Source organism: Garra rufa, chromosome 9 (genome assembly GCF_049309525.1).
Source record: "Garra rufa chromosome 9, GarRuf1.0, whole genome shotgun sequence".
NCBI lineage: Eukaryota > Metazoa > Chordata > Actinopteri > Cypriniformes > Cyprinidae > Garra > Garra rufa.
In genome coordinates this window covers 34,725,042-34,869,220 of record NC_133369.1, presented here as the reverse complement: position 1 = coordinate 34,869,220, position 144,179 = coordinate 34,725,042, and the positions used below count along the sequence as shown (strand labels likewise).

General features: G+C 40.6%; 2 protein-coding genes across 4 annotated transcripts; both read right to left on the bottom strand.

Annotated features, from left to right (window-relative positions):
• Positions 1-55,596: 55,596 nt before the first annotated feature.
• Positions 55,597-87,451, bottom strand: ddc (dopa decarboxylase). Of its 2 annotated transcripts, XM_073847654.1 has the most exons (14): positions 87,315-87,451; positions 85,272-85,480; positions 73,575-73,688; positions 71,371-71,490; positions 69,389-69,523; positions 68,880-69,023; positions 67,031-67,097; positions 66,842-66,936; positions 65,552-65,619; positions 63,209-63,285; positions 62,063-62,082; positions 60,936-61,034; positions 59,175-59,276; positions 55,597-56,403 (listed from the first exon to the last, which is right to left on the bottom strand). In XM_073847654.1, exons 2-14 carry the CDS (start codon positions 85,470-85,472, stop codon positions 56,203-56,205), a joined length of 1,443 nt encoding a protein of 480 aa, XP_073703755.1. In that variant the 5' UTR covers positions 85,473-85,480; positions 87,315-87,451; the 3' UTR covers positions 55,597-56,202. The 2 variants fall into 2 exon arrangements, with proteins under 2 accessions (XP_073703755.1, XP_073703756.1); XM_073847655.1 differs by lacking the exon at positions 59,175-59,276.
• Positions 87,452-90,632: 3,181 nt separating this feature from the next.
• grb10b (growth factor receptor-bound protein 10b) lies at positions 90,633-143,443 on the bottom strand. 2 transcript variants are annotated; one of them, XM_073846733.1, is made up of 14 exons: positions 143,241-143,443; positions 140,949-141,090; positions 107,634-107,790; positions 102,710-102,825; positions 100,559-100,633; positions 100,085-100,222; positions 99,763-99,873; positions 99,471-99,569; positions 98,071-98,148; positions 97,545-97,661; positions 97,207-97,273; positions 96,396-96,483; positions 96,199-96,292; positions 90,633-95,739 (listed from the first exon to the last, which is right to left on the bottom strand). In XM_073846733.1, exons 1-14 carry the CDS (start codon positions 143,411-143,413, stop codon positions 95,593-95,595), a joined length of 1,602 nt encoding a protein of 533 aa, XP_073702834.1. In that variant the 5' UTR covers positions 143,414-143,443; the 3' UTR covers positions 90,633-95,592. The 2 variants fall into 2 exon arrangements, with proteins under 2 accessions (XP_073702834.1, XP_073702833.1); XM_073846732.1 differs by lacking the exons at positions 140,949-141,090; positions 143,241-143,443 and adding an exon at positions 108,581-108,858.
• Positions 143,444-144,179: the final 736 nt, after the last annotated feature.

Below are 144,179 nucleotides of genomic sequence, written 5' to 3'. Positions count from 1 at the left end.
GATTGGTTGTTGCCCGGGTTGCGTCACGTCCGACTTTCCCCCTTTGTGCCCGTGTTTACGGTGGTTACAGGTAAGCGTGCTGTGCTGTAACAGGCGGTAATTTTGAAACTGGTTGGTCTTTTAAAGCGTTTTTTTGTAAATTTATAGTGTCGTTTTGTCTGGGTGTCGGTGTGTTTTCGGCGCTGCTTTAGTGGATCTAATGACTGTTCGCCTCTCAGATATGTGTATGTGCATGTGCATCTGTATCAACTAGGGGTGTGCCGATAGAAGATAGTATCGTGTATCGATGATAGTCAGAGATATCGCCTGTTGCTGATGCCTTTGACGATAGTAAGACGATTATTATCATTATCCGTCAAAAAGGCACCTAACTTTAGCGATGCAGCGCGGAGAGTCGGTTAATGCCTCAGAAACTTGCTGCGGTATAAACACAAGCATAGAGTAGATAGCGCCGCAGATGTGTACATTGAAAATGGGTAAGAGATTTATTCATCATACAGTGTACATAGATTAATGCTGCCTTCATGTGATATGGGAAAGATGATGCTTTCCACTTGTGAAGTGGAAATTACCAGTGTGTCGTGTTCAGGTGCTTTTGTTGTCGTAGTGAAGAGAAACATGGCGGACTCGGAATTTGTCCTCACATGCTACTTGGGTAAAACGGTTATAAACTCCCTAATGCATCTGCTAATAAAATAACATGAGAAAATTGCCTCCTTCAGAACACTGTACCGCACAGCACACTACTGGAGGCGAGCCACAACGAGCTAGAATCTTCTCTTAATGGAATTTTTAAAGACAACACTACGTTTAAATAGCGACGTTATTAAAATTATTTATGCCCCAGCATTATGGGGGTTACAAACTAACCAACTAAACAGCAGAGAACTTTTAAGATCATGCAATGCTTACCATTCAGTATAGTTTCATTGCTGTCTGCCATGTTGAAAGGTCAAAGTTTATCCCATCTCGGCAGCTCGGGTATCATAAAAAATTTTGAACTTTCCAGTGGAAATTACAACGTGAGTGGGTGTTCATGTGCAATTTCGATGTCGGATTTTGGTATTTACCCTTACGATAACACAATGAAGGCAGCATTAGTGTAGACTTAAGTGTAGACAGTCATTAGGATAATAGAGGTAGTAAAATGTGGTTTAGGCTGAAATAAATACGATATATCAGAATCTGTCTGTATATAGTAAACATAAACATTCACCTCAGTAACATCTGTATGTGTTAACTAGAATTACGATGAGATAAAATGGCGCTAAACATATGCACTTGAATTACACGCACATCGCTTCTCCACATTCTACAGGTCCTTCTCAAAAAATTTGCATATTGTGATAAAGTTCATTATTTTCTGTAATGTACTGATAAACATTAGACTTTCATATATTTTAGATTCATTACATACAACTGAAGTAGTTCAAGCCTTTTATTGTTTTAATATTGATGATTTTGGCATACAGCTCATGAAAACCCAAAATTCCTATCTCAAAAAATTAGCATATCATGAAAAGGTTCTCTAAACGAGCTATTAACCTAATCATCTGAATCAACTAATTAACTCTAAACACCTGCAAAAGATTCCTGAGTCTTTTAAAAACTCCCAGCCTGGTTCATTACTCAAAACCGCAATCATGGGTAAAACTGCCGACCTGACTGCTGTCCAGAAGGCCATCATTGACACCCTCAAGCAAGAGGGTAAGACACAGAAAGAAATTTCTGAATGAATAGGCTGTTCCCAGAGTGCTGTATCAAGGCACCTCAGTGGGAAGTCTGTGGGAAGGAAAAAGTGTGGCAGAAAATGCTGCACAACGAGAAGAGGTGACCGGACCCTGAGGAAGATTGTGGAGAAGGACCGATTCCAGACCTTGGGGGACCTGCGGAAGCAGTGGACTGAGTCTGGAGTAGAAACATCCAGAGCCACCGTGTACAGGTGTGTGCAGAAAATGGGCTAGAGGTGCCGCATTCCCCAGGTCAAGCCACTTTTGAACTAGAAACAGCGGCAGAAGCGCCTGACCTGGGCTACAGAGAAGCAGCACTGGACTGTTGCTCAGTGGTCCAAAGTACTTTTTTCGGATGAAAGCAAATTTTGCATGTCATTCGGAAATCAAGGTGCCAGAGTCTGGAGGAAGACTGGGGAGAGGGAAATGCCAAAATGCCTGAAGTCCAGTGTCAAGTACCCACAGTCAGTGATGGTCTGGGGCGCCATGTCAGCTGCTGGTGTTGGTCCACTGTGTTTTATCAAGGGCAGGGTCAATGCAGCTAGCTATCAGGAGATTTTGGAGCACTTCATGCTTCCATCTGCTGAAAAGCTTTATGGAGATGAAGATGTCATTTTTCAGCACGACCTGGCACCTGCTCACAGTGCCAAAACCACTGGTAAATGGTTTACTGACCATGGTATTACTGTGCTCAATTGGCCGGCCAACTCTCCTGACCTGAACCCCATAGAGAATCTGTAGGATATTGTGAAGAGAAAGTTGAGAGACGCAAGACCCAACACTCTGGATGAACTTAAGGCCGCTATCGAAGCATCCTGGGCCTCCATAACACCTCAGCAGTGCCACAGGCTGATTGCCTCCATGCCACGCCGCATTGAAGCAGTCATTTCTGCAAAAGGATTCCCGACCAAGTATTGAGTGCATAACTGAACATAATTATTTGAAGGTTGACTTTTTTTGTATTAAAAACACTTTTCTTTTATTGGTCGGATGAAATATGCAAATTTTTTTGAGATAGGAATTTTGGGTTTTCATGAGCTGTATGCCAAAATCATCAATATTAAAACAATAAAAGGCTTGAACTACTTCAGTTGTGTGTAATGAATCTAAAATATATGAAAGTCTAATGTTTATCAGTACATTACAGAAAATAATGAACTTTATCACAATATGCTAATTTTTTGAGAAGGACCTGTATATGAACTGAACTACAACATGAACTGATGACAAAGATCAGACATATAGCGGTAGCATTATCGCAATATGACGGGTACAGAAAGATACATTCATTTACATTCAGGCACGCACATTTACCACTCACTGAAGATAGCAGAGAATGAAACCGAAAGTAAACTTGAACAGAACTACCGCCAGCGCTCTGTACACAACTGTGTCACAAGTCACATGCACTACCCTTACAAACGAATAAGGAATTTATTACATATTGACACATTTACATATTATTAAATAAATTAGCACGATAGTATCGTGTATCGGCAATCTCAGAGGCTGACGATAGGACGATATGAAAATTGAGCATATGGCCCAACACTAGTATCAACTCATATTGTGTTAGCGTTGATGTGCTGCTAACACTGCTGCATGCTGACTAGGTTTTAGGCATGGGATGATAACCGGTTTCAAGGTTTACCGCGGTTTTAAAAAGTCACGGTTTCAAAACTGCAAAGAAAAAAAGTTATACCGTTCCTACGATATGTGCATTTTCTGTGTCGTCAAAGTGAAAGCGCAGGACTCGCTACTAGGTTCTGTGTGTGTGTGCGTACCTTCAGCGAAAACAATGCAGCCCCTCCCCCACCGGTTAGCGCTGCAGGCGCGTGTCTGTGATTGTGCACGTGATCCGCAGTCAGTGAGACTCAGCAGTAATATAAGTTCAGGATGGTCGAAGGAGGTGAACCCCCACAACACAGAGTGGGGAATAGTAGACTACTGTATATGTACTAACGTTATGTTTCTGTGATTGAACATTAGTACAACAATTAAGTTAAAGTGAAATCACGTCTTTGCTTTTAAGCCTTCTGCTACGTTAAAGGTACAGTGTGTAGGTTTTTGCGGCATCTAGTGGCGAGGTTGTGAATTGCAACAGTCCACCGCTCACCCCTCCATTTACAGAACTACAGAAGACAATACAGGATTAAAATCTTTTTTGACAGCAACGAATAGTGAGATTTCTTTTAAAACGTAATTTAAGGAATTATATTTACTTAATCATTCAATAAAACTTTGTTATTGTGAATATTACTGTTACTTGTTCATCATTGTGTCAGTGTTTCGATAATTCTAAGTTAATAAAAACTTAATGGTTCATTAAGGTCTTTATGCACCCCTGAAAACATAGTTATTGCACCTCTGTCTAGAGATCATCTTAAATATTACACAGTGCACCTTTAACATCTTTTCAAAATCACGGCATTAAAAAAAAATTAAAAAAACTTGCTGGCTCTCACGTGTCTTTGAGTGTTTGTTTATTTTTGGAACTGTCACTAATGGTCATATTTTTGCTTTGATTAGTGATTGCATTTTTTCCATTAAGAAGGATTTGTTTTTGAAAATTTTATTTTGTTGATTATTGTTGAGCTGCAGGCTTAGGCTCACACAAGTGACTGAAATTTAATTTAATTAAGAAGATTCAATTATTTATTTTAATTATTTTGCCTGATGTTCCATATTACAAAATGTTCTGTATGTTTCCTAATATAATATAATAATATATATGTGTTCAGTAAAAAAAAAAAAATGTTTTTTTTTTTTTACCCAGAGATTTAAACATAACATTGTAGAGCAGTAATTACAATACCGTGATACCGTGAAACCATGATATTTTTATCCAAGGTTATCATACCGTCAGAATCTTATACCGGCCCATGCCTACTAGGTATGATTTCCTGTACCCCATTGTGCTATCGGTGGGCTGATTGATAGACCTGTGCCTGTGCATTTTTCTATTCGGTGTGATACTTTGACGGTAAGTGTTTTAAATGTAATTATAATTTGTGAAGGAAAAGTATCATGACTAGTAACGTCTCTCTTTGTGTTCGTTATAGGATTCTCCCTCTCATTTCATCTCGTTTTATATTGTATTTACTGTTGCCTTCCGCTTTGCGCTGCTAACAGTCTTCTCAAAATCCTACGGTCCTCCTGTGTATATTGTCGTGCAGACGCCATCATCACCGTTATTGAAACGGGACTGTTCGTCTGGTTCTTACGGGGTTTAGTGCCCTTCATGTTTGTGTATCAGCATGGAGAATACGACGATCTCATTTTATTGAGAGAAAATAACTGCTCTGTCTTGTTTCTCTTTCTTTTTGACTTTTTCGTTTTCTTTTGTTTATCCTTTTGTGGGATTAAAGTTTGTTTTTGCCTTGTTTGATTTCTTTTTTTGGTTATTGTACTATATATACACAATATATTGTTGTGTATGCTGTTTTATTTGTACGTTATATTTCCTTTATCAATGCAACTTGATTTGCATGCTGGTTACATCTGACTCCAAGTTGCTTTGTAATTTCGTTTGAATTTATTTGATTCTTCTAAACGTTTTCTTTCAGTTTCATGTGGTGTTGATGCCCATTTTTGTCTGGAGTTGCTTTATCAGTTATCATTTGTTTATATTGTTGAGCTAATTGTGTTTAATCGTGATTGTTATAGTTTATTTAATTTTGGTTTATTGCAGGAGCTGGGGTCCCAAGGGTGAACGGATCTTCCTCCTTGTGATGGTGGTTCTTCTTTATTGCGTGCTGTGTACCACTTAGAGTGTGTCGTAGTGTGATCTGAGTGCACCTTGGTGTGTGTGTGCGTGGAAGTGTGCTCTTGTAAAACCAGACTCCATTTTGTTTCCTGCCATTGGGAGCCTCAACCCTGCTGGTATTTATTTCATTTTGTTTTCATATTGAAAGTTAATTTTGTGTCATTACCCACATTCATTCTTTTTGTCATTTAAATTTTCTTCCATTTAGAGTGGGGTCTCCCTTTATGTGGTGGACCGGCACCAGTTAAATTCAGTTTACATATTCGTGGTAAGTGCTTGTGCATTTGCAAATTATGGAGGATGAAATACGTGAGTTAAGAGATTTGGTAGCTCAATTAAAATCGGATAATCAATGACTGAGACAGGAGCAAGTGTCTGTTGCACAGCCGGGCCCATCAAATGTTTCTATTCCTGCAGTTGCAGATCCCCCACTCGTTGGTGCTGATACATCGACAGCGGAACGGTTTGTTTTTGGTCCTCGAGATTGTAAGTGTCCAAAATTTAGTGGTCGGGCATTGGCATCGACGAATGGGTGGAGGAGGCTCAGGCATGTATGCGACTTCGCCGTCTGTCTACAGCTGATCAGGCATTTTTCTTGGTTGATCATCTGGAGGGAGAGGCGAGGGAAGAAATTTGTTATCAGTCAGTGAACGAGAGGGAGGACCCAAAACAAATTTTTCGAGTGTTGCGTGAATTATATGGGTGCACAAAGTCTTATGTAGTGCTTCAAGAGTCGTTCTTTTCCAGAAGACAACAGGAAGGGGAAACTTTGGAGTTTTCTTTGGCCCTGGTGAGTTTTTTGGAAAAGGTTAAAAATCAGTCACCTCATGGCATCCCTAATGGCGAAATTTTGATAAGAGATCAGTTTGTCGAATATGTTAATGATTGTGCCCTTCGACGTGAACTGTAGCAGTTAGTGCGTCGTCAGCCTACTGTCACGTTATTTGATGTTCGCAGCGAAGCCCTTCGTTGGGAAAGAGAGGGTATGCCTGGGGGGGTACGTGGTCTAAGTCAGTCTGTTCCATCTGCTTATGGAATTCAATATGGGGTACAGGGACATCAGTGCATTAATAGTAGTAGTAGCAGTGGTGGTTCAGCAATGTCAGAAATGAGTGAACTTCGGGACATGCTGCGGAAGCAGCAGCAACAATTAAATCAGTTAACTCAAAGTATGGCTCAGCTTCAAAATCCTCAGTTACATCCGCGACCATCTAGGGCTAATTTAATTTGCAGAAGGTGTCAGAAACCTGGCCATTTTGCTAGAGATTGCGACGGGGAGCAGATGCCTGTGCTGGTCTACTGGCAGGTTTGTTGGCCTCCCCTGCTCTTTTAAGGACTATGGATGTAGTGCTGTATGCTAGCACTGTTATTGGCACTGTGAACCAGGTTGATGTGGTTAGTTTGCCCCCAGAAGTTACAGAAGTTAATACCATTACAGTTAAGATAAGTGCACAGGTTGTGCAGGATTCTCCTGTGCAGGAACAGATAGCCATGTTAGATCTTTCTGTGTTGTCAGAGGAAGAACAGGGTAAGGTTAGAGCTTTGTTGGAGAAGTATTTACCCATGTTCTCCACACACGATGGGGATTTGGGATGCACGAACCTGATATCCCACAATATCCCCTTGCTGGATGACATCCCTGTCAGGCAGTGGTTCAGGCGCATTCCTCCATCGGAGTATGAGGTGGTAAAGGCACATATCAATCAGTTATTGAAAACCCAGGTAATAAGAGAGAGCTGCAGTCCTTATGCTTCACCCATTGTGTTGGTTAAAAAGAAGGACCGTAGTCTGTGAATGTGTGTAGACTACCGTCGCTTAAATTCAAAAACTAGGAAGGATGCGTTCCCTCTACCACGTATTGAGGAGACTTTGGATTCGCTGGCTGGGGCCCGTTGGTTTTCTACCATGGACCTGGCCAGCAGGTACAATCAAGTACCTGTAGCTGAGGGGGACAAATCAAAGACTGCTTTTTGCACCCCATTTGGCCTCTTTGAGTGGAACAGAATGCCTTTTGGGTTATGCAACGCCCCAAGCACCTTCCGACGTTTGATGGAACGGTTGTTTGGGGACCAGCAGTGCCAGTCCCTCCTCTTGTATCTTGATGATGTTATTGTCTTTTCCTCCTCAATAGACCAACATCTTGCTCGGATGGAGGTTGTCTTGAGCCGCTTGCAGAGAGAAGGCCTGAAGACCAAACTGTCCAAGTGTGCCTTCTTTCAAAAGGAAGTCCACTATTTGGGGCATGTCATCTCTTCTGAGGGTGTTTCTACTGACCCAGGTAAAGTAGAGGCAGTTGCACAATGGCCTCGGCCTACTAATGTTTCAGAGTTGCGCTCCTCCTTGGGGTTTGCTAGCTACTACCGGCGCTTTGTGGAGGGGTTTGCCAAGTTGGCTGCCCCTCTTCACAGGTTGGTGGCTCAGCTAGCAAACCCAAAACACTTAAAGCGCAGTGTTCAGGAGTTTGCTGAAGCCTGGTCTGTGGAATGTCAGTGTGGCTTTGAGGGGTTGAAGGGTAAATTGACCACAGCCCCAGTGCTTGCCTATGCTGACTTCTCACTACTGTTTATTTTAGAGGTAGATGCCAGTCATGGGGGACTAGGGGCAGTCCTTTCACAGGAGCAGCAAGGTAAGGTGCGCCCTATAGCGTATGGCAGTCGCAGTCTTAGGCCCACTGAGTGCAATAGATCTAACTACAGTTCTATGAAACTGGAGTTTTTAGCGCTCAAGTGGGCCATGACTGAAAAATTTAGGGAGTACTTGCTGGGCCATAAATGTGTGGTATTTACTGATAACAACCCCCTTAGCTACCTGACTTCCGCAAAGTTGGGTGCCATGGAGCAGTGTTGGGCTGCCCAAGTGGCAGCATTTGACTTTGAGCTCAAATATAGGTCAGGGAAAAGCAATTGAAATGCTGATGCCTTGTCACAACAACTTTTTCGGGTACAGGAGATGTGCAAGAGTTGTGTCCAGGTGTGGCTGTTCCGGTGCCATTACAGCAAGCTTCCAGAGTTGAACAGGTGGCCCAGGTAAATCGGGTTACCTCATTTCCTTGTTCCTCTATCAGTGACATGGGTGCTCAGCAGGTAGCAGACCCTGTCATAGGGAGAGTTGTTGGTGTTTTGGTTGCCCCCAACTCCTGAAGAGCGTAAGAAACTCTCAAAGTCTGCAGTTATACTGCTATCGGCGTGTGTTTCGCCCAGACGGTGGCGAGGAGGTCTTCCAGGTGTTATTGCCAGCAGTCATGAAACACAAAGTCTTGACCCAGCTTCACCAACAGCATGGGCACCAGGGGGTGGAGCGTACATCCCACCTCGTGTGGCAGCGATGCTACTGGTCTGGGATGTCTGCGGATATTGCGCACTGGTGCCAGGAGTGCGAGCAGTGCCAGTGTGCTAAAGGTGTCCCCACTGCCCCTGGTAGTTTTATGGGACACTTGTTGGCTGCCCGTCCTAATGAAATTTTGGCTTTGGACTTCACTGTGCTAGAGCCCTCAAGGTCCGGGCTTGAGAATGTGTTAGTCATGACTGATATTTTTACAAAATACACCTTGGCAGTACCCCAGACAGCAATGACATGTGGGGCCCAGATGAGGGCTTCATGGGCAGCAAATGTGGGCCCCATTATGGGCTTGCACCCGGGATTTACATTGGGGCCAGCCGTGGAAGCCCAGACTTACTAAGTGGGACCTGTAAGGGTACTGCATGGGTCTTAATTGGGCAATTCATGCCAAACCCATTTGGGCCCCACCTGCCCAAAGAGTGGGTTTGCACCCGGGATCCACATGGGGGCCAGCCGTGGATGCCCAGATGGGTTTTAAGTGGGATCTGTAAGGGTCTTATGTGGATCTTAACTGGGCAATACATGTCAGACCCATTTGGGGCCCACCAGTTTGTAGGGGTTTAAAGTGGGCTTGCACCCGGAATCCACATGGGGGCCAGCCGTGGATGCCCAGATGGGTTTTAAGTGGGATCTGTAAGGGTCTTATGTGGGTCTTAAACGGGCAATACATGTCAGACCCATTTGGGGCCCACCAGTCTGTAGGGGTTTAAAGTGGGCTTGCACCCAGGATCCACATGGGGGCACGCCGTGGATGCCCAGGTAGGTTTTAAGTGGGATCTGTAAGGGTCTTATGTGGGTCTTAATTGGGCAATTCATGACAGACCCATTTGGTCCCCACCTGCCCAAAGGGGTTTAAAGTGGGTTTGCACCCGGGATCCACATGGGGGCCAGCCAACGCCCAGGAGGTCCAGGCCGCCCCAGACGCCCCCCCGGGATGTGCCGGAATCCGCCCCCTCGCCCTAGCCACACACGGACGCCCCGGCAGCACCCCCCCAAATAATTACAATAAAAAACCTTCAATAAAGTGTCAAAGCATGCTCAAGGTGGACAATTAACATTTTTATTTAAAAGACAAAAAACAGTCTGCAATACAAAGTCTGTGCAAATGCCATATAAAATTTACATTTTACATTTCAGCTATTTTTTTAAGAAATACAGCACAATTCATTTAAAAGAACACGGGACAGTTTCATTAAAACATTTAATTAAATATATGTTTACCTTAAAACTATTAGAAAATATTTCCTGATAATTCACTCACCCCCATGTAATCCAAGATGTTCATATCTTTCTTTCTTTAAGTCAAAAAGAAAGTAAAGTTTTTGAGGAGTAGATTTCAGGATTTTTCTCCATATAGTGGACTTCAGTGGGATTAAGGTCAAGGATAAAGGTTTCAAAATTTCAATACAGCTTTCAAAGGGCTTTACAAGTTCCCAGTGAACCTTATTCCTTGGGTGGGATGATGTAGAGCCCTTTGAAGCTGCATTGACAATTAAATTTGGACCTTCAACCCCTTGGCTCCCATTTAAATATGAAGAAAAATCCTGAAATGTTTTCCTCAAAAACCTTTTTGACAGAAAAAGAGACAGACACAAGCATCTTGAATGACACAGGGGTGAGTAAATTATCAGCAGGAAATATTTGTGTCAGAATTGAACTAGTCCTTTAAAACTGAATAAATACAAAACCAATACATCTACAAAATTGTCAAGATTAACAATTTTATTAGTTTCAGATGTAAATTTAGATTGAATTTTTCATTACCAGTTATTCAGAGCTCCGAGGTGAAATTTAACTGAAAATGCATTTCTATTTCATCCACATCATTTTATTTTAATCCACAATATTCTACTGACTCCCATGGGCTCCAAATACAGTGGTGTCCAAAATTATTAGAACACTAGTGTTTTTACCAGCTAAAAATGATTTTAATTCAGTCATGTCTATCTTTTGCTGTAGTGTTGTGTTTCAATGGGTAATTTATTTTATATTTCTAAACATTAATTTTGCCATTAAATGTAATAATCCAGTAAGATTTTTGTTTGACAACAGCCAGTGCTCCAGAGATCTGATCTTATCATCATCCATTCTGCACAGAATGGCATGAAGAAACAGAACAAACTGAGACAGATTAAATCTAGAAGAACTGTGGCAACGTCTCCAAGATGCTTCAAGAGACCCACCTGCAAACCTGAAAAACTATCCGCAAGTGCACCAAGTGCAAAAGCTGCTTTAAACACAAGATGATGGTCACACCAAATGTTGATTTAATTTAGTTAAAAGAAGTTAATTGATAAAGAAAACATTTATGACATTTTTATCAACATTCTCATTTTACAGAATTTGTACACAAGTGCTTAAAACTTTTAACAGTACTGCTTTGCTGGTAGGTTTCTTTAAGCATCTTGGAGATGTTGCCACAGTTCTTCTGGATTTAGATGATGAGATTAGACCTCTGTTTGAAGCGCTGTTTGTTTTCATACTTATTGTGTCACTGATTATTATAATTAATGGCAAAATGAACGCTTGGAAATGTAAACTGATATTTCATACTGACACACTATAGCAAATGAAATAAGTTTAAACCATTAGTTAAGGTAGTTTAAATACTAGTGTTCTAATAATTTTGGGCACCACTGTAGCTCTGATAATTAATGTAGTGTGAGAATAAGTGAAACCAAAACATACAACAAAAGGTCCATGACTCTGCACCAGAAGTGACAGACACACCAGATAAAGAGCAGTCATCCTCCAAATGGCCAGGAATCAGCTGAATCAGCTGGGGGTAAAAAACAAAACAAAAACAAATTTAAAACAAAAACTGAAGAAAAATACTACGAACTTTCCTTTAAAAATAAATTTATGTTAGTGTGTCTTAATGTAAAATGAATACTTACTTCCTCTGAAGATTAGAAGATTTTCATTCCCAAAACTTCTGGATCATAAGGGGAAACACACACACAAGCAATCAATTAAATTAAAATTAATTTGTTTGACATTATCTACTTACTGACAGACATGGGCTTGCAAAAGTGTACTCACCAGCTCCATACAAATCTGCACAGCTGATCCAAAATCCTGGTTTACATCTAGTATTCTTCTCCATGGAGTCCAATGATCATGCTTTCAGGTCCTCTCTCTGTCAGATGAGTTCACATAACAGTGTTCTCAGGTTACTCATTTTGAAGTTCTGTCACATTTTATGAGTTTGATCTTAAAACTAGCATGGGTGCACGATATGACCATATTATTTCACAATAGTAATATATCACAGTATAGTTATTTATAATGTATTTCATTCAACATACGATCAAAGTAGTTACAAACAATAGGACTAATACAAAGGCAAGTTAAGTACATTTAATGATTTTCTCTTTAGTATTTTGTTGTTTGATTATAATTAAGACCGACTGGCAACGTTAGGCTTAATTATACTGCTGTAACTTTAAGAAGAAAATGCACAGATCCAGTAACTGACACCTAACCTGGTTTGTTCATCTTGAATCAAAACATGAGTGACTGTATTTAGGTCAATTACATCTTAAGTAAACTGTCTGTATTTGACTATTCAAGTGAGCTGCAGTTCCCTTCCGGGAACTCTACACTGCGTCCTGAGACACTTTGGGGAACGCCATTGGCGGGCCGCACTCTGAGTCATGTCCAACGTCCAATGAGAAACGGGAGTGACGTCACAGGCGCGGTGACGTCATCGACCAGGAAGTATATAAGCACGTGCGTTTGAAGCTGGCGTCAGCTTTTGTCATTCAGCGAGAGCGCTCTGTGTTATTGTCTGTCTGGTTTGCATTTTGCTGTTTTTTAGTGCCAGTTTGCACTACTTTTATTTGAGCAAAATGCCAGGGGGAAAACGTTCTTTTAAGAACGCACGTTCTAAGGCGGTTCAGCAGCCACATAGAAAGTGTGTCCCTCCCTGCCAACGTTTCATTGTTGGTGGGGATACACACGATCTATGTGTGGTCTGCTTGGGAGTGGAGCATGCTAGGTCAGCCCTTGAGGGGGTTGGCTGCCCGCAGTGCGAGCGAATGCCGCTGCGGTTGCTCCGTTCCCGGAAAGCCCTCTTTGAGGAGGGGGCTTTCACTAGCGTTCCCCGTGGGTCTGGCCCCGCTTCCGCTGAGGCGGAGCGGCAGCTGCACTCATGGGGTTCGCAGGTAGATCTGCTGGAGGGAGTTGAGACGGGTGATCCCCTATCTCTCTCCTCACCCAGCGGATCGTATGACCTCCTCTTGGATGAGGAAGCCCGCACTGCGGTTCCTTCCCTCCAAGAGGAGGAGTCAGCGCTCCTTCTGTCTTCCTCCGAGGAGGTTGATGTTGAGAGCGTTGACACCCCACAACCGCCCCCCCATTCACCCCAATACGAGGAGCTAGTGGAGGTGCTGACTAGCGCGGTGGCCAAGCTTAACATCAGTTGGCCACCAGCACAAGATCATGAACCGCAGGGAAGCAGGCTCGATGAGCGCTTCCTGCGGGCAAAGCCAGCACCTCCCAAACGGAGCCTTCCTTTTTTCCCCGATCTCCACAAAGAGATCAGGAGATCGTGGGAAAAACCGTATTCCTCGCGTCTCTTCTCCCCCGCCTCTGATTACTACGGTAATGTGGGGGGGATGGAGGAATACGGTTACAGGGCGATGCCCCAGGTCGAGCAGACACTAGCGAGCTATCTGTCTCCCGGCCTGGCATCGTCCCTGAAGGCTCCGTCCTTACCCACCAGGCCACTAAAGATCACGTCTGGTCTGATGGGTAAGGCATATGCGGCAGCAGGTCAGGCTGGTGGTTGCCTACACACCATGTCTGTGCTCCAGGCATACCAGGCCGACCTGCTGAAGGAGTTTAGTGACGGTGAGGAAGTGAGCGTCACAGAGATGCGCAGGACCGCAGACCTGGCGCTCCGCGCCACCAAGGAGACCGCCCGTGCCATTGGGCGGTCTATGGCAGCCTTGGTGGCCGCGGAGAGGCATCTCTGGTTGACCCTGTCCGACATGAAGGAGAAGGACAGGGTCACGCTCCTGGACGCCCCCCTGCAGCCCTTTGGCCTCTTTGGTGACTCTGTGGACACTGTTGTCAGCAGACACCAGGAGGCCCGCAGGCAGGCAGCGGCGTTCCAGCGGTTTCTTCCTCGCCGCACTTACTCCTCTGGGGCTGCTGGACGGGAGCAGCCCCAGCCGCAAGCTAGCTCCTCGCACCGGGATGCACAGAAAAGGAGTGTTGCTACCCGCACCCCTCCGGCTAAGCCTAGAGGGCGGGCTCAGCAACACTCCAAGCCGGGGTCCTCTAAGACTAGGCCGGACCTGAGGGTCGTCCTACAGTCTAAGAGGACCGCGGCTAAACGGCCCTGATGGTCGTGGCCCAGGGCCAATGAGGGCAGCCCCTCTCGAAGACTTAGGTGCTTCACCGCCTCTGAGGAGTACGGTGACCACCTCTCTTCGGGGCCCTCAGGAGATTCGTCAGCTAACCCTGCCGGTGTTACAGGGCGCGGCAGTCTCCCGCGAACATCATTCTCTGGTCCTTCCGCCCGGAATCGTAGCGGAACCAGAGAGTTCGCCACCCCCACGGGGGTCTCTAGAGCGCTCACTTCAGGTGCATCCTGCCAGTTCGCTGCTACAGGTCACCAAGTTAGCTCCTCTAATAAATCCAGAGACCAGTCTCGAGAGGCTGGTTCCCTTAGTAGAATTTCTGGCAGCGTGGAAACTACTGCCAAATATTTCTATGTGGGTCCTGCGTACTGTAGAGAAAGGTTATTGCATTCAATTCGGCGCCAAGCCGCCGCCTTTCAGCGGGGTATTTCCTACTCTGGTAGGCCCCGAGCAGGCTCTGGTATTGGAACAGGAAGTGAATACTCTCCTGAGGAAGGAGGCCATCGAGGTGGTCCCTCCTCAACACAGAGAATCCGGGTTCTACAGCCGGTACTTCATTGTTCCCAAGAAGGATGGGGGCCTGCGGCCCATTTTAGATCTCAGACAGCTAAACCTCTCAGTAAGAAAACTGAAGTTCAAAATGTTGACTGTCAGACAGGTCGTGTCTCAAATCAGGTCCGAGGACTGGTTTGTCACGATAGATCTGAAAGACGCATACTTTCACGTCTCCATCCTTCCTCAACACCGGAAGTTCCTCAGGTTCGCTTTCAGGGGCAAAGCTTACCAATACAGAGTTCTTCCGTTCGGCCTAGCGCTCTCTCCCCGAACTTTCACGAAGTGTGTGGATGCTGCTCTGGCTCCACTGCGACTCCAGGGCATCCGCATACTCAACTACATAGACGACTGGCTCATCCTAGCCAGTTCAGAACAGTTAGCGGCTCAACATCGAGATGTTGTTCTTGCTCACATGAAAAAGCTGGGGTTGAGACTCAACGCCAAGAAAAGTGTGCTGTCTCCATTACAGAGAACCACTTATCTAGGTGTAATCTGGGATTCGACCACGATGCAGGCACGATTGTCACCTGCTCGGATCGAGTCGATCCTTACTGCAGCAAATGCGGTCAAGCTAGGCCTGCTACTCACTGTCAAACAGTTCCAAGTACTGTTAGGTCTTATGGCAGCTGCATCCAACGTGATACCTCTTGGACTGCTGCACATGAGACCACTGCAGTGGTGGCTCAAAACCAAAGGGTTTTCCCCGAGGGGGAACCCATTCCGCAAGATCAAGGTCACGCGGCGCTGCCTACGTGCCTTAGTCATGTGGAAAAAGCCCTGGTTCCTATTACAAGGTCCAGCGCTGGGAGCTCCTTGCCGCCGCGTCACGCTAGCGACAGATGCATCCCTCACCGGGTGGGGAGCGGTCATGAGTGGCCGCTCCGCCCAAGGCCTATGGAACGACCGGCATCACTCTTGGCACATAAATTGCCTAGAAATGTTGGCAGTATTCCTGGCTCTGAAGCATTTCCTTCCAGACCTGAGAAACCGTCACGTGCTGGTCCGCACAGACAACACGGCGGTGGTCTACTATATAAACCACCAGGGAGGTCTGCGTTCACGCCCCTTATACAAGCTGGCGTGCCAGATCATCCTGTGGTCACAAGGGAAGCTTCTCTCATTGAGAGCAGTTCACATTCCTGGACGTCTCAATGTGGGAGCAGACGTCCTGTCGAGGCAGGGGCTGAGGCCCGGGGAATGGATGCTTCACCCTCAGATGGTGAAGCAGATATGGAGAGTCTTTGGTCAAGCCCAGGTGGACCTCTTTGCGACTCAGGAGACATCGCAATGTCCCCTTTGGTACTCTCTAGTTCCTCCAGCTCCTCTCGGACTGGATGCCATGGTACAGACGTGGCCGAGGCTTCGTCTGTACGCTTTTCCCCCGATCGCTCTGCTCCCGGGAGTTCTGGAAAGAGTGCGCCGGTACGGAGTACGGCTGCTGCTAGTAGCCCCGTACTGGCCGGCCCGAGTATGGTTCTCGGATATAATCGCCCTCCTCGACGGCTCTCCATGGGAGATTCCTGTCAGGAGCGACCTTCTTTCTCAGGCTGGGGGCGCAATATGCCACCCCCACCCAGAGAAGTGGAAGTTATGGGTGTGGCCCCTGAGGGGGCACAACTCATAGAAGCTGGTCTCTCAACCGAGGTTGTTGAGACCATCCTTCAATCCAGAGCTCCCTCTACGAGGAAACTTTATGGCCTAAAGTGGAACCTGTTTGCGTCATGGTGTCATGAACGCCGCTTAGACCCAGTCCACTGCCCGGTTGGTACAGTGCTGGAGTTCCTGCAAACTCGTTTGTCCGCTGGGTTAGCTCACTCCACCTTGAAGGTGTACGTGGCGGCTATATCGGCTTACCACGCCCTTCATGGCGGCCTTTCAGTGGGCAAGAACCCCCTGGTCTCACGTTTCCTCCGCGGTGCACTCAGGCTGAGGCCTCGTGCAAGACCGAAAGTCCCTACATGGGACTTAGCTGTGGTGTTGGAGGCGCTGTGTAAGCCTCCCTTCGAGCCTCTGGAGGAGGCCTCCGATCGGATGCTTACCCTAAAGACAGCATTGCTGCTGGCGCTAACGTCTCTCAAGAGAGTCGGGGACCTGCAGGCCCTTTCAGTGGCCCCTTCTTACATTGACTTTGCCCCAGGGTTGGCCAAAGCATTCCTTTACCCACGAGTTGGGTACGTACCCAAGGTCCCATCAGCGACACCACAGCCAATAACGCTCCAAGCGTTTTACCCTCCTCCATTCGTGGAGCACGACCAGAGGAAGTATAATTTAATGTGTCCAGTAAGAGCACTGGACACTTATGTCCACAGAGCTGCCCTGTGGCGTAAATCAGAGCAACTTTTGGTCTGTTACGGCCCCCCTAAGAGGGGGTGCCCGGCTTCCAAGCCTACTATCAGTAAGTGGATCATTGATGCCATCTCTACTGCCTACGAGTCCTCTGGTCTCCCATCCCCGATGGGAGTCAAGGCTCACTCAACTAGAGGCATTGCAGCCTCTAAAGCTCTGATGGCAGGTGTCCCGATCCAGGACATCTGCAGTGCGGCGGGTTGGTCCTCACCTCTAACGTTCGTCAGATTCTACGAACTAGACCTCAGAGTCACTCCTGGCTCAGTCGTCCTTCAGCCCTAGCATTGCTAGGCCTAGAGGTGCTTAGGCACTTTCCTCTATGGAGGAAAAGGATTTCTACCCTCTCGACCTGGCAGTCCTCCAGGCGAGAGGTGTGATATCCTGCCTCGCGTGCCCGAGGGCCGAGGCCTGTGTTCCTCTTGTCTGGTGGTTGATCACAGACAGAGATGTTTTCTAGTGTCCTGGCGGTCCACCAGGCACTTCTTGTGTCCCTCTTGTTCTGGCCGTAGCGCAGACAAAGGTCTACCACTTCTCCTCGTGTGCCCGAGGGCCGAGGAGCCTTTCTCCCCCTGCACTGGTCTTGTGACAGGCAGCGGTTGAGAACCCTAGCCTCGTGTGCCTGAGGGCCGAGGCTCATTTATCCCTCTTGTCTGGTGGTGGATCACAGACAGAGATGTATTCCAGTGTCCTGGCACGTTCACCAGGCACTTCTTGTGTCCCTCTTGTTCTGGCCGTAGCGCAGACAAAGGACTACCATTTCTCCTCGTGTGCCCAAGGGCCGAGGAGCCTTTCTCCCCCTGCACTGGTCTTGTGACAGGCAGCGGTTGAGAACCCTAGCCTCGTGTGCCTGAGGGCCGAGGCTCATTTATCCCTCTTGTCTGGTGGTGGATCACAGACAGAGATGTATTCCAGTGTCCTGGCACGTTCACCAGGCACTTCTTGTGTCCCTCTTGTTCTGGCCGTAGCGCAGACAAAGGACTACCATTTCTCCTCGTGTGCCTGAGGGCCGAGGCTCATTTATCCCTCTTGTCTGGTGGTTGATCACAGACAGAGATGCATTATCACTCGCGTCCTGGCAAGATCACCAGGCGGAGTTTCCATAGTGTCTCATCAGGTAAGTATTCCAGACACTGGATTATGCTAACCTCGTGTGCCCGAGGGCCGAGGTACATTCTCTCCCTCTTGTCTGGTGGGCTCCACAGACAGAGATGTATTATCACTCATGTCCTGGCAAGTTTCCCAGGCTGAAGTGTACCAAGACACAACTTTTCCACTCTTGGCCTAGCAGACAAAAACTGGGCAGGGCCTTGGAAATTATGGGGGCGTTGATACCTCGTTCCCCAAAGTGTCTCAGGACGCAGTGTAGAGTTCCCGGAAGGGAACGTCTCAGGTTACGTATGTAACCCTGGTTCCCTGAGGGAACGAGACACTGCGTCTCGGACCATAATTCCCGCATCCCTGCTGCGCTCGCTTCATTCCTATAAGCCGACGCCAGCTTCAAACGCACGTGCTTATATACTTCCTGGTCGATGACGTCACCGCGCCTGTGACGTCACTCCCGTTTCTCATTGGACGTTGGACATGACTCAGAGTGCGGCCCGCCAATGGCGTTCCCCAAAGTGTCTCAGGACGCAGTGTCTCGTTCCCTCAGGGAACCAGGGTTACATACGTAACCTGAGACGATTTCTTTCACTACATATATTCGGCAAGACATAAATATAACGTTAGCGCCTAGCCGCAGCTAACAGTATTAGTTAATACTAACAAAACACAGTAACACACACTGGTAGGATACTAAGATATGTAATCGCGATTAGTATATCACTTCAGTACCTTAATGTAACTAGCGTAACAGTCTATAGAACTTTATATAATAGTAAAAGGTACTTACCTTTTGCAGTTTGCATGATCTTTAGCTGCTGGTAAAAGTCCATATTCGCGTTTGTTTGTTCTCAATCTTCATCCCACAACCAAAACTCGCTCAAAATATGAATTAAACAGTCAGACGTAAAATAATCCACGTGAAAGCCGTTGCTAGAGAAATGACCGAAACAGTCTGCAACAGAAGCCGATCAGCATATTCAAATTTAACCGGGAAACGGCTCCCTACTAGTCATTGGCCAGAATAATCAAAGGCAGCGATAATCAAACGCTCATTGGCTGTCGCCAGTACCGTCATAGATTGCAATTTGCCGTGTTTCCCTTTCAGCCGGTAATGCGTGATTTAAATAAGAAAGCGCGTCATTAGCTTTTTCAGCATTTAACAACTTGAATTATGCACTGCTTCCCACACTAAATTATCATCCTACTGTATATTCCACCAGAGAGGACTGCAAACGTATTGTCATTTGGACTACTGTGGTATTGCTTTTTGACACGACTAATGCAAATAAATTATACACTCACTCTTTATTGGTTAATTTTTTCTTTATAAAAATAAAAAAAAATGTAATGCAATACATTTTAATTGCATGGTTACATGATTTGTGGATTTTAAGACTGATTTTCTATTTTATACATATTCTACTTTTTTAGAATTACAGAGTTTTAATGTAAAATACACCTAAATAAAAACTAATAAGATTTACTTTCAAATTACACCGTGTTCCAAATTATTATGCAAATTATATCTTTCTCCGATTTTCATAATTAGTCAATGCAAATGACAGTCAGTATAATTTTTAAGTTATCAACCATAGGGTATAATTTGAATTTTATTGAACAAACCTCCTAATGATAACAGTATTTATTTCAAAAATAAAAAACTGAAAATGCACTGTTCCAAATTATTATTCACAACAGAGTTAAAACATTTTATAGGTTGTAAAGAACTGAAAATTGGCATTTTCTGAATTTGCAGCATTAGGTGGTCATATTTACTGAAATCAAAAGCTATTTCAATCAAAAACATCCTAACAGGGCAAGTTACATCTTAACATAGGACCCCTTCTTTGATATCACTATCACAATTCTTGCATCCATTGAACTTGTGAGTTTTTGGAGAGTTTCTGATGGAATATGTTTGCAGGATGTCAGAATAGCCTCCCAGAGCTGCTGTTTTGATGTGAACTGCTTCCCAACCTAATAGATCTTTTGCTTGAGGATGCTCCAAAGGTTCTCAATCTGGTTGAGGTCAGGGGAGGATGGTGGCCACACAATGAGTTTCTCATTTTCATACTTTGCCGAGGTCATTTTCACACCTTCAGGGACCCTAAAGGAACCTACCAGCTCTCTCCCTATGATTCCGGCCCAAAACGCCACCTCCTTGTTAACGTCGCAGCCTTGTTGGGACATGTTCCATCCACTACTCCATCCATCTGGACCATCCAAAGATGCACGACACTCATCAGTAAACAAGACTGTTTGAAAATTAGTCTTCATGTATGTCTGGGCCCACTGCAACCATTTCTGCTTGTGAGCATTATTAGGAGTGGCCGAATAGTAGGTTTATGCTCAACTGCAAGCCTCTGAAGGATCCTACACCTTGATGTTCGCGGGACTCCAGAGGCACAGCTTCAAATACCTGTTTTCTACTTTGTAATGGCATTTTAGCAGCTGCTCTCTTAATCTGATGCATTTGTCTGGCAGAAACCGTCCTCATTCTGCCTTTTCCTGAACAAACCAGTCTGTGCTCTGAATCAGCCACAAATCTGCACAGTACAATGATCACACTTAAGTTTTTGTGAAATATCTAATGTTTTCATACCTTGTCCAAGGCATTGTACTATTTGACACTTTTCGGCAGCAGAGAGATCTTTTTTCTTTCCCATATTGCTTGAAACCTGTGGCCTGCTTAATAATGTGGAACATCCTTTCATAAGTAATTTTCCTTTAATTGGGCTCATTTGGCAAACTATTTATCACAGGTGTCTGAGATTCATTTTAGTGATCCAAAGAGCCATGAGACACAATACCATCCATGAGTTTAATTGAAAAACAATTTTTTTTTATGTTTATGACACTTACATCCAATTTGCATAATAATTTGGAACACGGTGTACAAAAAGAACATTAAATTGTTAGTATAGACATAAACCTTAATGAGCTACATTATTTAATTACAGATTGTTTTTGTAATTTTATGTCAATGTGTAAGTAATTTAAGAAAACAGAAAAAATACTGCAAAAAAAAAAAGAATTCCTGTAATTTGTCATTAATGGAATAATACTTAAAATAATAGTTAAGTTGTTAATTTACAGATATTGTTTGTAATTTTACAAAGTTTTTAACAATTTAAAATAACACAAAAAATACTGTAAAAGTAATTTTCCTGTATAAAAAAGAAAAAAAATGTAATTTGCCTTTAATGATATAGGACCTAAAATAACAGTCAAGTTGTTAGTTTACAGATATTGTTAGTAATTAGTGGTGGGCATAGATTTTTTTTTAAATCTAGATTAATCTCACTGTAATTTTGAAATTAATCTAGATTAATCTAGATTAAAATGGCTAATTTGAATTCTGATGAAGGCTATCCGAATATGTGTGCTACCCAAATAATGACTAAAAGGTAGTCTTTGAGAATGGGTTTCTCAAGCCAGGTGGCACATTAGACCAGGCACTCATCTCCTGTTTCCAAAATGCATCACAAACTGCTTGACAATTGCATTTACAACATAATTAACTATACAAACTTGTGTAACCAAGTACTTCTGCGCAAAAGGCTGCATGACGTGCGCGTTCCCCTTAAATACACAGACGCGTGCGGGCATGGATATCTGTGTGCATAGTCTTCGATTAAACTGCGTTGCTTTTAGAAGCGTCAATTCAGTTGTTGCATATAGTTTAATGTCATTATTTCGGGATTATCAAAGTAAATTATAACTCAAATTTGAGATTTTACTGGGGCACGTGCAGGGTCTAGCAACGCACCTGCCCTGAAGCAAACCCGGCGGCTTCATAGGTGCATCCATGTTTGCACGTCTCGTTTGATGTGGTCATTTCACACTCACAGTAGGCATACACACAGGTTGAAGACTCGTTCTCACCTCCTACAGTGGCTATAGGTATACGTCATCCGCACTAAAATATCAAGGTGAAAGTCATCATATCTTGCGTAGTTTAGACCCAGTTCCCAACCCAACTTTGAGAATAGATTAACGGCGATATTCTTTTTATCGCCTGATAAGAGTCTCACGTTAACGCAGCACGTTAACACCAATAATGGCCCACCACTATTAGTAATATTACTAAGTTATGAATGTAATTTTACTATTACAATGTAAAACTTTACTATTGTTATTAATACTACTATTATTATTATTATTATTTATTTATTTATTTATTTTTATTATTATTATTTATTATTATTATTATTATTATTATTATTTTATTATTATAATTATTGATATTACTGTTACCATCATCACAACATCATACTGTAATCACCATCCTTGGGATTATTGCTGTTATTATTATTATTATTATGATTACTGTTATTATTGATATTACTGTTACTGTCATCACAAAATATTAACCGTATCATCACTACCTTTGGTATTATAGTTGTTACTCCGATTTATGGCCATTTCTATTATTTTTGAACATGCTAATACTACCTATACTGCTACTACTACTTATACATTATTATTATTATTCAGATTGTCTTGTTCTCATTTCTCATTTATTATCATTGTTGTTGTTTTTTTTGTTGTTTTTTGTTGTTGTTAGTATAGTTTTTTGTTTGTTTTTGTTTTTTGTTGGTATTGTTTCTGTTGTTGTTGTTTCTGTTTCTGCATTTACCATGTATGTTTTTGCACTCCAAAAAAAAAAAAAAAAAAAAAAAAAAAAAAAAAATTAAACAAGAATTTTGAAACTGAAAAAAAAAAAAAAAAAAAAAAAGTTATGAATGTAATTTGAAATCACAGAAAACTACTGTAAAAAAGTTAGTTATTTTCTGTAAAATTTGTAAATTAGTAAAACTGCAGTTCAAACCAAACTTAGCTTACAAATATGCCATTCAAGACGCATATGTGTTCCCAGATCAAACCTATGCCCACTTGGCCCATAAATATGCCATTCAAGACCCATATATGCGTTCCCAGATCAAACCCATGCCCACTTGGCCCATAAATATGTAATGCAGGACCCATATATGTATTCCCAGTTCAAACCCATGTCCACTTGGCCTATAAATATGTCATGCAGGACCCATATATGTATTCCCATGTCAAACCCATGTCCACTTGGCCCATAAATATGTCATGCAGGACCCATATATGTATTCCCATATCAAACCCATGCCCACTTGTCCCATAAATATGTCATGCAGGACCCATATATGCGTTCCCAGATCAAACCCATGCCCACTTGGCCCATAAATATGCCATTCAAGACCCATATATGCATTCCCAGATCAAACCCATGCCCACTTGGCCCATAAATATGTCATGCAGGACCCATATTTGTGTTCCCAGTTCAAACCCATGCCCACTTGGCCCATAAATATGCCATGTAGGACCCATATATGCATTCCCAGTTCAAACCCATGCCCACTTGGCCCATAAATATGTCATGCAGGACCCATATATGCGTTCCCAGATCAAACCCATGCCCACTTGGCCCATAAATATGCCATTCAAGACCCATATATGCATTCCCAGATCAAACCCATGCCCACTTGGCCCATAAATATGTCATGCAGGACCCATATATGTATTCCCAGATCAAACCCATGCCCACTTGGCCCATAAATATGTCATGCAGGACCCATATTTGTGTTCCCAGTTCAAACCCATGCCCGCTTGGCCTATAAAAATTCTATGCAGGACCCATATGTGCATTCCCAGTTCAAACCCATGCCCACTTGGCCCATAAATATTCCATGTAGGACCAATATATGCATTCCCAGTTCAAACCCATGCCCACTTGGCCCATAAATATGCCATGCAGGACACATATATGCATTCCCAGATCAAACCCATGCCCACTTGGCCCATAAATATGTCATGCAGGACACATATATGCATTCCCAGTTCAAACCCATGCCCACTTGGCCCATAAATATGCCATGCAGGACACATATATGCATTCCCAGTTCAAACCCATGCCCACTTGGCCCATAAATATGTCATGCAGGACCCATATTTGTGTTCCCATTTTAAACCCATGCCCACTTGGCCTATAAAAATTCTATGCAGGACCCATATGTGCATTCCCAGTTCAAACCCATGCCCACTTGGCCCATAAATATGCCATGCAGGACACATATATGCATTCCCAGATCAAACCCATGCCCACTTGGCCCATAAATATGCCATGCAGGACACATATATGCATTCCCAGTTCAAACCCATGCCCACTTGGCCCATAAATATGCCATGCAGGACACATATATGCATTCCCAGTTCAAATCCATGCCCACTTGGCCCATAAATATGTCATGCAGGACCCATATATGCATTCCCAGTTCAAACCCATGCCCACTTGGCCCATAAATATGTCATGCAGGACCCATATTTGTGTTCCCATTTTAAACCCATGCCCACTTGGCCTATAAAAATTCTATGCAGGACCCATATGTGCATTCCCAGTTCAAACCCATGCCCACTTGGCCCATAAATATGCCATTCAAGACCCATATTTGTGTTCCCAGTTCAAACCCATGCCCACTTGGCCCATAAATATGTCATGCAGGACCCATATTTGTGTTCCCAGATCAAACCCATGCCCACTTGGCCTATAAAAATTCTATGCAGGACCCATATGTGCATTCCCAGTTCAAACCCATGCCCACTTGGCCCATAAATATGCCATGCAGGACCCATATATGCATTCCCAGTTCAAACCCATGCCCACTTGGCCCATAAATATGTCATGCAGGACCCATATATGTATTCCCAGATCAAACCCATGCCCACTTGGCCCATAAATATGTCATGCAAGACCCATATTTGTGTTCCAAGTTCAAACCCATGCCCACTTGGCCTATAAAAATTCTATGCAGGACCCATATGTGCATTTCCAGTTCAAACCCATGCCCACTTGGCCCATAAATATGCCATGCAGGACCCATATATGCATTCCCAGTTCAAACCCATGCCCACTTGGCCCATAAATATGCCATGCAGGACCCATATATACATTCCCAGATAAAACCCATGCCCACTTGGCCCATGCCTGTCCCTTATGTGACCCATGTAATCAGCTCATATGGGCTTCCTATGTGGGACTCATACTACAAAACCTACATGGGACCCGCTGATTTCACCCAGCCAAAGCCCATGCCCACACAGTTCCCATGGAACCCGTAGTTAACCCAGCTGGGCCCCACAAGTCATTGCTGGCTGGGTACCCACTAGAGACCAACGGGCAGAGTCCATAGCTCAGGTTCTGGTGGTAGAGTGGTTTTGAAAATTTAGCGTGCCAGGTTGTATCCACTCTGACCAAGGCCGTAATTTCGAATCCACTCTCATCCAGCAACTTTGCAGTTTGAATGGAGTCGAGAAGTCACGGACCACTCCATATCACCCAGCTGGAAACGGTCAATGCGAATACTTCAATAGGATGTTGCATGACTTGTTGCACACTTTACCGCTTGCTAAAAGGGTGATTGGCCGCTCTGTCTCCCCCAGGCACTCTTTGCTTATAACACCACCCCTCATCAGTCAACTGGGGAATCTCCGCACTTTTTAATGTTTGGGCAGAAGTCCAGACTCCCTGTTGATTTCCTGTTGGGCAGAGTTCAAGAGCCATTGGCTGGCAGTGTTCATAGGTGGATTCTGGAGCAGCAGGGTCGGTTGCAAGTTGCTTTCGAGGTTGCCCGTGAACGGTTGGGTGCCGCAGCCGATAGGCGAAAGGCCCGGCATGACCTGCAGGTAAAGGAAGCACCACTGAAGAAGGGTCAGCTGGTATACCTCCGCAATCATAGCGTGAGGGGTAGACACAAAATCCAGGACCTGTGGAGCTCAGTGGTGTACCAGGTCCTGAGGGTGCCTAAGGAGGGTGGGCCGGTTTACACCATCGCTCCTACCACAGACTTGGGTAAAGTAAAGCATGTGCACCGATCTCTGCTGAAGGCTTTGATTGGCCAGGATCCACCTCCTGAGATGCCTGACCCTTTGGTCAGTGAATATCTGCAACCACTGGAAGAGGAGCATGATGATGAGGAGGATTTGTTTGTCTTGGTGCCAGAGACACCACAAGATAGAGGTAGGTTGCGGCCACAGGATGCTGTTGTTTCTTCCGTCCCTCAGACATCTTGTAGGATTATTAGCTCAAATTTATAATGATTCCAATATTGAATCGAATCAAAAGATTCGGAACTTGATTAAATTTATTCAGAATTAATAGTTTTAAGCTTCTTAACCATTCGTCCAGCGAAGTGGTCAATTCAGGATACCTTATTAACTCTGTTCATCTTATAAGTTTATATTATGCTCCTGGCCAAGATCACAAATAAACCAAATATTACTTTAGGAAATTTTAAAGCTGAGGTAGCTTGATCTAAACACAGATAGAACTTTGTGAACATAAAAGTCAAGGCACTTCCTTTTATAAAACAATGATTTATTGAACTACTCTAGGACACAAAACTAATCTACTAAGACACAAACACACACACACATTCACACGCACACTCATACAGTTTCAGAGATGGGAAGTTATGGATTTTAAGAGAACCCCAAAGTTCTAGTATTTCTTAACTAGTTCTTAGATCGCAACCTTAGAAAACCACAAAAGCAGAAATTTAGAATTTAACTACTTAAGGAATATTTTGCACCAGTTTCAGCTAAGTAAAGAGAGATCTTGTTTACTTGTTTACTAAAGGGAACCCCGGCTTTGCTGATTGGTTGCTCCTTGGATGACGTCTTCTGGGAAACACATTCGTGAGGAGTGGACTGTTTGCCGGGAGGAGCTTCGGTTGGTTGCCTGGTTGCACAAGTTGATGCACTGGAAGTTCTTTTGAGTCGGCGTTGCGAGACTTTGAAGAGTTCGGCAGTCACGAAGCTTCAGTTCTGTAGAGTTTTGATGGCACAATCGCGTGCTTGGTCAAGTGGTTGAGCGCAGATGGAAAAGCAATCAAACCACAAGAGACAAAAGGCGTTGAGTGAGGCGAAAGGCGAAAGGGGAAAGGCCACATTCTGGTTCAAGCCATTAGGTTTTAAAGGGGTCTGTTAGGCACGACCCCGAGGATTGCAGTCCAATAGTGTGGCCACGGGGGCGGGTCCCACCCCCACTTCTCATCATACAATTCCTTTTAGCACGTGAATTTATTAGAATCTGGATTTCTCTGTAATTTGGCATTATCTTTCATAGACTATTGCAATTAGGGGTGTAACGATATGCCTAGGTCACGATACGGTACGTATCCCGATATTAGGTTCACGATACGATACATATCACGATATTTTGAACAAAAATTAAAACATGAAACTGAAAATCAAAAAACAGATTTATATATATAAAAAAAAAACTAATTTCAATAGCTTTCTTAGTTTTACATATAAGGTCATATTTTAAGGTTTAATAAAAACCTTCTGTATTAAAAATAACAACTGATAAGGTCTGTCTGTCACTGAATTTTTTTTTTTTTTAATTTAACATGATAGTGATAAGATTGTCAAGATGTCAAATTCTTTAAACCTGCTAGCGATGCAAGATTCTATGTGTGTGCGAAACAGAGTCCTACCCGACGGGTGAACCGCTATAACTGACGTAACGGTGGAATAATATTTATCTGTCAGGTGCAGTGCGGGTGACATGCACGGGTATTTGCTCTTTGGACTCAATCCGGTACACGCTGACGCTGCTCTCAAATGGTCCTGTGCCTGTGTTCCCGTTCTGTCTGAAGACCGTTTAAAAGCCATTTCACATGGGACGCGTCTCATAGTGAAAGTGTTTTGCGTTCGAGCTGGTGTTCGCGACGCGGTCTCGGGGTAAATGTATTGCAAACAACAAGGTCTCATTTTACTTTACAAAAACAAAATAAATGAAACGTAATGAAAATACTATATGTGTTATTTGCTATTTCTCATTTTATGGGACAATGACTAGCGTGGTTTTCATGTCAGACACAGTTTACTATGACATTTTACACATAATTGTATTTTTACTGTGCAGGCTATACTACACGCATTTTCTGGATTTTTTTTTCCTTTATTAATAGCCTTTCTCCGTATTTTATGGATCATACAGCTCCGAAATGTTGTCATACTGCTGACTTAAATGAGGAGGGAGGGTCCGCAATCTCTGGGTTGGTTGCCATGTTTCCTCACGTTCTTCTTCAACTAGCTCAACTTTTGCAGGCAGACGTCACATGATTGGAAAGGAAGTCACGGGGTGTGTCGCGATTCTCCCTTATTACACCGCGACACAGGATCGTGGATCTGAGTGTCGTGATTTCTGTTTCATATCGTGCATCGTTACAGCCCCAATTGCAAAGCATGAAATATACACAATATCAATTTCTCATTCATTCAGACGAACTGCATTCGTCGCGACCATTCATCCGACATTAAACATGGTACATGTTACATATAGAATATATGTTTGGCACTTAGGTTACTAAGACATGTCAGGCATAGAGAAAGGAAACACAATTACACAGCAAGCATGGAATATACGGGGAGGTGGATCTCCCTTTGCAAAATAAAGTTTGTTTGATTAAAAATAGCGTTCTTTGTTTCTTTTCGCCTTTGCATCATGTTTGATAGCGCATTTGTAATGCACGTGGTGTGAGTTCAGCTTTGCGCAGTGTGGAAGGAATTCCGGGGGGTTTCGCAGCAGGAAGGCTATCCTGTGATCAATCATTTTTCCTAACTCGATTTATGTTAACTCAAGTCACAAGTGGGCAGACAATTGGTTATTTTGGGGAAGCTCAGAGAGGGCGATCTCTGTAGATTGCCCTTTTTCCGGTGTTTTGTGCAGATCAGTGAATTCTGGTCATGGGTTCAATCCTAGGTGACAATGTACCAATTGAGTCTCTTAGCAGAAAATCACACATGATCTTCCTGATGGGATTATCTTTTATTGCTGCTTTGTTTCCTGGGGCGATGTCGCAATTAGCGTGATCAGCAGATGGATTTTTGGGTAGACAGAGTGGCACTTTTCAGTTGCTTGCGGTTCCTGATGGCAAATGGTCAGGATAAAGGAATCTTTGATCTTTCGTGGAGTGATGGTGACTCGTTTGTTATTTGCGCTTTGCGTAGTCGAATTCCTACAATCTGGTGGTGCGCTGTCTGTAGAAGCCTGTAGAGTAACAGATGGTCCTGAGGTTGAGGTGGGCTTGCAGCCGGTTGCATTGACTCCCAATTCATTGGAGGTTGTTGAGAGTGTAGTGAGAAGAAATGGGAGGAGAACTGCAGGTCACCACTCTAACATGCACCACCTCCCTCGAGCAGTAGGTGCTGGTTCAGTGTCTAGCATAGTTGGTAGTACAGTTGGTACCCTGTTTCGGCCTTGGAACTGAGTTTTGGGTGGGCTGCCGTTTAGATCACCATCGGGGCAACGTTGCAGAAACTGGGGGTGGAATGTAATGAAATTAGGTGACTGACAGCCGGATTTGCCTATCAGCGATCAGTATCCTTAATATAAGGGCTGATTGGTTGTTGCCCGGGGTGCGTCACGTCCGACTTTCCCCTTTGTGCTCATGTTTATGGTGGTTGCAGGTAAGCCTGCTGTGCTGTAACAGGCGGTAATTTTAAAACTGGTTGGTCTTGCACTCCTCCTCAAACCCAATAAAGATCCAACATTACCGTCAAGTTATCGCCCAATCTCACTAATTAACGTAGACACTAAAATAATTGCTAAAGCTCTTTCCCATAGAATAGAAAAAATCATGCCAACTATAATCCATCCCGACCAAACCGGTTTCATTAAAGGTAGACAAGCATCAAATAATACCCGCAGACTCATAAACCTAATTCACCACTCATCAATAAACAAAAACAAATCTGTCATAGTCACTCTTGATGCGGAAAAAGCATTTGATAAAGTAAACTGGAAATTCCTGTTTTCCACATTAGAGAGGTTTGGTTTTGGGGAGTCATTTATTAATTGGATTAAAACTCTCTACACATCACCCTCAGCCACTGTCATTACTAACGGAATAACATCACGCAGCTTCACTCTACACCGGGGAACTAGACAAGGATGCCCACTCTCTCCATCTCTATTCACCATATTCATCGAACCGCTTGCAGCAGCTATCCGTCAAAACAACTACATCAAAGGAATTCAAACATTAAACATACACCATAAAATAAGTCTTTACTCTGATGATATATTATTATACTTACAAAACCCCAAAAAATCATTACAAGAAACAATAAAACTCATTGATACCTTTTCAAACATTTCTGAATACTCAATTAACTGGAATAAATCGGCTATACTTTCATTAAATTCCACCAGTATGGATGTGACATCCCAAACATCCCAAATCCCTTTGTGCACCAATTACATCACATATTTGGGTATCAATGTTTCCGCCAAGCTGCCAGAGTTGTTTGCACTCAACTATACCCCATTACTTAAAAAAATAGATGACGATCTTCAACGTTGGATGAAATTACCATTATCAATCATGGGCAGAATATCAGTAATAAAAATGTCTATACTCCCAAAAATAAACTACTTATTTTCAATGATTCCAACACAGCCCACTCGTATCTGGTTCAAATCTTTAGATTCAATTATTACAAAATTCTACTGGAAAAACAAGACCCCAAGAATTAAATTAACAACCCTACAGAAACCAAAATCACAAGGTGGATTAGAAGCACCACATTTTTATAATTATTTTCTGGCAAATCAACTCCAAAACATATACAAATGGATTCAACCTAACTCATCAGAATACACATGGCAAGATATTGAACAATCAATCTGCAAAGACATTAGCATCTCAGAATTACCTTTTCAGTCAAACAATCAAAAAAACATCACTGTTTTAAAATGCCAACAATAGAAGCAACTCTGACAGCCTGGTGGAAGTTCCATCAGATCACAAATTCCCCACTCATACCATGTAAATACACCCCAATTTGGAATAACCCTGATTTTTTAGCTAACAAGAAGCCACTCAACTCAAGCACATGGGCAGATAAGGGAATCACACAACTACGGCATATTATTAATGATAACAACCTGGCACCATTTTCCCATATAGCCCAGACATACAGCATTGGGAGTAATTGCTTCTTGGAATATTTACAAATCAAATCGTCAATTAAATCAAAATTACTTTACCAACCATTCAATCTAGACCTTTCCCCTCAAATCTCCGAGTTTATTAATATATCTTCCTCCAAAAAATTACTCTCCAAAATATACAAAATGATATCAAAATCAGACAACGCATTAGTTTTACCAACCACCATGGGGAACAATGGGAATCAGACTTATCCATTACTACCAATGCTGATTTTTGGACTCAAATTTGCAAAAACATATACTCCATGACTAAAAATGCCAACTCATACAGTATAAAGTACTTCACAGAACCCATCTAACTGGGCAGAAATTATTTAAAATGGGTTTCACCTCAGAGACATGTTCACATTGCACACAAACCACCCCGGACACTTATCTTCACGCCTTATGGCATTGCACTTCAATTAAAACATTTTGGGAAAAGGTTACCGACTCACTCTCCAACTTTATGGGATGTCACATCCCACTGTCTCCCTCCCTCTGCATACTAGGTGACATATCCACAATAGATATAAATAATTCAAATGGTCAACTACTATTGGTGTTCCTAACTATCGCCAAGAAAACTATCCTCATGAACTGGAAATCAAGAAATACCATTTATATTTCATCCTGGAAAAACTTATTAACAGAATACATCTCTATTGAAGATCCTCTTTGTCTGGAGTCATTCCCCAACAACACCTTCATCAGTACTTAAACAAGAGGTGGGGGGGGGGGGTTAGGAAGAGATAGAAACGGTGTCTAATACTTAATCAAATTAAATATCCAAGGGAAGGGAGAAGGGAAGGGAAAAAAAGAAGAAAAAACGTTACGTACTGCTTTATTTCCCCTCTTGTTCTATTTACTCTATTCGTTCTATTTCTGCTGTTTCTCTTAATTTATATATCTATTATCCTTTTTTTCCATTATTTTATTTATAAGGAAAAAAAAGGGGAAAGAAAAAAGAAAAAGACAAAAAAAGACAAAAAAAACCAAACAGATTTGATCGAGGAAAAAAGGGGGAGAAAAAAAGAGGGGAAAAGGAAAAAGGGAGAAAAAAAGAGGAGAGGAAAATAAACAGATTGAAAGAGGAAAAAAAATAAGAGGGAGGGGGAGGTGAGAAGGAAGGTAGAAAAAAAAAAGCTTCATTCACAGGGTAAGGGTGACGTGGGCTTGGCAGCCTGGGCATTGCACTGGACTGATCCATGCTGAACGTCATACCTTTTTTAATGCATCACAAAGCAACTGACACACACTATGCACTTCAAGGCTGATCATATAACTTCCACCTCCTCATATAATTATTAATGTTGTTGTTTTATTATTATTATCAATATGAGTATATTATAATTATCACTATTTACCTCTTTCAATCTTATTATTACTACTATTATTATTATTATTGTAATATATATATTTTTTCCATTCTTTTTTTTTACTTTTTTATTATTATTATTAATATTATTATTATTATTATTATTATTATTATTATTTTCCTTTAGTGTCTGTTACGACCCGCTCGTTTGAAGTCAAAACATAAAAAAGAGGGATCAAACAACAAAGTATAATCAATATAGATTTATTGATTTAAACTAATACAACAGTGAATAATAATAATAAACATAAGTCTAGGGATAATAAAGAAAATAATTAAATAACCACAACAAAACTACATGTTATAAGAAATGCAAGGGGAAGAAAACAAATGTTAGAGAAGTAACAAAATCAGCCACTCTCTCCCACAGAGCGCCTCCCCTAGTTAACACACACACACACTTAAATATGCTTTCAATTAACAATTAACATGGGAAAGAGCCAATCAGAAACTGCCACACTCCGCCCATTAAGTTCTTAAGAAAACTCAGAGTCGTCACACCTCCCACTCCAAAAGGAGGTTACCTAAAGAACCGACAAAACAAAAACAAGAAAAACTTATACACCAACAAAACCACCATTTGAAATATAATAACATATTATAATTTACAATAACATAAATACTCACCTCCATAAATCCCATGCCACTTCACTCTCGGACTCCTGGGCCCTAGGATATCAGAGAGAGAAAGCTAGAGAGATAAGAGGGAGAGTAAAAGAAAAAAAAAACTGGGAGGAAGGGAAAAAAAATAGGGAAAAGAGAGAGTAGGTAAAGAATATAATCCCAACTCTTCTGGAATACCTTACAGCCGTGAGAGAGCATCAGCGACTAAATTGTCTTTGCCACGAATATGTTTAATTTGTAGGTGGAAGGGCTGTAAAATAAGGCTCCACCTCAGGATTCGTTGATTCTTACCACGCATTCGATCCAAAAACGTCAAAGGATTGTGGTCTGTATAAACAACGATAGGACCACAGACTGAACTGAGATAAACTTCAAAGTGTTGAATGGCTAGAATCAAGGCTAAAGCCTCTTTTTCGACCGTAGAGTATGCTTTCTGGTGACAATTAAATTTCTTCGAAAAGTAACTGACCGGATGTTCAATTCCCTTAACGTCTTCTTGTAGAAGAACAGCGCCAGCACCATAAGCGCTAGCATCAACTGCAAGTAAGAAAGGTCTCTCAAAATTTGGTGCAGTCAACACAGGAGCATTCGCTAGAAGAGATTTAGCATTATCAAAAGCACGTTGACACTGCTGTTACCATTCGAAAGGCCTCTTTGGACTCAATAAATCAGTTAGCGGGGCGACTACATCTGCAAAGTTTCGACAGAAAGCTCTATAGTAGCCCACCATCCCAAGGAAGCGTCGTAACTCACGTCGAGTAGTGGGAATGGAAAAATTACAGATTGCTTCAACTTTTGCGTCGATGGGTTTTACGCACCCTCCGCCAACCACCTTCCCCAAATATGTCACTGTAGCCTTGCCAAACTCGCACTTGGCAAGATTTACAGTTAAGTTCGCCTTAACCAACCGCTTGAAAAGTTCGCCAATTTGTGCAAGGTGTTCAGACCAAGATGAATTGTATAAAACAATATCATCCAGGTAAGCTTCACATCCGGTTAACCCAGACAACACTCGATTCACTAATCGCTGAAAAGTAGCAGGAGCGTTTCGAACTCCGAAAGGCATAACGGTATACTGCAGAAAACTATCAGGTGTAATAAAAGCGGATAGTTCTTTAGCACGAGATGTTAAAGGCACTTGCCAATAGCCTTTCAGGAGATCGAATTTGCTGACAAACTGTGAAGAACCCACTCGATCTACACAGTCATCAATTCTGGGTAGAGGAAAACAATCAGGTTTTGTAAGAGAGTTAAGCTTCCTGTAATCAGTACAAAATCGGTAAGATTTGTCAGGTTTACTCACTAAAATGCAAGGAGAGCTCCAAGAACTGAAACTTGGTTCTGCTAAATTATGAGTAAGTAAATAATCCACCTCCTTCTGAAGCAACTCCCTTTTTATTGGGTTTACTCGATATGGATGTTGTTTTACAGGTTGTGCCATACCAACATCAATGTCATGTTCTATGACATGAGTTCGGGTAGGAACATCAGAAAAGAGAGAGGAGAATGAACTTACCAAATTAATTATATCAGTCTTCTCAAGCTCACCAAAATGAGACAAATGAGAAGCTAAATTAGCAAGAACCTCAGAGTTGTTAAGGCGCCCTTCCACTATACCACGAGATGGACCATTCTTCTCCAGAACATCAGCCATCTCCACAGATGTTTCTGAAACACTTGGATCTACCATGTCACTAGTCACAACGTTAACAGGCAGAGACAGTACAGGAGTTATATAAGACTTCAATAAATTGACATGACAAACCTGTACTTTCTTTCAGCGATCAGGTGTGTTTAAAAGGTAGTTGTTATTAGGATAACACTTCGCTATCGTATAAGGTCCAGTAAACCTAGCCTGGAATGGACTACTCAAAACAGGTAATAAAGCAAGCACTTGATCGCCTACCTGGAAACTTCTGGACTGAACTTTGCGATCAAACAACCTCTGCATCTTTTCCTGAGACTTACCCAATTTTCGTAGAGCAATAGCTCTGGCTTCATAGAGTCGATAACGAAAACTACTCACGTAGTCTAAGCCATTCTCAGCTGGATCAGATGTTTTCCATTCATCCGCCAAGACAGCAATAGGACCTCTAACAGTGTGTCCGAATACCAACTCATTAGGACTGAAACCTGTGCTCTCCTGCACAACCTCACGAATAGCTAACAGCATCCAAGGAAGTCCATCCTCCCAGTCACAGTCAAGTTTAACACAATACGACCTCAAAAGTGACTTAAGAGTTTGATGGAATCTCTCCAATCCTCCTTGGCTCTGAGGATGATAAGCACTTGAGACATTGTGTTTAACCTTGAGTTGCTGCATGACTTTTGAAAATTGTCGGGGCATGAAATTTGAGCCCTGATCAGACTGAATGGTCTATGGAATGCCAAAAACAGACATGAAACTCGTTAAAGCCTTTAAAATGGACTTGGAGGTAATTGATCTCAGCGGATAAGATGCAGGGTATCGTGTAGACTGACACATTACAGTAAGCAAGAAAGCATGCCCAGCCTTAGATCGGGGTAAAGGACCAACACAATCGACAATCAAGCATTCAAACAGAGTAGTAACTACAGCAATAGGCTGTAAAGGAGCCAGTGGAACCTTTTGATTAGGTTTTCTGGTCATTTGACAAACGTGGCAAGATCGTACATAGTTAATCACATCTTTCTTAATTCTAGGCCAATAAAATTTCCTTAGAATTCTATCATACGTCTTACGTACCCCCATGTGACCAGCAAGGCCCTGGTGTGCTAAATGTAAAACAGCCCGACGAAAAACTACAGGAACTACAATTTGGATCGTAGGACCAAATGAAGAGTCGGAACTCATAAGTTGCTGTCTACAAACCAATCCATCTTGAAGACAGTAGAAGGAAGACAAAGTTTTGTTTCCTCCTCCATCAGCAGCTAAAGAGTACAATTCTTGAAGAGCTTTGTCCGCATGCTGTGCTTTGATCAATTCAACTCGAGTCACACTATAAAGTGGAGACAAAGAACAAGTGTTAACATAGTCATCACAGACAAATGGACTTTCAGATAAGGAAGCAGATTTGTCAATCTGGTCATGCACAGAGATCTCATCTTCTGCTGCAGGGCACACAGTATCAGATTCTGACTGAGAATTCACAGATGAAATGAAAGTATCGCTAAGTACATCCATTTCATCTGACACCCTCCTCTTGGCCATTGCTCGAGTTATTGCACAAACTGGAAATAAGTTAGGACAATCAGAAGATCTACTCAATTCCTCTACAATGGGAGCAACTATAGGTGGAACTCCACCATCCGGCTTCTCCCAGACATTACCTCCAGCTAAGTCACTGCCAAGTATAAAAGTGACACCGGGAATTGGAAGCATAGCACGAATTCCTACAACCACGTCACCTGACACAAGTTTGGAATTAAGGTGAATGCGGTGTAAAGGAACTTCCATGTAGCCCATTTCAAGACCTCTAACCAGCACATGAGATCCAGTGGCAGTATGTTCAGACAAAGGCAAAAGTCCCTCCAACAAAAATGACTGCCCCGCCCCAGTATCTCTAAGAATACGAACAGGCACAGTTTCATCACAGTCAGGCAAAGAAACAGTCCCATCAGTGAGAAATGGCTCAAAGTCAACACAGTTTTTAACATTCTCCATCTCAATGATGTTCTTCTGCCCAATCTGCTTGTAAGGACTCAAATTCACCCTTGATGTGGAAATTAAACCAACAGGTTTAACAGCTTTGTCTTTCTTTTTAAGAACAACACAGTCTGAAATTGTATGTCCTGGTTTCTTACAATAGAAGCAAACAATTTTTCCTTTAATACGTGTGAATGAAGCATTATCAGCAGAAGTTGACACAGTGTTCTGACGTGCAACCATCTTTTTATTTTTAACTGAAACGCTCAATTTTGACCTGCTCAATTAATTTGAATGAACTGTTGCTTGATGAGTAAGAACAAATTCATCTGCCATTAGAGCAGCATCAGACATTTTAGTCACCTTATGTTCATTAAGATACATAGCAACAGCATTTGGAACGCAACTTTTAAACTCCTCTAGAAGAATGAGCTCTCTAAGCTGTTCATTGGTGGTAATTTTTACAGAGGAACACCAACGATCAAACATATTTTCTTTCTCTCTAGCAAACTCAAGATAAGTACACTTCTCAGACTTAGAATGAGTCCTAAACTTTTGGCGATATGCCTCAGGTGCCAATTCATAAGCATGCAAAATAGCAGATTTCACAATCTCATAGTCGGCACTTTGCTCACTTTGCTCAAAAACAACAAAGTGTCACCTTATGAAAAACAAGAGACTTCAGTTCCTATAACTACAAACGAAACTAACTAAACCTACCTAATCTTCAAAGGTGTACCGGACTCGGGGCGGCGTTTAAACGCTAAACTCGAAGACAATTGGTATTTCAAACCAAAAGCCCGAAGCGTACCCCCAACAGAGATTTAAAACCTCTGTCCAGAATAACCTCCAAAAATAATAAAAGGAAAAATAATAAACTAAAATAACAAACAGTGCCTCGATGGAAGGATTTTAAATCCAGCTAAAGACACTCTAACTACCTGAAGTCTACTCATTTACACAGGTAAACACACAAAACTCTATGCATTTACTTACACATGTAGAAAACCGGACGAGTGCCCAATTTTATGTTACGACCCGCTCATTTGAAGTCGAAACATAAAAGAGGGATCAAACAACAAAGTATAATCAATATAAGTTTATTGATTTAAACTAATACAACAGTGAATAATAATAATAAACATAAGTCTAGGGATAATAAAGAAAATAATTAAATAACCACAACAAAACTACATGTTATAAGAAATGCAAGGGGAAGAAAACAAATGTTAGAGAAGTAACAAAATCAGCCACTCTCTCCCACAGAGCGCCTCCCCTAGTTAACACACACACACACACTTATATATGCTTTCAATTAACAATTAACAATTAACATGGGAAAGAGCCAATCAGAAACTGCCACACTCCGCCCATTAAGTTCTTAAGAAAACTCAGAGTCGTCACAGCGTCTTAACTCTCTATTATTTTTTTCCCTTCCTCCTCTTCTACTTCTTTTTCTACTGTTTGTTCCTTTTTTCTATTTGTTCTACTTTGTTTTCTATTTGTTTGTTTTTTTGTTGTTTTTTTGCTCTTTCCTTTTCCTCTAATTATTATTATTATTATTATTATTATTATTTGTTCTCTTCCTGATTTCCCAACCTCCCCTCACCTCTTCATTACTATGATTAATATTATTACTTATACTTTTGTTATCATTACTATTATTACTGTTCTGATTTGTCCTTCTGTTATCCTATCATCATTATTATCAAGTATTTATATCATTGTCATTATTCAAGTTGCTGATGTAGTAGTAGTAGCAGTTATCGTAGTAGTAGAGATTGTAGTAGTAGTTGTGGTTGTAGTTGTAGCAGTTATTGTAGAAGTAGAGATTGTAGTAGTAGTTGTAGTAGTAGACGTTGTAGTAGTAGTAGTAGTATTAGTAGTCACTCCTTACCACTAATTGATTTCTTTATATTTGTTTTATTTATACTGATTTATACATGTTTATGTATGTATGTTTATTTGCATATATATCTTCCCTTTTTTCACCCCTCTATCTCCTGTATTCCAAAGTATGTACTGTGACACGTCCACCCAGTTACCTTTACATGCACACGCACACACACACACACACACACACACACACACACATAAACGCACACATCTGTCAGTTCCTGACTGTATTGGTTTTGTTTTGCCTGTCTTGTTTGTTTGTTTGTTTGTTTTCCCTGTTTGTGATCCCAATTTATGTACATCTTGCATATTCTAATAAAAAAAAAAAAGGTTGGTCTTTTAAAGCGTTTTTTTTTTTTTTTTTTTGTAATTTATAGCGTCGTTTTGTCTGGATGTCGGTGTGTTTTCGGCACTGCTTTAGTGGATCTAATGACTGTTCGCCTCTCAGGTATATGTATGTGCATGTGCATCTGTATCAACTCATATTGTGTTAGCGTTGATGTGCTGTTAACACTTCTCCCAGAAGGGGTTCAGAAAAAAAATGGCAGCTGGCAGCAGGAAGTACCTGCCATTGACAGCCGGAAGCCAGTTACTGGCATTCGGAGGGTAGGAGGGACCTGCCACTTGGTGACAGCCAATCAGCATCAACCAACTTGGCAGCAATCAATCAAATGAGTAATGAATAATTGTTGCCTTGTATGTTTGATTTTAACTTTTATGTTAGCGAACAACAATGTAACTGTCTACTATAGTTAATCGTTAATCTTAGTATGTTAGTGAGCTACCATTAACTTAAAAAATTTCGTTTACTATTAAAAATTAACATGATCAAATAATCTGACATCATACAAAGCCTGTTACGAATTTAAAGGCTTTATTAAACAACCGCAACAATGTTGTTTCTTGAAATACTACAAATGTAAAACTGAACCTTCATAACACAGCTTAAATTATTACAAAATAAAGGTAATAAGTCCGTGTACTTTTGTAATTAATCAGTTTACTGAATTTTTGAATATATATGTATATATATATATATATATATATATATATATATATATATATATATATATTGTTCTCTCTATAATTGTTTTACACACACACATTATATATATATATATATATATATATATATATATAGAGCCATTTAATGATACTTTTATTTGATGGATTTAATCGTATAGTACACAGTAATGACTTATTATATAAAAATTGGTATATATTTGTTATAAGTTTATATACGTTTTTACTATATATATATATATATATATATATATATATATATATATATATATATGTTGTTGTTTTCTTCCCCTCCGAGCGACAGCTGACGTCCGGTTTTAGTGGCAGGTACTGTCGGCTGCCAGTGGCAGCCACTTCCTGCTGACAACTGCCAATTTTTCGCTGAACCCCCTCTCCACTGCTGCATGCTGACTAGGTATGATTTCCTGTACCCCACTGTGCTATCGGTGGGCTGAATGATATGGTGTCTGTAGATTTTTCTATTCGGTGTGATACTTTGACGGTTGTCACACCCCTGGACTTTATGTTGGTTTCTCCCATTCTCCCCCGCAGTTCAGTGTGTTTTGGTTTCTCCCTCATCGTCTGCACCTGTGTTTGTAATTAGTCTGGTTATTTAAGGTGTGTGTTTTCCCCGGTACGGTTGTCGGTCTTTATTGTTATCCTGATTGTTTCCACTCCATGTTCCTGTGTCTACCTGTTCCTATTGGATTTATTAAATGTTCGTTTTTATCTACGTCGTTGTTCGTGTGTTCCTGCCTACAGCGTGACAGAAAGACCGACCGAAACAGTTTATTTGTTGCTATTCTCCTCGTTTTGTTTTGCGTATTTTTTACCAGTCTTTTTGTTTTGTAGAGAGCCCCGTCCACTGCACCGCCACTGGGGGTGAGCAAGAGCACTCTGGGGACTTAATGGACTGTGTCATGGAAATACCTATCTGCCTGGATTTCCCACCCACCCTCCCTCTTCTGCCTAGTCCTGAATCTCCGCTGGTTCCGCCCAGCCTACCTGAATTCCCGTTGTCGACTGTCTGTCCCCTTGCTCACCCTCAGCCCACCATCTGTGCAGTGGGTTCGCCGCAGGTCTGCCAGTCTCCATCGGTGTCATGGCTGGAGGATCCCTCACCATCGCCTCCAGCCTCAGAGTCCTGGACTCCACCTCGGCCCTCCGACCCTGCGGCTCCACCCCGGCTCTCTGCTCCCTCGTCTCCGCCGTCGCCCGTCGATCCACCAGCTCCACCGGACTCCATCGCCCCTCCGGCTCCGCCCTGGTCAGTCGTCGCCCCACCTTCGCCTAAGGACTATACTCCTCCGGCTGTGCCTCGTCGCTCCGTCCCACCGGCTCATTGGACCTCCTCCCTCCCGCGGGCACAGCCTCGGCCCTCTGTCGCTCCGGCTCCGCCGCGGATCTCAGGATCTCCATCTCTGCCTTGGTCGCCAGAGCCTTGGGTTCCGCCTTGGCCCTCCGGATCCGCGGTGTCACCCAAGATCTTCGGCTTTCCGTCTCTGCCTCGGGCTCTCCCACCACCTGCTCTGCCTCCGTCGGTCGGCCCCATGGAGTCGTCAGCCTCTCCTCCACCATGGCTCCTCCCTCCATCGGCTCCACCGTGGCATTCCATCTTGGCTGCGTTCTGGGTCTCACCTGGCTCCTCCTGCTCCAGCCCCCTCCTGTCACCTCCTTGGCTCCTCCCTCCGTCATCACCTCCATGGACATTTCTGTCACCTTTCTGGACTTCATTCCTGGCCCCCCTTCCGGAAGAACGTCCTCCACCCAAACCCCCTCCTAAGGACTTTGTAGTTCGGTCGGCGCGTGGACGCGCCTTTTCCGGGAGGGGGGTGTAATGTCACACCCCTGGACTTTATGTTGGTTTCTCCCATTCTCCCCCGCAGTTCAGTGTGTTTTGGTTTCTCCCTCATCGTCTGCACCTGTGTTTGTAATTAGTCTGGTTATTTAAGGTGTGTGTTTTCCCCGGTACGGTTGTCGGTCTTTATTGTTATCCTGATTGTTTCCACTCCATGTTTCTGTGTCTACCTGTTCCCATTGGATTTATTAAATGTTCGTTTTTATCTACGTCGTTGTTTGTGTGTTCCTGCCTACAGCGTGACAACGGTAAGTGTTTTAAATGTAATTATAATTTGTGAAGGAAAAGTATCATGACTAGTAACGTCTCTCTTTGTGTTCGTTATAGGATTCTCCCTCTCGTTTCATCTCGTTTTATATTGTATTTACTGTTGCCTTCCGCTTTGCGCTGCTAACGTTCTTCTCAAAATCCTACGGTCCTCCTGTGTATATTGTCGTGCAGACGCCATCATCACCGTTATTGAAAGGGGACTGTTCGTCTGGTTCTTACGGGGTTTAGTGCCCTTCCTGTTTGTGTATCAGCATGGAGAATACGACGATCTCATTTTATTGAGAGAAAATAACTGCTCTGTCTTGTTTCTCTTTCTTTTTGACTTTTTCGTTTTCTTTTGTTTATACTTTTGTGGGATTAAAGTTTGTTTTTGCCTTGTTTGATTTCTTTTTTTGGTTATTGTATTATATATACACACAAATATATTGTTGTGTATGCTGTTTTATTTGTATGTTATTTTTCCTTAATCAATGCAACTTGATTGCATGCTGGTTACATCTGACTCCAGGTTGCTTTGTAATTTCGTTTGAATTTATTTGATTCTTCTAAACGTTTTCTTTAAGTTTCATGTGGTGTTGATGCCCATTTTTGTCTGGAGTTGCTTTATCAGTTATCATTTGTTTATATTGTATATTGAGCTAATTGTGTTTAATTGTGATTGTTATAGTTTATTTATTTTTGGTTTATTGCAGGAGCTGGGGTCCCATGGGTGAACGGATCTTCCTCCTTGTGGTGGTTCTACTTTATTGCGTGCTGTGTACCACTTTGAGTGTGTGGTAGTGTGATCTGAGTGCACCTTGGTGTGTGTGTGTGTGTGTGTGTGTGTGTGTGTGTGTGTGTGTGTGTGTGGAAGTGTGCTCTTGTAAAACCAGACTCCATTTTGTTTCCTGCCATTGGGAGCCTCGGCCCTGCTGGTATTTATTTCATTTTGTTTTCATATTGAAAGTTAATTTTGTGTCATTACCCACATTCATTCTTTTTGTCATTTAATTTACTTCCATTTAGAGTGGGGTCTCCTGCTGTTCCTCTGACAGTTTAGTGTCTATTTTAAACATTCTTGTATTAATAAACATTTGTATTTTTATACTTCACCCACATCTACTGCTTACTTATATGAGGTAACCGAACCTGTGTGCTTAATTTACTCCATTTTTGGGTTTTGAGTATTGTTCCCTAGAGTTAATTTCTAGGGTGGTGTAGTCGGAATTCTTTACTGGTAAAAGGTTGGTTTTCACAATTGTACCGCTCCGTCACATTCGCATCAAATAACCAGCTCCATATGTATGGCTTTTCGAATGTTGTAAACTTGCTTGATAGCTCACCTGGTACAACATTCCACTTGCAAAGGGATCGGGTATGAGCTCGGTAAAATAGGAAGAAGTCTTGTAGATCCAAATTAAATTTCCGTGGTTATTTTATGGTTCTTATGTCATGTTTGCTTTTGTTAACACTAATGGTTAGGATTAAAGTAAGGTTTGGTGTAGGAGCTCCTCTCTATCTGCACTGAAGTGGAGATCATTTGGCAGTTTACTGTAACGGTGTGCGTCGCATCACACGTCAAATCCTAATGTCGCTTGTCGCTTGGGTCTTTAAGGGTTGTGTGTGAATGCATGCACAGATTCCAAAAAAAAAAAATCACCAGCAGTGTGAATGAACCAAAATCTAATGATTACTGGATAAATCATGCGACAAATTATCCATGTATTTTCCGGAATTGCTATGTGGAAGAGGCTTTTGATTTTGAAAGTGTATACTTGACCTAACGGTTAAAAATCTACCAAAAAAAAAAAACTTCTGTTGTTTATGCATTTTAAAATTGTAAATCCCTGTTCAGCCAGTAGCATAATAATAATTTAGTATATTGGACATACTGGACAGTTAATGAAAACTAATTCAAGGTTCCCTTTCATAGGTTCACTAAATACTGTGTCAGGGCTGACGCTATGGGGAACACCACCTAGGTGTATAGACTGTCTAAAGTCTGTATAAAAACATCCAGGTTTAACTGCCTCACTAGTGTCTCGTAAGGAAGCACCCACACCATCACTCTTTAGATTACTTCTTTTTAAGGAAGTAATTCATCTAGCCTGTGATATAAATATTTTCTTCTGGGTTATTTTCATGTTCACCAACCTGAACATAAATTGTCACCCTGTAGTGAACACAACGCCATTTTGGAAGTGTATGCCACAGTGTTCTCATTTTATAACTGAGTGAGGATACACACAGTAAGTGTGTTAAGTGTTTGGGTATTCAGAACACTTGATCTGCACCTAAAAGGACTGTCAGTTGCATTTTCCATGCCATGGATCTTGGATGACAGCAGGCGATTCATACGCCACGCAACGAGGCCTTCAGAGATGGAAGTTGTTCCTTCGTTTCACACATCAATGATTATATGTCTAAATACTATTTAAATCTATTTAAAATAATTTCAGTGGAGTACTCCTCACATGCAAGAGCTCAGGAGACTCCTGTGTTGAGATGGGAAAGAAGCTCAGGGCAGGTAAGGTTCTTCTGGCATCTGCTGAACCCAGACTCACCCATCAGCCTGCCAAACAGAGAAGCGAGAATATGTTTCCACTGCTCCAGGTATTGTGCTTGACAGAGGCGGTTTCTTCATTAGGACAATAGGGCGACACACCACCAAAGTGCAAAAGAGAGGGATATATGCACATCATGTAGCCCCTTTAAAAAATGGAATGGAACACATTTAGAGTAAATCAACTGAGTGATATTAAATTAAACATGAATGATGATGATGACAGGAGGATTTCACATGTTCCACTGCTCCAGGTATTGTACTTGACAGAGGCGGTTTCTTCATTAGGACAATAGGGCGACACACCACCAAAGTACAACACATTCAACCACAGTGTTACGTTAGCTTTCACTGTTCTAGACTCTTTGTTCTGCCTCTGGAAATATAGTCCATTCATCGTCAAGTCACGTTCTGTGTAGTTCCGCCCCTTTTGTGTTCTCATAGACTTGTGGGGTTCGCAGCTCGATCTGCTGGAGGGAATGGAGACGGGTGATCCCCTATCTCCCTCCTCACCCGGCGGATCGGTTGATCTCCTCCTGGATGTGGAAGCCCGCACTGCGGTTTCTTCCCCCCGGGAGGAGGTCTCAACACTTCTCTTGTCTTCCTCTGAGGAGGTTGATATAGAAAGTGTTGATCTCCCCCAACCGCCTGTTAAATCCCCACAATTTGAGGAGCTCCTGGAGGTGGTAACTCGTGCGGTAGCCAGGCTCAACATCAGCTGGCCCGCCGAGCACAGTCATGAGCCGCATGAAAGCAAATTAGATGAGCGCTTTCTGCAGACACGCAAGCCACCTCCAGGGCGGAGCCTTCCGTTTTTCCCTGATCTCCACAGTGAGCTGTCGAGATCATGGGAAAAACCATTTTCAGCCCGTGTCTTCACCCCCTCCTCCAGTTATTATGGTAACGTTGGGGGGGCAGAAGAGCACGGCTACAAGATGATGCCCAGGGTTGAATAGACGCTAGCAAACTATCTGTCACCCGCCGCGGCGTCATCTTTGAAGGCTCCAACCTTGCCCACCAAGCCGTTAAAAATCACATCTAGCTTACTGGGCAAGGGGTACGCGGCAGCAGGTCAAGCTGGATCGTGCTTGCACACAATGTCTGTGTTGCAGGCTTACCAGGCTGACCTGCTAAAAGACCTAGATGAAGGCAGGGAGGTAAATGTGTCTGAGCTGAGGTGAACAGCAGATTTAGCTCTCCGCGCCACCAAGGAGACCGCCCGCGCTGTTGGGCGGTCTATGGCAGCCCTGGTGGTCGCGGAGAGACACCTATGGTTGTCCCTGTCTGATATGAAGGAGAAGGACAGGGCCCTTCTGCTGGACGCCCCGCTCAAGTCTCCTGGTCTGTTTGGCGATTCGGTTGAGGCCGTCGTCAGCAGATACCAGGAGGCCCGCAAACAATCTGCGGCGTTCCAACAATACCTCCCTCGCCGTGTCTATTCTGGGGCTGCTGGACGGGAGCAGCCCCAGCCGCGTGCCAGCTCCTCACACTGCCAGACCCAAAAAGCCAGCGTGGCCGCCCGCGCCCCTCCTGATAGAGCTAGGGGGCGGGGCAGGTCACGCTCTAAGTCGGGGGCCTCTAAGGCCAGGCCGGACCTGAGGGTCGTCCTGCAGTCGAAGAGGTCCTCGGCTAAGCGGCCCTGACTTTTATGGCTCAGGGCCATCGAGGGCAGCCCCTCTCGGGGGAGAAGCGGATCTACCACACTATATGGTGCCCACTCTTCCTCGGGGCCCTCAAGAGACCATTCAGCTAACCCTGCCAGTGTTTCAGGGCGCGGCAGTCTCCCGCAAACCTCTGCTGGGGTTTCCGCCCGACATCGTAGCAGACTCAGTAAGTTTATCACCCTTACGGGGGTCCTCAGAGCAATTAGTTCAGGTGTCGCTTGCCAGTCAGCTGTTACAGGCCACCGAATTAGTCCCTCAAACTCTACCAGAGGCCAGTCTCGAGAGGCTGGTTCCCTTAGTACATTTTCTGGCAGCGTGGAAACTACTGCCAAATGTATCTTCATGGGTCCTTCGTACGGTAGAGAAAGGATATCAAATCCAGTTTGGCGCTCCTCCGCCTCAGTTCAGCGGAGTATTTCCTACTCTGGTAGGCCCAGAGCAAGTTCTGGTGTTGGAACAAGAAGTAAACTCTCTTCTGAGGAAGGGGGCCATCGAGGTGGTCCCTCCTCAGCACAGAGAGTCCGGGTTTTACAGCCGGTACTTCATCGTTCCCAAGAAAGATGGAGGGCCGAGGCCCATCTTAGATCTCAGACTTCTGAACCGCTCAGTTATGAAACTGAAGTTCAGAATGCTAACTATCAAGCATGTCGTGTCTCAAATCAGGTCCGAGGACTGGTTTGTCACGATAGATCTCAAAGATGCATATTTTCATATCTCCATCCTTCCTCAGCACAGGAAGTTTCTCAGGTTCGCTTTCAGGGGCGAAGCTTACCGAGTTATCGAGTTCTTCCTTTCGGCCTAGCACTTTCACCCCGCACATTCACGAAGTGTGTGGATGCTGCGCTGGCTCCTTTGCGACTCCAGGGCATCTGCATACTCAACTACATAGACGACTGGCTGATCCTAGCCAGCTCAGAACAGTTAGCGGCACAGCATCGAGATGTTGTTCTCGCTCATATGAAAAATCTGGGGTTGAGGCTCAACGCCAAGAAAAGTGTGCTGTCTCCCTTACAGAGAACCACTTATCTAGGTGTCGTATGGGATTCGACCACGATGCAGGCACGGTTGTCTCCTGCTCGGATCGAGTCGATCCTTACTGCAGTAAATGCGGTCAAGCTAGGCCTGTCACTCACTGTCAAACAGTTTCAAGTACTGTTAGGTCTTATGGCAGCAGAAGCCAACATGATACCTTTTGGCCTGCTACACATGAGGCCGCTACAGTGGTGGCTCAAGACCAAAGGTTTTTCCCCAAGGGGAAATCCATTCCGCACGATCAAGGTCACGCGGCGATGCCTTCGTGCCTTGAACATGTGGAAGAAACTTTGGTTTCTATCTCAGGGCTCGGTTCTGGGAGCTCCTTGTCGCCGCGTCACGCTAGCGACAGACGCATTCCCTCACCGGGTGGGGAGCAGTCATGAGTGGCCGCTCGGCCTCCGGCCTGTGGACTGGTCATCATCTCTCGTGGCACATCAATTGCCTAGAGATGTTGGCAGTTTTCAAGGCTTTGAGGCATTTCCTCCCAGACCTGAGGAACCGCCACGTGTTAGTCCGCACCGACAACACAGCGGTGGTGTATTACATCAACCACCAGGGGGGTGTGCGTTCACGCCCCTTGTTCAAGCTGGCGTACCATATCCTCCTGTGGTCCCAAGGGAAACTCCTCTCGTTAAGTGCAGTTCATATCCCAGGGCATTTGAACGTGGGGGCAGACATCCTGTCGAGGCAGGGGCCGAGGCCCGGGGAATGGATGCTTCACCCCGAGGTCACGCTGACCCAGTTCACTGCCCGATTGGTACAGTGCTGGAGTTCCTGCAGTCTCGCTTCTCCACAGGGCTAGCCCACTCCACCCTAAAGGTTTACGTGGCGGCATTATCAGCCTTCCACACCCCGTTCGGTGGTTTGTCAGTGGGCAGGAACCCGCTGGTCACACGTTTCCTTCGTGGTGCACTCAGGATAAGGCCTCGGGTGACACCCAGAACCCCTTTGTGGGATCTCGCTGTGGTGCTTAAAGCCCTCTCTCGGCCTCCATTCGAGCCCATAGAGGAGATTTCAGATCGCTTCCTTACAATTAAGACGGCGCTGCTGCTGGCTCTTACTTCTCTGAGGAGAGTAGGAGACCTTCAGGCCCTTTCAGTGGCCCCTTCCTATATCTACTTTGCGCTTGGTTTGGCCAAAGCATTCCTTTACCCTAGACCTGGGTATGTACCGAAGGTTCCAACAGCAGTACCACAGCCAATCACCCTACAGGCCTTTTATCCTCCTCCATTCGTGGAGAATGACCATCGGAAGTATAACTGTATGTGTCCAGTGCTCGCACTGGACACATACGTCCACAGAGCTGCCCTGTGGTGTAAGTCAGAGCAACTATTGGTCTGTTACGGTCCCCCTAAGAGGGGGTTACCGGCAACAAAGCATACTATCAGTAGATGGATCGTGGATGCCATAACTACTGCTTATGAGTCCTCTGGCCTGCCATCGCCGATGGATGTCAAGGCTCACTCTACTCGAGGCATAGCAGCCTCTAAAGCTCTGCTAGCTGGTGTCCCTATTCAGGACATCTGCAGTGCGGCGGGTTGGTCCACACCCTTGACCTTTGTTAAGTTCTACGAACTAGACCTACGAGCTACAAGCTCATCTGTCCTAAGTGGGCAGAGAAGGCGCGATCCCTCGTGAGCCCGAGGGCCGAGGTGAATGTTTCCTCTTGCGCTTGGCTCCCCCAGGCAGAGATGTAATTCCGCTCGCGTCCTGGCAGTTTTCCAGGCGGAGCTCTTCGGGTGTCCTGGCTGGAGTTCCAGACACTACCTAGGTCCCCTCTGTCCGGGTGCGCCCTGACAAGGGACTATCTTCCCTCGTGAGCCCGAGGGCCGAGGTAGACGTTTTCTCTCGCGCTGGATGCTCCCAGGCAGAGATGTAATTCCGCTCGCGTCCTGGCTGTTTTCCAGGCGGAGCCCTCCTAGTCTCTCCTGTACTGGCTGTTTCCCAGACAGAGTTTGAACTGCTTCTCCTCGTGTGCCTAAGGGCCGAGGTACTTATCATGTTCCCAATCGTGCTGGGTACTCCCCAGGCAGAGATGTAATCCTACTCACGTCCTGGCAGTTTCCAGGCGGAGCCATTCTAGTGTTCTGGCCAGAGTTTCCAGACACTGCTTGGGTCCCTTTGGTCCGGGTACCCCGACAAGGGACTACCTTCTCCTCGTGTGCCCGAGGGCCGAGGAGGTCTCCTTCCTCTCAGTCTGGCTGGTCACCAGACGGAGGCCTATCACCTCGTGTGCCCAAGGGCCGAGGTGTACAACTCTCCCTCTCGCGCTGGGTACTCCCCAGGCAGAGATGTCATTCCACTCGCGTCCTGGCAATTTTCCAGGCGGAGCCATTCCCGTGCCCTGGCCAGAGTTTCCAGGCACTACTTGTGTCCCTCTTGATCCGGGTGTGCCCCGACAAAGGACTACCCTCTCCTCGTGTGCTCGATGGCCGAGGAGAACCCCCTCTCTGGCTGGTGACCAGACTGGGGTGTATGACCCTAACCTCGTGGGCTCAAGAGCCGAGGTCTATAATCCCTCTTCGCTGGGTACGTCCCAGGCAGAGATGTAAACCCGCTCGCGTCCTGGCAGTTTCCCAGGCGGAGCAACCTAGCGTCCTGGCATCTTCCCCAGACGCTACCTGTCCCTCTATGTCTGGCTGGTCCCCAGACTGAGGTCGACGCTTTCCTCGTGAGCCTGAGGGCCGAGGCGGATCATATCCCTCTTCGCTGGGTACTCCCAGGCAGAGATGTAATTCCACTCGCGTCCTGGCTACTTTCCAGGCGGAGCCAATTTAGTCCCTCTCGTGCTGGCTGTCCCCCAGACGGAGTTTGGACTACTTTTCCTCGAGCACCTGAGGGCCGAGGTTCCTACCATGTTTCCTCTTGAGCTGGGGCCTCCCCCAGGCAGAGATGTAATTCCACTCGCGTCCTGGCAGTTTTCCAGGCGGAGTCTGTTTAGTCCCTCTTGTGCTGGCTGTTCCCCAGACAGAGCGGACCACTTTCCTCGCGAGCCCGAGGGCCGAGGTATATGCCATCTCCCTCTTGCTCCGGCAGTTCTCCGGATAGAGGTGTAATCTTTCTCTTGTTCCTGGCAGATTTCCCAGACAGAGAACCTTCAGTGCCCCGACAGGTAAGTATCTCGGGCACTGCCCTCTTGTTCTGGGCTGGTCCCCCAGACAAGAGGTGTACTGTCTCTCTCGCCCTGGTCCCCCCAGGCAGAGAGCTTTTTCCTGGCCTGATCCACCAGAAGCAGCGTTTCCTTTCTTTCCCAGACAAACACCACTGGGCAGGAATTTGGAATTCTGGGGAAGTTGGCATATCGTTCCCCAAAGCGTTGATGACGCAGTGTAGAGTTCCCGAAAGGGAACGTCTCAGGTTACGTATGTAACCCTGGTTCCCTGAGGGAACGAGACACTGTGTCATGGGCCATAATTCCCGCATCGCTTCATTCCTGGAAGCTGAAGCCGGTTTGAAATGCACGTGCTTTTATACTTCCTGGTCGCATTACGTCACCGCGTCGGTGACGTCACTCCCGTCATCCTATTGGTTGTAGACTGATTCAGAGCCGGGTTCGCCAATGGCATTCCCCAAAGCGTTGATGACGCAGTGTCTCGTTCCCTCAGGGAACCAGGGTTACATACGTAACCTGAGACGTTTTCTTGGTGACTATGGTCCCAGCTGCCTTGAAATCATTGACAAGATCCTCCCGTGTAGTTTTGGCATGATTCCTCACTGATCTCATGATCACTGAAACTCCACAAGGTGAGATCTTGCATGAATTCACAATTTATGTTTTATTTTTTTAATTTGTGTTTTGCTCTGTTTAATAATTCTGAATTATTTTGTATATATTTATATACAGTTAGGTTAAGGCAACTGTTATAGTGGTCCATTGGCATCTCTGTGTGGTCCTGTTTGGTATTGCAGCTGGACTTGTAGTTGCAGGTGCATCTCAATAAATTTGAATGTCGTGGAAAAGTTCATTTATTTTAGTAATATAAATTCTCATTTTCCTCTTGACAATACCTCATATATTCTTTTTGAATTCAGGTCTGGTGAGTTTGCTGGCCAGTCAAGCACACCAACACTATGGTCATTTAACCAACTTTTGGTGCTTTTGGCAGTGTGGGCAGGTGCCAAATCCTGCTGGAAAATGAAATCAGCGTCTTTAAATAGCTGGTCAGCAGAAGAAAGCATGAAGTGCTCTAAAATTTCTTGGTAAACGGGTGCAGTGACTTTGGTTTTCAAAAAACACAGTGGACCAACACCAGCAGATGACATTGCACCCCAAATCATCACAGACTGTGGAAACTTAACACTGGCCTTAAAGTAACTTGGGCTATAAGCTTCTCCACCCTTCCGCCAGACTATAGGACCTTAGTTTCCAAATGTAATACAAAACTTGCTCTCATCTGAAAAGAGGACTTTGGATCACTGGGCAACAGTCAATTTCTTCTTTTCCTTAGTCCAGGTGCAGGCGTTTTGAGTTGATTAGCTGACTGGAATGTCACCATATTCTAATTTGTTGAGATTGGTGGGTTTTTGTTAAATGTGAACCAAATCATCACAATTAAAAGAACCAAAGGCTTAAATTACTTCAGTCTGTGTGCATTGCATATATTTAATACACAAGTTTCACAATTTGAGTTGAATTACTGAAATAAATGAACTTTTCCATGACATTCTAATTTATTGAGATGCACATATATGTATAGAACATTTTCTAAATAACTGAAACTTTTTTTCTCACAGTTTTTGCCTTTGTACTGTATACATTGTGAATTATTCATCAAATTAAATACAAAATGTTTTAATTTTTCTTGAAAATAGCTTGCAGAAAATATAGTTTGGGGGAACCATCCTCAGTCTTGAACTTGGTCAAACAATTATCTTTCTTTAAAATGTTACAATGTCTTAATACTTCTCTTTGTTATACTTGGATAAATCATATGTATGCTATGGTAGTACTTGATGATGTGAGGCTTGCATGCAGCTTCCCACCAAACAGCTCATGAGCTGATATTAATACTTGTAAAGGTTTGGAACTCTTCAGGTATAGAATTAAGCAGAGCTTTGAGAGATATCTAGCAGGGATGAAACTTTACAAACTGACTTACTGCAATGGTGGTATCCTATCATAGTACCACAGCTGAAATAACTGAGCTCATCAGAATGACCCTTTTTTCACAAATGTTTGTAAATGCAGACTGCTTGCCTAGGTGATTGATTTTAAACACCTGTGACAAAGGGTCTGATTTAAACACCTCAGTTCAGTAATTAAGAGGTGTGTCCCAATACCTTTGTCCATATGGTGTACGCAGCACTTGTTCCCTGAACAGGAAACAAGACCCTGCATTGATGTCAATACTCCATTGTTACTGTTTTCTCTGTTCATTGAAATCTAAAGAGTGATGGAACTGGTGGCACAGTGCCTTGAGGGGTGGCGTCAGTCACATCAGCAAATAAATGGGCATGTTTATCTACAGGACTCACAGGACACCTAGTAGACTAATTGGTTTTCATTTACATTTTACATTTACATTTTACATCCTGCTAGGATGTGTCTGCCTGCAGACTTGTAATAAACTTGTTTATTTCAATTTTTTATTTTAATTTTTCCTAGCTCCTCACACTTTCCACAACTTATCTTATTATGCAAGTTGTGCTACACACAGATAAAAATTGTCACAAATGCAGATTATAAGGAAGCTGGGAGTTAAGACTTAATCTGCTTTGGGGTGCAGACATCTGAACACAAAAAGCAATTCTCCTTTAGTGGCAATACAAAACAGTATACAAAACTTGCACCTAACAAATGTCATTACGATGAATGGTAATGCTAACAGATAATGTATTATCCTCTATGCCTTCTTGTGATAATTTGATAATATGGTCTCAGTTTTCAGAATATAACATTTAAACTTTTCTCTCGAATAATGTTTTATAACTTAAAGATGTAATGCATGGGAAAAAATACATAAGAATTTATTTTACTTTTATTTATTTTTTTATTATTATTATTATTATTTTTGGTATTTTTTTAACTTTTTTTTTTTTTCCCAAATTTTTGTTAATTTTGAACCAAATCTTGTTCATTGTATGCTTTGCAGTGTAAATAATTGTACATTTATAAATTAAAATGATACAATTTAATTAAAAATAATATAAAAAAAATGTGTATAATTTTATTTTGGGTAAATTAAAATTTTAAGGCACAAGATGCAATTGTACATCTATTGAGAACATTTTCCAAAAAAACAATTCTTAGAGAAACTGTCAAAGGAAAAGAGGAATATGATATATGCACATCATGTAGCCCCTTTAAAAAAATGGAATGGAACACATTTAGAGTAAATCAACTGAGTGATATTAAATTAAACATAAATGATGATGATGACAGGAGGATTTCACATGTCAACATGTTTCAGCAGCATCTCTTTTTAATAACAGAAGACCAAACATAGCAGAAATCATCAGAACTGTGTGACAGCTCTCCATACAGCCCATTTACTAGTCAATCAACACTTGAGGTAAACAAACAATATGTGCGCACCTAATAAAACAACTGTATGAGTGGCAGATACGCTAACACACCCAACTACACGCATACAGAGAAACAAAGCAACCATGCAACCAGTAAATGGATGGATGGATATTTTTTAGTTCAGTTTGATTTTATCATGTGCCCTAATTAAATTTTCTATTTCTGTAATGTCGTCCAGAAAAGGTTAAAAAGTATCAAAATGAACAGGCCGACATTTAGTGTAAGCTGTCTGTCATTTAACTTTAGCTCTTATTTCCATTCTGTCAGATTTCATTGTTATGCATCCTTTTACTTCTTAATTTCCTTGCTGTTAGTTTCCATTCTGTTATCTTTTCTTGTTAATAAGGCCACATGGTCTCATGAATAATCATGTGACTGTGTCATAGATAAGCACTGTAGCCCCTAAAAATGTCACATCTAATTAACAGCTAAGTTTTTACATTTAAAATCAAGGAAACAAATAAATAAAGCTTATTATTAGCATTTGAGTAAATATCTGCTAAATGGGTGCCACCTCTCATTTGCTTCTCTACATCATTATTTTATTCTTCCAATGGCTGATTTATTTAAAGCCTAGTCTGTAGTATATTATTACTTGTTTCATAATAGAGGTCACAAGACACAGTTGTATAGTACTTAAACCTCAAACTCAATTATCTGAATGCACTAAGAATATCTGTATATAGAGATATGTCTAGAGAAGATCATTAATATCAAGATGCAGCAGTGGATATTATTGTAATGCTGTTTTGTGTGCATCTGTTAAGTTTACGACACATTACAATCACATTAAAACATTGCGGGAAACCCATCCACTCTGCTTTGTATTTTATATTTAATTAATTTCCATATATTTCCACTGCAGCAAGAAAGTCACTATATTATTAAAGCCATATTGCCATCTGCTGGATTTTAAAAGTCACTGCAATAAATAACTCATCAAAAATGGTTTTTTCACATTTTTTATGTATTTATTTAATTTTTATTGTTGTTTAAATGTGGTTTATTGTAAGTCTATATATACAATTTATTTATAAGTTAATTATCTAATTTATAAATTATTTATTTAGAAGGTCCAAATGCTCACTGATGCTCCAGAAGGAAAAACAATGTATTAAGAGCTAGGGGTTGAAACTTTCAGAAACAACAGAATGAATATATATGTATATATATATATATATATATATATATATATATATATATATATATATATATATATATATATATATTTATTTTTATTTATTTTTATTTATTTTTCATTCAGTACTGCCCTTCAGACGCTACAGGTGATACTTACATGTTTTCCAGGAGACAAAATAAAATTTTCTGATGTTCAAAATCAAAAAGTTTTTATTTCGTTTTACCTTCTGGAGCAGTGAGCATTTGGACCTTCTGTAATAGTTGCATATGAGTCCCTCAGTTGTCCTCAGTGTGAAATGATGGATCTCAAAATCACAAAAATGCTGAAAAACTAAAAAATTTGTGGGACCTAAAGGATTTTTCTGAAGAACAGCGGGCAGTTTAACTGTTCAGGTCAAACAAGGGACTTATGAACAGCAGTGGATCATTCAGGTAACAACACAGTATTAAGTATCAAGTTTATGTAAACTTTTGAACAGGGTCATTTTTTTCAATTTAACTATTATTTTCTCTTGTGGACTATATGTAAACATCTTTTATCTGTAATATCTTATTCAGGTCAGTACTAAATAAAAAATAACTTATTTTGTATGACCCCTCTTATTTTGTTAAAATAATCACTATTTTGCAGATTCTACAAAGTTCATGTAAACTTTTGACCTTAACTGTCTACAAACTTTTTCTACCTGGAGGGTATGAGATTACAAATGCTCATAGTAAATTAACAAACTGAAATCTGACAATACACTAGGACAATTTAAATGCAACAGTTTGGGAGAAATGCACTTTATTGTCAATGTTAATACATACAGTACACTACTGTTTAATATGTACCACAGTCAAATCTTTTTAACTAGTCAGGCACAACAGCTGTCAAAGAATGTTGGTGAGGTATCTCATCACAGCAGCTGTGCTGAGTCAAGAATAAAGCTTTCAGAAAAAGAAAGAAAGAAAGGAGGAATTAGGCTATAATTAATAATTTTGCTTTTTGAAAATGCAGCACTAGTGAGCAAAGCTATAGTGAAAAAAGTAAAGGACAATGCTCCATTAAATCATTCTTTCTCTATGCTCTTTTTCAGAGAAACATTCTCTGAAAGTCTTACAAAACATATTTCATTTTCAATATAGACACATTTTCAAGTGCACAAGTATACAACAGTACATTTGTTTGGGAAAAACACTGCTCACAGCAGACGACACATATGATCAAGCTCACAAAGACACAGACAGACTTTTGTGACAAACATGCATACACTCACATACACACACTTTGACAATAAATAGTAGAAAGAATCGCAGCAGTAGAGTGGAAGTAAGACATTTTGGATAGCAGACGTGGTACAGATCACCCATTTGACTTAATGTGATGCCCACCACAGAGGTCAGTGGGGCAGTTCCTGAAGCAGCTCTGATGCCAGGTGGCTTATGTGGCACCAGGCCTCCTGAACATGCCGTGACTCAGTAGTACGGGCACACACGGCAAACCGCAGAACAAACTTGCCTGCCAGTTGGCATGGTACCAGGTGGATCTTACGTGCACTGTTGATCCTCTTCAACAGAGTTTCATTTAATTCATTGGAGCCCTGCAGGGTTTAAACACAGTGCTCAGTAAGGATATTTTGTAATTGCTCACTGATAACAACAGTGTGCTAAAAAGACACTGGACTCAAGCAAGTCCAATTTAGTAAGCATTGTTTAAATCAATCTGCAAAAATAAAACAATAAACAATACAAACTGCTGTTTGAAAGTTTGGGATCAGTAAGATTTTAAATGTTTTTTAAAGAAATTTCTTATGCTTGTTTATTTGACCAAATCTCCAGAAAAAAAAAAAAAAAAGATTTTAGATGTTGGCTCAGCTTACTTTAATAAAACAAGCTAAAACAACACACATTTTTAGTTTTTTAGTTTTTTTTACTCAGTTGTCATTTGCATAAACATTTTATTATTTTAAATGAAATAATAAATGTGTTTTTTAGTAAAGGGAAAGACTTTTTAAAGTTTCTTGTTCATTTGTATTTGACTTTTAAAAGAGTTTGTTGATTTTTGAGGTTTCTATTATGGTGAAGTGTAGACCTTGTGGTTAGGCTAATGGGCTCAAACTATGCTGTTCTCAGTTGTGCTTAGCAGGTAAACAAGTGTTATGTTGACTATTAGTTCACATAAGAATAAATAAAATCAGTTCGAAAGCCAGCACAAGATTTACACTATAAATGGTCATCATTTTTACACTTTGCAGTCAAACGTTTGTATAATAGCTGATAACCTAAGCACAAGCTCCACTCTTAACCACAATGGTAACCCCCAAAAAATTATATTGCATAAACTCTTTTTAATGTTCAAAATAACTAAACATTAAACACTTAAACTCTAACAGGTCTTTCCATATTCATAAAAATGCAGACAACTCTGCACAAAGTCTAAACAGTCTGAACTGCAGCAGCACTGGTTGGTGTCACAAGCACGGTCTCTGTGGCTCCCTCTAACCGTCACCAGCGGGAACCTTCCCCGGAATACTAATGCACTACATCTCCTATAATCCTCTGCTCTGATTAACCACACACACCTGCACCTCATTCTCAGGACTGATTAACCACACACACCTGCACCTCATTACCAGGACTGTATTTAAGCCAGATTCACACACAGCACCTTGCGAAGTTTTGTTTAGTCATGCTGACAATCCTGAGCGTTATTTCTGACTGCCTACCTGTTGCCAACCGGACTGTTTATCTCGTTTGTGAACATTTGCTGCCTGCCTTTGGTCGACCCACGCCTGTCTCACGGATTATCCCCTTTGCTCGCCGCTTGCCTCGACCTATTGCACGGACTATCGTTTACCCTTACGGATTACCTTCACCACACCAGTTTGCCGTTGTTGAACTCTGCCTGTTTACTCTGTCAGTCTTAGTAAAGCTGTTGCATATGGATTCAACGCCTCCGGATCATTCTCTGACTACGTCACAGTTGCATCAACAATGTGAAATATGTTCAGGGAACATTCACAAAATATGTCAATGAAATGGGTGTGATTTAAAAAAAATTAGCATACATTTTACTCATCTGTATAATTAACTTAAGTTCAATTAATCAGATCAATTGTGTGGAAATAAGTGTCATAATTTTATTAAGTTAGACCAACAAGCAATTGTTTTGAGTGTATGTGAATATATTTTAAAATGTAATTCATTCCTATGATGCATAGCTGAATTTTCAGCATAATTACTCCAGTCTTCAGTTTTATTTTGAATAAATGCTGTTCTTTTTAACTTTTTATTCATCAAAGAATCCTGAAAAAAGAATCACAGGTTCCAAACAAATATCAAGTAGCACAACTGTTTCCAACATTGATAATAAAAGTAATAAATCAGGATATTAGACTTATTTCTGATGGATCATGTGACACTGAAGACTGGACTAATGGCTGATGAAAATACAGCTTTGCATCAAAGGAAAAAAAAAAAAAAAATTAAAATAATATATTTTATTATAATTTAATATAATAATTTATTATAATTCTATATTAATATTTGAATAATATAAAAAACATTATCTTAAACTGTTATAATATTTTACAATATTACAGTTTTCTTCTGTGTTTTTGATTAAGTAAATACTGCCTTAATGAGCTTAAGACAATAAAAAAAACACCTTTCTGATGACAATATTTATATATAAAAATTGCAAGCAAGCGTTATAAAATGTCTTGTGGTCCCTAGTAAAAAAAAGTAATAGATTTAAAATGCATTTATTTTATACTAATTACTGACATATCGTTTGAGACTTATTGATATAACAATTGTAATTAAACTTTTATTTGCAGTACTACTTAATGCACATTTCTTAATATTAAACAAAAAAATATGTTTTAATTTCACTATTGTATGATCTATAAATAATATTCATGTGTAAATGCGCTACTATAGCACAATCAAATATACTTTTAAAAATATACAAAGTATATCTTTAGTTGGACTTCAGCACTACTTCCGCACAATTAAAAGGCAGTAAGTACAAAATTAGTTGTTCCAATTTAGCAGACACTATGTATACCAGTTTAGTACACTAAGAGAACAATTGCAGGGTATTCATATTTAATATGTAAATGTTTTTGTAGTATTGTAGTATTTGTAGTCACTTGGGTTTTCAGACATATAGCAACAGGTTTTTTTAAACAATGCTGTTGTATATACTAACAACATCATTTTGTGTAATCTGTGCTGCTCTCTTTGCACATCAGTGGAAATTAAAATGTCACACTGCAATTTTCCATCGTTAACCACCTCCCAGAGTCAATGTATTATAACAGCAGGAAGAGATGGTTTTGTTTCTGTAGAGAGAATGTTTTTCTCTGACCTTGAGTCTAAAGCAGACAAGGCCCATCACAACATCAGCTGAGATCTCAAAGCGTTGATCAGCTCTCACCAAAGACTCAAAGTCTTTGGCCAGCCCTACATGCTGAAACAAAATGAACAATACATGACATAAAATCAGGTAGCGAATTTCACAGCTGACCCAGCAATAATTATATATGGGGAAAAAAAAACTTTATTTAAAACACCTCATTATTGTAAAAAACAACAAACACTTATGTTTTATTTGTTTTTTTGCGTGTCTTCAAGCACACACACACACACACACACACACACACACACACACACACTGGTTTACATGTTTTATGGGGACATTCCATAGGCGTAATGGTTTTTATACTGTACAAACCGTATTTTCTATCGCCCTACACCTACCCTACACCTAAACCTAGCCCTCACAGGAGATTGTGCAAACTTTTACTTCCTCAAAAAAACTCATTGTGCATGATTTATAAGCCTGTTTCCTCATGGGGACCTGAGAAATGTCCCCACAAGGTCAAAATTTACTGGTATTCCTATCCTTGTGGGGACGTGATGAATACCAGGTACACACACACACAAACACACACACACACACACACACACACACACACACACACACACACACACACACACACACACACACACACACACACATGTTGGGTTTACATGTTTTATGGGGACATTCCATAGGCGTAATGGTTTTTATACTGTATAAACCGTACTTTCTATCACCCTACACCTACCCTACACCTAAACCTAGCCCTCACAGGAGATTGTGCAAACTTTTACTTCATCAAAAAAACTAATTGTGCATGATTTATAAGCCTGTTTCCTCATGGGGACCTGAGAAATGTCCCCACAAGGTCAAAATCTACTGGTATTCCTATCCTTGTGGGGACATTTGGTCCCCACAACGTGATGAATACCAGGTGCACACATACACACACACACACACACACACACACGCACACACACACGCACACTAGGGGTTGTAAATAATAAATAACAGGCGGGAAAATATTAACAGAAATTTCATCTTTGGGTAAAATACAGTAAAATACATCTTCAAGCATACCAGCAGAGGGCAGCCTGTAGATTAAAATAACAACCAAAATATCAGAGCAGAGAATGATCGTGTGCTAATCATATAGAATAAATTCTCCTAAATAGATTAAGTTTATCAGTAATCATTTTTTCAATGCTGATTACTGGAATCAAATCTGACCACACAATTTCCTCATTCTCAGACACTTATGGCTACTGTCCAGCAGTTGAGAGCTGACCTTTAAACTTGATTTGGAATTACTGAAGTACTGAATAAAGAAAAGACAAGTACAAATGGGGGAGATTAGGTTTTTTGATAGCTGTCCTAAAAAGAATGCTTATTAGTAATAATGTTTTCAGTGCTGACTGAGTCAAATCTTGACCACACAATTTCCTCATTCTCAGTTACTCCTTACGGCTACTGTCAGAATTACTGAAGTACTGAATGGCGAAAGAAAGTACAAATGGGGGAAATTATGTTCTTTGATAAATCTTTGTGATCTTTTACTAAACTTTAAAAAGAAGTTTAAAAACAGGTCCTATATTGTCTATATTTCCCTACCAAAATAGAATCTTCACCAGACCACATACATGTCCAGAACATATAATGAAGATGAATAAAAAAACTAATTTGCATCATTCCAAATCGACTTTGGAGCCAAATAAGATGCGATTGGCAAGGCTAACTTGATTGACAGGATGGATTAAAGGTAGTTACCTTGCGGATATAGGCTTGGAGACCTTTGAGTCCGTACATGCGGAACACAAACCACATCTTGAGAGAGCGGAACCTACGACCCAATGGGATCTGCCAGTGCTGAAGGGAGATGAGATGAGATATGACATATGAACTGTGCACACATAAATACACATGAATCACAAACCATTGCACATACACTTTTGATTATACAGAAGTTTGTACTTGGTTGCTCTCTCCTTCTGTTACCACCCATACAGACTTAAATACACATTCAAATACTTGTTTCATCCCATAAAAAGAACGACTGAACATTCTAAAGTAAGATCAGACACAAAATGTATTAATACCATAATGGTAACATAGATTAGCGAACACATAATAACTATCAACTAAGAGTTTTCCCTTAACCCTCTGGGGTCTGTGGGTGTTTTGGGGCCCTGAAGAAGTTTTAACATGCCCTGACATTTGTGCTTTTTTCAGTATCTTAAAAACATGTTAATGGCTAAAATCTGATTGCATTGTAATCAGCACAAATTGGGCTACAATAATATGGAAGCAACATGAATGTACATGTTTGTGTTTTTGAGAAAACAACATTTATGCGTGGTTAGTGAAAAACTAAATTTTTGAAGTCACTGAAATAAACTCCTAATTTGCTGTTTATTAGTTAGTAAGGTACTGGGTCAGGTAAAGGGATGTAGAATATTAATATTATAACATTAACATTAATATGTGCTTAATAAGCAGTAATAAACACCCAATATGCTAGTGCATACTAATAAGCAACTAGTTAATACTGACAACTGGTCATTAAAATAAAGTGTTATTAAATAAACACTGGGATACATATTCTAATAATCAGCCAGATTCTATACTGTTTTAACTGAATTCATGGCGTTTGATGAGTTTTCTCGAATAACAGTTTATTTTGATAGTACACTTTGACTTTCTACTAACTGTAAGTTATTCAGTGCTGTTAGTGAACCCCTGTACTGTATAATCAAGTTACCAGTAATAACTCATTATCAGAACTTCTTCACAAGTTATTCATTTAGATAATAACCTAGGTTAACAGAAGTTATCAGTAGGCTAAACAAATATTATCTTAGACACACACACACACACATTGCATCCAGTATACTTACTCTATAATCAGTGACAAGTCCTATGAATATAGAAAAAAAAGATGACAATATTTAGTCATATCACACTAAAAAGCAAGCTCAAATGAAAATAATATGATGAGACAAGTACACATCACACAAATGATTCTTTACAGATAACACACAATAAAAAGGACATCGTTTTTTTTTCCATTTGGCCAAGTCTGTTAGTAATTTAATCAGGAAGTTGCTCATGATGGAAATGGCTTTAAGGTGTGTATGCATATATGTGCGCGTGTGTGTTGTGTACTGGGTTGAGAGACAGGGCTGCTCTTTTGTTTTGCTGTCAGCACAATTACAATTGTCTGCACAGCTGCACGCTGCCCACAGACACATTACCAGAGGAGTCTTTGTTTAGCCATGTTTAAATGTCCAACAAGCAACAGGCAGCTCATTGGTGGACACGTGTGAGGAAACAACAGACATGGGAGATCAGATTACTGTTACTGCATTAGATATCAAATTATCTAAAAATGTCACCTGTAAACAAATGATGATTGACTGTCTGTATACATTTTTACAATTACTTGTACCCATAGTGTAAAGGTGCTTTTTAGTGATGTATAAAGTCAGGTTTACATAGGTGTTTTAGCAGTTTATCACATTAACTATTAACTATTTAAATGTTCCTTTAACATTTTACAACTAGAATCACTGGTCTTTGTGCTTAAATACTGTATTTTTATATAAATACAGCAGAATTCATACATTGGTGTCCAAATTTGTAGGGTCAGTGTATTTGATATACAAATGCACAAATGCATAATACATGCAAAAATACTCTCAAATATACTTGAGATCAGTGTAGTGGGCTAGAAAGCTGTTGTTTACCAGCATACAGAGGCTTACAGAACACAGCAGAGCACTAAGGTGAATAATCTGATCGAGCCTTCAATGTGACGTAAAGTGGATGTCAGCACAAAACGTCATGTCCTATTAATGAGGATCATGGTCATCCTCTTTACACCTCATGCTAATGCACTTCAGTCTTTTATCAGTGTTATTAATGTTTATTCTTTACTATAATGATTGACAGTTTCTATAACCAAACTATCAGAAATGTGTAAGATTGTGTGAGCAATTAAAAATATAAAGCAAGGTATGTGGTGCATTTTGCTGATGGTTTACCTGACTCTTGGTGATCATGCTTCAGATAAAGTGGCTCCATTTTAAATGCTCCGATGATGTCTGATCTCTTCTTCACCCTGCACAGAGAAATTCACTTTCATCACTCACACAGAGTAGGAGACAACAGTCAAATGACAGTCGAATGATTTGTGAATACAGCATATATCATTATTATTTGAATGTTTCAGTAGTAGCTAATTAATAATGATAAACTGTGTATCTTGAGATGAAAAAACAACAATATAAAACTCACTATATTTATACTAATTTTTAACAAATTTAGCACAATATGCCAATCAATAAGAGATGATAAAAAACAACCTGTTATTCACAGCATTTACAGTTTTTATGTGTTTTGACTGTTGTTCTCTTTCAATATAAAAAAAATTTAATTTGCCATGGTAGTAAAATACTATGCATTTTTTTATCAGTTTGGCTTATAAACCAAAGAACATTAGACACGCAAAGAGGAAGTGAGAAAGACTATTATTATCTCAGAGTTGAGTTAAGATCAAGTTCTATTAAATAACCTACTAAAACGGGATTATGCAGTGAGATGCAATCACATTCAAATTCAAAATTAAATTTAAATGAACCTTTTTATATATGTGCCACATCTATATGAATAAGTGTATCTATTTTATGTATATACAGTACAGTACATAATGCCTAGTTCTGCCATGAAACTCTAGATGGTGCAGACTGACTGGTTGCTAATGTAACTGATGATATCACAGAGTTGTACGAATTCGCACAAACTGATTGGTTCATACTGGGTACGCAACCAATGAGCTTGCAGCTTGCATATATTTAAATGGTTGGTAGCATTCCTTGAGTATTTCGCAGCGTACTTTCAGAGTTCCTCTGAAACCCTCTACCTTCCCCAGCTCCACCTGTATAGATCTGCTATGGGTTATTTTATGCTATTTGTGCAGCAGCAGTGTGTCTTAAATACTCACAGCACCGTATCACCATATGCTTTGGCAGTAGCAAGTTTCTGTACTTGCTTGCAGCAGCAATAATCTACAACTACAACAATAACCAACAGCAGCAGCAATTCAGCAGCGTAGCAGATCTATTTCGCCAAGACAAAATACATTAACATTGTCATATTACCATACCATTACTAAACTTTTCCGAGAGTTGTCATGACAGAACTACAGTTATGGTCATTGGCTAAGAAAGTGCAGTTAATTCTTAGAAAACGATTTGTATCATTTGGTTTAAGGTTCAAGGTTTAAAGGTTGTATCAGCGATTCTAGCTGAAACATAAAGTGTCAAATTCAGCTGACCTTTCTTCATGATCCGCTCGCTGCCTGCCCCATGAATTGGCTGTAAAAAAAATGCATCTCTGTGGTCAGCCTAGGGTCCGAGATATGCCAAAAGGACTTTCGCTCTGCCTCCCTCACATCCCTGCACCAGTACGAAAGTCCACAACACCAACCCCCTGACGGTGATTGGTTGGAACACTGTTTGTTTTGCTGTGGAATCGTTGGTAGCACCGATTGTTTTTTTTTTGGCATATCTCGGACCCTAGGCTGACCACAGAGATGCGTTTTTTTTTTACAGCCAATTTATGGGGCAGGCAGCGAGCAGATCATGAAGAAAGGTCAGCTGAATTTGACACTTTATGTTTCAGGCTTGAAATCGCTGTTACAACCTTTAAGGTTCACCTTATTGCCATTCAGTCAAGGCAGGGTCAAAGAGAGGTTTCAAGATTTCCAGACACCACTCAGTTTAATTATTTTCTTTCTAATGTGATGACTTGGCATATATTTTTGACATATCATACAGGGCATTTTTAAAATGTGGCTTAAGTGTTGAAATATCATTGGGGCCACTGTATACATTAATGTTGAAAAGTTTGGGATTGGTAAGGTGTTGTAATATTGTGATATATTATTACAATTCAAATTACTTTTTCTATTTTTATATATTTAAAAGTTCAGCAGCCATTAATCCAGTCTTCAGTGATACATGATCTTTGAGAAATCATTCTGATATGCTGATTTGGAGCTCAAGAAACATTTCTTACCGTGATTTTTTTTCTTGTGGATTCTATGATGAATTTTGTAACATTATAAATGTGATCTATGCATCTTCTTAAAAAACACACACTTCTGAATAGTGTATATGAAGGTACATTTGCATACATGCTTGTCTTGTTTTTTCTCTCTCTATAACCATGGACATTTTTGTTTGCCTGGTGCTGACATAAAGGGCAGCTGGGACCATTTCCTCTGTTGACTGACAGAGCCAACCAATAGCATGTTAAGATACAGTAGATTGGGTCAGAGGATAAATTAAATAAGCTTTTTACTGATAAAGCCACTAAACACTTACCACATTGCTGAGCAGTCAAAGTTGACCAAGAGCCATTTATGAGGATTGAAATTGAAAGAGTCTGCAAACTAAAAAAAGAAGCACATTTTAATGTGATTTGCTGTGAACTGATCTAACACTTACTCACTTACAAGTCACAAACTTACCTGCTATTGGTTAAATTAGTAACATTTTCAAAATTTTATAGAATTTTAAGAAATTTTGTTTATATTTTCTTGATGATATCTGAACTCAATTCAAATTATTTGATATTTGAAGATTACTTTCATTTTTAAATAGGTCATAATAGTATCTAGCAACACCAACAACAAAGTTGATAATACACAGTTCCAATACAGTTGATAAAGCTAAAGTCTTGTCTCAATTTATTAAGTGATCAATTTATTTATTAAGTGATTGCTAGACTTGTCAATATTTATAATAAAACTAGTATTTACTAATGACTAATTATGAATAGTTATTAACTAATAATAAACTAGCATTTATTCAGTTGTGCAGTCACTTTTATCCCATAAATTTGGCTTGCTAAAAATAACGATGAGTCATCTTTCAGCTACCTGTTGGCACAGTCAGATATTAACTACTTTTGACTCTGACGCAGTAGCATATTATGCATCAAACTCACAATCAACTGCGGCATCTGTCCAATGAGCATTCAAAAAGAGCCACTATCTCAAAGTCTAATCTTTTTGCTCTCCCCTTTCCAATATCCTTTCCATCTGCCGCAATAAAGGCAGACACTGCCATGATGGTTTGATTGTTGCAATGCTGAGTCCTGCCTGTCTTTCACTTCCTGGCAACCAACACCACACAGGAAACAGCAGCCAGCTGTCATTCCGGTCAATAATAAAAACCATCATCTGTGCAGGGGAGCACAGTTTTCACTATTGTTTGAACTTGTGCTGCTAATAAACAGTGATATTTCTTTAGCGAGGGAAAAAAAGAACTTATCTAAAGGTCTTCCTATGCCTCAGGAAATTACTTTACCCTTATCATTGTGACACCCAGCTGGGCTCCACGACAACTCAAAGGACGATCAGGGATCTCTAATTTCCCGCCCATTCCACAAGACATCGCTCATGCCAGCTCGCATCATTTGTGACATTTAAATATTCTTAATCGCACACACACACGACTCTGTCTTCCACGCACCGCTCCTAAAGTAACAGGATCAATAGTTTGAGCCCAGCACAGATTGCTCTTCGGTTATCATTCATGCCTCTCAGGGCTTCAAGAGCACCCTGTGAAGTGTGCTTAAGAACATACTGTGTGATTTGAATGTTATCTTACCTCTACGCCATTCAGAAGGGGTCTGAACTCTGGACAGATAAAGGCACTCCCAGCATAGGCAGCATCAATGTGCATCCAGATTTTCTCTGCATTACCTGATACAGAAACAATGACAATGTGAATATTAAAATATTCATCAAAATATTGATACAGATACAAAAGAAAATAACAAGTGAAAGTCAGTCTTACATATAGGGCCAAGCTCAGTGATGCAATCAAATGCACAGGATGGAGTTGTTCCCAATGTTGCACAAAACTAAGGAACATCCAGAAAATCAGATGGATTATTATGTGTTGATTTTAATATTTAATGTACTACTCATACAAATAAGTCAACCTAGACATTTCTGTATCTGAATGTTCAATTAAAAATTCATCTGAGCTATACGTTTTGATCACAGAAAGATTTATTCCTGCTTGGTTTGTCATTACACTGTGATTCTTCTGACACAGGTCTGCTGGCTGAGCCTGAGGCTAATTTGACTAATGTGATTCAGAAAACAGGCTCTCCAAACAGCATTAACCATCATGCAGACCGCAGGGGGACCGGTTCAGAGAAAGAGCAGAGACAAATGACCAATTTGTTCTCATTTCGTGCTCTCTAATAGTCTGAGTGGCTGCTATCTTTCTACCATGATGTTGACTGATTCTGTAATTTTGCACTTGTTATATATAGGGGCTGCAAGTTTTAATGGTTAGGGTTAATCTTTAAGATTTGAAAGGAAATTCTGCAACATTTGCCAGCAATAATAATAATACATATATAATAATCAAAATACTAAAAGGCAATACAATATGACAATAAGTAGATAAAAGGCCATAATTTCCATTTTAAAACACAGTGTATAAATAGGTAATTTATTCTTAATCTATAGCAAGTCTGTAAAAAATGTTTTGTTTTTTTTATTTAATAATGAAAAATAAAGACAATATATAAAACTATATATAATCCCATGTTTGAGCAACAGAATTCCCCAATATGTTGTTACTGAAATTTCTTACAAGAAATTTATAGTTGGATCAGTGAATTTATTGGCGGTGTGATGCATTTTGAACAAAATTCAAATAGACAAAGCAAAGTAGTGTTTCTTAGGACAGTTCTTAAAGAAAAATTTCACCTTCAGAATTTGATGAATTTAATTAACTCTTCAGTCTTCAGTTTCTTCAGTCACAAATATATATATATATATATATATATATATATATATATATATATATATATATTTTATTTTTTTTTTATTTTTTTTTTTTTTTGAGGAAAACATTCCAGGAATTTTCCCCATATAATGGATTTCAATGTTGGCCAACGGGTTGAAGTTCCAAATTGCAGTTTCAGTCTAGCTTCAAAAGGCTCTATATGATCCTAGCTGAGGAATAAGGGTGTTATCTAGCCATTTTCTTAAAAAAAAAAAACTTTCTTAATCTTAATAAACCACAAAAGCTCATCTTGCACTAGCTCTGCGTTGCATCAGCATCTTCATGCATTGCGTTATCATGTTGGAAAAGTCACGCGCGGTTAGTTTTTCATCTAGTTTTCGTGTACTTCAGTTAAAAAAGGTAGGGTAAGGTGAAAAACTCCATCTCATTTTCTCCTCCAACTTCAAAATTGTCTGACATTGCTTTGTAAACACTGGGTCAGTACTTCCAACTACTTCACGCGTACATGATTATGTAATGTGTAAAGTTAAGCTAGTGCAAGAAGAGCATTTGTGGTTAAAAAGTATATCAATTTGTTTTTTCTTTGAAAATGACCCATCGTTTCACTATAGATAAGACCACTATTCCTCGTCTGGGATCATGTACAGCCCTTTGAAGCTGCACTGAAACTGGAATTTGTCCCTTCAACCCATTGGCCACCATTGAAGTCCACTATATGAATAAAAATCCTGGAATGTTTTCCTCAAAAACCTTAATTTCTTTTTCGAAGACATGAACATCTTGGATGACATGGGGGTCAGTAAATTTTCATGAAATTTTCATTCTGGAAGTGAACTTTCTACTTCTACTTCTACGTGTGGTTATTTAGAGGTATACATACAAAAAATGGTATGAGTCCTGCGGCTCTGTCCTCTTCTAGAACTTTCTTCAGTGCATCCCCTCGCACAGAAAACTTCTTGTCGGTGCGAATTTTCTTCATCCTTACTCCACCTATCAAACCTGCCCTCTCCACCGATGAGTGTGCCTGGAATATCAACAAAACACTGCTATATTATTTCTCAATTAATGACCTTGTTTCAAAAACAACCAAATATTCATGGTTTCCAATTAGACACACATCACATATACTGTAAGCACATTCAAAAATAAGTGGCACTTCACCATTATCCTGACACATCAGAGACCCACTGCATGGCCCTTTCACATTGTTTGATATTTCTATTCAATAAGAATTCTTGCTATAATCATCCCCACTAGTAGATACTCATCCCTAGATGGACACAATGCCATCATCACAGTGCCTGCTGAATGATGCATATTATCTTGAAAGCCATTACTCTAGACTAAATATACCTCTGTAGTTTCTTTCATCAAGGCTTGTTGTCTTACCTGATCAGACGAGTAGGCAACTAGTTTGGTGATAATGTCTGTCTCAGATCGGTCAGGATGGTCAGCCTGGATCAGTTTGATGATTTTGGAACGAGCAGCAAGAAGAGCTATGAGAGTTGCTTCACTGGCAGTGCCCTGTACAAACAAACATCACATTATATTTATTTATACTTGATACTTCGAATATGTACATTAAATGTTGCTGTTCATGAAAAGCAGTCCATATCGAGCAGGTCTCACAATTGGTAGACATGTTCAATATTAGACATATAAGACATAATTTCCCTCATCTCAAAAATTGCACTGAGCGAAACAACCCCGATCAATATGACCTGATGTTGCTGATTGTAAATGCAACCAGTGATGAATTTTCATCAGCTCTCCAGCTCTGTTTTGTGTGCTCTCAATGAGTGAATGAGAAGACTTCCACTCAAAACCCCTCAATACAGATCACCTCAGCTCATTGTGAGGCACGAGCTGTCTTTGATTTCCCTTCGTAAGCCTGACAGCGCACACCCACGTCCTGATTACTAATGATTGAGTTCATTTTATGAGATAATCTGGAAAACTGTAGCCACACTTGTTTGGCAATAAGATCTCACAAAGCACAGTGATCTAATTTCAAGAACAAGAAGGATTTCAAATTTTAAATTCTACCACATTTAACCCTATCAAGCCAACTGTATCATTTGATATGCAATTTTCTAAGGCCTCTAAATGATCAACATGATTAAAACTTGGCTAAAAACCAGTTGCACACAACATACTACATGCCTTTTGTCATCTGATTAATACTTTGCAAGTTACTAGCCTTTTATTAAAATTCTAAAAGCAGTACAATTCAGGTCGCTTGTTGGGAAATCTTTACAGATTTTTACAAAGGAAATATAATTGTAATATAATATAAGATTAGTGTGACAGCTGATACTTTTTATGCATTTTATATAAGCAGTCTGCTATACTGTTATAAAGATCTTATTAATTTACATTACAAACAATCAGAATTGTATCTTTTTGCCCATATAAATATTAGCCTCTGCACCAAATTGCATATTTTTGCTCAGTTTGGTCCTCTGAATAAGACTGAGGAGTTTTCCCCCATGATGTATCAATATGATACTCAACAAAACGCTTGTAAACTTCTAAATGCTTAGTTTTACTTTCATAATTATATTCTACTTCCACCTGTTCTCCTCCCCTCTCTGCTATGCCCACCTTTGCTGAGAGAAATTGCTTACAAAACCCTCAAACTCCCTCATTAGAGCGTGCTATCAGTGAAAATAATGCCTGTTGCCATAGTGAGCTCTCTGAAAAGCCCAGAGACAAAACCATTCAGTAGGAGGACACACACACTCCAAAGCGGCCCTAATGACAGAGCATCAAACCGACTGTAATCAGTGGACTTTCCATACGCTGTGCTTCCTGTGTCTCTCTTTAAATGGTCACAGCTGCTCAACTGCCACATCCATAGTGACGAAATGATTGCGGGCCGCTCTCAACGCACGCACCACCGCCTGACTGTCTCCTCTCATGTGTAGCTGACGTCTTAAAAGGCAATTTCTACAGGACAAAACAATTTGCAGGGCCTAGAGAAGAAATCAATGACAAACAAATTGTTGTGTGGGACATGTGTGGACATTTGTTATTGGTCAAAAGAAATTGCCCGTAAACATGGATTAAGGTTGCCCAGGTGGCATGAAAGTGGTTTAAAATTTTATACATTTTGCACATGTTGTGCATTTCATAATGTGAATCAACCTTTGCAGAACAACAGATCCTTAAAGGTAATGTGTATTTACATAGTTAAACATGTCTTGAATTTAAAAATATATACTGTTATATACTATTTTATCTTCTCCAAAGACCCCCTGCTGTACCTGGGCCCCCTTCATAGACCCTTCAAAACCCTGAATATAAGTCATACCATATAAATATTTATATAAACTTGCACTACTAGCAGATACAATTCTTAATTATCTTACCTGGACAACCCCTCCCCCTCTCCCCTCTGTACCAGCAAGAAAATCTTCTGGTAGCTTCAGCATCTTTCCCAGCCAGTCCAGCATCACTGTCTCCAGTTCTGTACAGGCAGGACTCGCTGCCTACAAGCAAACAATAAATAAATAAATAAATAAATAAAATCCTGTGTTAGCCTACAATATGAGAGATTCAGATGTCATGGATGGATGGAAAAGCATATGAGATGTATGCAGAATTAACAGACCATCAGGTGGCTAAATGAATAAGATGGATGGATGGATGGATAGACAGAGAGGTGGCTAAACTGATCATTACAGAAATTTACAGAAATAAAGCAAAATAATTGGATGGATCGATGGATGGATGCAGAATTAACAGACCAACATGTGGCTCAATGAATGGATGGATGGATGCAGAATTAACAGACCAACATGTGGCTCAATGGATGGATGGATGGATGCAGAATTAACAGACCAACAGGTGGCTTAATGGATGGATGGATGGATGGATGAATGAATGGACAAACAGAGAGGTGTCTAAACTGATTAATTCAGTAATGGGCAGAGAGTTTGCTAAATAACTGGATGGATGCATGGATGGTAAGATAGATGGATGGATGGATGGATGGATAGACAGAGAGGTGGCTAAACTGATCATTACAGAAATTTACAGAAATAAAGCAAAATAATTGGATGGATCGATGAATGGATGCAGAATTAACAGACCAACATGTGGCTCAATGAATGGATGGATGGATGCAGAATTAACAGACCAACAGGTGGCTCAATGGATGGATGGATGGATGGATGGATGAATGAATGGACAAACAGAGAGGTGTCTAAACTGATTAATTCAGTAATGGGCAGAGAGTTTGCTAAATAACTGGATGGATGCATGGATGGTAAGATGGATAGACAGATTAGAAGGTGGATAAATGGGTGGATATATGGTTCAGAGAAGGGACTGAATGGAGAGACAAATATGTGGTTGGATGGATAGATGGATGGATTAATGGATGCAGAATTAACAGAGCGACAGATGGCTTAATGAATGGATGGATGGATGAAGGGAGGGATAGATGAATAGAGAGGTGGCTAAACGGATTATTACAGAAATAGACAGAAAGGTTGTTAAATAACTAAATGGATGGATGCAGAATTAACAGACAGACAGGTGGCTCAGTAAATAGATGGATGGGGGAAGGATGGATGTACAGAGAGATGGCTAAACTGATTATTTCAGAAATGGACAGACAGTTTGCTAAATAACTGGATGGATGCATGGCTAGATAAATGGATGGACAGACTAGAAGGTAGATAAATGGGTGGATATATGTATCAGTGGAGGGACAGACTGAATGAAGATACAAATATGTGTATGGATGGATGCAGAATTTATAGACTGATGGATGGATGGAAGGATGGATTGGCAGAGAGGTGGCTAAATGGATTAGGTAGCTGGATGGATGGATGGATGGATGGATGGATGGATGGATGGATGGATGGATGGATGGATGGATGGATGGATGGATGGAGGAATGGATGGATGGATGGACAGAGAGGTGGCTAAACAAATTATTACAGAAATGAACAGAAAGGTAGCTAAATAACTGGATGGATGCAGAATTAATAGACCAAAAGGTGGCTCAATGAATGGATGATGGATGGATGGATGGATGGATGGGTGGATGGATGGATGGATAAACAGAGAGGTGGCTAAATGGATTATTACAGAAATGGACAGACAGGTGGCTAAATAACTGGATGGATGGATAGAAAAGCAGATGTATGCAGAATTAACAGACCAACAGGTGGCTAAATGGATCAAGAGATGGGCGGACAAGTTGCTAAATAACTGAATGAACGGATGGATGGATTGATGTACAGACAGATTAGCAGATGACTAAATGGATGGATATATGGTTCAGTGGAGGGGCAGACTGAATGGAGAGACAAATATCTGGATGGATGGAAAAAAATAATTGGATGGATGGAAAAAAATAATTGGATGGATGGAGAAGCAGATGAATGCTTTATGGATAGATGGATGGACAGACTAGCAGGTGGCTAAATAGATGGATGGCTAGATGAATAGATCAACGGAGGGACAGACAGATAGCTAACTGGATAGACATATAGGTGGTTGTACAGAGAGAGAGAGAGAGAGAGAGAGAGAGAGAGAGAGAGAAACAAAGTAAAATACATACCCAAGAAAATCCAATGCAGCCAATTGCCCCACACAGCATATCAGCCAGCATTGCAGGAAAAGAGTTAGCAGTAGGAAAGTACGCATAGAAGTATGGGCTGTGCCAGTGCGTCACCTGAAATAGTGCAGAAACATGTAGAAATATTCAAAATTTGTCTTCAGTGTTCATGATAATTTTAAATATATTTTTTAAAACCATTTACTACAGTAATATAACATGTTTTTAAGCTAAAGAGCTACCTAAGATCGGGGGCTGTGATCTGTCAGATTTAGTTTGTTTTGTTGTTGTTCATTTGCTCTTTAGAACAAGCATTATGACTTCAGTAATAGAGACATCAGGGTTTTTCTTTCAGAACGTTAAAGGTTAAATGAAATTATGAAGGCTAGATGAAATTATTCCATGAGTTTAGCAGAGGAGAGAGCTTGAGGCATTGTGTGTCTATGTCTCTCTTGCAGGATTTTCCTAGTGTGAGTCATTCATTAGCTCAAGCACACACTTTTAAACAACTATTAAAACAAGACTTCTAAAAGGGAAAATTGGTCTAATTGGACACAGTGGGAAGGTTAACACCTTTAACTGAATTAAAGTGTTTGTTTTTTCCTCTGAGCTATGAAATGAAGGGGTGGGGGAGGCTTTTCTCTGACCCCAGGTCAGAGTTTAATGATTGATTTCCTAACTATCAGATTCAAGCCCCTCCAAAGGTGGACTTTGAGCATGTCAAATGAGAGATTTGAGGGTCTCTTGATGTGTCCACCATATCTTTATCTGCACAAGATAAATCACACATATTTATGAATATTTGCATTGTTGTTACATCATCTTTGACACAGTGTATAACCATCATATCTGTTGGTAGACTATCAGTTTAAATGGTGAACTTGTCAGTAAGTGCAATATACAAAACTTAAGATAAAGTTTTTTTCTGGTTCTAAATTGATAAAATAAATTTAAAAAATCAAAGACAATAAACTATTTAATACTGCCTCAACTGCCTCAATAAACTCTTAATTAGCTGCTTATTAGTTAGTAAGGTTAAGTTGTTAGGTTTAAGTATGGGGTAGGATTAAGGGATCCAAAATATGGTCATGCAAAATAATGCATTAAAATATGCTTTATGATTACTAATAAACAGCAAATATGCTAGTAATGTGCATGCTAATAAGCAACTAGTTAATAATGAGAATTGGTCCCTAAATTAAAGTGTTAGTGAACCTAAAGCCATGCTAAGATACTGTATTTTCAACTATACTGTGTAATGAATGTGGAAATTTAACTGAAATATTATCTGTAACGAATTGCTGTAAAAATTACAGCAATATTTTACAGCAGCGTGTTGTATTTCTTATAATACAGCCAATACAGCATATTGCTGTAAACCGCAATGCATTCTGGTAAATTTCAAATCTAAAGAGGCGGGATTATCTTCAACGTCGACATTTGGGAGCAGCAAGAAGAACGATTCACAACTGTGGTAAGTGTCTTATTTTATTTTTCATATTTCGTAACTGTATTAGAATATTAAGGTGTCATAAACATTCGCGGTAACCGCAGATTAACGAATCCTCCGTCCGCGGAGCACGAGAGAGACTTGTGCGGGGATTCGGCAGCACAGTCGCGGAAGGATTTCACACACATTCCCCGGCCTTATATCGGCTATAGGCGTAACATCTCTGGGTTCCTACGTTAAGAATTACAAGATTCATTGGCAAAAGATGTGATTCACGGCGACGTCGTGCTGATCAGCACACTTTCTCGTGATTATTTTATGATGTACAACAAATTTGCACAGGCAGCCATCTGTTAACACGGCTGTTAAGCACCGAAATAAAACGCGTGTTTAGGGCTCGCGATTCGCGGTCAGCCGCTCACGGAGGATGTGTGTGTCACGTAAACTCTGAACGGTGCTGTTAAAGGTTGTATCAGCGATTTCTAGCCTGAAACATAAAGTGTCAAATTCAGCTGACCTTTCATCACGATCCGCTCGCTGCCTGCCCCATAAATTGTCTGTGAAAAAACCGCGTCTCTCTGGTCAGCCTAGGGTCCGAGATATGCCAAAAAAACAATCGGCGCTATCAACTATTCCACAGATAAACAAACAGTGTTCCAACCAATCAGCGTCAGGGGTTTGGTGTTGTGGACTTTCCTACTGGTGCAGGGATGTGAGGGAGGCGGAGCGAAAGTCCACCACACCAAACCCCTGACGCTGACTCTAGGCTGACCAGAGAGACGCGGTTCTCTTACGAGAGGTCTCTCGTACTGCGTAAGAAAATATCTTACGCTAGGGGAAAATCCTTTTTCTGCGAGATATTGAAGCCAAAAATTATCCTTAATTTTGAAATAATGTAAAGCGCGTTGCAGCAGCATACAGACATAGGCGAAACAGCTTGCGCGCCTATTGGCTGCTCTGCGGCAACTGCAGCAGCCTATTAGAGCGAGGCCTGACGCGACGCCAGATCCAATGGGGGCATTTCGCGCCCTTTGCGTCGCTTCGCGCCCTTTTCGTAGCTTCCCGCCTAAAAGGGCGTGGTCTAGGCCTATAAATATCGCTCATAGGCAGCTATTATCTGATTTTTCATCCTTCAAGCGAAGCAAACGCATCGCTGGAGCCGGAGAAGAAGCCGCCGTCGATTGCAAGCATCTCAGCGGGACGAGTCTCTGAAGCTGCTGGCCACGCCGCCTTCCGTGCCTTCCTGCTGCGCTTTCCGGCGCTCATATCCTTTAATACCTCAAGTGTGTGTCGCCGCTGCGATACACACTTCTCTATAAAAGAGCAGGCGTCTTTTTAAAGATGCCTTCCTGCGGCTCATGCAGAGCCACACTCAGTGACGGGGACCGCCATATCGTCTGCGTTTCCTGCCTGGGTGAGGAGCACGCGGCGCTCGCGCTCGCTGAGGGCGGCTGCCCTCATTGTGAACCACTGCCGATGGCGACTCTGAGGACTCGCCTGGCATTCTTCGCCGAATCTGCTCCCCCGCCCGCCACGGTGTCGCGCTGTAAGAAGCGCCGTGCCCAGCGGGCACCGGAACCCCCCCCCCCAGCCGACAAAGCTCGCCGGTTCGCCCGCCAGCTTCACCAATCTCGCCAGCCTCCGTCCCAGATGTTAAGTGGCCGCTGCCCGCCGCCGCTTGCACCGACACGGTTGATGAGGGCACAGTTATGGAGGAGGAGGATTCCTGCTCTATTCTGGCGTCAGGCAGTGAGGATTGGACGAGCTCTGCGGACCTCGCTCCCCCCGCCCACGCTCCGTCAGGCTCGAGAGCTTCGATCGAGGCAGAACTGATGAGGATTCTGACACAGGCCACGGCGTGCCTTGGCCTCGAGTGGTCCTCACCGGAGCAGCCCGCTCATAACAGGTTGGACGGCTGTTTTCTGCCGAAAGGGGAACGCGCTTCGAGCGCGTGCAAACCAGCGCCTTTTCTTCCTGAGCTTCACGAAGAACTGGCTAAATCCTGGAGCGCCCCTTACTCAGCGAGAGTGCGCCCATCCTCTTCTCTAGCGTTCTCCACTGTGGACGGCGCCGAGAAAAAAGGATACCTCTCTCTGCCGCCTGTCGAGGAGGCGATAGCAGCCCACTTGTGCCCGCCCTCCGCTGGACGGCGTGCTAAGTCGGCGCTGCCGTCTAAAGCATGTCGCCAGACGTCAAACCTGCACAGCCGCGCTTACACCGCCGCCGGGCAGGCAGCGTCAGCGCTGCACACAATGGCCACGCTGCAGGTTTTTCAGGCTGACCTCCTCCGAAGGATGGATGAGGAAGGCCCTGACACGATTTGTGTGCCGGACCTAAGGAGCGCCACGGACCTCGCACTCCGCGCTACAAAGTCTGCAGCACAGGCCATCGGACGCAACATGGCTTCGCTCACTGTAGCTGAAAGGCATTTGTGGCTGACGCTTTCGGAGATGGCTGAGTCTGAGCGCACCGCGTTCTTCGATGCTCCGCTCTCTCCCGCTGGCCTTTTTGGATCCTCTGTCAAGGACTTTGCAGAGAGATTCGCTGAGGTACAGAAGGCGTCCCAGGCGATGAGGCACTTCCTGCCGAAACGCTCCAGCTCTGCAGCCGGCCGTGTGAAACCGCCCGCGCAGAGCGCACGACCCCAGCCACAGCCCGCTGTTGCCGCTTCGCAGCGCCACTGAGCGCAGGGCGCGAGACCGCGTTCCCGCTCTTCTGGCCGCCGTCCCGCTGGTCGCGGCCCGAGACCCAGGTTGGATTTGAAACCTGAGCCTCCGAAGCAGTCTTAACAAAGCTAGGAAAAAGACGGTGCGCGAGTCCCGCTGTCGCCGGACCCCCACCAAAGGTATTTGCTTGTTCAGTTCCAAGTATTGTGACTGTTCCAGTGTATTTTGCAGCCAACAAACCGGCTCTGTCGCCCGTTTGCCTGTACTCAAAAGCCGTTCTCACGGCTACCCAGATAAATCCAAAAAAGAGTGTATTTTCTGGTGTCCCGGCCACGGCCGATGGTGTTTCACGTGTCAGAATGCCCACTCCCCAGTGCCCATTTCTACACACAAGCACACCCTGTCTCACAGGTCAAGCGCGCATAAAATCGACTCAAATCGATTGCGCTTCACAACCGGCCACGGCCGATGGTGTTTCAAGTGTAGTCAAAATGCCCACTCAGTGCCCATTTCTACACACAAGCACAACATGTCAGACAGACCCTGCGCACATAAAATCGGCTCAGATCGATTGCGCTCCACATGTGATAGACGTGCCCACTTCACAGTGCCCACAGACATCACATCACGCACGTCAAAAGGTTTCCGTAAAAGCGAAACTAACGTGCATGCAGGCGAACGGTGTTTGCAGTGTGTTAAATGTGCCTGTTGCCACACGACCACATCCACACACAGACATAATAGTTCCCGCTATCAGCGTGCCCCACGCCTCGAATGTCAGCACGTCTCTGGTGCCACAGCACTCCGAAACCACTCCGTTACGGATAGAACGGAGCGCGTTTCGTATTCAACCTCTAGCTATTCATGCAAACGCATGGGAAAAGCTTCCAGGGGTTTCGAAATGGGTGCTGGACATTATAAAAGGAGGCTATTCGCTACAGTTTCACCGACGCCCGCGCCGCTATACAGCGCGCGTCGAGACCACAATGCAGACAGAAGCAGCACAACTGCTTCGAGCCGAAGTGGCGAAACTATTGAGCAAAGGAGTCATAGAGCCCCTCTCTCAAACTCAAAGCGAAGGAGGGTTGTACAGCAGATATTTCCTGGTACCGAAAAAAGACGGGGGTCACAGACCCATATTAGATCTAAGGCAACTGAACAAAGCGCTGGTGAAGCGTCGGTTCAGGATGCTCACGACCAGAAAAATCCTCGCGCAAGTTCGCCAAGGAGACTGGTTCGTGTCAGTGGATCTGAAAGACGCGTATTTTCAAATACAGATAGCGTCACGTCACAGGCGATTTTTGAGATTCGCCTTCGAGGGCCAGGCATATCAGTACACAGTCCTGCCGTTCGGTTTGTCCCAGGCACCCCGTACATTTACAAAGTGCATGGACGCAGCGCTCGTTCCTCTCAGACTGAAAGGCGTGCGCATACTGAACTATTTGGACGATTGGCTGATTCTAGCGCAGTCTCGCTCAGTGCTTGTACAGCATACGACCATGTTACTCGATCACCTCGAGAATTTGGGTCTCAGAGTCAATTGGGCGAAGAGCTCCCTGTCCCCCAGTCAGAAAACTTCCTTCCTGGGCACAGAATTGGACTCGCTGTCAATGATAGCGCGGCTGTCACCACAGCGCGCAGCAGACATTCAGCGCACAGCGGGCTCGTTCCACTGCGGCGCGTCTGTCCCAAAAAATTTCAGAAAATGCTGGGTCTCATGGCCTCAGCGTCATCAGTTCTGCAGCTGGGTCTGCTGCGTATGCGTCCACTGCAGTTCTGGCTGAAAGCGCGCGTCCCGCGTCAAGCGTGGGCGCCCGGTCGGCTTCGTATCACGGTCAATCAGAAATGTGTCACAGCCCTGAAGCCGTGGAAAGCAGTCGACTGGTACCAGTCAGGTGTAAGCCTGGGGACTTTCTCGAGAGTAAAAGTGGTGTCTACGGACGCGTCAACCTCGGGATGGGGGGCTCTGCTCGAGGGCAGACCGTCTTTTGGCCAGTGGTCAGAACGGGAAAAGCTCCTACATATCAACTGCCTCGAAATGCTGGCAGTACAGAACGCGCTGACGCGCTTCTGTCCCCAAATAAAAGGAAACCATGTACTAGTCCGCTCGGACAACATGTCAGTGGTTTCCTATATAAATCGCCAGGGCGGTCTCAGGTCCAAAAACCTATACAGACTTGCAGAACGCCTCCTGGTATGGGCTCAGCGCAACCTGCGCTCGCTGAAAGCAGCGCATGTGCCGGGGCTTCTGAACATAGGACCAGACAGACTGTCCAGGAACAATGTTCCAGCAGGCGAATGGTCTCTACACCCACAGACAGTACAACTACTGTGGAAAAAATTCGGCAAAGCAGAAATAGACCTTTTTGCGTCTCCGAACAACGCTCACTGTCAGGAATTTTACTCAAAAAGCAGAGACGCGCTGGCCCACGAATGGCCCCGCCGTCATCTCTATGCTTTTCCCCCCATCTCTCTCCTACCTCAGGTGATAGAGAGGGTCAGGGAAAAAGGATGTTCAATACTGCTGATAGCGCCGTTTTGGGAAAACCAGCCCTGGTTCCCAGCGCTGATGCAGCTGACGAGCACTGCCCCGTGGCCGATACCAGTGAGGAGAGACCTTCTCTCTCAGGCCAGCGGCTCGATTTGGCACCCTCACCCAGAGCTGTGGTCCCTTCATGTCTGGGCCACCAGCGAATATATGATGAACTCCCAAAAGGAGTATTAAACACGATCACGCAGGCTAGAGCCCCTTCTACGAGACGGCTCTATTCCTCAAAATGGTCAGTGTTTTCGGGCTGGTGCGCAGCCCGCGGCTTGTCACCCACTAACTGTGGTGTGATGGAGGTGCTTTCCTTCCTACAAGAGCTGCTGGACAAGGGCAGAACCCCGTCCACGCTCAAAGTCTATGTGGCGGCTATAACGGCGTTTTCGAGCGCAACGTTAGGTCAGTCAATAGGAAGGAACGATTTAGTTATTCGCTTCCTGAGGGGAGCTAGAAGACTAAATCCCCCCAGACCTCCCTCAGTCCCCGTATGGGACCTTTCTGTGGTACTAGAGGCCATGAAAGGTGGACCATTCGAGCCTCTGCAGACGATTGATTTGAAATACCTGTCTCTTAAAACTGTGTTTCTGCTGGCTCTCGCTTCAGTGAAGCGCATAGGGGATTTGCACGCACTCTCTGTGAGCGCGACGTGCATGGAATTTGGACCTAATGACTCTAAAGTCATACTCAAACCCAAGCATGGTTACGTTCCAAAATCACTCAACACACCGTTCAGGGCACAGGTCATCGCGCTGTCAGCCCTACCGGTCAATGATGAGGAAACGGACGCGAACCTCCTATGCCCAGTCAGGGCATTAAGAGCTTACGTGTCTCGCTCGTCTGCTTTTAGACAGACAGATCAGCTTTTTGTTTCGTTTTACGGGCGCCCAAAGGGACTGGCCGCTTCGAAACACAGCCTATCCAGATGGATAGTTGATGCTATTGCGTTGGCATATGCTTCCAAGGGCAAGCAGTGCCCGCTAGGTGTCAGAGCACATTCCACGAGGGGCGTGGCCTCGTCGTGGGCTTGGTCGAGTGGGATTGCCTTACAAGATATTTGTACGGCGGCGGGCTGGGCCTCTCCGTCTACATTTATAAGGTTTTACAACCTGGAGGTTCCCGCCTTACAGGCCAGACTGCTGTCAGTCTAGATATTCAGTGTTGTCTGACCTGATTTATCAGCTCGAAATGCTGCGTCTACTGAGCACAGCTCTAGGGTCGACAGTGAAAGTAATAGCAGCACAATATGTGTCTGGGCAAACTGTGTGATGACCCGTATTCTTACGTCAGCTCAGGCCGTAACCCCGCCCTGTATGTACGTTTACTTAGCGTCTGAGTGACGCTGCACTATGTGGAAGAGTGCGGCGCTGCCCCTCCCTCTTCCCCGGACTCCCTGTGAGTTCTATAGGTGATTATGAACTGTATGAACCCCGGGTTTTCGCCCTTGGGTCTTTGGTGTCAGATCTCAGCATGCACGGCGTTTTACACTGGGTCCCCTAGCGTAAGATATTTTCTTACGCAGTACGAGAGACCTCTCGTAAGAGAACGTACTCGGTTACTTACGTAACCTCGGTTCTCTCTAGAGAGGGAACGAGTACTGCGTATCTTGCCGTGCATGCGCACGCTCTGGTTGCTTTGATGATGAAAAACCAGATAATAGCTGCCTATGAGCGATATTTATAGGCCTAGACCTTTTAGGCGGGAAGCTACGAAAAGGGCGCGAAGCGACGCAAAGGGCGCGAAATGCCCCCATTGGATCTGGCGTCGCGTCAGGCCTCGCTCTAATAGGCTGCTGCAGTTGCCGCAGAGCAGCCAATAGGCTGTATGTTGCTGCAACGCGCTTTACATTATTTCAAAATTAAGGATAATTTTTGGCTTCAATATCTCGCAGAAAAATGATTTTCCCCTAGCGTAAGATATTTTCTTACGCAGTACTCGTTCCCTCTCTAGAGAGAACCGAGGTTACGTAAGTAACCGAGTACGTTTTTTCACAGACAATTTATGGGGCAGGCAGCGAGCGGATCGTGAAGAAAGGTCAGCTGAAATTGACACTTTATGTTTTAGGCTAGAAATCGCTGATACAACCTTTAAAGTGGTTAACGTAAGCAGTGAGATGTACTAGGACCTTTGATAACTTGCTAATTCGCTTATTGTTTGAATGTAACGTTAGTGCTTTTTGCTAACTTTGATTTGAAGAATGAGTTAATCCAGCCTATCTTCCTGTCTGGCCTGTTCGCAGCATATTACATATTCCGGACTAACGTTATCAAGAGGAGACGGACGGAGCTTGGAGCTTTGGAGTTCATTCAGAGGTAATAGTTGCATTCTAACAATCTGAGTACCTGCATTTTACATGTAACGTTAGATATGATAGAATATGTTTCTCAACTCAAGTAGAGAGAGTTTTTTTAGGGAGAATAATTCAGATGTACAAAAGCTAAAATTAATGTGAATTACATATTGTCTGCTTCCTGACTGTTTTGTAGATATTTATCCTGAGAGAGAAACAAAGAAGTTGAAAGGCAAACACCCATCTAAAACGACAGGACACGGAAGAAACCAGCAGAAGTGAACCCAAGTTACCAGTTTTCTTTGCAATGTGAGGGATTTTCAGCAGAATTACTGACATGTAAGTACACATACACCAAGATCTTTTTCCTTTTATTATGTTCTTTTATCCTTTATCTACACTAGCGTTCAAAAGTTTGTGTTCAGTAGGTTTTATGTTTTGAAATAAGTATCTTCTGCTCATAAAGGCTGCATTTAATTGATAAAAAATACAGAAAAAACTATAATGTTGTGAAATATTATTAAAATGTTTATCCATTTTAATATACTTAAAAATGTAATTTATTTCTGAATTTTCAGCATCAATACTCTAGTCTTCTAATTACTCCAGTGTCACATGATCCTTTAGAAATTATTGTATATGCTGATTTATTATCAATGTTAGAAGCAATTGTGCTGTTTAATATTTTTAATAACCTGTGATACTGTTTTCAGGATTCTTTCATGGATTTTCTTTACTTATATCTTATATATTATACTTATATATAGTTTGTTACATTGAAATTGATTGTAAAGATTTATATTTTTAGATAAAATTTATCTTTTAAATAACTGCTGTTCTTTGAAACTTATTCATCAAAGAATCCTGAAAAAGTATCACAGGCTCCAAAACATACACTGACAACATTGACAATAAATCAGGATATTGATAATAAATGAGAATGATCTCTGAAAGATCATGTAACACTGGTGTAATGATACTAAACATTCAGCTTTGCATCTCAGAAATAAATTATATTTGAAAGTATAGTAAAATATAAAACTTGTAATAACTTGTAAAAAAATTTCACAATTTTAACGTTTTACTGTTTAATATCACACTGATCTAACTGTAACAATCATCACTCTCTCTGCCTTTGACTGTATCTGTCATCCCTCTGTCTTTGTCTGACTGTATCATTGTTTTGTAAAATATCTAATGTATTGCCCTTTTTGTTCTTTTCAATATTTTTTAGCCACTCTTTGCATCCTGGGATGGAAAAGCATCTGGAGCTGAACTGTTCTCCTTTTTTGATCAGAAGTTTTGTTGGACTCACTTGAGGCCTTGTTGTTTGGCCATGTTGGACTGTTCATGAAGTTGTGAAAATTCATCATTGTCTTTGTGGTATTTCGAACCATTTAATTATGACCATGTTGGTTAACTTGATGTTGTTTTCAACTTTGGCTAAATATTGGTTAACCTTAAAATTTAGCAGGTTAATAGTAAATATTCAAGTAAATATTTTCATGCCCAATTTATTTTGGAATTCAGAATCATACTGAATACACTGTTCTATGACATTTCTTTCATGCAAATTTGAGAGTTATTAAATAAGAGATTTTTTAAATAAAATTGGACCTGTTTATCAAGATTAAGATGTGTCAAATTATTATTATTTTTGTTTTTATTAAATAATAGGTGCACTGAGTTTCATACTATACAACACTTTATGCAGTTAAATATTTTTTTAAGCTTATGCAGTAAATAAATTGTTTAAATTGCTAGTCATTATTCAGCAATCTGGAAAATAAATACTGCAAATAAAGAATATACAAATTAAAGTAGTACAATATTTTTTTACAGTGAAACGTTATTTAATGATTTCCAGTACACTTGTAAAATCGCAAACTATTGCTGCAATTCCACAGTAGCAGCTTTAAATAATGTATATATCGTTGCTTGTATATATACAGAAAATTGCTGTATTTTAACAGTAAAACTGTAGTTAATCATTTACAGTGCACTTGTAAAAATTTACAGTATTGCTGGCAACCAAAGTTGCCAGTAACTTGCTGTAAATTTTACAGTAAATATTTCTGATAAAAGTTTTACAATTGTTGCATGAAATAAATTAATTGTTTATTATTTTTGTAGGTTATTCATACATTTTGTATTTTTAAAAATGTTTTGTAAAAATGGTTAAGTAGATAAAAAATATAATTAATATAAAAATAAAACGCTTTAGTATAGGGACCAATTCTCACTGTTAACTAGTTGCTTTTTAGCATGCCTATTAGTAACACTGTTTATTAGTACTTATAAAGCGCACATTCTGCATGACCACATTCTACACCCCCATTCCTACCCAATACCTAAACTTAACAACTTCCTTATTAACTATAAATAAACAGCAAATTAGAAGTTTATTAAGGCAAAAGTCAGAGTTAATTAATAGCAAGAATTGGACCTTGAAATAAAGTGTGACCAAAAATCCAATTCTTTAATCAGTGTCAATAAACAGTTGTTGCCCCTGCACATTTTTCCAATGCAAAAATGGTGGAAATGATAAAGATAAAATATCCATGATACATAAATTGACATAAAGCTAGAGGAAAAAGAAACATTCTATCAAAAAAAAATTATTAGTAGTAAAATATTACCAGTCAAAAACAGAGTTCATTGCTTAATTTTTTATAGACAAGATCTGAAAACCATAGTATGTAATGACTGTAAAGTAAAGGAATTGTAACAAAGCTGGCCAGCGCTGACTCACCCCTGGCATGATCACCCTCTCTATGTCTTTGACCACATCCTCATAGCTTTCTGCCTCCTCTGGGGCCTCCTCGGGAATCAGTGACCTAAGATATCCGGGCTCCACATCAGGGTAAACCTGCCTCTTCTCAATGTTCTCTAAATAATCGGCCACATAGTCCACCATCTCCTTCCCGTGTCTCCGGAACTCTGCAGCATCCATGTTTTTGACTGAAAAAGGAGTTTAATCTCTCATTATAGACAATAAAAGACAAAATGATGTGCCTATTATTTGAATATTATCTATTATCTTAATTCAGTGAACAAAAACATTTTTAATAGCTTTTGTTTTAGTTAACAATAATAACCCTGCAGCATATTTTGAAACAGGAAATGCACTTCATATAGAGTGTACAAATTGATTTAATTTGTGTGAATTTGAAAATGGATCCAAAAAAACAGTATCGTAAAACATAATCAGCCATCATCCATGTCAACACCTCACATGTGTAGCAATATTCTCCTAATGAGAACATCACAGGTTGCCAAATGCATACTGTAAAAAATTAACAATGATAATTTATCATTGATGTGAACTTTCAAACCAATAGTGTTAAAGGGGGGAGGGGGGGGGGGGTTAAGTTATTATGTTAAGTTATTTACGCTGTTAAAGAGTTGGATTCTCATGGTAAACATGGCCAAAGTTTCAAAAAACGATTTGGACGTATAACAGAGTATTTCTGTGCCGAATACAAACTTCCGGGTTTCTTACAAATTTCAGAAAGTTTTTTTTTTTTTTTGATCATGTCTCTTCATGACGTTCTGAAGGGTGGAACTCCTTTTATGGGTATTTCTCCCGAAAGAGCATGCCTGTGCACACGTCGACCAGAGCGAGAGCAAGAGTGCGCCCATCAACGCGCTTTATTCGGCTGCACTGATGCACGGGACTCTGAATGTCTTCAAAGAAGTGTGGTTTTGGTTTTAAGGCAAAGATAACCTTGCTCAGCTTCCCGAAGAACCCAGCGTTACGCGAACAGTGGATGACGCAGTTTCTTTTTCCAGGGCAGAATTGTAGTTTTTCAAGTGTGTTTGTTGACAAACGTTTTATAAACAAGGCCCACTTCGACGTTGATTGTCCTCACACAGGACACATCTTAAATTAGAATTTGCTAGAGCAAATATAACAGAAAGAGACTATACCAATCAAATCAATGTTCTAATAGAGCTCTATCAGCAGGGTTGGCAACAGTGGCTACTACTAATTATTTGTATGCCTGTTATCTCTTCCCCTAATCCACATAATACAAATGGATTGAGATGTGTCAGCGGTGTGTGTGTGTGTGTGTGTGTGTGTGTGTGTGTGTTTGTGTGTGTGTGCATATGATGACTCATCCAAAAGGCGGCTTGTCTTTTTGATTGTATACAATTAAAGTTGTTAATCTTTACACATGCACAAAAACAAGCAAACATACATTAAGTATCTGAGGACAATGTGAATGAACATATCAGAAAAACCTAACCCTGTACCTAAAAAGTGTGAATGTTTACTTTGTAAGCATTTTTAATCTAGGAATAGGATATGAATATTAGGAATGCTTCTCAATACAAACAAACCAGCAAATGCGCAAGAATCATGTAATGAATCAATTATTGTCCTAATGTTCGTAAAGAAAATTCTGAGGAAAAAAATGCATATAAAATCTAAAATAACTATTATCAGTCTGATTTTGATTTGTAAAGGCTCTGGAAACGCATGAGTTGTCAAGTTCAGATATCTTTATGACATGTCATGCTGTAAAAATGGAGTAAAAGCTAAAGTCTGCTGACATTTGGCTTATCACATTTAACTGACATGGTAACTTTTTTTGAACTCAGTATAATAGAATATGAAATCAAATGTAAAAAGAAAGTACACACAATACACTTCAGCAGTTATACATGTCACCAACCTGAAAAAATCCCTAGTCCTGTATTTGGACCTTGTACCTGGACTGTGTTCTAACAGCTCAACAAGTGTTACGCTCAAAATCTCTCTCTTTCCTCTAATTGCTTTCATTGTACTTACAGTGTCAGGCAAAAATGAAGAGTCCTCCCTCTCGTTGGTCCTTACACGCTTTCTGTTTGTTTCAAACACACATATAAAACACATATACACACACAGAGAGCACAGCAGAGTGATGTGGAACAACAGGGAAGCCTGGGGGTTTATCAGCCCTGCCACTGTTCAGATGGCCAATCAGAACGAGGCTTTCATTCAGAGCAACACACACAGGCAGGGCAAGAGGAGCTGATTCATAAGGAGTTAATGAGAACCTGTTCACTTTCCACAAACATTAATACAATTACAGACCAATACATCCACACACACACAAATTATTTCACCCTAGATAATTATTTGATCAATAATGGCATATACCACCTGAAAAGTAGTTAACATTTCAAATGTACAGTATGAACTCAGATTATCCTAAGTCGTTTCCTATTCTATGTCTTAGCCATCAATATTTTTTGTTGGACTTTTAGTTTGCAGTTATTAGAGGCATCTAAAGTGCCTCTGTTCAGTTAACAGCTATTTCACATTTAAATGACTCAACAATATACCAATAATGTATTGTATTATGGAATAAATGTGTTTTCTTGTAAAATTAGTCATTAGATCTGCTTTAGATCACAGGTTTCCCTCTCACATCTTGAGTGAATTAGCTCTGGAACCAAAGTCTATAGAACAGAAACAGGCTATTTGAGTGAAAGCCTGTCCACAAAAGCCATGCATCTAGCAGGACTAGCCTTGCATTAATCAACGTATGATGTCAATAAAACCATTATATAAAAAAAAAACATTAGTGATGAAACATTAGATAGTAGATACTGTACTGTAATTGCATGTTTGCCAAATCTCTCTGCCAAGTTAACATTTTCATTTTTACCCATTAAAACTGAAACTGAGAAAATTATTTTAGATAATAAGTTATTTCTTCTCTAAGAGTGGAGCAAAAACATAATATATTCCTATAAGTCATGAATCGGTTAAAGCCCCTCCCTTAAAAAATGTGTCTGATTTTTAGTTCCAAAGTGTTTGGTAATAAAAGTGCCATAAAAATGTCATGTGAATGTAGGCTTATTTCAGTATTCTGTTGATACTGTGCAGTATAACGACATAGCTAGCATGTGTTAGCAAGTTAGATTGCAGGGGCCTCAGTACTGACTTACTGTAATGACTGAGCTTCTATATAACAAACAGTTTCAGCCAATCACAGTGCCTGTCACTTTAAAAAGCAAGATTGCTTGTTATCTTAAATGAGCTATCTTTAAATAGTTGCACCAATTTCAATTCACCACATCTCTAAAGCACATTTTTGGTTACCTGACACAACAGTGTACAGTACCCAGTTGTTTTTGTCACAGAGACAACCTGACATTTTCTATAAAATGTATGAATTCTGCACAGGATGTACAGAACTAGTTTAGTTACTTCCACATAGAGAAAAAATAAAGCTTTTTACCAACAGGTGAGGATGATTGGTTTCCTATTTAAGAGTTTGTCTGCCCTCTAGTGGACGTTTGCAGCACAATGCAGCAGGTGATTCCACAAAATAATACAGCATGTAGTTTTATTATATATAACGTGGTGTATTGTCTGCTAATCATGACTATAGCATTTAGAAACTTCAAAAGAAAGTGCTTCCTGTTGTGTATCTGTGTAGCTAGTAGGCACAGTGACAGCAGTCCACATTTGAGATACAGCAGAACTGTAATTGACCAGTAATTGACCAGAGCTGCACAGGTTGTTGCTGGGATCCTCTTCCACTCCTCATGGAGCTGCTGGACATTAGACACATGGTGCTTCACCTCTTTATGCTTGAGGATGCTCCACAGGTGCTTAATAAGGTTTAGGTCTGGAGACATACTTGGCCACCCCATCACCTTCAACTTTCTCAGCAAGGCAGTTGCCATTTTGGTGGTGTGTTTGGGATTGTTATCATGTTGGGAAACTGCCGTTCAGCCTAGTTTCTGGAGGGAAGGCATCATGTTCTGCTTCAGAATGAACGGTACATAATGGAATCCAAGTTTCCCTCAATGAACTGCAGCTCCCCAGTACCAGCAGCACTCATGCAGGCCCAGACCATGATGCTACCACCACCATGCTTGACTGTAGGCAAGACACAGTTTTCTTGGTACTCCTCACCAGGCCATCGCCACACATGCTGGACACCATCTGAGACAAAAAAGTTTATCTAATAGTCTCATCAGACCACAGGACATGGTTCCAGTAATTCATGCACTTGGACAGGTTGTCTTCAGCAAACTGTTTGTGGGCTTTCTTGTGAGCCAGCTTCAGATGAAGCTTCCTTCTGGGACGACGCCTATGCAAACCGATTTGTTGCATGGCTTTTGTTGGTCTGAGCACTGACAAGCTGACCTACTTCTGCAACCAAAACAAAACGAGTACTCAACTTCGTTGATCGACCCTTGCAAGTCCCGTTCCGAATGGAACCCATCTTGAAAAACCTTTGTATGACCCTGACCACTGTAGTGTAACTCGGTTTCAGGGTGTTACTGAACCTCTAAAAGACTTGGCCATCTTTGTGGAGAGCAACCATTCTAATTCTCAAATCCTTAAGAGTTCTTTGCCATGAGATGCCATGTTGAACATCCAGTGGTCAGTATGAGAGAATACTTAAAGCACCTAATTTTAACTGCTCTAATACAAGATACACAACTTTGTATGGCCCTGTCAAGCAGACAAAGACATAACCATGATGAATAGGACATGTGGCTTTGCATGGTCAAACAACATACTGCTGTTATCACTTAGGGTGTACTCACGTTTGTTGCCAGCTATTTTGACAATAATGGCTGTATGTTGAGTTAATTCATACTTTTATTTAGCAAGTATGCTTTAAATTAATCAAAAAATCAAAGAAACCTGAAAACAAAATCGACCCATCTTTTTTCTACATAATACTAATAATAAATATTTTTTGAGCAGCAAATCAGCATACTACAATGAATTCTGAAGGATCATGTGACTGGACTGGAGTAATGATGCTAAAAATTCATCTTTGAAATCACAGGAATAAATTAAAATTGTACTGTTTTTACTGTACTTTGGATCAAATAAATGCAGGCTTGGTGAGCAGAAGAGACTTTAAAAAATCTTAATGTTAAAAAAAATTTGACTGGTAGTGTATGTAAATAAAACTGCCAATACCTAAAGCAATGCAATCTTAAACCATCATTGTTAAGATTCTTGAGGGGAAATGTTCCCTTAACAGTAAGCAGTAAGCCCTAACAACACAAGTGTAAAGTGCTAGTGACTTAATTATATGAACACTGTAAGTGTAATGTTTGCTAGTTTGGATAATATCAACACACCTTGACATATAGCAATCAATTAATGGTTTATTCTAAACAGAATATATCAGTCCCTTATTTGTACAAAAATACCTGAAAAGGTTACAATTAGAATTTGTAAGCCATTCAGCTATTTACAGAACCAAGCAGAACACATTATCAATACAGAGTCTGAAAAGAAGGAACTTTTTTCTATCCATGTTTTTGTTTGTTTGTTTCATTCATTCCCTGAAAGACATAGATTCATATTTACTTTACTATGTTACTTACGTTTATGGTCATGATTTTTTTTTGCATTGAGAAAATGCAAAGCTCAGGAAATATTACTGAATTGGGAGAAGGTTCTGATTATGGCATGAAAAAAACACTAGTACTGCTTTACATTACAGCGCCCATGTTACACATATTATCTGTTGTTATAATTCTTGACAATAGCAATAATTAAAAGCAGATCCACAGAATTACACATTAACAAATTTCATTACAAATTGCTATTTATGTATAATGCAATTACTCTGTAACATGAACAGTGTAATCAAAAGCATGACCTCCTCTTTCATCAGAACTGATACTAGTAACTAATGGTCACAAATTCGAGATCAGTAACCATAACCTGAGTAGGAACACCCTCTCAGGTCGACAATAGCGAAGATAGAGAGGATGCACCGTAGGGTTTTGAGGCACCTGATATACATCATTTTAAAGGAATAGTTCATCCAAAAAGAAGAATAATGAATGTCCAAGCTGCTCTGTTCCACTGAATTCACTGTATGGGCAAAAAGCAGTTTGGAATGACTTGAGGGTAAGTAAATGATGACAGATGTTTAATTTTTAGGTGAACTATCCCTTTAAGAAAGGGTGGAAGCTATATGATACAACTCATTCCATAGCTGTTACAGATGAAACTAGAATATCTTAAAGGCTAGAGACAGAGAAAAGAGAGAAAGGGGGAAATACTAGAGGTCTGGTATGGTCAAAGACTCAATAAAATAAGTACACTGTTAGTTTAATAAAAAAAAAAAATACAGAGAAGAAGTCTTGCTGGTCCACAGGACCAGTTTTAAAACAGCCTCCACTTCAACCCTGAGCAACCCAGTTACATTCATTTCTTTTAAATATAAAAATGACATTTCTTTCTTTCACTGATAAACTCTCAACAGATCCCACATTTCGCAAATGCTGCTACCAGCTTCTTTCAAACAACAATGGGGACAATGCAAAAAAAAATCTGTCTTTGATTCATATTAAAGAAACGTTTCTACAATATCTACACGGCATAAACTTGTTAGCGTTTTCATAATAAGTGTATTTGTGAGAATAAGTGAGCGATTTAGCTTAATAATGACTAAAAAAGTTCAAAGTCCAGTTTTCTGTCAGCTCAATGCAAACATAACATATTCTTTAAGGTCAATTAGCATGACAAAGCAACACAAAATAAAATAGATTCAATATTTACACACTTAACCAAATAATAATGCACTAAAATATGTCAAGTTTCTTCATTTATATGCCATTGTGGAAAGAAAATAAATCTGTATTCAAAAATTCAGTGTGGTATCTACAAACTTGAACAGTTGTACATGAATGGAGTGCAACAATAGTGTCCTGTTGAGCTGCATGTTACATGATATACGTAAAAACAAAACAATGTTGCAAATGAAATAAATCTGTGACTAATGTATGACTGTGTTAACTCAGAAATAACGCCCCGAGTGTCTGGAGTGTGCTCACACTCACTTTTAGACTGAACGGCGAACTAGTTAACAAGTAGGTTAAGCGCTAATGGTACTCAGACTACCCTACAGATCACTTGTTTGGTGATTCACCAGTAACATATCATAAACTAGACTTTAAGTAACCTACAACTTCTTCTCTGGCAAAATCCAAAAATGTTTTTTTTTTCTTTCTTTCTAATTTATTGTTAAAATCATGACCTCTAAACTCAATACATCCATCTGTCTGAACCAGAACTCTAGTTACACTAGAACTATAGTATATCAAAACTGGTTGCAGAATGTGCTGATTATTAGCATCATAACTGAAATGTTATTAGTTTAGTTCTTGGCTGGCTGATTGTATAGCTTCACTTATCAAACCCTGAAAAACAAAGACAATAATGTCAAGTTCAGAAAGCTTGTGTGTGTACGCTTGTCTTTTGGTGAACGTAAAACCCACCCAAACTGCAGCTAAATCAACACTGACACACACTCAACCTCAAACAAGGCTCGAGTTAACTTAACTGACACTGAGAAAGATATTCAAGTGAATAATAATAGCGCTGACGTAAGCCCTGCAGTCTATTTCTGTGGTTAAATCATCCAATGAGGTCTAAGTACTACCTGACAGACTGAGATCATATCCTTATTACACGGCTCTCTGAAATACTTGATTCGAATTAGGCAATAAATCAATAGTTCATGTTTTTGCTGACTTTTTATTGTTAAGCAGCCATGTAATAAGCAGCATAATGTACAGTCAAAATATCAGGATTGCCCTTTCGATATTTCTTTCTTTTTTGTGCGAAAACCGGCTGATTGTACATTATCCTTTACTTAACTGAGATGATATGAATTGTATGTATCTTACAATACACCTATAAACAAACAGCTTAATGTTACTTTGTGACATAATTAAAACTACTCTTTTTTTTTCATAGACAACAATATGAAATTTGCTAAATTATGCAAATAATGAGCTGTACTGTCTTAATGGACTATATTATGTGTCCTCTTTTAAAAAAAAAGATGTGTTGTAATATAGTGTGTGATTAACAATTGACAGCAAAACAGTACAATCCATTAAACAGGCTTTACTGACTCTACCTTAACTAAGGACCATGAAGATGGTGTTCTACAGTAGGATGTGATGAAGAATTAGTGTTAAAAGATTCAAGAAAGGGGGTCTAGTTAACTGAGGTCCAAAAAATTCACAAAAATGTGGAAGAATGTTATTGAACAGCGCTGAGAAAACAAAACTAAACTAAATTTCAAGTAATCAAATCCAGATAAATAAATAAATTTGTTGAAGCAATACTTAAAAATGATTGCGTCATTTGCATTTATCTATGTACTGGTATCTTGGGTGAACTTGTAGACATGGTGGCTAAGCCCTCTCTATCTAGTTTAATACAATATAGGTACAAACTAAAAACATGGCTCTTTCTTTACATTGTGTCACAAGTACAAAAAAATATCTTTACAAATCCATTGTACCTACTGCTACCATGGACAAGGCAGATTATAAATTCGAACCCCATCTTTCTGTGGGTGTTCTTAGCCCGGGCTTCACAGTGTGCTGTCCTCAAAACAATCTTTCAAAACATGGAGAGAATAATAGAAAGTCAACAACAAAATAGACTGGAGCTGGGACTGAAGATGACAGCAGTTCTAAAGATTCCAGTTTGTTGATCTAGCTCCTGATAGACTGCGACCCACAGCGGAGTTCCCAGCATAGGGTTTAGTGGTTATTTTTCACTGAACTCAAAAGACTCCTCTTTAAAATCAAGGCACCGTTCCTAAAGGATGTGGTGGTGATGTCAGGCCATGTTCTTGTACTCATGTTTAAAGGAATAGTTGACTCAAAAACTAAATTTGGCCATAACTTTCACCTTCACGTCTTTCCAAAATTGTATGTTTTTTTTTTTTTTTTTTTTGACATAAGCTTGGCTTGATGTCAAAATTTCAGATGGTTCCTCACACAAAGATTTCATATGGCTTGACTCCGACTTAACCTTCTTGTGGTCTCGAATACAATACTGTCGTATGGCTCCAGAAGATTTGAAATATAGAGTCGTATTTAATACTTTCATGGTGTTTTTTTACCCCAGAAACAACAGTCGTGGTTTCTATTAATGTGACCTTGGACCACAAAACCAGTCCTAAGTAGCATGGGTATATTTGTAGCAATAGCCAAAAATACATTGTATGGGTCAAAATTATCGATTTTTCTTTGATGCCAAAAATCATGATAAGTCATCATCCATGGAGATATTTTGTAAATTTCCTACTATAAATATATCAAAACTTAATTTTTGATTAGTAATATGCATTGCTAAGAACTTGCCTTTGAACCAGATTAAAGATTTTCAAATAGTTGTATATCGGCCAAATATTGTCCTATCCTAACAAACCATACATCAGTGGAAGCTTATTTATTCATCTTTCAGATGATTTAAAAAAAAAAAAACCTTACTAGTTTTGTGGCCCAGGGTCACAAATGCTTTGAAACAACAATAGGGTGAGTAAAGAACCCAATTTCTTTTTTGAGATCAACTATTCCTTGAAGGAGTGAAGGGACACGTTAATTCTTGGTATGGCCAGTAGAGAGTGCTGCAGGTTATGTTTTGTGAAGGGGAAAAATTATACAAGTGTTTAACACAAAAAAGGAGGCCAAATGCATTATGCATGAGAGTTCTTTGCTCAAGACAATGAGCACATAAGAAAAAGAAAACAAGTGTCTAAATATTCTAGTGATTACCGGTGAAAATAATAGAAAGCATGAATTTAACGGCAACGTCTTTTCACAGTACCGAAACCACCAATCGGCTGTCCACATCTCACAGGACATTCCAGAATCAAATCTGTTTGATTTATGAAAGCAACAATTGCCATAGCTTGGTTGTTCCTGGTTCATGAGTGCAAAATCAAACGTGATTTACGAGTGTTCTGCTGGTCTTCCCAAACCATTATCTGCATGATTAAGCACGCGAATCCTGAAGACTCCCTCTGGATGATTGTCCTGAGAACCTGCTCTGGCCACGGTCGTGTGTGCAGGTGGCTGAGAGGTTCGTCAGCAGCAAACACACAAGCTTTTTTCCATTATATCTTGCTGGTCCTGTTTGTGTTTGTTGTTTTGATTTTCTCTCTCCTTGATGGAGAATTGCTCTCGCAGTGTGCTTTTCTCCAGCCCAGCAGCACAGCATTACACCATTACACCACAGCACACGACGCCTGAGTGTTTGTCTTTAGGCGAAATCAGGCAAATGGAGGTCATAAGGCCACAGTGGTGCAGGGGTGTTTAAGTTTGCAAGGCAGAACTCCTCTGTTCAGCGTGTAAAACTCCACCAACTGGATCAGGTCCGTGAATTTGGTGGCACCGTCGTCGAGGCTCAAGAACATTTGACCGTCTTCTTCACACTGGAAAAGGGAAGACATAAAACTTTTTATGAATTCTGAAATGTGTCAGGCTGCAATTTCAATTTATGCAATTTAAATACACATAGTATTCTAAACCGTCAGCTTCTGCGGTGAGTTTTCTCTACTGGCAGAGCTACGGTTTGAAAAGATTCTTGCTGAGCATGTTAATTGAAGTCATGCTGACATGTTTATAGCCAGATACTTGATTAATAACACAGTTTAAAGGCTCAACCTTTTGAAGTTTAACTCTATCGCCCTCCTGGAGTATTGAGGTTTGTTACAGGCACAGCAAAGCAAGAATGCTTGTTATGTACAGCGTGCTGTGCACTTGCCACTCACTGGCCAAGCATTTGCATCTGTGCCCTTGCGAAAAGTAGGTTTCTTGTCTTTCACACAAGTTATCAGTGGTATTTAATACATCTAAAGCATAATTGAGTGCAGAAAATTATAAAATCTTACCGGTAATATCTGGAAATGTTTTATTTTCTGGTGGTGACACAGGGTAAGTACAAACGCCTTAGGATTGCTCTGGCTATCCCTCAAGAGAAACATTCTGTTGCACAAAAAGACAATTGCGTTTAAGTATATATTGCATAGTTAGAACATGGAATCATCCAGAATGTTGTTAAGAATTACTAATGAGCTATGATAAATACCCATCCACTCTGCCCTGCTGATGGATCATCTTGTGAGACTCCTCCCGTGAAATACGACCGTGAAACCACAGCTGAGTTCTGTGGATAACTGGATCAGAGGAGATACAAAATGCCTTTAAGACAAGGATGATGGTGAGCAATTTTTGTGGAATACTATGCACATTCAATAGTATCTTTTCTTCAAAGGCATGCATTGCACATTCTTATATTGCAAGGATTTAATCTACATGACCTGTTCTTATTAAGACAATAATGTACAGTAATAGCAATTAATTTTAACTTTTTAATTGTTTTTATTCAATTTTGTTTTTATTTACATTACCAGCCAAAAGTTTGGGCTTTGGATTTCTTAGATTACCATTTACATTTTAAAAATATATTAATTACTTTATTAAGAATGGATTACTCTGATCTAAAGTGAATGTAAATATTTTCACTTTGTTACAAAGAATCAGTTCATTAAAGTATAAAATGTAATATGGTTTCCACAAAAATATTAAGCAGTACTACTTAACTCAACTCTAAACTCAAATTTCTTGAGCACCAAACCAGCATATTACAATAAATTAAATAAAAATACAGAAATAACACTTTAAAATATATTAAAATGGACAATGGTGACTATCTTTGAAAAACTTGATTTAATTCCTACCAACCCCAAACCTTTGAATGGTGTCTTTCTATTTACCACAGTTTTGATAAAATAAGCATAAAATGTGTAAAATAACCATAGTAAAGCATTTAAAGTAGTTTGCTAGTGTAACTACATGTCAAAATACCGATAATAATCAACAAAAACTCTAAGAAGTACCTCCGCTTAATGATGAGGGGTGTAACGGGCTGGGGCTTCCTAAGATATTCATACGCTGACTTCTCTTCTGAAAAAAGACAGACATAAACCACACAATCAACTTCCATGCAAATTTGATTACAAGTTTAAAAAACAGTAACTCAAATGTGCTATTAACAAATTTTACAATTCTTTTTGTTAATAGAAAGTGTTGCACAAAATCATTTTAAATGTGTTGTACTGGTAAATGCTGCTTAGAAACATGATTAATATCTTCTGTAATTCATCATCATATAATGTCTGGTAGATATAAAAAAAAAAAAAAAAGAGTTAAAACAAAGATTATTCTTGGAACTGACTCTCCAGGCATGTCCCTCCTCCATGGCAGCACTTTGAGCCTCCACGGGATTGTCAATCACTCGGCCTATCCTTCCTGAGAAATCCATGGCTACCAGAGAATTCTCTGAGACACTCCTCTGGAAAAGAAGATCAGAAGTAAAAATGAATTTGATTGCACCATTACAGATGTTTTTTGTTCTTTGATACTTGTTTGGTCATTATCTAGTCTCCATGTTCTAAACCAGTAAGCAATAGTTAAAGCTTTTTAAGCATAACATGAACAAGGATAGATTGTTGTGGTTTGTGTCCTTATCATTTGCTTTTAAATCACTTATTTGCTTCTCTATGGTAATTATTTTCTAAAATTGTCAGAATTGCATCCATAGGACAGGCTGTAATAATAACTTCACTGCCAACACTTGAACAATCATTCCATAATGTGACATCATGGCCCACATACTGACACATGTCTGATTAATGCTCCATCTGTGAGGTAGAGAGGAAGATAGAGGGAATGCAGGAGTAGGTTAAGAGTGAGTGTCTTACCACAGGCGCTGAGAAGTGTGAAAGCAACGTTTTTCGCTGCTGGGGGATCTTGTAATTTTGATAGAGTAAAATTCCATACTGTAAGGAAGAACAAATGAAAAAGTGTTAAAGAGCTGAGGAATTCAAACTAAACACCAAAATAAAACGTTATGCTAATATACAGAAATGTTCATTGCATTTTCCTCAAAATGAAATGATGCTGCCTGAATTCAACAATGTGTACATACTGTCGTAACTGCATCTTAATTAATTTGTCATTTTTTTTCTTTTAGGTACACAACAATATGTATATATCATACACCATTTACGTCTCATTTGTAGAACAACACTGCATTAAATATATTACAGATGCTCTAGATCATTAAAAAAAATTGTGCAGATGCTAGATCAGCAAGGAAAAGTTTGAGGTTTCTAGCTCAGCCAGCAAAAGAATGCAGATTCTAGATCAGGCAAGGAAAGGTTGCATGTTCTAGATCAGCCTGGAAAAAGGTGAGGGTTTTAGATTAGCCAGGGGAAAATGCAGGTTCTACATTAGAATAGCTAAGGAAAGAGAGAATGTTGTAGATTAGTCAGGGAAAGGATGTAGGGTTTAGATAAGCCTTGAAATGGGCATGGGTTCAAGAACAGTCAGGAAAAACACTGCAAAAAATGTTTTTCTAACTTAGATTGTTTATCTTGTTTCCAGCCAAAATATCTAAAAATTCTTAAATCAAGAAGGATTTTCTAGACAAGTAAAAATTATTTTCTTCAGAAAAACAAGTCAAAATTAAGTGCGTTTTTTTCTTAAAACAAGCAGAATAATCTGCCAATAGGGTAAGAAAAATAATCTTGTTTTCTGTTTAAAATAATTTTTTTTTTCTTACCCCATTGGCAGTTTCTAGATGAAAGGTGCAGATTTTGGAATAGCCAAAGAAAGGAGGGTGTTCTAGCTTAGTCAGGGAAATTAGTAATTTCTACATTAGCCAAGGAAAGAAATTTGTAGATTAGACACAGAAAGGAGGGTGTTTTTTTAGATTAGCCTGGGAAGAGCGAACATTCTAGATCAGCCTAGGAAAGACTGCAGGCTCTACTGCAGATCAGTTAAAGAAAGGGTATAGATACTAGATCAGTCAGGGACAAAATAATGTGTGGGTTCTAGCTCAGTTAGGAAAAGCAAAGATTCCTGATGAACAATGGAAATAATAAAGAATGCACACTTTAGAACAGCCAGTGAAATTGTTCAGGTTCTAGATCAGTCACTAAAAAGTGAAGGTAAAATAAACCAGGATAAGGATAATCCAAGTAAAGGGTGTGGGTCCTAGCTCAGTCAGGATAATGGCTCAGGCTCCAGATAAACCACAGAAAAGGTGCAGGTTCTAAATCAAGTCCATCAGCCAGTAAAATGGGGTTCAACTACCAACCTTGAAGAGTCTGTAGGCCGTCATCCAGCATGTTCTGCTCTGCTCGTCCTCTGCGCACAACATCCTCAGTTCTTTCACTTCATTCCTTACTTTGTTAGGCTGCAAATTAACATTATGCACAACATTAGTCTCTCTGCTCACTAAACTTTGTGAGATGTTTAACTGTGTTTTTCTGCATAAGGCAGTGAAATATTAAAAGCTTTATAGGCTGGATTTGTGTAGAATGTTTAACTTTTAACTTTTCAGAGCTTATCTACTTTAAGAGTTCTCATAACAGACCACATAAACTTACTTTTATGCAGAATTCGAAGTCAGTCGGTGCATTGTGCAGCTTTCTCCCTGTTATTACTGTAAAGACATTGCTGTCCTCCAGATCTGCTAGTAGCTGTAAATGCCTGGGCTCCTGTGAAAGATCAGCCAACAGCTCATGTCATTTAATGGATAAGGAGGGGAGAGGGCACTAAAAGAGCACTCAGAAATGGGGGAGGGGTCGGTTCTAACCAGCACCTGATGACATTAACAGAGGCCTGTACATGATGTAGACTGGTAAAACAGACTAGTCTTTTTTTAGAAAGAAAATCAAGTAGAATTTGAAGTTATGAAAGTTAACTTACCTTTGACGTTCCTTTTGTTGAGAAGTACAATCCTGACCGTCTTAAAAACACATACAGTTTCTTCCATGATTTCCTGCCCATTTCTTTCACATACAAATATCCCTGGATTTCAGGACAACTGCTGGAGTTTAAGAAGTTCTGGAGGTAAAAGAAGAAAACATTTGAAAGTTCAATAAATCAAGCAGTCAGGTAAGATTTCAGTGTGAAGTATTCACCACCAGGTTTTAACAAAGGTCTGAATGTGCTAATAAACCACTTATTAAAGTAATATTTTCTAAACTGGATATCCAGGAAGATTATGGGGGACACTTGCCAGAAAAATCTGACAAAATGTGTGTATATTTAGGGAAATGTTCTTTTGTCTTTAGTCGTCAGCTAGATTATAAGAGAGGGGTCTTGCAAAAAGTCAAATATGTATGGACTGATGTTAAAACATGGGGTGATGGGAAAAGAGAACACGTGTCTAAGTTGTACCTGAAGGAGCTGAGATGGGGGGATGGTCCCGTTGGTCTCCTGACACCAGGCAACCATTTGCTCTGGGAAGAAGTTCTGCAAAAAGAAAAAAAAAAACATGTTTAAGCTCACTACATGTATATGAAGGTTGTATAATGATTTTAAAATAACTTTGTGCATTTTCAGAAAAGTAATTCCAAACTAAATTGTTATCCTCTAAATACATACAGCAGCCCATTAAACTAAATGCACAGCCCATTAGTCTAAAATGCACAGCTATATGCATTCAGTGTTATAACTGTAATACCTGTTAGTGGCATCATGCAAAGTTAATCCTTGTATTAATGCTTTGAAACAGTAATTATATTGCTTAATAAAAGAAAAAAAAACTAATAATAATAATAAGAATGCAAACAAAGGGAAAGGGAAATCTTTAACAAAGGGAAAGGTTTTGTAATGATTGCAAAAGAAAGCCTGTCTTTAGTGGTTAAGGTAGATGAAAGAAAAGAGCAATTATTAGTTACAGTGCACATAATGTCTTAAAATTTTGCATTAGTACAGCATTGTATATAACCAGCAGCACCATGTTAAATGACAAACTAATATAAATTTACTGGGTTACTTATGTTTTCATAGCATTTCTAACCAATTGAATACATCAAACATCTGTTCTGTATTATATGTAAAGGATAATATGCAGTCAAATATTTGTTATTGCAAAATAATCATCACATCCTCAACATTGTTGTTGTGTCTCACCCTGAAGGGTTTTGTTGTTTATGCTAATAATCCGCTGATTTTACACTGTTTATCTTTTTACAGTTATTTATCAAATAAATAATAAATGGACATGAAATTTTTATAAGAGTTGAAATTATTTTACAATGTGAGAAGAAAGAGCCCATGGAGGGACATGAAACTAGAAGAGCTATGTGTGAAAATGGCTGCATAAATTTAACAGTAAATTTTCAGCCGCAGAATGATCTTTACCAAATCCAGATTTATCAGATATCAGTATTCTGTAAGCCACATTCAGCTGTTCAGGCCACATACTTTAATTCTTCCCAAATGGAAATACGTCAGGGTACAAACGCTTGGCAATCCCACAATCCACAAGTGATTGAACAATCATGGATGAGACAAATGGATGTAGAAATTATAACACTAATTTTCAGTGTCACATTAACTCTTAAAAATAAAGATGCTTCACGATGCTATAGAAGAACCCTTTTTGTCTAAATGGTTCCATAAAGAACCTTTAACATCTGAAGAACGTTTCTGTTTCAGGAAAGGTTCTTTGAGCCAAAAGAAGGTTTTTCAGATTATAAAAACTTAAGAAAGAGATGGGTTCTTTATAGAACCTTTGACTGAACGGTTCTTTGTGGAACCAAAAAATGTTTCTTCTATGGCATCGCTGTAAAGAACCTTTTAAAGCACCTTTATTTTTTAAAGAGTTGGGTGACAAACAATTTAGGGCAAACAAAAAATTTTGCTGACAATTGTCAGCATTGACTATGGTTACCATTGAATTCTATTGGTAATGACAGAACTTGCGACCATAGTTGCATTTGGGAAACACAACTAATATATAAAAAAAAATTAAATAGTATAATTAGTTTTTATTCATTTTATGGAAGCACATATATTTTGCTAAGTGCAAATGGAATGCAATCTGATCAGTAAAGATGCATGAAGTGACTGTGTGTAAATAGGCCTAAAGAAAGTGTTACAAAAGATTCTACAGTCAAGAGCGTACTTGTGTTACAGCGATTTAAAACACAGTGTCAAAGGTCGAAAAAAATCTTACGATTAAAGCACAGATTTCCTTCCCCTCTCTGTCTCCAGCTGAATTTACAAGAGAACTAAATGTTCATGAAAGTGTTTGATTACCAGCCCAAACAGTAAGAGGCATGGGTTTCTTTTGGCTTGTGTGAGAGAGAGTGTGAGAGCAGCTCACTGAACTGGAATCATGTCACTTGATATCTGCATCTACCAAGTAAGACTGAAAACAGTCCATTAATGTGAGGAACTTTCCTTCAGCGCTAATCCGTGTCACGTTACTTATGTACCTACCGACACCTGCACCTACACTACGGGAAGGAAATAAACATAATCTACAATCACCTTAACCTAATTAAGAAATAGTTTAAGCGAGGTCTTGGATTAACTTACCAAAGGATTTCTAAAGAATTCATATTTGGCATAGTTCTTCCTGAAGAGAAATTTACTCTCACTGGTCATTGACACCTGCACTTGGACAACCAGTTCATGGTCTTCTAAACATCTCTCTGTGGAATTATGGAGAAAAAAGAATTAGGTCAAAATGAGATATGTACACACTGTATTCACTTCAAAATCTGTATTGCCCTTGTGAAAATGTCTGTGTTTATAGACATATGACATAAATGCATCTTTGTAACCAAAGACTCAAATGTGATGTAATATTTGCATCTTGAATGACATCATTGTCTGTTAGCATTCATGCAGGCAGACAAAAAATAAACAGGGTGAGTGATCCCTGCCTGATGAAAAGAGAGTTTGTCTGGAGCAGATAAACCCCCCCGCACACCACCTCTCTCTCCCCACCCCCCATTCAGCTTAACCAGTACAGGGACTTACTGACTCCATCTGATCTATGCATAAATTGATCTCTATTTAGTTTCCCTGCATTTCTCACAAGCTATCGGTCTGAATAATGGCGTAGCTAATGTGGCTAATGCTGCCCATGAACACTCAAAAAACTGACCCTGAACCCTTACTTGAACACGTTCTTTATCCAACCGTGGAACAATTCAAAGGGCTTGTTTGGCAACAGGAAATTATAGGGGGTAAGTTCCACCAACCCAACAAACATCCTTAAGGGGCAATCACACTTTTGCACTTTTCATTCCATTTACTGCCGTTTATTCGCATTCGAATATGTGACCCTGGACCACAAAACCAGTCGTAAGTAGCATTGGTATATTTGTAACAATAGCCAACAATTGTATTGGGTCAAAATTATAGTTTTTCTTGTATGCCAAAATTCATTAGGATATTAAGTAAAGATCATGAAGATATTTAGCAAATTTCCTACTGTAAATATATTAAAACTTAATTTTTATTAGAAATATGCATTGTTAAGAACTTAATTTGTACAACTTTAAAGGCAAGTTTCTCAATATTTAGATTCTAGATTCTATTTCAGATTTTGAAATAGCTGGATCTCGGCCAAATATTGTCATATCATCAATATAAAGCTTATTTATTTATTTTAGATGATGTATAAATCTCAATTTCAAAAAAATGATCCTCATGACTGGTTTTGTGGTCTAGGGTCACATATTGAAGACAGCAAATTTCACTGCGTTCCAAAGTTCAATTTTGGTGAGCTCTGCCATGCAAATTTGTATCACATGGTCATGTGTGACCAATAGAAGTCTTATATATCATGGCATGACCTCTAAGCATTGCAGTAAAGTTGAGTAGATTCCATATATTAAATAGATTATATGACTGATGAGTCATTAAAAAAAGATGCTGCAATATGAGACAACATATTACAACCATCAGTGTTCATTGAAATTGTGCATGCTCAAAGTCTAGCATTTTCCAACATACAGAGTAAGAAGTGTGAGAGGTGAATGGTGAGAGAAAATCTGAGAAAATGCAGAAGAAACTATGATGTTTTAATACAAGGTTAAACTACGTAAAATGTACTTCTAAAGTGCGATATAGAATAAAAACAAACACCCCCCTAAAGGCTTCTGATTTCTGAGGTTTTTAGCACTAAAGCAATTCTAATCACACATTTTTGGGTAACATTATTCTCAATACAGACAGTTTAAAAAAGTTTACTTAACCTAAAATGGCCTTCATGTGGTAATATTGAAATGATCGAAATAACTAAATTATTTGTTTCTTTTTCTTGTTGAGGAAAACATTTTAGGATTTCTCTTTATATAGTGGACTTCTATGGTGCCCCCGAGTTTGAACTTCCAAAATGCAGTTTAAATGCAGCTTCAAAGGGCTCTAAATGATCCAAGCCGCGCAAGAAGGGTCCTATCTAGCAAAACAATTGGTTATTTTCTTTGAAAATGTACAATTTATATCCACAAGTTTCCGGGGGCACTACTGTAAAAAAGAACGTGGGTACAACTTGTGTTTTTCGGATCATTGTTTACTTTGTAAAGTTGCACACCTTTATGAGAGATGTCATTACGGTGCTTAGGGACAACATGTGCTGTTTGAATTTGTGTTCCCACATCATTAGCAAGTTTAAATCGCTACATCTTGAATGACTGTCAACTAGTGATATGACATATGAACCGAGGCATCAGAGCTTGCGTTAAAGGGCATGCCAGATGAAGCCTTCGACTGTCTTGAACCGGAATACACAGAGTTGACGCAGAGCTGGACAAGACAAGCATTTGGTTGGTAGTTAAAAAGTATATAAATTGTACATTTCGCTAGATAAGACCCTTCTTCCTCCTTCTTCCTTTGGAGCTGCATTTAAACTGCATTTTGAAAGTTCAAACTCAGGGGCACCATAGAAGTCCACTATATGGAGAGAAATCCTTAGATGTTTTTCTCAAAAAACATAATTTTTTTACAACTGAATTAAGAAAGACATAAGCTTGAAAACTCCAGCACATTATTAAAAAATATCCTTTAAAGCATAATGAAAGAATGTGTTTTATGGTTTAAAATGACATTAGGGTGAGTGATGACTGAATTGTTTTATTTTTGAGTGAACTACTCTTTCATGGTAAGAACCACACATTTTCACTTACGTTACATTGCAAAAAAAAGTGCAACTCTGCTTTTTCCACCACTTTTGTTTCTTTCTGCAGTCACTGTGTCTAGAAAGCATATAGCAATTATTCACCCTAACAACAATTTTGTACATGTGTATCAATTTATGCGCACTTTAATCCACTTTACGACAAACCCTGTTTATGACTTTTCCCCACAACACATCCATCTTGAAATGACGCTTGATACAGAAGTACTCTGAAGTGACAAGCTTTTCCATCATCCCGCCGTTCAATATTTGGCTTAGTAAGGAGAGAGTCGGGCATTGCAGAGAGATGATGTCATGCTTTCGCTCAACCACACTTCGCACTATTCTAGCAGAGTGCATCCATAACAAATGAGAAACGGACATGCTTTGACATTTTAAACCCAGCCTGTTTCGCATATAAAATGAAGCATTTGTCCAAACTGTTTGTGTCAGTGTAGCAATGCAGCAAAAAGTGATTCAAAACATGCATCATTATATTATTATTAATGTCTCAGGGTTACCAAATATTGATATTTGGTATCAACATAACAACACATACTTTCAGAGACCAGGATTACCTTAAATAAGTGTAACAAAACTAACTTAACTACATTTTCCAGTATGACAATAGATCTGCTTTACAAAAGGTTTAGCTTTTACAGTAACAAACTATTTTTGCTAAAAAAAAAAAAAAAAAAAAAAATGTATGTAGTGATGTAATATGACGAAACTACATTAGTAATTGACATTGTATTTCACAAACTTTGCAATTAAGCAAGCTGAGGTAGCATTTAGAAGTCTGATTAATGTTAGTAAAAAAATTCATTCAGATAAATTGGTTCAAATTAGCATTCCATCAACTGACCGTATATTTTATGATGCTGTTCATCGTGTTCATCGTCGTGTTTTCATCAGATATAGCATGTTTGTGTGTGTGTGCGTGTGTGTGTGTGTGTGTGTGTATATATATATATATATATATATATATATATATATATCATCGCTTTTGTGTCAGATAAACATGATTAAATTGTTACATTTGATTAAAAAGGATCAGTGATAAAGCAATATATTTTCATTATCCTCTTTAATATCTGAAATGTAGTTAGCTACTGACTACAGATGTAGTACCTACTGTTTTATTAATAGCTTATAATGTAGCTTATAATGTTAACCACTTCAAATTATGTGTAGACTGTAGATTTTGGCAGTTTCGAAGAGTTTCAACGGTTTAAAAATTCCCCAACATTTCCCGAAATTCCCTAATCATCTTTTGTATCACTACACTCACTAGGAAACTGAAAGTATAATAGAACATTGAAAGAACGACGAAAGAATGATGATACAGAGAAGGGGAGCAGGATGTCTGTTGAAAATAAAAAGAAAACGGTTTGCCAAATAAAACAAATAGTTGGAATGGAAAACGAAATCCTGTCCAGACCACGTACTCGGGTGGCTGAACTTCCTGTATGACTCGTTGCCCTGGGCTGACTTCAGTTCTACTAGCAAGCCTCACGTTCACAACACAGGTTATTTGAGGTAACCAATTAACACACAGCATGCGTTAGCCTAGAGATTTGCCCACAACATGTGCACTCTGACAGCAACCGTCAACGTCAAAAAACCTACTGACCATGTTTGAGTTTAAAGCGCTAAGAGCTAAAGCAGTACTTCTTAACCAGTGAATCACAGGTCTGATAAGGTCGACAGCAGGGAAGAAAAAAGAAAAACACTGTAATTACAAACAATGTTATCCAATTAATTATATAACTGTGTGCCCAATCAAAGTCTATGATATTTAAACACAAATTCATCTGTTCAACTATGCAAGGTAAAAGTTAATATGATTTAAACTACTTTACCTATAGATTAAAATTCATATAAACATGGTTTGTGCAGACCACAATGTAAGGTTTATTTATTTTTGGCAATAGAGTTAAAACATCTAGGTTAAATCTTGTATCATAAGGTGTCGGGTCATCTTTAAAATTGTGTCCTGAAGCACAAAACACATGAATATCAAATGCTTGACTCTAAAGCACCAGAACCAGTACCAGTTCTACTCTTGGGGAACCTAACTTCCTGTTATGTCTCTGCGTGAGACGGGATTTCCCCCGGCGACCGTTAATCAATTACCCTCCGCCTGAGGACATAAAAGGATGAATCAAGGTAGTCTGTCTTCTTCTCTTACATGGTCATCATTGATTTCAAATCCAGCACAAAAGACCCTGTAATTACGGCATCTAAAGAGGTTGACGCACACACAGACACTTTAAAACAGCTCTATAAATTCACTCGCTCCACTCTAGCCTAGAAAACTAGCAAGCCAGTTACCGAGTCCCAGGGCTGGATGATGCTCCACAAGCGCCCAACTGTTATCGTCCACACAATGGTTTTTATAGACGAGAAACTGGCACAGGTCTCGCGCCGTCATGTCGGCTGGGATCTCCACCACCTTTCCCATCCCGTCCTCGCTGAAGATTTTAATGATCTGAAATACATGAAAAAATATTTTAGATATGATGTTGAGATTAAATTAAAACAGCAGGAAAAAATTTGTATGGAAAAACACATTTACACACTAGGAAATTTTACTGCGTCACAAGACAATTTTATTTTCAGGGCTACAACGGAAATAAAATAAACATTAAATAGTGAAACACAACCGCATTTTATTTGACGCTACGATATCTTCATACAAATAAGAGAATATATGAAACTCTTCTAAGGCTTTGACCCAGAGTGTAAAGCCTTTCATGGTCAAATCCAGGTCTTTTCACATCCAAATTCCATGTCTAGACTACATCCTTACTAATATGAGTAGGAAAAGCTACAAAAAAAATGTTTAATACGAAATAGTTTTGTGCTCGACACTAAATGAGTCCCGTGCCATTGTGTCCCCTTCAACGCACACATACTAGCTTTTCTCGAAAATTCTCTATTCCTATTTGCAACATTGCTCACACGTTCTGAAATCTTTCATACGTTTTCTCACCCAGCACACTTCAGCCCACAACACATACATTCAGAAATCTGTTACGCCAACCTTTACAGTTTTTCCACGACATTTACTCTGACAAATTCCATCATTCACTCAAACTGTGGAAGCAACCGTTCCCGTCACGCTCTATTTTCGATTTTCAGTTTCATTCTACAGGTTCTATTTTCCTCCCCACTACAGACGAACACCAACTCCCCAGACTCTTCTAGTCGCCTACGGGGAGAGGGATTCTGAAGTAGCCAGGAGAAGCTGCACATTTGGGGCTGAGGAGAAATCTTACCTCCCCAGGCCTGAGCAGGCAACAGTCAGGAGAACACGATGGCATTTTCCCCAGCAGCCTGTGTCCTCCTCCACACTCTGAGAGACGAACCAGCTCCCCGAATGTCTCCACAAGAGAGAAAAAAAAGGAAAAAAAGCAGTTCCGATGCTTTGCAGATGCTTCTTCCTGTCAGTGGCTCAGCGTATCCTACCTGTCACAATCTCCCTCCTTCTCTTTCTCTCTCTGTCTAGCTTTGGCGCAGGACAGAGCATGCAGATGGCACTGTTTCCAGCTTGGCAGACAACTTGCCTCTGTTCCCCTCACAAAGGGTTACAGCCACAGGCTTTTAGGTAGTGAATCAAACCACACTTCCCTAACCAATCATAGGGCTAGCTCAAGCTGATGTAATCATTCCCACACAGACACAGTCGCACACACACACACACACACACACACTCACACACGCACACACATCGACAGACGCACATACACAGACGTGCAGTCATACGCACGCACAGCCTTAACTTTTCTTTCCCCCTTCTGCATAGCTTCAGTTTCTTTTCGCTCTTGAAAGGAACGGCTCGTTTTTATCAGCTCATTTGTTTCCTCTGAAGTGGGGATGGCGATAGGACTGGACAGACAATGCTTCTCGGCTGTCTAAACCTTAATTTTCCAGAGTCTTGAACGAGTTTCGTGTGAGGACTTGTTGAAAGTTTTCTTACTTTCAAAAGCCCAGCTTTGAAGTTCGAAGTTTGAAGCCAGAAATTTCTCTCACGACAGGGCAAGACTCATTACAGCTGAAATGAAACAAATGCCAGCACTTGAGACACTGCTCACTGCCTTCCCCCCAGCCAAACTTTATGCCAACATTCCTCCACTAAAGCCGAGGAAAAAAACGAAAAGCAAACCCCAGTGGTTTCATTGGTGACCCCTGAATTCACACACATACACACACAAACCTAAACACACATGCAAACAAGAAGTCAGAAGCAAACTTTCAGACAGCTAATTCAACAGAAGACGAACACAAAGAGTCTACACCCACCCATTTCTCTGGAAGTGAATTGACTTTTTCTCTTTAATGGACCCAGAGTTTCATCTCAAGGCTTCATCTCTCTCGTTTTTGACACTTGCACGCATATCTGCTTGGCCGCCCCTGCTAAAATTAACTTTCTGTGACCACAGGAAACCGGACAGAATGGATGACTCAATCCTTTTCAATCCTTTAGGAGACTATTTCAGTTATGGGGGTGGGGAGGAAGGGAGAGAGCGAGAGGAAGTCGGGGATAGAGGGCTGGAGGGAGTACTGGAATCAATCCAGAAGAAAGAGTCAGTAGGGGTGGTAACATAAAAGGTATGCAAACTCTCCAGCGCTCCAGCTGGCTTGACTGCTCCTCCTCTTCTCCTCCTCCTTCTCCTCTCTTTCACTCATCACTCTACCATTTAGGCAGTTAGAGGGTAGACGACTGGGTCAGATATGTGCACACACCATCTCATAGCGTCATAAGCTGCAGCCATGTCATGTAATGTGCAGTGTGTCCATTATTACCCTACTGACCCATATTGCCACATGGTGACTGTTGAACTCTATATAGGCATTTTTCTGTAAATCTCTGCAATGTCATCTTAAAGTGTTTATTGATTTATTATTATTTTTTAACTTTTGCCATTTTTATAGTATAATATTCGGGGACATAACATTATCACTAAAATCTTTATATCTACGTTCACCTCCTACTTTTTGACACATAATTATTATATTATATAGGGCCATCACTAAAATTCACAGGGCTTTGGAGAAAAATTTTAATGGGTCAGCCCACTTTGTATTCAGATAAACCACAGAGAAGTTTATTCCCTCCATCCATCTCCCTGATGATGACCCTGTGAGGACAAAAATTACTAAAAGTAAGAAAATGGTAGTGAATGGAAATGGAAGTTCAAATTTGTGTCAGCTGTACGCCTGTGCAATTTGAATATGTGAAAAAGCAAAAAAGATTTAAGAGCTGAAGAAAAGGGCAAAATTTTCTATAAATAGCGTGCAACATCTGTCTCTCAAACAAAGTTATTGCATGGCTTTAAAACACTTGGAATACAGACAAGTCATATGGACTACTCATGATATTAAGCTTGACACAATATGCTATTTTGACAAAATTTCTTTGACATCCTTCAAAACGTTGTATGGGTTTCGAATGAGTAAATGATGACCAAAACTATTTCTTTATGTGTCTGAGCACACACGCTAACCGCTAGGCTACAACTCTGACAAGTGTTTGTTTCCAAAATGGTCTAAAACAACGAAGGAACTTTTTCCATTGCAAATCTGGAAGTCATTGGAATCTTTCAGAGCCCTGAAGAGCCTCCAGAGCATAGCTAAATCTCCTATTTACTAAGAAAAACAAAGATTAGTTAGCAATCAGATTGCTATGAGCAAATGAATGCATCAGCCATGAGATGTTCCAGTCCATCCCAAAATAGATATATTAAGTTACATAACACAATTATATTGTCACGCAGGAGCCTTTTTCCCGACAGTGTCGAGAAAAAAAAAAAAAAAAACACATTACGTGAATTAATGTCTTCGGGTTGTTAATTCATCAGTAAGTCAAGTAAGTAAGTGACAGAATTGGCATTAATGAAGCCAACTAATATTACCACACCTAGTTTTCCAGTAGGTGATTAAAGTTGTTAGAGGAAAGGAATGGAATTAACTTTCAGTTCCAGGCTAAGACCCACACTTCCTGTCTTTCTTCTTTCCTGTTTTCCAGTGTGCTCATGTCTTTAAATCACAAAGACTAAATACCCTGCTGAAAAAACCAGCATATGCTGGTTAGGTATGTTTTGGTGCTGGGATGCTGGTTTTAGCTGGTATATGCTGGTCCTTTGCTGGTTTATGCTGGTCCCTTGCTGGTTTTTGCTGGTTTATGCTGGTCATGTTGCTGGTTAATGCTGGTCCTTTGCTGGTTTATGCTGGTCCTTGACCAGCAACATGACCAGCATAAACCAGCAAAGGACCAGCATTAACCAGCAAAGGACCAGCATAAACCAGCAAAGGACCAGCATAAACCAGCAAAGGACCAGCATATACCAGCTAAAACCAGCATCCCAGCACCAAAACATACCTAACCAGCATATGCTGGTTTTTTCAGCAGGGTAGACAAGTGTTTTAGAGAATAAAGTGACAGTTCTACTACCCAGTAATTTTCTACACATTTTTAAAGGAATCTGGTTTATATAGAAGTGTCAGTTTCATTTATGTTCTGAACCATATGTATAAATAACATATTTTATATATCTGTCCAAGGACTTTCCCCAAGGCCCTATGGATTGAAAACCTTGGAAACAGATAAATTCCTGAATGCTATTTTACATACTGTAGGTATACATATCTGTAGAAATGGCAATAAATACATCTAAAAGAATACATGAATACATTCAAATGCTGTAAGAAGAACTTTTAGTTTTAATAAAACTCTTACAGTGTATGTCCTGGTGTATGCTCGCATTATGTCTAAGTAACATTTTACTAAACATTCATGTTTTTTCTACTATTCAAATACCTGCATAGACATTGTTTTATCATCTCAGACCAACTTTCAATATGAAAATATGACAATATTACAAAATGGTAAAAATTAGATTTAATATTCATTGTGTGAAAGTTATTTATATGACTGTCACACAGTTTTGGTATAATTATCACTACAAAAAAAAAAATCCTTCAAATGTGTACTTCACCAAGGGAACAAAAGTAATGTGATAAAACATGTGCTGTTTGGAAAAAAGAAAATAGAATTTGTAATCACAATATTTTGTATTCACTTCGAATCAAGTTTAACAAAATGATGCAAAAAGTGTGACAATATTATAACAATAGCTAAAATTCAGGATCAAAAATGTTTTTGTCATATTACTTATGTATTTGAATTCATCACACTGACTGTCGGGTAAAATGGGCCTTACCACATCCTATTTACATAATAATAAAAAAACAGCTTTTAGAATTTATTATCCCACAAAATGTGTTGCTCTGTTAATATTTAATAAGAAAAAATAAATAAATTAGAAGAATTTCTACAGTCATAGACTATAGGACTGTTGAAAAAGCAAATTTTCCTTAAGGTGTGCCTTTAGCCCCGATGTACCTCATTATTTACCATGTAAGATGTTACTTACAAGACGCTTGTTGTAAATTATCCATTGAAGAATGTGTGTAAATGACGCATGAGACAAAAATCTAGTCTGACAGGATGACCTCAAAATGCTTTGGAAAATGCCATTGTCATCACTGGTACTGCAACCCTGTAATTCTCCTCTGGCCCGGAAAATGATTGACTGTAAGTCATCTATTGATGAGCATGACAAGTTCACCCTCCCTCCTCCCCTCAGGTTTACAAGTGCCTTTTTAATGACCAGACTCCTCCTCCGAATTGTTGTGTGCGGAGGGCTGAGGCCTGACTTTACCTCTAATGAGACAGTGAGACAAAACCAGAGCAGGAACAATCAGAGGGCTCTGGAAAAACTATGAGACACTGCCAGGCGACCATGGGACTCTAGCTAACCCCTTTATCACTCCTGGCTGCCTGCCTGGTTAACTGTGCTGATTCATGAATCAAGCATCAAACACTCCTTGTTGTATAATTATTGTGTCAGATTGGGTTTAACAAATTGCAACAATATCTGTCTTTATATATATTCATTAATACACCACGCGAAAGCTCAAATAAACTTGAGGCCCAACTGATCAACAAGCATTTTGTGTTGTATAGAAAAGAACAGATGTGACATTCTGAACCCCTTTTGTGTTCCATGAAAATAAAAGGAATAGGAGTTTGGAGCAACATTAGAGTAGGTGGATGATGACAGATTCTGTGGAAACCGTGGCTTGACTGAATGGGTGGCTTGATTGGACTGAAATTTTGCCACATCTATTAGACTAATACTTTTATTTATCTACAACAATCTTTAAAAATAATCTATATAATATAATATATAAAATAATCTAATAATATATATATATATATAATATATATATATATTGGAAGGTGAATTAACTCCACAAAAATCTGTAAATTAATGGGAATCATGGTTCTGCATGAACCATTTGTTAGAAAAGCTCACAAAAAGCAATTTTATTAAATATTGCACCTCTAAATTGTATGGAAATTTGTTTCCACCACTGAAGAAAAAATAAAAAAGAGTAATTGCAACTTTTTATCTCACAATTCTGACTTTTTTCTCAGAATTGTAAGATCTGAAGTCACCACCAGTTATAAAGCAAAAATCGAACGATAAGGAGTCACAATTGTGTGTTGTAAAGTCAGAATTGCAAGATATAAACTAGTAATTCTGTTTTTGTTCTCATATCTTACAATTCTGTCTTTATAACATGCAACTGCAATAAACTTGCAATTTGTAAGAAAATAGTTTTTTCCCCCTCAGAATTGGACTTTATAACTCACAATTACAAGTTAATATCTCACATTTCGGAAATGCAAAAAAAAAAAACAGTCAGAATTGCAATTATATCTCGCAATTCCTACTTTATTTCTTACAACTGATACCCTGGAAATCCAGAGGTCTTGCGAGAGCACAATTTGAATTCAATCTGGCATCGAGCAATGATCCACATTACTGCATTACGTAAGCAGTTCTGGGAACAAATCAAATCGGTGTATCTGATGTAGGCGGGCCAGAGGCGAGCTAAGCTGATGACGACAGCGCTCCGACGTCCGGAATCATTAGTAAACAGATGAACACCAGTTGTTTGAAACGGCTTTGGCCGCTACAATGAACGAGTTAGACTTGGCTTTTCATATAAAAGAGGAACAGAAAACCACGCTCAAATCGTTCCTTTGTAAGAAGGACTTTTTTGCTGTTTTGCCGACTGGATACGGCAAGAGTTTAATCCATCAGTTAGCTCCGCTGGTAGCTAAGCGTATGGGGCTTAGTGAAAACTTAGTGATTGGTCGTGGCGTTATCCAATTGCGTGCATTGAGAGTTTCAAATGCATGCTTGGTGCCGCCCCTCCAGTTAGACACTTTTCATTGCTCGATGCCAGACCCTTAATCTTAATAGATTAGGGTCTGGATTTTTCCAGGCTATACAACTGCAGTTGTGAGTTTATATCTTGCAATTCTGACTTTAAAACTTGGTTATACATTTCTCACAAATGTAAATTTATATCCCTCAATAAAAGTCAGAATTGTGAGATAAAAAGTCGCAATTACCTTTTATTTTTTTATTAAAGGGATAGTTCACCCAAAAATGAAAATTTCATGTTTATCTGCTTACCCCCAGGGCATCCAAGATGTAGGTGACTTTGTTTCTTCAGTAGAACACAAATGAAGATTTCTAACTCAAACTGTTGCAGTCTGTCAGTCATATAATGGATCAAAGTAAATAATGATATAAATACTGTTCAGTTTCTTGCACAGACTGATCGTTATGTGTCTCAAGACCTTAATGCATCGTAACGAGCCGCAGGGTTTAATTTGGTTTTGTCCAAAATTCTGTGTCTGTTTTTTTTACTCTTAAAGATTTGGTAACCATTGACTGCCATTATATGACTGACAGAGTTAAAAATCTTTGTTTGTGTTCTACTGAAGAAACAAAGTCAACTACATCTTAGATGCCCTGGGGGTAAGCAGATAAACATCACATTTTCATTTTTGGGTGAACTATCCCTTTAAGTGGCAGAAACGGGCTTCCATAAAAATGTCTTAACACATTATACCAACAATTAAACCTTTTTGTTTGTATTGTCACCATATTTATCAGCCATTGCTTTTGGGTACTGACAATGTCAAACAGATTATAATAATGTTCTCTATCTATTGTAACAAAGACAGTGTTTTTGACTTGGACACTCCTATCAGATGACACAACTCCAAAAATGTAACATCGACTATATGATTAACCTTGAGCTAAAATAAGCCAGCACTGCCTTTTGGTTACAATGTAGTCTCTGGTGGGCCAAAAAGTGCTGAGCTTGCTTTACAGCTCTGACTGTAGTCTTCACCACACCAAGGTTTCAATGAACTACAAACAGAACTGATCATCATCAAAACACCCCCACACAATGGAGGAGAAGACAGGAAGAAAGAAAAATAAATAAGGTAAAATAAGGTTAAATAAATCTTTCATAAATCGTAATAATAATGTCATTATTTTGATTAATATAATGGCTTACAAACATTTTTAAGCTTTAACAAGTTTAAATGCTTTATAGAAATATTTTTAAGTTAGGACAAGTACAAACACACACAAAGAGAGAGAGAGAGAGAGAGAGAGAGAGAGAGAGAGAGAGAGAGAGAGAGGGGGGTATGAAATGTAATTTAAAGAAAATGATTCCAATACAGCACTTGGAAGGATATAAATCTTAAACAGTCCATTCGGCATATTTTTTTGGCAAAAGGCTTTCTTTTTCATCTGGGCCGGCAAGCGGAAGAACAGAGGGACTATATATAGATCACACGGACACTATCAGTGTGGATGAATCCCTGCTGTCCGATCCTTTGGCCCCTCATCTCCCTCTCAGCCACACACGTAGGCACTAACAATCCAGTCCTGAATGGACAGCCTCTTTAGCCTTTAGTATCCAACTGAGATAAAACCAAAGAAGAGCCAAATATTTCCCCAATAGGACTAGGGAGTTTAATATTGTCCTTGGGCCGCAGGGCGGCTCATTCAGCCCAACAGCAGATCATTGTCTGTTTGGGGACGAAAACCCAGCACACAAAAAGAATGACATCATTACTTTTGATTTAACAGTCGTTTCAGGGCAAGCAGCACTGTACCAATTCTTCCCATTCATGCCACCCAGACACTAACTCCTCCTCTCCATAACCAGAGGAACTAAAGGCCATTCACTCACATGGCAGAGATCCATTTCACAGTTAAAGGATTCACACAAAGAGATTCTGATTGATGTGTGATGAAATCTAGATATGTATGATGCAAGCTGTGTCAACTTCCACTAGCTTAACCTTCATCTGTCACATGGCTTGTTACATGTAGGAGCTTAAAGTGGATATCCGTTGTCCTTTGGATGTCTCCAAAAGAAAATTCACTTGACAAAGTCTTATACAACAACTTTAGCGTCATTCGTCAATTTGAACTTGAGCATGGTCGGACTTTTGGCTTTGATCCTACTGTACTTCTTGGCCTTGACAAAGACAGGGTTTACGTTAAAGAAAATATAAATTTCTAAACACTGTCCAATAAAACTTTTCAATTGTATTATTTATTTTTAGTATTTATTTTTATGACTTTAAATGTTAATTGTGTCATTTCTGTGAATTCAGTATAGAGTTAGTTCACCCAATCATTAATTACTCACCCTCATGTTGTTCTAAACCCATAAGTCTTTGGAACACAAATTAAGATATTTTTGATGAAATTTATGAAAAAAAAAAAATAAATAATAATAATAAATAACTTTATTCAACATTTCTTCTCCTTTGTGTCACCCTAGAGCCATTTTGGAGAGTATGTGGAGAGGCTTTGTGGTACTCCCCAAAATGGCAATAGGGTGAAGCAGAGGAGAAGAATTGTTAAATAAAGTTCTTTTAGTTTTTTTGCACAAAAAAAAGTATTCTAGTAGCTTCATAAAATTATGTTTGAACGACTGATGTCACATAGACTCCATAGTAAAGCAATAATTTACACAAAAATTTCAATTCTGTCATGATTTAGGTAAAAAACACGATTTATGCAAATATGTGAATGATGCTTTTAGCAACGCAAGATGAATTTGTGTAGTTGCATTCCAAAATGTGACAACAAAATGTTTAACCTAATAAAATACTTACAGTTGAAGTCAAAAGTACATACACCTTGCAGACTCTGCAAAATGTTAATTATTTTACCAAAATAAGAGGGATCATATAAAATGCATGCTATTTTTATTTAGTACTGACCTGAATAAGATATTTCACATAAAAGATGTTTACATATAGTCCACAAGAGAAAATAATTCAATTTATAAAAATGACCCTGTACAAAAGTTAACATACACTTGATTCTTAATATTGTTTTGTTATTTGCATGATCCACAGCTGGGTTTTTTTTTTGTTTGTTTGTTTGTTTTTGCTTAGTAATAGTTGTTCATGAGTTCCTTGTATGTTCTAAACAGTTAAACTGCCTGCTGTTGTTCAGAAAAACCCTTTGGTTTTTGGCGTTGTGTACACATCCTCATTTTGTTAAAAAGTTTTCATCCCCCCCCCAAACACAGTATTAAGAATCAAGTGTATGTAAACTTAAGAAAAAAAAAAAAAAAAAAAAAAAAAAACATAACATGCATTTTGTATGATCCTTCTTATTTTGGTCAAATAATTAACATTTTGCAGATTCTGCAAGGTGTATGTAAACTTTTGACTTCAACTGTCCCTCATGACGTTTGAGGTTTGTGTTGCCATATCTGATGTAGTCTGCATACAGTATGTGTGCGCTAATCAATTTATTTGATTTGTACAGAGCCTCAAAGGCAGCCAATCTCAGTTCCTGGTGAGCCTCTGTCCTGCAGAGTTTAGCTTCAACCCTAATTAAACGCACCTGATCCAGCTAATCAAGTTCTTTGGGATTATTTGAAAACTACAGGTAAAGCCAAATTCACACTACAGGATTTTAAGCCTGATTTAAGCCTGATTTGCATATCAACGATCTTGATGGCAAGTTGGGCTATGACCAGGAGAAAGACTCCACTACTCAATGACGCATCAAAAGAGGCTTGCCGGCGCCTCGCCGATGTCAAACAAATATCAAGCATGCAAAATATCTGAACTGATTGATCGGCTTGGTATTGCGACAAGCTACTGCCAATGAGATAGCAGCAACATAGCTTTAGGAAAAGTTTGGACACAAGAAATGGAGCGATTGTTTTTTTAGAACAGATCATGGCGCAAACAGCTTGCAGCGCTAATTTCATCTGATGCCCGTTTTCAAATAACCAACTCCTGTTTTACATGTTTGCGTTATTCTCATTTTACTTCTCGTGTGTGTTTTCAAGACAAAACTTGGTTTGGGACCAGATAGTGTTGTTGGGTGACAGCTTGCGTAGTGTGCGACCCGCTGTTGTGGATAGTTTACGGATAGTCACGTAGTGTGAACACCACAAACAACTTCAAGACAGACAGCAAGTCATAGTCACGGCACAGTGATCTGCCAACATAAAGCTGTGTAGTTTGAACTTGTGTAGTGGCATAAGTGTGTTGGAGCATGGTTCATGGAAGCAATCTCTGGAGAACTGAGTTTGGCAACCTAGCCCTAAAACAGAAGATATGTTGATACTGAAAAATGTTTCAGCTGTTTTGATCCATGAAAGTCAGTGAATCACTTTGAATGAACAGTTTGAAATGTAAGTATGAACAGATTGAAAGTTTATCAATATTATATTATTTATGTTGATTTAAAAAAAAAAAAAAAAAAAAAGATTGTAGGAAGAACAAAAGTGTTACATTCCCCTCAAGTAATTTTGCGTTTGCTTGCAAAACGTCTAGGTTACGTATGTAACCCCTGTTCCCTGAGGACAGGGAACGAGACGCTGCGTCCTTATTCAGGACACTATGGGAACTGCCTTCAGCGTGACCGGTTCTGAAGCTCTTATAAAACAACGGCAATGAACTTGACATTGACCGGCGCCAGCCCATGACGTCATTAACAAGGCGCCTACTAGTATAAAAGGGCGCTTGTGGATACATCAACCATCTTTTTGTCTGACGGAGACGTAAGTGGGGCCCGAAGCATGGCTACGAGACGCAGCGTCTCGTTCCCTGTCCTCAGGGAACAGGGGTTACATACGTAACTGTAAGATTGTAAAAGGGATTAATTACATAATAATTTATAATTTAGCTCAAAGGGAATCGAATATGATTCAATAGGGAATTTGAACAGAATCGCTGTTTTACGGCTGTTTCAGAGTCGACGCGCGATTCATTCACAAGTCGTCTAACAGAAACTCTGCAATGGATATTACTATCCAGAATATAGTGAAAACACTATATATAAGCACAGTAGCAAAATCAGCAGTTTAAGGCAATAACTTGTAAGCACAAAACACAAGATACTTATCTTTTCTAATAAAAATACGATTTTAATGGATAAACCTAACACATACAAACTAAACTAACATAAACACACGCATTCACACAGGTTGCAGAAAGAGAAAGTGAGGAAAGAATGAGTTTAAAGGAATGAAAATATGAAGTCCAAGTTAGCAATATGCAATTGCTTAGACCTGAACAACCATCAATCACTTAATTAACCCTCGTATTGAGTCTCTCAAAGAGGTTATTAAACTTTATATCAAAATGCACCAGTTCAGTAAGATTCTGGAGGTTACTTGCGCGTTGCCTTTGAGAATTCCTTTGGTTGCGTCGCTTCAAAAAGGGGGCTTTCCCGAGGTTGCTGATTGGTTGGTGGTCGGTCAATGTGATGTCTTCTTGGGCGTTGGCTGGATATGAGAGTTGTGCGTGCGCTGATAAAGTTCGGGTCAACGAAGACGTTTAAGTCGGTCGCGGCTTGCACAAACTTAACTAGACACGAAACTCTCAACGGAAAGAAATAAAAAGTATTAAAGTAAAAGACAGCAGTGGAATGGTCTCCTCATGTTTCCTTTAGAGGAGCGTCTGGCACACAGGCCAGGCAGCGTCAAGACGCGGCGTGAGAGACGTAAGAGAGCTTATAGTGAAGAGATAAGAGAGTGATTTTAGGGTGTCCTTGGTATTTAAACTCAGCTTTTGGACACCTCCCAAAATGATGTCTTGACCAATTAGAACATTGGCTGAACTCCGGTGGGCTGCTGGTTCCACCTTCCAAACCATAAATCACCATGTTATCTTATTAGTCCCGTGATCCCAAATTCCCGCTCTTTGCAGAGATAAATTTGGACATGATTTCTATAACAAGACAATAATACATTTCGCAAAGAATTGAATTACAGGAACATTTTGAGAATGCGATTTCCAGACCGTGCATATCAAACATCAATATAAACCATTAAATAGTTATCAAAAGGGACATACACAATGAGTGATTAAAACATAATAGACAAATGTGTGGGTTACATATATGATAGGAAGTTATACATAGAAATGAGGAGTTGCTCCTTAGTTCTTTAGCACATTTTAGGCGCATATGTACATCAAAAGACAGTTTTCTGTGCCCTTCTGTGAGGGTCTGTTCTCTAAGCTGGGAGGTCAAAAGTTTAGGGAAGGAATTTCCGTTGTGTCCTGTGTGTGGGGGAAAACCAACCATATCGCTAATGACTTTACTCATGTGATGTTCAAGATCTGCATCTCTTTGACCATTAATCTTGGTTACTTGCTCCAAATTTGACAATCTCCTTATTCGAAGGATTTGATTATGAAGAAGTGTCTTTGTGTTAATTTTGCGAGTTCTTAGTTAGTTAGGTTGGCTTCAGGCTGGCGGTCTGGCGCCAGGCTATCAAACGTCAGATTTATGACGGGCCTCTTGTGGAATGTGAGTCTGTAGTGTTTTTACTTTTAATCGACTCTCCCAAATTGTTTGATTCGCGCTGATATCCCTACATAACCTAGACGTTCCCTTCCGGAGGGAACTCTACGCTGCGTCCTTATTCAGGACACTATGGGAACGATATACCAACTCTGCCATGCTGAGGAGTGAGTGAACAACTGACTGATTGAGGAGTCAAGAAGGAACATCACTCCCCACTACCAGCGAGAATCGCTTGGGCCGACGTCACAGCTAGCTCGGCTACCCAAGCACGGGACTCCTAGGAGTGGAGGCCTGATTCTTCTAAGCGAGAGTAGGCCTAACTACACTCACCGCTATAGAAGGTAGTGAAGCTTACACTTAAGTCTTCATACTAAGCGGGGGTCCTGAAGAGCGGAGGCTCCAAACAGACTCTCTGGACGAGAGGAAGCCTGGCAGCACTCTGTGCTTGCGGGGAACTCTGGGAGTGGAGGTCAGAGACCTAACTACACTCAACACTGGAGGTGATTCATGAGGCTCAACTGTCCCTCATGACGTTTGAGGTTTGTGTTGCCATATCTGATGTAGTCTGCATACAGTATGTGTGCGCTAATCAATTTATTTGATTTGTACAGAGCCTCAAAGGCAGCCAATCTCAGTTCCTGGTGAGCCTCTGTCCTGCAGAGTTTAGCTTCAACCCTAATTAAACGCACCTGATCCAGCTAATCAAGTTCTTTGGGATTATTTGAAAACTACAGGTAAAGCCAAGTTCACACTACATGATTTTAAGCCTGATTTAAGCCTGATTTGCATATCAACGATCTTGACGGCAAGTTGGGCTATGACCAGGAGAAAGACTCCACTACTCAATGACGCATCAAAAGAGGCTTGCCGGCGCCTCGCCGATGTCAAACAAATATCAAGCATGCAAAATATCTGGACTGATTGATCGGCTTGGTATTGCGACAAGCTACTGCCAATGAGATAGCAGCAACATGGCTTTAGGAAAAGTTTGGACACAAGAAATGGAGCGATTGTTTTTTTAGAACAGATCATGGCGCAAACAGCTTGCAGCGCTAATTTCATCTGATGCCCGTTTTCAAATAACCAACTCCTGTTTTACATGTTTGCGTTATTCTCATTTTACTTCTCGTGTGTGTTTTCAAGACAAAACTTGGTTTGGGACCAGATAGTGTTGTTGGGTGACAGCTTGCGTAGTGTGCGACCCGCTGTTGTGGATAGTTTACGGATAGTCACGTAGTGTGAACACCACAAACAACTTCAAGACAGACAGCAAGTCATAGTCACGGCACAGTGATCTGCCAACATAAAGCTGTGTAGTTTGAACTTGTGTAGTGGCATAAGTGTGTTGGAGCATGGTTCATGGAAGTAATCTCTGGAGAACTGAGTTTGGCAACCTAGCCCTAAAACAGAAGATATGTTGATACTGAAAAATGTTTCAGCTGTTTTGATCCATGAAAGTCAGTGAATCACTTTGAATGAACAGTTTGAAATGTAAGTATGAACAGATTGAAAGTTTATCAATATTATATTATTTATGTCGATTTAAAAAACAAAACAAAACAAAAGATTGTAGGAAGAACAAAAGTGTTACATTCCCCTCAAGTAATTTTGCGTTTGCTTGCAAAACGTCTAGGTTACGTATGTAACCCCTGTTCCCTGAGGACAGGGAACGAGACGCTGCGTCCTTATTCAGGACACTATGGGAACTGCCTTCAGCGTGACCGGTTCTGAAGCTCTTATAAAACAACGGCAATGAACTTGACATTGACCGGCGCCAGCCCATGACGTCATTAACAAGGCGCCTACTAGTATAAAAGGGCGCTTGTGGATACATCAACCATCTTTTTGTCTGACGGAGACGTAAGTGGGGCCCGAAGCATGGCTACGAGACGCAGCGTCTCGTTCCCTGTCCTCAGGGAACAGGGGTTACATACGTAACCTAGACGTTCCCTTCCGGAGGGAACTCTACGCTGCGTCCTTATTCAGGACACTATGGGAACGATATACCAACTCTGCCATGCTGAGGAGTGAGTGAACAACTGACTGATTGAGGAGTCAAGAAGGAACATCACTCCCCACTACCAGCGAGAATCGCTTGGGCCGACGTCACAGCTAGCTCGGCTACCCAAGCACGGGACTCCTAGGAGTGGAGGCCTGATTCTTCTAAGCGAGAGTAGGCCTAACTACACTCACCGCTATAGAAGGTAGTGAAGCTTACACTTAAGTCTTCATACTAAGCGGGGGTCCTGAAGAGCGGAGGCTCCAAACAGACTCTCTGGACGAGAGGAAGCCTGGCAGCACTCTGTGCTTGCGGGGAATTCTGGGAGTGGAGGTCAGAGACCTAACTACACTCAACACTGGAGGTGATTCATGAGGCTCCAGGAGCCTAAGCAATAGAGCCACCCAAGTGGAGTTTCTCAGGAGAGTGGAGGCTTCTGCAAGAAGACTCTCTAGATGAGAGGAAGCCTAGCGACACTCGATCCAATAAGTAGTGCTGTCTGCAGTGGAGTTGGAAAAACCCAGGGGTTTTTAGAACCAACTGTAGAATGGGAACGGAGAAATACTGCGTAACCCATACCATATAGGATTTTAGAAAAGAACCCAACCTTCGGGGGGAATCTTTACCACTCATGTGGATTTCAGAAAGTGCCCAAGGACTTGCGTGTGCACTTACCACTTCACGTGGGTTTTTAAGGAGTGCTCAAAGCTTCGCGTGAGTACTCACCACTATTGTGGATTTGAGGAGGTGCCCAGAGCGTAGCGAGGGAATCACCATAGCATTATCACAGGCGACAGCAAAGCCTGGTAGCGGAGCTTCGGAGCTCTGTAAGAGTGGAGGTCTCAAACATAAACCCTTGTGTGAGGGGAGACCTGACTACACTCACGCTTGTAAGTACAGGAGCGGAGCTTCTGGAGAACGGAGGCTTCATAGAAGACTCTCTAAAATGAGAGGAAACCTGACAACGCTCAATCCTACAGCTCTTAGGAGTGGAGGTCTCAAATAACCCTTCAGTGAGGGGAGACCTGGCTACACTCACGCCTAGAAGTACTGGAAGCGGAGCTTCTGGAGAACGGAGGCTTCACAGAAGACTCTCTAAAAAGAGAGGAAACCTGACAACGTTCAATCCACTAGCTCTTAGGAGTGGAGGTCTCAAATAACCCTTCAGTGAGGGGAGACCTGGCTACACTCACGCTTGAAAGTACTGGAAGCGGAGCTTCTGGAGAACGGAGGCTTCACAGAAGACTCTCTAAAAAGAGAGGAAACCTGACAACGTTCAATCCACTAGCTCTTAGGAGTGGAGGTCTCAAATAACCCTTCAGTGAGGGGAGACCTGGCTACACTCACGCCTCGAAGTACTGGAGGCGGAGCTTCTGGAGAACGGAGGCTTCACAGAAGACTCTCTAAACAGAGAGGAAACCTGACAACGTTCAATCCACTAGCTCTTAGGAGTGGAGGTCTCAAATAACCCTTCAGTGAGGGGAGACCTGGCTACACTCACGCCTGGAGGGAAAGACTGGAAGCGGAGCTTCTTGGAGAACGGGGGCCTCACCAAAAGGGAAGCCCAACCATGCTCAATCCGCCAGCTCTTTACGAGTGGAGGCCTCAACACTCTAAGTGAGGAGAGACCTGGCTACACTCACGCTTGGAGGTACTAAAAAACGGAGCTTCTGGGGAACGGAGGCCTTCACAGAGACTCTCAGAGTGAGAGGAACACCTGACAAAGCTCAACCTCCCAGCTCTAAAGAGTGGAGATCTCACACCAAATATTCAGTGAGGGGAGATCTAGCTACACTCACGTCTGAAAGTACCAGAAGCGGAGCTTCACGGGAACGGAGGCTTCACAGAGACCCTCGAATGAGAGGAAGCCTAGCAACGCTCAATCTCCTAGCTCTATGGAGTGGAGATCTCACCCAAATATTTTAGTGAGGGGAGACCTAGCTACACTCAACGCTTAGAGAATACCGGGACTCACAGCAGGGCCCAAATGCTGAGAGCAGGGCCCTGTAGAGTGGAGGCTTTGAAACGAATCTCACAGAGAGAAAAAGCCTGACAACACTCGGTCTTGGTGAGCGGTATTCTAATAGTCCCTAGCGAGAGATGCTCGAGAGTGGAGGTCTTAACGAAAATCCCACTGAGGGGAGACCTGGCTACACTCAACGCTACAAGTACATGAACCCACCTCACGGGATACTGTAGAGTGGAGGCTTCAAGTCTGGAAAGAGAGAGCCTTAACAATACTCAGCTTTGGCAGAGGGCACAAAGCACAGAGCACAGCAGTTAGCGAGGCCTAGGCAGGCCTACCAGCTAAATACCACGAGTATGTACTTGTAAGCGGAGCACTGAGGGGAGCGAAGGCTGCAACTGGACGGTTCTCATGCAGGAGAACACATCTAACCGTACTAAGTCTAAACCATGGGGAAGACCAATCGCCCGACCTACATCATGACGCCACTAGGCGGAAGGAGGTCTGATCAGCAGCAGCGAAGAGCGGAGGCTCCTAAGAAGGACTCTCGATCGAGAGGACGCCTGCAACACCCTGACAACGCTCACCGTGGCAGGGAAGTCTAGGAGTGGAGGTGCTAAACAACAGAGCTCATTAATAATGAGGGGAGACCTACTACACTCAACCCCCTAATGCTATCGGGACAGAGCTGTAAGCGCTTATACAGGGTTCAAAGGTGAAACCTGGAGGTCCAGATCAGGGCTTCCACCAAGGAGGACCTACACTGTACGCTTCGGTGTAGAGCGAGGCTCACGAGAGCCTACCAGCTACCTGAACTGCCCAAATCTGATAGAACTGTGAGAAATCAGCCTAGACAAGAACCGCCATAGCAGGGAATCTCGTCAGCGCAACTCTCAGAGAGAGGAGGCCTGAAAAATCCTCACACTTATGGGGGGGTTCTAAACTTTCCTCTCTCACTAAAGAAACTTCTTTCTTTCCCTTTAAGACAGGGCCCTGGGGAGCGGGGCCTTCAGTGCACTGACTCACAAAGAGAGGCAGCCCATGCGCTCAACCCTGGGTTGCTCCTACCTTCATAAAAAGAGGGTGGGGAACCTACCCAAACCTCCCGGTCTTCACACTCAGACGAGCGGAGTCTAGATGGACTCTTACCATGGGACGGGGTAGACTGCCGCACCCAGCGGGTGGGTGAACATGCATATGCAGGTTTGCCACATTGAGCTCCAATGGCGGAGGCTCCAACGAGAAACACTCTCACTCGTGAGAGGGAGCCTAACAACGCTTTTAACCCCACAGGAGTTAACAGAAGTGGAGGTCTAGACACTATCTCAGAATGAGGGGAGACCTGGCTACACTTAACACTCGGGGACAGAGGGGCTCAGATTAAGGAGCCCAAACTAAGTCTCACCCAAGCGGAGCTGGTAGACAAACATGTACATACACACATAACACCCATATATGTCAGTTCATATACCGGGCCGTCAGAATGCGTTAGTAACTCATAGGCCCGGCCCCGGAGTTTAAGAGGACAGGAAGACAGGCGGCCGAGCGAGCGCGAGGGGCAAAAGGAAGGGACCTCAGGTACCCGATTCCCGCCTGCTTTGACGTCGACGCTGGATCGTCTCCCTGAGATCCTGCTTCCTATGCCGCGCATCACGCCTCCTCTGAGACCTACTCCGTGGTGGTGGAGGGCCTCGAGTGGCCACACTAGCCACCTGGCCCTGTCTCCGGTCCTTGGGCCGGGACGGGCCAGGCTGTCCATGGCGTTCGGGTGCGGGCGCGGACCGGCGAGGGATGAGTGATTTGAATGCCGCTGAGCGCGCCTTCGCCTCCCTGAACTTCTCGACCACCGTCTCTATGGATGTGCCGAAGAGCTTGGAAGGCGAAACCGGGGCATCGAGGAGAAAGCGCTTCTCTTTCTCCCCGATGTCCGTCAGGTTCACCCACAGATGTCTCTCCGTGGCCACCAAAGCAGACATAGCGCGACCGACCGTGGTCGCTGTCTGTCTGGTGGCCCTCAGAGAGAGATCAGTGGTGCGGCGCAGCTCAGTCACCTCCTCTGGGGAAAGCCCCAGGCCCTGGTCCAGATCTTTAAGCAGATCGGCCTGGTACGCCTGCAACACCGCTACAGTGTGCAGGGCAGCACCGGCCTGACCTACTGCCGCGTATGCCCTGCCGTTCAGCCGCGATGTTTCTTTAAGCGGCTTATTCGGCAGGGTTGGAGCCGTGAGTGTCGACGTCCCTCCCGATGAAAGATACGCAGCCAGGGTATCCTCCACCGGGGGCATCGACACGTAGTTAACATGCTGATGCCTGTTAATGCGGGCCGAGTAAGGTCTATCCCATGCCTTCTCGACCTCAGTATGGAGGTCGGAAAGGAATGGGAGGCTCAAAGGAGGTGGCCTGACATGGCCAGGAAGATATCTCTCATCGAGCCTGCCGTGAGAGACCTCTTCCTGCGCGTGGGCAGGAGGGCTGGACGGGCTCAAAAGACTCATCTTCGCCCATCTCAGCCTCTTCCTGCTCGCCCTGGCTAGCAGCCAACAGAGCACTCGCCGCTGGATCTGAGGATGTGAGTGATAACACATCCTCTTCCAGCAGCGCGCCCTCGTCTCCCTCTGGCGAGCGCGAGAGACGCACACCTCTCTCAAACTCGTCAGCGAGCTCCACCTGCGAACCCCATGATCTCAGCCGCCGGGCAGCCTCGGCTGCCGCGGGACCAGAGCCGCGTGGGGCAGGTGGATGTCCCGATTCCCTCGAGAAAAGGGACAAACGAGAGCGGAGCTTTTTAATCGAAAAGCCCTCACAATGAACGCACTCCGCCCCCTCAAGGACGGAGCGCGCGTGCTCCTCACCCAGACATATAACGCACAAACTGTGTGAATCATCCGGTGTCAGACTCCGCGGACACGGATCAGCACACTTTCTAAATTGCTTAACTCCGGGCATTGCCATCATACTCACGCTTAGAACAAGGTGATCTGAAGAACAAAAAGATGGTTGATGTATCCACAAGCGCCCTTTTATACTAGTAGGCGCCTTGTTAATGACGTCATGGGCTGGCGCCGGTCAATGTCAAGTTCATTGCCGTTGTTTTATAAGAGCTTCAGAACCGGTCACGCTGAAGGCAGTTCCCATAGTGTCCTGAATAACGACGCAGCGTAGAGTCCCCTCCGGAAGGGAACTTTTGTATTCTCTCGTAAAAAGTATTGCATTTCCCTAAGAAACTCTGTTTTGACTCACAAAAGCATTGAAATGCTTTCATCATTATTTCCATCACCAGTTTTAAATTCACTTGAAGAACGTAAATTAGTCGTTCTTGTTTGGGGAACACAAAGTTCTGCAAGCAAACAAAATAACTTAAATATAATTTTCCTCCCATATAATTGTTTCCCCATTACTATGCCCTTTAAGGGTGCTCCAGATTTGAGAGTGGATAAACTTTAGATCTGTTTATACTTAAATTTCAAACTGTTCATTCAAAGTGATCACTGACTTTATAATATTGACCAAACCGGCCGAAACATTTTTCAAAATATCTTCTGTTGCATTTCAGAAATTAATGAAAGCCATTATAAGTTTGGAACGACATGAAAGTGAGTAAATGATGACAGAATTTTCATTTTTAAATAAACTATTTCTTAAACAAATGTTCTGAATTAGGAATGAGCAATGGTCAAAGGCCCATTTTTTGGTTGTTCTTTCATGAACAGATGGTGATGTGGGACAAAGCTATAAAACATTTCAAAAGACTGGCTTGTCTTGCTCAGGCACCACATCAATCACATCGGTTTAAAGGGTCATATATTACATTTTCCAGCTTGTCAAATATCATGTTTGCTGATGAGAAAAAATAATGGCAAAGCAACTCAATCATCTTCAGATTAAACAAACTTCTTTGTCCCAACAAGTACTGAAATATCTGTGAGCCACATACTGAGAGTGGATATATTTCTATAAATTCTTTTAAAATTTCCTCCAAGGATTAAACAGTTAACCTATGGCCTTTGATACAGCTGAAACTTTTTGAGGGGTCCAGCTCTAAGCCATCATTAACCAGAGTACTCGTATTTTGAATGGGGTGAGGAACTGACTGGAATGAGGTTCTCAAACTGAGCCAGCAGAAGAATGAGGCCAAAGGTGAAAGTGCTTTCACATTTAAAACACGGAATTCTGTACAGTACTGTCCACTCTGCTTCACTAAGTCTTTGTGATAGACCTTAGTCAGGGTAGCGCTGTGAGGGCTAAAAGTACAGTGTGTTTGATGGATTGGACTGTTATTTGCCAACATATCTTTCCAAAACACTTTGAGTAGACAAAAAAACTAATATGAAAGTTTTGAGTTCTGAACATTGCATGCGCTCTAAAACGTTTATAAAGTGCTTGCCATTTCCTTCTCTAACTCTCTTTTGCTCATTGTTTTTTGGACATAACTGCTGTACAAAATTAAGTTACTTGTTAGAATTTGCCTATTCAAAAAAATTAGAAAGCTGACAAAAAGGCACATATACACATTTTTGGCTTTGCTGCAGTCTGTTTTTCTCTGTCCTAGTTTTTTTTTTTTTTTTTTCCTCTGAAAGACATGCATTCCTGCACTCCAGATGAGAGCCTAAAGCCTGATGGCTACATGCCGTATGCGTGACCTGCATGAATCCAGCTGCTCTATGCTGACAACTCTGAGCTCCTCAGCTATAAGTCTTCAAAATGCTGACAAAGCAGTTCAGGGCAGAATCACTAACCCTGGTGAATGGGAAGGATTTAAACAATAAGGAAAATAGTGAGGAACTAAGAGTCATTTGCAGATAATTGTTTGAAAACTACAATGCTATATCTCTACAGTGTGAACCTTGCAATCTAGATTGATTAAATATGACCCTGTAAACACCATAAGAAATTATATTTCTCTAGTATAGTTCAGTAATATTTACAGGTTACAATGAGACGGCAGGTCATGTTCAGGAATATGCTTTAGTCTCTGGGTCAGGGAATCAGGTTGGGCTGTTTTCAGGTTCACAGGGGTCAAGATACCTTTAGGACAAGGGTTTATGGCAGTGCACCCCAGCAAGACAGCATTAGCATATTGGCAGAGTTGACTCTACGGCTTGTTTTAATTGGTGTCGTTTCTGAAGGAACTGCTTAAATCACTGTTCTCAGTCACGACTGTACTTAGCAGCCAGTAATCCAAGCAGGTTGTGACTTGCTCAGTGGGCTAAAGGATAAAATTGGCTCTCTGACTCTGGAGAAGCCTTAGACTAAACCACAGCCTGGCCAGTCTCCAAACTAGGGCTGGGCCGATAAACGATATCATATCGAATCGCGATAAAATTTATGTTAATAACGATGATGAGATCTAGGCATTTTTTGCTCGATATGGATTAATCTAAGAGCCAATCACACAGCAGAAATATGCACAACAGCCAATCAGCGTGCAGCGTGCAGCGTGCGTGTGCATGTCAAAGTACAAAGTTCATTTCCTACCGCACTTTGCAAAGCAAACTTAACACCAGGACGACAAAAAAAAAAAGAGTGGAAGCAGCGACGAAAGTGAAACTAACCTCGAGTTATTATCCAAAGATGTTGAAATTGTCGACAAAAAGGTAGCACGAATTCCATTAAGTGGTTTGGCTATCTAAAAAGTGACTCTCAGCTCAGCTGAGAGTTTGGCGCGATTGTTAAAACTGAAACCGAAAGCAAAAAACGCACGCGCATTCAAAAGCAATTTTAATCCCCCTTGTTTAGAGAGTGACTCCCCAATGCACGCAAATTAGGCTACATGACATATCTAGGCTGTTAGTAGTATGTAGGCTATGATAGGTTGTGTATGTCTATAGCTCTGTATCATGCTTGAAATATTCGGTCTCTATTTGCACTTTGAATATTCTAGAGAGTAGCCTACTTAGATTATGGCTGAATTGTCTGCACTTAATACGATTAAGAAAGAACCGTGTCGTAATTTTTTGTTATTTATACTGTAGAGTGTTTCAAAATGCAGTGGTTGCCTCTAATTTAAATAGCTCAACCTATAATAGAGAAAATAAACAATTGTGTTAATAATAATAAATAAATAAATAATTGTTACAAATTATGTTTTTACAATCATTTTATGTTTACATTTTGTACATTTACTCTCATTTACCATACTCTGTCACAACTTTTATTTTTTTAATTTATTTTAGTAAGGTGTTTTAAGTTAAGGCCAAATCTGTAATCTGTTTTTGTTAATAAACTATACTTTAAAATGTAATTCAATGAACCCTTTAATTTTTGTGGCTTTAGTCATTGTTGGGATACTATTTTAAAGCTGGCAACATCAACAGCTTATATCGAAATATATATCGTTATCGTTCAATATGGGGAAAAAATTATCAAGATTACAATTTTGCCATATCGCCCAGCCCTACTCCAAACCAGCATCTGTCAACAGCTCTGCTGTGACTGGTATCAGCCCAGCAGAGAGAATCAAATCCACTCCAAGGATTTTATGCCCAAGAGCTCACCTGGATGTGTGATGTGACACGTACACACACACACACTGCCGGCTTAAACCGGCACATACTGCATCATCACAAGGGTGACGGGAGGGTGAAAAGCTATCTGTAATACACTTAGGTGTTACAGTTCTTCCTTGCTATGTAATTTAGCTGCAATATAATAGGAACACCTGACAAACATTTCTAAAAATAACATTTCAGGATCCTACACACAGCTCAGATCTGAGCTCATTTTTTGTTGATCATGTAATTTCTGTCTTTTAAGTAACATGTCACATAGCAACCCTGCATTTCTAAAAGTACTAAAACACATATTACCATGGTATAACCACTTTATTTTGATAGTCCACTTTAGACATTCTACTAAATGTAAGTAACTTTGCATTAACATGTCAACTTACTCTCATTAGACTATTAGAGTTTTAGTAGACTATTAGGTTAAGGTTAGCGTTAGTCAAATAAATTGACATGTCCATGCAAAGTTACTTATAAGTCAGTGGAATGTCTGTTGGGAGACCATCAAAATAAAGTTTCAGCAGATATTAAGCAGACAGTTTGCTAATACTCTAATGACTGTTTCATGTAGTTGCAAAGTAACTTACGGTCAAGTGGACTATTAAAGTGTTACCTATAACTATAATTTACAAACAATTCCATTGTACTGTTGGTATTGTTGGAAATACTATGGTATATCATGCAAAACAATACCATGGTACAAAAATTTTAGTATCATGTTATATTTCAAAACACAATCGTAGGTCTATTACAACCCAATAACATCAATGTACCATGGTACTGCCACAGTATTATTTTATTTTATTTTTATTTTTTTGTTTTTGTCTACTTGACAGGACCATGCAAAGTTGTGTATCTTGTATTAGAGCAGTTAAAATTAGGGGCTTTAAGTACAATTCGCTCATACTGATCACTGGATGTTCAACATGGCATCTCATGGCAAAGAACTTTCTTGAGATTTGAGAATTAGAATTATTGCTCTCCACAAAGATGGCCAAGGCAATTAGAGGTTCAGTAACACCCTGAAACCGAGTTACACTACAGTGGTCAGGGTCAGAGTTTTTTTTTTGCTTTGCTATTATAGTGTATGGAGTGTAGATTGATGTGGAAAAAATACATTTAAAGCAGTTTAATATAAGGAAGCAACATAACAAAATGTAAAAAACAGGCACTGTATTACCATAGTATGTTTCCAAAATTAATAAAATAAATAAAATAAAAACAAATAAAAAAAGCCATGCTATTTTGTGACTACCATAGTATTTATGATGTACTCCAATGTACGTCAAAGAATACCATGGTATTATAATAATACAACTAGGGACAATGATTTATTGTCCCCAGAAAATTACTCAACATACAGCCATCATTGTCAAAATAGCTGGCAACAAAAGTGAGAACATGACCAAAGTGTCAATATTTTGTGTTAGCAACATGTTTATCTGGCACTGCCTTAATCAACCTGGGCATGGACTTGACCAGAGCTGCACAGGTTGTTGCTGGGATCCTATTCCACTCCTCTATAATGACATCACAGAGCTGCTGGATGTTAGACACATGGTGCTTCTCCACCTTATGCTTGAGGATGCCCCACAGGTGCTTAATAGGGTTCAGGTCTGAAGACATACTTGGCCATCCCATCACCTTCACCTTCAGCTTTCTCAGCAAGGCAGTTGTCATCTTGGTGGTGTGTTTGGGGTCGTTATCATGTTGAGAAACTGCCGTTCGGCCTAGTTTCTGGAAGGAAGGCATCATGTTCTGCTTCAGAATGTACAGTACATAATGGAATCCATGTTTCCCTCAATGAACTGCAGCTCCCCAGTACCAGCAGCACTCATGCAGACCCAAACCATGATGCTACCACCACCATGCTTGACTATAGGCAAGACACAATTTTCTTGGTACTCAGCAAACTGTTTGTGGGCTTTCTTGTGAGCCAGCTTCAGATTAGGCTTCCATCTGGGACAACGCCTATGCAAACCGAGTTGTTGCAGTGTTCGGTGTATGGTCTGAGCACTGACAAGCTGACCTTCTACTTCTGCAACCTTAAGAGCAATGCTGGCAGCACTTATGCATCTGTTTTTTTTTTTATTAAGCCAGGTTCTGCACCTGACGCATAGAAGTACTCAATTTTTTTGATCGACTTTTGCAAGGCCTGTTCCGAATGGAACCCATCTTGGAAAACTGGCTTTTAACATCCTGCAAATTTATTAAGAATAAAAAACTTAAATGAAGTTAAGCTGTGGCAAATTCAATTGAATGGGTATGATTTGGAAAGGCACACATGCCTTATTTTTATTTTTAATAATTTATTTCAGAGAAAAAACTTATTTTTACCAGAGGTAAAAAATAAAGCCACAAGCCACACAACTAGGGAAAAGTTCAGAAAAAACATATGCTGCATTGAAGGTTCAAAGAAGCATGTAGTCTTCATTACCCTTAATGGAAGAGGTTATGGCTATGGAGAAGGGCTTTGGTTAGAGTGGTGATCAAGAACATGATGGTTACTCTAGCTGAGCTCCATGATCATATGTGGAGACATGAGAAACCTACACAAGGACAAACAAGACTGCAACACTCCACCAATCTGGGCTTTAGCAGTGTGGCCAAACTCAATCCTCTCCTCAGTGAAGACACATGAACACCCACTTGGAATTTGAAACAAAGCACCTAAAGAACCCAATCCAGAGCATTCAGAACCTCAGACTGGGCAGAAGGTTCACCTTCCAACAGGACAATGACCCTAAGCACACAGCAAGAGTGGCTTATTGACAACTCTGTGAATGTCCTTGAGTGGAACCCAATTAAATGTTTCTATCCAAGTGGACAGAGCTTAAATGGTGAACAGGCGAGGAGAAGAATGGCAGGTAATTGCGAAATCCTGATCTGCAAAGCTAATCAGGTAATTACTGAGTGCAATGTACTTATTTCAGTGTTTTATTTTTAATAACTTCCGAAGTTGTGACCATTCTGTTTTTGCTTTGTCATTATGATATATGTAGTCTAGACTGATGTGGGGAAAAAGTAATTTAAAGCAGTTAAACATTAGGCAACAACATAACAAAACATGAAAAAATGAAGGGGTATGAATACGCAAGGCACTATATGTCTCTGAAACAGCGGGTATATTTCTGACACCTGTCTTTTTATCTGTCACAATAAGAAACACACAAGGAACTCTGCTCTGAACAAGCATAGGCCCTGGGGTTCCTCAGAATACCAGAGGTTATATTTACCCCTCTAAGACAATGAGATGAACCAGTTGTGAGTTCAGTGCACAAAGCTGGAGGATCAGGAAATGGATTACAGCACTTCTCTGAAATAAAGGTCCGTACTGTCTTGGCATCATAGGGCAACATGTTTGGATGAATGGTGTGATAACATGTACACACATAACATGGCTTGCATGGTGGTATAACCACAACCATAGCAGCTAAACCTTTGAGGTGTCAAAACTTTGTAGATTCAAGGCCTGCAAGATTTTAGTCATCACCATTGAGAACGACACATAACCCCTGGAATAGCTACAATGGAAAGAGGGTCTTGGAATGCAATGCATCTTGGAAAAATTATGATCACATTACTAAAACCACACTTTGTCAGGAATGCAGATGGCTACATTGCATGTGTAATATAAATGCTGATGCATGACAGCATCAGAGTACTGCTTACTAATGAAACATGAAATCATTGCACCAAAAAAGATTTTAAACTTTGCCAGTACAAATATTTACAGTAGGAAAGTAGCATTTCTGATTGGCTGTGTGAGGTCCAACAGATGAATTTTAACCTGGTAGTCAAACATTATTATTGGGAGTGTTGTTGTTGGACTTAATGTGGAATACAAAAGAATAATTTTTAAAAAACTGTCTTTGAAATATCTTCTTTTGTGTTTCACAGAAGAAAGACCGATAAATTGGGAACAATTTATTAAATTATTCACTAAACCAATTTTTTCAAAATGCTGATTCATTCAGGAACAAAACAAATGGCTGTCATTGAATCATTCACTGAACTGATTCACTCAAAAATGTTGATTTACTCGGATACAAAACACCACTACTGTCTTGCTTGAATGACATTATGAATTACATTATTCGTTGGTGGAGCAAAAACAGATAAATCATGCTGTTGGTCTGAATATTAGCACGGCTGTACCCATTCTGATATTTGGAATAACGGCATTCTGCTCATGTGATATTGCTTAAATATCACCTCCTGCTATAACAGAAACAGATACAATGACCTCAGACCAATTGGCAACCTCTGCCCATACCACACCTTAGCGTCTACAGCAAACCCAACACAGTAAGCACTTCTCCTCATCCTATCTCAAGTTGTGCCGTATTGTGTGGGCTTGATGAGCCTGCGAGCCCTTCCCAGTTCTGGGTTATTTCCAGCCGCTTACCTCACCCTAGAGTAAAAATGCATCAACACATTAAAGTGAGGTAAGATACTATTAAGCATATTGCTCATCCCCTTATTTCAGTTCCAGGCCTTCTCGTTGGGTGCCAGAACCTGATGTCAGTGAGTGCTTTAAATGGATTAAAGCCTACGTGTTACTCTCTCTCTCTCCATCTCTTTCTTCCCCCCTCTCGCCGTGCTGTCGTTGTATTTCTGATAAGGGCGGAAGAGTCTAGAATGGAATAAACTCAGCTAAGTTTGTTACAAATAAACTTTAAACTTGAGTAGAAGACACATGAAATTTCTATGATTTCTGAATTTGTTGCTGTCAAAGGGCCTGCTGGCTTGGGGAAGCGCTCTGGTTCGCGTGCCTTCCGCGTGGGATCTGGGAGTGCAATGGGGGCCTGTCAAAAAGTGCCCGCAGCTCGGAAAATTCTGTAAACACAAAACGTCTTGTTTCTTACCAGGCAAGCAGGCCGTCAGACATCTGCACTTCTTTGAGCGTGCATTGGAGAAAATCTATCCAGGGGGTGCAAACCAGAGGCAGCTGTGGGAAGGTAGCATGTAAAAGAGTCCAGAAACCCACTTCATAACACACATTATTTTCGGAATGCAATATGTTGCCTCTATACAACACTCTGCAGACACTTACAGTGCTCCCAAAGTGTATTTGAAAACACATGCCAAACTTGAGTATGATGGCAGGAATGTAACAGCATAAATGGCAATTAATAGTTTCAATGTGGCATTCATTCTATGGAAAGAAACCACAACTGTGTGAAAAAGAAGTATGCTTGATTGCTTTAAATGTGTACTTTTAGCATACTTCAAATCACTTATAAAGCTGTATATATATATATACCTTTTTACTTTACACTTATGAGTGTACTTTAAGTGTCTCAAAAAGTTCAATTTGTAATAAATTATAAGTTCTACTTTGACATACATTTTTATTAATTATGTTTTAGCAATCTTTTGCTCTGACAAATGTATGTAAAGCACCTGTTTTCATTTTTATTATGTCATTTGTTATTTGATTTTACATTTAAAGTTAATATTTTAAATGTGCTAAATTGCAACTTTATTAATTAAAATGTTTACTTAAAAATATATTTAAATAAATGGCATTAAAGTATTTTAGTTTAAATGCTTGTCGGTATATTCAGCAGGACGCTTTAATCATATTTCAAAGACAAAAGAAGCAACTGTGAAATTACATATAATTATAGGGATAGTTTGCCCAAAAATGACAATTGTGTCATCATTTACTTACTCTCAAGTTGCTCTACATTTGTACGAGTTTCTATCTTCTGTTGAACATAAAATAAGATATTTTGAAAAATATAGGTAACCAAACAGTTGATGGTCCTCCTTGACTTCCAAAGTATGGGGAGGGGGTGAATGGTAACCATCAATGGTTTGGTGACACACAATCTTCAAAATGTCTTTTTTTTTTTGTCAGCAGAAAAAAAAAAAGAAACTTCACACTTAAGTTAAATGTGAAATCAAATAATGCACTGAAATTAAATTAAAAACCCATCACAGTTATTCATGGTATTCCACAGGGATCAGTGTTGGGTCCACTTTTATTTACAATTTATATTTTACCTTATGGTCATATTTTTTGCACATATGACATTAATTTTCATTTTTACGCCGATAATACACAATTGTACATATCTATAAAACCTGATACATATTGCTAGACTGTCTGATTCTCACATTGTGGGGAATGTCCACATTTTTTGTGAAGAGGTGATTTATTGTGAGTGATTTAAAAATACTACACTGACATAAAACACATCATAAAGAGATGTGAATAGTGAACCTGAAACAAATGAGCCAAATTCCACACAGGTGGTGAGACATGGCTTTACTCAATACAAAAAAAAAAAAATCTCCCATTCTTTCTCAATCTAGTTTTACTGCCTTACATCATGTCTACACTGGAAGTGACCAACGTTGCATCAAGATATACTGGAAGTACCAAGCTGCATATAACTTTACACAAGACTATTGGCTGTGAGGTGGAGCTATGAACATTTTTAATTCAGAGGGCTTCTTTTTAAACTACTTTTATGGTCTTTTTGTGGGTTTTGGAGCAAGACAGCAAGACAGTGGTCACTATAATATTCTTCAGAATTTTCTACTTTCATTTTCCATGGTAGGGAGAAAAAAATGTTGGTTTGCACCACATTGGTTTGCAAAAAAAAAAAAGCCATGTCAAAAATATACACACTACATAATACACCTCAATCAGCACATCTATTTGCACACCCTGGTTAATTAGAATTGAGGTAATTTAATTCTGATTTGTTGAGACATGGTGCTCACATCTTTTGTAAACACGTCGGATCACATGTTTGAAGGTCCTGCAACAAATATTCCAAAATAATGTCCGCTATTCACTTCACATACAAACAACAGGCAATGTGCTTGATATCTTGATTACATTTATGGACATCATCAGTCACTGAAGATTTGTCAGCTGTTTTAAATGACTTCCAGGCATTCTTCCAGGTTGTTTTCTCTTTTGGGCAGACCAAAAGCCTTCTCTAACACTTAGACCCCTACTGGGTTCCATCCACAGGACAATAAAAGTAAAGAGGGAGGGATTAGGGTAATTGATTAATGTCTGTAGCGATTTTTACGGTAATATAGGGACTGTGTTACGGTAACAGACCGTGGCCCCATATGGAGGTGGTTAGCCTGGAGCAATGACAAGGCTTTCCAGGAATATATCAGGGCCTCAGTCAGTTCACACGTGACAGCCAGGGGTCCAGAGATAGCTATATATACAGTACACACACGCACACAACAGATGCTCTCACACAGAGATCCAAACAATGTACATGCAATGTATACAAACACGTACAAGTGCCGGCACATTATCACAGACACACATGCACACATACGACTATCTTAAAAACGACAAACTTACGGTCTAGTATTGTGAGGATAAGTTACATGGTGGTCCTTGTATGTGAGCAATTTGAGTTTAAATCTGTCTTCCATCATTTCCCGGTCACACCTCTTCTTTTTTCACAGTATTTTCTTGCCACTTCCCATCTGTCATATCCCGTTAACGACTAAAAGTTCATTACAAATTCCCAAAAGGATTTTATTATGGTTTGGATGAAGATATGATTATGTTTTAGGGGACATTCAAGACATACATAACTTTTTATTACTACTGTAAGTGAGCTGTAAGTCTTACTCTAAGAATATATGAGTCACACTGTACAGGAAGTGACACGTTTCTTGGGAAACCAGTGTCTGGACACATGTTAAAGCAATACACCCCACTGAACTGCATTTCAGCACATTCAAAATTACAACGCCCATGCTGTCCTAGCAGTAACATCTAAAAATCTAATAAAAGTCACTGAAAGGGCTTTTAAAATATCACTAAATAATCATCTTTCACTATTTACTTAAAGGTGCCATAGAATGAAAAACTGTATTTACCTTGGCATAGTAATAATAACAGTTCTGTATATGGACATGACATATCGTGAGTCTCAAACACCTTCTTATATAAATCTGGTGTTTGCAAAAGACCACTGAAAATAGGCTAATCCTAACATAACAGTGACTATGACGTTATAGTCGCGATCATTAATAGTCACGCCCCCAACATTTGCATAGCTGAATCATCAGAAGTTCTGCAGCTAGGCTATTGTGAAAAAACAAAAACAAAAAAAAAAACAAAGTGAGGACAATGGCGAAAATGGCAGATCACGGGAATAAATGTTATGTTCCAGGTTGTGCAGGGTATGTTAAGTGCAGGGAAGGGTTGGTGTCTGTATTCAGAAACGCAAGGAAAAGAAATAACCTGTTCTAATAAAATAAGGCGAGACACTAAAGGGACACGGTTAGCTTCTTACTAGCAGAAGCCTGTTACATTGCAGTACATAAGATTTCACTACCACAGAAACAGAGTAAGTAGAGATGACTGCGTGGATGATGGCGAATGATTTACAGATCCTGAGCATCACTAACAAGCATCTAAACTTGTAAAATATGTGGTAAATACTGCCGCTGTAGTATAAAGTTACAGAGAGCACGTGCAATTGCAAATCTCAAAAGTGAAAGTAAAATGATTGTGCATTCAAAACGGCAGTTTCAATGACCCGCATATTAATAGCGGCTCTGGCTCCGTGATTAAATATATATTTTCCTCCATGTGCCAGCTACTGAAATAAGCCGCTCTGTGAAACAGCCAATCAGAGCAAAGCTCATCATTATTATTCATGAACCTTCCGAATAAGGTAATAACAGACCATTTAATTCTAGGGACAAATCCTAGGGTTGTAAATGGACCTGTAAAACCGTTTCTGGAGAATTTTTGCCCTTTCCTATGCCATATACCTTCTATGTCGATATTAGAGAACAATTTAAAATATTGTATTAATGCATTCTATGGCACCTTTAACCTTAATGTTGTTCAGACCCAGTGTGCTGTTAATTTTTTCATTAGACACAAAAAGAATGACAAGATTTAAGAACTTTCTGCAACTCTTTTCCATAAATGATAGTCCATACTGACACTAGTTGTCAAATTCCACAAAAAAACATAAATTAATTTAAAAAACAAACAAAAAAATCTGAGACTTTGTGAAACTAACAGACTGAAATGGTAGCTGTTTTTCCCTCTCTTAAATATCATTTGCACTTGCATTTAAATTCTAATAAAAGCACATTGATGCACCAAATTAAAGCCAACAGATTTTAAGCAAAAAAAAAAAAAATTACATTTCAATGTGTTCCTCACACTAAGCTATCATATGAATCAGAAATTCTTTTGGACTACTCTTATGCTGTTTTTTTTTTTTTTTTTGGTTTTTGGAGCATGACAGTGGTCACTATAAATTAATGATTCTTGAAAATGAGCTCCTGAAAAGCACAAATATTCTTTCGAATTTATCCTTTTGTGTTCCATGGAAGAGAGAAAATTATGTTGGGTTGGAATGATATAGGGGGTGATTCATTTTTGAGTAAACTAAGAAAGAGGAATGAGAACAAAGGGTCTCTTACATATTTGCCTGAGGGCTGACACTGAGGTAAGGAGCCAGAGCTGAGCGTAGGGGAACTCGCTGGGCTGCAGAGCTCAGGAAAGGGGTTGGGGATGGCAGGTAGAGAGGACGTTCGGTACTGTTGCTCCTCTTCCTGAAGTCTTCTGGCAAAAATAAAGTAAAATCTCAGAATTAGGGTTATATTACAGACATGAAATGCACAAAGAACCTTGTGTTGCAAGCTTGCACTGAGGGTATTACTGTCTGCCGAGAATGGTTTGGGCGAAGCTTTGGGCAACATTAGCATTTAGGGCCATTTTTTGAAGTCAGGAGATGGGGAGTCCTTTTGAAGTGGGGACTTCAGAGAAAACTGAAACACAGACATCCATGCCATGGATTTTAGAGCATGAGGGAGTGTGTGATATGGAATTTAGAGCTAAAGTCTGAACGGTAACCTCTGAATGAACCTTTGCTTGAGTGAACCCTCGTTCACAAGCTCGTTATGCTCAACTTCCTGCTCTGATCCACAGCTGAGAGGGAAAAACACGCTCACCAACTGGAAACCATTTATTCTCAGAGGTTTTAGTACAACAGAGCAATGAAATAACAGGAGCGCCACTCTTGATGGAGACAAAGAAAGCCAAGCCGAAAGTGACTGCAGTGTTGTTTTGGAAAAATCTATTAAGTTTTAATGTAATTTGCACTGCTTTCGTTATTCTGTTATTGCTGTGTGTTTATGAAGTGCTTTCTAAAGGTACTTGGACACTTACTATACGCAACATTTAAAAAGGTCTGATTTTTGCTGTTTAATAACACAACATCAAAGTATCATCTGCAAACTAACACCTTTTCTAACTTACTAACTTTATTCTGATCAGATTTCACCGTGACTTTTTAGCAACTGGTCCCAAGATGATTTTTTAATGAAGTCACTAGGAACATGTTCCCTTAATGATAAACAACAATTAATTGTCAAATACATTTTGTCTTCATTTTTAAAAAAGTTTTAATAGCTTCAGACCAATTAACTTCCTAACTCTTTCTCTCCCTTATTTTAAATTTCCAACAGCAGCATTTTTTAATATTTTTCACAAAATTTTTATGGCTGTCAGAATATTTTGTTGTATGAATATCAGAACATGCAATATGCCAAAAGAATATATACAGTGCCTTGCGAAAGTATTCATACCCTTTATTTTTTTTATGTTTTGTTATGTTTCTGCCTTCTGCTAAACTGCTTTAAATTACTTTTTTTTCCACATCAATCTCTACTACACCATAATGACAAAGCAAAAACAGAATTATCACAACTTTGTAAATTTATTAAAAATAAAAACTGAAATAAGTACATTAAGTACATAAGTATCCATAATCTTAACTCAGTACTCAGTTAAAGCACCTTTACAGCCTCGAGTTTTTTGGAGTATGATGCAAGAAGCTTTTGGAAATTATCTGCTATTCCTCACTTCTTCAGTTTTTTATTTTTAATACGTTTTCATAGATGTTAAAAACCTGTTTTTTGCTTTGTCATTATGGTGTATAGATGTAGATTGATGTGGGAAAATAAAATAGTAATTTAAAGCAGTTTAACATAAGTCAGCAACATAACAAAATGTGAAAAGAATGAAGGGGTATGAATACTTTTGCAAGGCACTGTATATAGCAGCTCAAAGACCTGTATAAGGAAGTTAAAATAGCACGGTTGCATCAGTGAATGTGTTTATATATCACTTTTGCATGTGTCAACACTATCAGGATTTGGTGTAGGGGGTATTTTCCAACACAACAGAGCATTAACCTTTTAGCGACACTCCCTTGTTGCGAAACATGCACTAAGGTACATAATATTGGCACTGCAAAAAAATTTCCACAAGCACGTATTTCCAATGAACTGGTATGTCTTTCGCATTCAGAACAATGATCAAAACATAGACATAGCAGATTGCTTCCATCAACACCCCCAAAGATTGCACACTCCTATAACCTCTTCCTAGGTCAACATTTAATTCGTTACATACATATGCATCTGCTTATATACACGATCACTTGTTTCTCGGTCTTCTTCACCTGTGTTTTATCCAGAGATTTAATACTCTTTCAGAAGATGTGTAATAATGCCTCCTACCGTATAACAGTGTAAACATTAAAAGCTGGAAAAAGTGAATGTTAAATGTCTTGCTTTGAAGTGTGCTGTCTTTCTGATGATACTTTGATGTTTTGTTGTCTATAATACAATGACATTCATGCGCTTGGCCAGTCCAAACTATTTTTTGGGGCCACAGTGAGTGTGGATATATGTGTAGGTCTTTTTCACCTGACAGCGAGAATGTGCATGGGTTGGGACCGGCGCAGTCTCTGGTGTGGGGAAGTGGGCTGAGGGACCGAATGATAGGCGGCAGGGCGGTGCGGCTGGCCGTTGTGCAGCAGTGGAGTGGATTCAGTCTGCACACTGCAAGAAGTGTACAGACTCTCGAAAGATGAGTTCATGTCATTCACCAGAGCCTCCAGATCCACGTCATCTTCTGGCAGAGAGAAAAACACATCAGATGCACTAAATACTATCAGATATAATATATACCAAATATCGAGTGTGTTAGTTAACAGTTAACAGTTGTTTTATGTCACAGCCATTACTATACTGGGTATTTTATCATGTTTGCAACATGGTAAGCAAAAGGTATCCTAGACTAGAACTATCACACACAATTTAACTTTCAGAGATGCATTTTTTGATTACACCACTAGAGGGCAATTTAATACACTCACATGCTGTAGCATAGTCTACACTCTTAGAGATTAACTTTTTATTAAGTGTATCTGAACATATATATGCATCTACTTATATTTTATTTTTATCTTTTCTATGTTTTACTTGACACCCTGTGTATGTGCCCTCTGAAAGACCTTTTTTTGAAAACCCATCAGATAATCAGCTGATCCCTATTTATTAATAGAGACAGGTAAGCCCCTTCTCTACTTAGAGATCCTGGAGAGCTAAGATACATTCACACTCAGGCTTTAGCACATAGAGGTTGAGAGTGAAGTTTTTGTCCCTTTTACCACCATGGTAAAATTTCTTCATAATTCATAATTTCTTGGCTGTGCGCAAACATTTAATTAAAAAAAAAAAAAAATCCACAAATAGTGTTGATTTAAAAAGCCACAGTTTTGTTTTTTTCATACTGCTAGTTTGTGGGATGTGCTCACTGTCCTCTGTCTGAACCCCAACTATGTTTTGAAACTTGACAAGCAG

Coding starts and splice junctions, on each gene's coding strand:
- grb10b (XM_073846733.1), bottom strand. CDS start 143,413: ATGAACTCATCTTTCGAGAGTCTGTACACTTCTTGCAGTGTGCAGACT. Junction 102,826..107,633: donor TCATCCAGCCCTGGGACTCG/GTAACTGGCTTG, acceptor ATAATTCCACAG/AGAGATGTTTAGAAGACCAT. Junction 97,274..97,544: donor AGGAGGGACATGCCTGGAGA/GTCAGTTCCAAG, acceptor GTCTTTTTTCAG/AAGAGAAGTCAGCGTATGAA.
- ddc (XM_073847654.1), bottom strand. CDS start 85,472: ATGGATGCTGCAGAGTTCCGGAGACACGGGAAGGAGATGGTGGACTAT. Junction 71,491..73,574: donor GCTGCATTGGATTTTCTTGG/GTATGTATTTTA, acceptor GTTTGCTTGTAG/GCAGCGAGTCCTGCCTGTAC. Junction 67,098..68,879: donor CAGGACTCATACCATTTTTT/GTATGTATACCT, acceptor GATGTTCCTTAG/TTTTGTGCAACATTGGGAAC.